Source organism: Schistocerca nitens, chromosome 2 (assembly GCF_023898315.1).
Source record: "Schistocerca nitens isolate TAMUIC-IGC-003100 chromosome 2, iqSchNite1.1, whole genome shotgun sequence".
NCBI classification, from domain to species: domain Eukaryota; kingdom Metazoa; phylum Arthropoda; class Insecta; order Orthoptera; family Acrididae; genus Schistocerca; species Schistocerca nitens.
In genome coordinates, this window is record NC_064615.1 from 992,866,155 (window position 1) to 993,010,333 (window position 144,179).

General features: G+C 43.4%; 1 pseudogene; it reads right to left on the reverse strand.

Moving 5' to 3' along the window:
* Positions 1–60,691: 60,691 nt before the first annotated feature.
* LOC126238576 (5S ribosomal RNA) lies at positions 60,692–60,809 on the reverse strand (annotated as a pseudogene).
* Positions 60,810–144,179: the final 83,370 nt, after the last annotated feature.

A 144,179-nucleotide genomic window follows, 5' to 3' on the forward strand; every position in this document is an offset into this window, starting at 1 on the left:
AAACACACTACGCTCCACCCAAACTTTTCAGTGGAAGCCAGGCCAAAATGAAGATTCCATTAACTGACTAGCACTGAAGTCGCACTAAAGCTCATCTCTGTGTTTCCAGACACGCATGGGGCAAACTTATACAAGACAAGATTTTGAAGGGAGCACATCAGTAAAACCGGAAGTGGAGCCAACTCGTGCCACTGAAAATTAAGGTACTAGACCAGGGCACAAGGTGGTATACAATGAGGTTGCCTTAGTGCTATACTGCGCTCCAAAATATTAACTCAAATGGCCAATTCAAAATTAAGTACACATAAACCAGCATTAATTAACGAGGAGTGACATCAGGTCGCTCGAAGGGATGACAACACTTAATTGAAAAGACAAATGCCGGAAGCGGCAGTAACATCAAACACCTTCTCCGAGTTTTAACCAGGAGTCACTTCCCGCGATACAAGTAAAAATTTAACCAAGCGCAAAGAAGGAACCTCAAAGAGAAAATTCAAATAAAACCTCCAAAAGATTATAAAGGACAGGGAACCCGAACTATTTAAATTCAAAAGAATTAGCTCTCCCCAAAGGTAGTGTAAACGCGAAGGCCACACTTAAGAGCCAACCAAAATTGGTTACAAAAGGTCTTATACATTTGCTTTTTTTTTTTTGTAAAGAAACACAAGGCTGCATAACTTCTGCTGGCTTCTGCTGGACGTCCGGTATGGCTCGTGTAGGATACACCAGGCAGCAACACAAGCTAGGCGGTCGCAAGGCACGGCGAGCAAAATCAGGAGAGCAGACAGACAGGCAGCCAACACATATCCTCCATCCTGAGCCGGCAGGCGGCGTACAACCAACTCCACATATACGTGGTTGCTTCCACCTCGTACCTCGCGGCGTCTCAGCAGGTAGCCCCAGCAAACGTCAACTGCCACTCGCCCCGCGAATGCGGAAAACAACAAGGCAAGCCAAGATGAGAAACATCGAAGGATCGATAATGGACATCCAAGAGACTGGCGCGCCAGTAACGAGCGCCACGGCTCAATGGTCTCCACGGATAAAGGAAATGCTATGTGCATTCGCACCACATCCCCGAGTTCCTCATCCGCTCCCACGTCATCGACCGGTATTTAAGCAACATCCACGGATATTAAAATTAAGTGACTCGCTTTAACTTGTTATGTACGCCAAGGCTCTGTTTGGTTTGTGCTTTGCCTTAACTTTCCTCTGACTTTTACCCACTAAATATTACAAGCTTTAAATGATGAAATATCGCCAGTTGATATTTTTTGTGATCTATCCAAGGCGTTTGACTATGTAGACAATGTTAAATTCCTAGAGAAACTTAAGTTTTATGTAACTGCCCATTCATGACAAACAAAATGCAAATGGTTGACATGAAGAGTTCAGACGATGTCGGAAAGACAGAAGAATTTAGTGACGGGAGAAATCACAGGTTCAGTTTTGTGTCTGCTCCTATTCCTTATACAGGGCGTAAGGGTAATGTGGGGATATTTTAAATGTGATGGAACCATAATATATAGACACATCACCAGTGTATTGATTGTTTTTTTTCTCTGCGTCGAACAGTCTTCCTGCAAACACGTCACCAACTTCATGCCCTGATGTTGGCTGTGCCTGTCGGTAAAGCCTGACCTTTTTTGCGTCCTCGCGACCACACTTAAACACTTGACCTCCTGCCCAGGGGAGCATTAATGGCTTGCTATTGCCACAAGTACTTCGAGGTACTAACCAACTTAAGAACGTACAACATCTAATGAATTGTTAATCTGCAAGTTACATAAATACTGATGTAACGTTGTTCAGTACACCGTCCTCAGTCACCAACAGAAAATCTGCATTTACATCTGTTAAACCCTGTATATGTGAGTGATCTTCCACTTAACATTCAACAAGGATAAATGGTACTTTTTGCAGACAATAATAATGTTACAATAAATCCCATAAGCGAGAAAGAAACAGAAGAAATTGTTAACGATGTTTTACAAAGAAGTATTAATTGGTTCTCTGAAGGTGGAGTATTCCTACAGTTTGAGAAAACACACTATATTCCATTCTGTACAACAAAGTCACACCCAAATTGATGTAGCACATGAAGAGGAGACAGTAAAGAGGGGTGTGGGGGAGGTGGGGATGCTCCAAATTCATACTGACGTAAGCTTCAGCTGGCAGAAGCATATTACTGAGCGTCTCAAACAATTAAGTTCAGCTACTTTAGCTCCTCGTATAATTACTTGTCTCAGAAACATGTATCGCATACATCCACTCGATTGTGTATTATACTCTTATTGAACAATTTTCTGGGGTAATCATCTCTTAGAAAGAAATTATTGGTTGCACAAAAGCGAGCAGTACGAACAATGTGTGGTTTTCATCCAGGGATGAAAATACGTACCTCTTAAGGAATTGGACATTTTAATTGTACCGTCACAATATATAGATTTCCAAATGAACGTTCTCGTAAACAATTCATTATAGTTTGAGAAGAATAGTGATATCCATACCTACAACACTAGAGGAAAAAATGACATTCACTATCCATTATTAAGGTTGTCAGTGGCTCAGAAAGGAATTGAATATGCACATCAAAATTTTTTGATCGTTTGCCCCGTATCATAAAATGTCTGACACGCAGCAACATAACTAAAATCCATTCTTGGACAACTCCTCCTATTCCATTTATATTTAAAAACTGATAACTTGCAAAAAACAGGAGAGCACTAATTTTTAAGTGTAGTGCCATGAGTAGGACTAAAAATATGTGTTCACTAATGTTATCACTATGTCCACACCTTTGCTGAGTGATTAGCGCGTCTGCCTGCCATGCAGCCAAGCCGGGTTCGATTCCCGCTAGGGGACTGGGTGTTCTGATGTCCTCCTCGTCATTCCATCACCATCGACACGCTAATCGCCCAATGCGATTTCAACTGAAAATACTACCAACTCGGCGGCCAAACTTCCCCAGGTAGGGATTGCCGGTCATCATTGTCATGCGATCATTTCATTTCAACATTAGTTACGTATACATGTCCTGTAAACAGACTCGTTCTACGTCTTGTTGATAAAAGATCCTTCAAATGTCCTGTGGGACGTGTAACTAACTAGCTATGTATGTCACTAACATAAAATGTTCGTTTCGACAGACATGTTCATCCGATGCTCAGTTGTTCAAAAATCAAAATAAAAACGTACTGCTGATGGTGAGCTTCGCCGACACACGTTTGAGTAAGACAAATACCAGTATTTTGTGGCCACAGAGATCACACGATAATTTCCCGCTTTGCTGGCCAGTGGATTTGCGCAGTGTTCTCTTTAGCAGAAACCCATTGGCTGTACAGTGAACGACAGAAGACCCCCCAGGCAGTGGCCGGGCAGAGGTGACTACAGGTAGCGGACGCAGCCAGCAAAGGTCGTCGGTCACGCCAGGCCAGGTCGACCGCGCTCCGTTGTTAAGCTCCGGCTTGCCCTGTGTCCGGAATCCAATACACTCGACGCTAGCGTACACGGACCACCTGCCACAGGGGCGTACGTTCTAACTCGTCAGCGGCTGCATTACACAGCCCAACTTCTCTCGCTACCGCTACGATAACGATTTGTGCTATCCAGAAACTGCGGTTCGGTCACACAGGGATAGGCGTGCGCCGTTGTTGAGATTGTCTCGAGCAGTATTGGCGTCAGTTCCTCCAAATACGCCTCTTCCAGTCATGCCGTCTACAACAGTCCCCCGACGTATACCGAAAGAGTATCTAAGAATCTAACACAATTAAAAATTAGATTTTACTGCATAAGACATTTATTTAACAAATGGTTTACACAATTATACACTACTGGCCATTTAAATTGCTACACCAAGAAGAAATGCAGATGATAAACAGGTATTCATTGGACAAATATATTATACTAGAACTGACATGTGATTACATTTTCACGCAATTTGGGTCCATAGGTCCTGAGGAATCAGTACCCAAAACAACCACCTCTGGCCGTAATAACGGCCTTCATACGCCTGGGCATTGAGTCAAACAGAGCTTGGATGGCGTGTACAGATACAGCTGCCCATGCAGCTTCAACACGACACCACAGTTCATCAGGAGTAGTGACTGGCGTATTGTGACGAGCCAGTTGCTCGGCCACCATTGACCAGACGTTTTCAGTTGGTGAGAGATCTGGAGAATGTGCTGGCCAGGGCAACAGTCGAACATTTTCTGTATCCAGAAAGGCCCGTACAGGACCTGCAACATCCGGTCGTGTATTATCCTGCTGAAATCTACGGTTTCGCAGGGATCGAATGAAGGCTAGAGGCATGGGTCGTAACACGTCTGAAATGTAACGTCCACTGTTCAAAGTGCCGTCAATGCGAACAAGAAGTGACCGAGACGTGTAACCAATGGCACCCCATACCATCACGCCAGTATGGGGATGGCGAATACACCCTTCCAATGTGCGTTCACCGCGATGTCACCAAACACGGATGCGACGATCATGAAGCTGTAAACAGAACCTGGATTCATCCGAAAAAATGACGTTTTGCCATTCGTGTATCCAGGTTCGTCGTTGAGTACACCATCGCAGGCGCTCCTGTCTGTGATGTAGCGTCAAGGGTAACCGCAGCGATGGTGTCCGAGCTGATAGTCCATGCAGCTGCAAACGTCGTCGAACTATTCGTGCAGATTGTTGTTGTCTTGCAAACGTCCCCGTCTGTTGACTCGGGGATCGCGATGTGGCTGCACGATACGTTACAGCCATGCGGATAAGATCACAACAACGTTTCACCAGGCAACGCCTGTCAACTGCTGTTTGTGTATGAGAAATCGGTTGGAAACTTTCCTCATGTCAGCACGTTGTAGGTGTCGCCACCGACTCCAACCTTGTGTGAATGCTCTGAAAAGTTAATCATTTGCATATCACAGCATCTTCTTCCTGTCGGTTAAATTTCGCGTCTGTAGCACGTCATCTTCGTGGTGTAGCAATTTTAATGTCCAGTAGTGTACTTGCGAGAGCCAGTTCCATCAGCAATATTTCCCGGCCATACCGCAACATTGCCGTCTAATATAGCGACACTGTAGAAACCCTGAGGGTAACACACACACATACTGTCGTAAAACATTGGCTCCCAACTGCGGGGTAGTTACCCCTGAGGGGTAAAATGAAATTTTCAGTGGGGTAAAAACCTAAAGATTCGATTCTGCTTCAGTTTCGAAACACAATTATTTTCAAAAGATCGTTACTATTATCAAAATTTTGTAAGACTCTAATTCTGATTACAGAACGTATCAATAATTACTTCTTCTCAATTAGTAGCATTAATGCGGTGGAAGTTACAGGTTCGTCGCATAGTCCACGAACGAAACTCACATGTCGCGCTTTGGAAAATTTTGATATTTGTGGTAAGTTACTATGGGACCAAAATGCTGAGGTCATCGGTCCCTAGGGTTACACACTGCTTAATCTAACTTAAACTAACTTACGCCAAGGACAAGACACACACACACACACACACACACACACACACACACACACACACACACACACACACACACACACAGCCATGCCCGAGGGAGGACTCGAACCTCCGACGGGGGAAGCCGCACGAATCGTGGCAAGGCGCCTGAGACCGCGCGGCGAGGTTTGTTCCGTGCATCACTGGCGATAAAAGTGGAACATATACGTAACAAATGCTAAATATCTCGAGAAAATGAATTCTCCAATTTGTAGATAGTACCTGCAGTAGTGCGGAAATTGCTTCATTACTTGCTACGAAGCACACAAATGAATTAATTGAGAGCAGGACACAACAGTAACTACACAAGGGCTACTATAGTGCTGTACACAGTTTTATCGTTGTTAGACACGAAGCATTAACAGCCTGAAGTCGTCCAATTTCTGCCAGTTCAGGAGTAGGAGTGAAGCAATTTTGTGATTTACGAACAGAAAGTATGGTGCACGCATCTGAACTTGTTTGATGTTAAATACGGTTGTAGAGCGCAACAAGCAAGTGCCGCAATAGAGAGGAGTGTGCAGAGAAAGCATGTTTTGTAACGAGTGCCTACCGTTATTGTGGGCCGGCCGAAGTGGCCGAGCGGTTCTAAGCGTTTCAGTCTGGAACCGCGCGACCGCTACGGTCGCAACTTCGAATCCTGCCTCGGGCATGGATGTGTCTGATGTCCTTAGGTTAGTTAGGTTTAAGTAGTTCTAAGTTTTAGGGGACTGATGACCTAAGATGTTAAGTCCCATAGTGCTCAGAGCCATTTGAACCATTTGAACCTTATTGTGGATATTTTTAGATTTTTTATCTAAGAATTCCTTCACTATTCATTCTTCACACACACACACACACACACACACACACACACACACACACGTTCGAACTGTCATTCATTTTTCATTATTTTATAAATAAAAGTTTTTCGAGAAAAGTCTTTCATTCTACAGTTTAGTTTGGTGCTAAAGTTGACGATAATTTGCGGGATGGGGACAACAGATGTTAGGGAGGGGGAGGGCGGGGGAACTAGCTAATGTCTCACTGCAGTCTGGGGTAATGGTGTATTGTATTGTATTGTTAACCGGGGACCTAGAAACGACGGAGAGGCTCCGTCCCCGCCGCAGCCGCAGTGGTCCACAACCCCACGACGACTACCGCAGTCCACTTCACCCCTCCGCCGCCCCACACCGAACCCAGGGTTATTGTGCGGTTCGGCCCCCGGTGGACCCCCCAGGGAACGTCTCACACCAGACGAGTGTAACCCCTGTGTTTGCGTGGTAGAGTAATGGTGGTGTACGCGTACGTGGAGAACTTGTTTGCACAGCAATCGCCGACGTAGTATAACTGAGGCAGAATAAGGGGAACCAGACCGCATTCGCCGAGGCAGATGGAAAACCGCCTAAAAACCACCCACAGACTGGCCGTTTCACCGGACCTCGCCACAAATCCGCAGGGCGGATTCGTGCCGGGGACCAGGCGCTCCTTCCCGCCGGGAAAGCCGTGCCCGCATGGCCAACCGGGCGGGCCCAAGGGGTAATGGTATAAGAAAGGTTGGAAAACACCGTTATAAAATATGGCGCATAAATAAAATTCTTTACAGACGAATGGAAAAACTGGTAGAAGCCGACCTCGGGGAAGATCAGTTTGGATTCCGTAGAAATATTGGAACACATGAGGCAATACTGACCCTTAGAAGAAAGATTAAGGAAAGGCAAACCTACGTTCCTAGCATTTGTAGACTTAGAGTAAGCTTTTGACAGGTTTACGGCGGCGCTGTGGCCTTTGGCCGGCAGCCCGCAGTGGCGGGGAGATTTGAGGGCCCGCAGCGCCGCCCTGAAATATTCAGACGCATTCCGGATTACCCCCGGGCCGGCGTAACGCGGTTATGGATGACGCCAATAGCGCGCTGTGCGTCGCCGCGGGGCACTGTTCTGTTTCCTTTTTCTCGTCCGTGCGCCAAAAGACCGCCCGCGCTCGCTCTTTAGCGAACGGAAATATTCATAAGCAATTCGTTTTGATGTATTCGCCCTGCGGGGCCGATAGCTGCCACAGGCGCACCGCGCACAGCAAATATTTACTCGTCCGCCGCGTCCGTACACTGTCAGTCGCTGTGTTACCTGCGATGTCGCTTTGTACTCGGGCGAAACTGAAGGCGGCTGTCGTCCGTAAGACACGAGATTTAATACTGATTACTACCCATTTCTTGTATGCCGATGATCTGGCCATTAGCCGGCCGAAGTAGCCGTGCGGTTAAAGGCGCTGCAGTCTGGAACCGCAAGACCGCTACGGTCGCAGGTTCGAATCCTGCCTCGGGCATGGATGTTTGTGATGTCCTTAGGTTAGTTAGGTTTAACTAGTTCTAAGTTCTAGGGGACTAATGACCTCAGCAGTTGAGTCCCATAGTGCTCAGAGCCATTTGAACCATTTTGATCTGGCCATTACAGCGCAAGGGAATAGCTTCGAGGAAGTGCAAGGGAAGTTAGAAAGCTCGCTACACGTAATGTCTGAATACTATAAAGAAAACTCCCTCAAACCAAATCCATCTAAGACACAGGTTAGCGCTTTCCACCTCCGCACAAAACAGGCAAACAGGAAGCTGAACGTCACCTGGAATGGCAACAAACTGGACCATACGAACAAACCAACATACCTTGGTGTCGTGCTGGATAGATCACTGACGTACAGATATCACTGTGAAAAAAACTGCCAAAAAATTGCTGCCAGGAACAATTTTTTAAGAAAACTGACGAATAGTAAATGGGGAGCTAGTCCGACTGTATTACGAACAACTGCTCAAGCACTTTGCTTCTCCACGGCAGAATATGCATGCCCTGTATGGTCCGATCCACACATGCCAAAAAAGACACTACAGTCCTTAATGAAACATGCAGGCTAACAACAGGATGCATGAAACGCACTCCACTTGGGAAAATATACAAAGCAGCTGGATTCTCATCTCCTGAATCCCGAAGAATTGCGCACGAACATGCAGAAAAATTTAAACAGGTTTTCGACGAGCGCCACCCGCTGCATGGTTCTTCGTGTGGACGTAGCAGACTTAAATCCCGCAAGAGATTTCTCACTAGTGAATTGAACGAGCCTCCGAAGGACTACCCTGCCTCACGAGAAATACGCAGCGGCAGTACATCAAGCTGGAAGATTTGGAGAACACTGAACCGCATCAGAACAGGCGTAGCACCAGTTAAAGCAAACCTAGTCAAATGGGGCTTCAAGGACGAAGGAGGCAACAAATGCGACTGTGGTGAAGTTCAGGATATGGAACACCTTCTACAGTGTTCCATCTGCCCCACAAGGTGTACTCTTGACGAACTATGGCTTGATAAGAGAGAAACATTGGACTTGGCCCGACATTGGGCTGAAAGGCTTTGAAACAAATCTCCCGACACGAAAAAGTAAAGTAAGTAATACTGAGTACTTAGTGGATTTCGTAAACGGTACCGCAGGAGGGCGATTACAAAATACGTACAGCGGCTGCGAACAGCGAATTTTTCCTGTACTGGCGGTGGACAAAAATATCGAACACCACATGTAAAACACCTTACTGTGCCTCATAAAGCACTCCGTCTTCACGCCACGAGTGGCCTACCATCCGCCCCCCGTGTCATCCTCATGGAGGATGCGGATAGGAGGGGCGTGGGGTCAGCACACCGCTCTCCTGGACGTTATGATGGTATTCTTGACCGAAGACGCTACTGTTCGGTCGAGTAGCTCCTCAATTGGCATCACGAGGCTGAGTGCATCCCGAAAAATGGCAACAGCGCATGGCGGCCTGGATGGTCATCCATCCAAATGCCGACCACGCTCGACAGCACTTAACTTCGGTGATCTCACGGGAACCGGTGTATCCACTGCGGCAAGGCCGTTGCCTACTATGCCTCATACGGTTAGGAAAACAGTTGGCATTCAAAAAAGCGTCCAGTCGTCTTGGAATGCATAAGTACAGGACCTATACGGTTTCCAAGGAAATGTTATGCCATTTTTCCTGCACAATAGCGGCACCTCCAGGTAACGACAATGGAGGTGGATAGCGGTTACGGACACTTCTCTCCAAAGAAGACCAAAAGACTCAGTATCACTGAGATCTGGTGACTGTTGTGTACATGGGAGATACGAGCGTCACTCCAAAAGAAATGCACACTATTTTTTTTAAATTCATCTTTTATTTTACATGTTTGAAAGTTTTACAGTGTGTAGATACATCCTTTAGGAACAATATTTTCATTTCTCCACTTCATTTCCATCCCTCTCAACTGCCTTACGCCATCTTGGAACCAGAGCCTGTATACCCGCACGGTAAAATTCTGGACTAACCTGTTGGAGCCACTGTGTGGCAGCGTGCACAAGGGAGTCATCATCTTCAAACCTTGTTCCACGAAGAGAGTCTTTCAGTTTCCCAATGAGATGATAGTCACATGGCGCCAGGTCAGGACTGTAAGGCGGGTGTTTCAGTGTTCAAAAATGGTTCAAATGGCTCTGAGCACTATGGGACTGAACATCTGTGGTCATCAGTCCCCTAGAACTTAGAACTACTTAAACCTAACTAACCTAAGGTCGTCACACACATCCATGCCCGAGGCAGGATTCGAACCTGCGACCGTAGCGGTCACGCGGTTCCAGACTGAAGCGCCTAGAACCGCATGGCCACACCGGCCGGCCCGGTGTTTCAGTGTTGTCCATCCGACTTTTGTGATCGCTTCCATGGTTTTTTGACTCACATGTGGCCGTGCATTGTCGTGAAACAGCAAAACATCCTGCCTTTGCCGATGTGGTCGAACACGACTCAGTCGAGCTTGAAGTTTCTTCGGTGTCATCACATATGCATCAGAATTTATGGCGGTTCCACTTGGCATGATGTCCACAAGTAAGACTCCTTCGGAATCGAAACACACCGTAGCCATAACTTTTCCAGCAGAAGGCGTGATTTTGAATTTTTTTTCTTGGGTGAATTTGCATGAAGCCACTCCACTGATTGCCTCTTCGTCTCTGGTGAAAAATGATGGAGCCATGTTTCATCACCTGTCACAATTCTTCCAAGAAATTCATCTCCACCATTCTCGTACTGTTCCAAAAGTTCGCTGCATACCGTTTTTCTCGTTTCTTTGTGAGCCACTGTCAACATCCTGCGAACCCACCTGGCACAAACCTTTTTTAACGCTAACACTTTCAGTATTCTGCAAACACTTCCTTCCCCTATCCCAATGTAGCGTGACAATTCGTTCACTGTGATGCGTCTGTCAGCAGTCACCAATTCCTTAACTCTCTGCACATGGTCTGGAGAGTGATCAGTACGAGGCCTGCCGCTGCGAGGACAATCCTCAATATTGCCGTGCCCGCTTTCATCACGTAACCTGCTTGCCCACCGACTAACTGTACTGCGATCGACAGCAGCATCTCCATACACCTTTTTCAACCTCTTTTGGATGTTTCCCACTGTCTCGTTTTCACAGCACATGAATTCTATGACAGCACGTTGCTTCTGACGAACGTCAAGTGTAGCAGTCGTCTTGAAGGCATGCTGTGAGGCGCCACTCACGGGAACAGGTTGATCTAAGTATGAAAACAAGCGAGACTGATGTATCTACACACTGTAAAACTTTCACACATACAGAATGAAAACTGTATTTTTACAAAAATAGTGTGCATTTATTGTGGAGTGATTCTCGTACAATTCATCCTTCTGCTCGCAAAAATCAGTTCTGAATTATGCGAGCCGTGTGAACAGGACTCCTGTTTTCGTGGAATACAGTATGACCATTGGGGAACAAACGTACCATGGGATGGACCTGATGAGCCAAAATGGTCACATAATCCTTGGCAGTAATTCAGGCTTCCAGATTAATCATGGGGCACATGGAATACCACGATATCACTGCCCAAACCATCGACGAACGCCCGCCGTGTTTGACTCTTCTGACGTTTACTTAGCCAGATGTTGGAAACAGCGTGAAACAAGATTTATTTACTTCCTTGTTCGGTTGGTTGATTTGTGGAGAGGGGTAGGCGGGCGGCGGCAAACAACGAGGTCATCGTTCCCACCGGATTAGGGAAGGACCTCGGCCGTGCCCTTTCAAGGGAACCATCTCGTCATTTGCCCGAAGCGATTTAGTGAAATCACGGGAAACCTAAATCAGGATGGCCGGACGCGGGTTTGAACCGTTGCTCTCCCGAATGCGAGTCCAGTGTGCTAACCGCAGCGCCACCTCTCTCGGTTTTTTACTTTCTTTCTTTGCTCTATATTCCAGGTCTTATATCTTCGACACCAAGATTTCCTGTTACGGTTACTTGTATCACTGATGAGTATTTTTGGAATTCCCTGCTACGGTCGCAGGTTCGAATCCTGCCTCGGGCATGGATGTGTGTGATGTCCCTAGGGTAGTTAGGTTTAAGTAGTTCTAAGTTCTAGGGGACTGATGACCACAGATGTTAAGTCCCATAGTGCTCAGAGCCATTTTGGAATTCCAAGTCGCCGTGCAGTTCTCTGCTTATGCATCTCCCTTCGGTTTCTTTTGATACTGACGGGGTTCACGAGTTCGACTTACAATTCTGCAGTGGGTTTTGCAGTTGACATTCTCATATTTTTCGTCACAGTCCTCTTTAATGATCTTTCGTCACAATCATTCAACAGACGCTTCAGTCCGCAGTGTGAGTTAGCGGATAATGTTTTTCCGCTTTGCCAGCAAGCGGTATGGATCTTCGATACGGTGTCTCTTCAAACACCAAACACTTCGACTACCTTGGTTACGGAAGCTCCCACCATACGGGCACCGATAATTTTCCTATGTTGGCCTTCATTAGCTCTGACATAGTGCACCTATAACTATGAAAACACTGCTCTGACTACGACGGACACTTGCGACATATTGAGGACATTGCACAGGTGTCTTTTATGGTCAAACACAAGAGCGCCACATGCCCACTCGGCTAGCATCTTTGTTTTATGTTCAGACATGTATTTCATGCAACAACATATCAGATTGGCTTGAGATGAGATGTATTACACTCCACTCACGGTAATTCGAATTTCATGGGACCTCAGAAACGTTCGAATAATTAGAGTTCAATTTAAAGAAGGTTAAGTGGGCAAGGTGGAATCAAAAACAAATTGAAATAATGGCACCCTTGAAACTGGCAAATGAAGATAATCCTCACATGCTAGGTCAACTCTTTGAGGAGATATGGAAACTTGGTAGCATACACTTTGAGTGGCAATCGGCACTAGTCCAACCACTCCATAATGGGTAGACAGAAAACATGTCAATAACTGCAGGGGTGTTTTCATTAGTACCTGTTTCATAAGAGATCCTCTCCAAACCACTCGAGAACCGATTTGAGGATCATCTTGATAAACGGATTGGTGAGTACCAGGCTCTTTTATGGAAAGACTTTCTTGCCCAGAACGGATTTTAAACCTGTGAAACTTAATCAGATACGAGTGGTAGAAAGCCGGCCGTGGTGGCCGAGCGGTTCTAGGCGCTCAGTCCGGAACCGCGTGCTTGCTACGGTCGCAGGTTCGAATCCTGCCAAGGGCATGGATGTGTGTGATGTCCTTAGGTTAGTTAGGTTTAAGTAGTTCTAAGTTCTAGGGGACTGATGACCACAGATGTTGAGTCCCATAGCGCTCAGAGCCATTTGAACGAGTGGTAGAAACAATTATGAGGTTGTATTAATTGATTTTAAACAAAAGCGTACCACTCAGTAAACAGCGATGTACGTTTTGGAAGAATGTGTGTGGATGAAACTATCAGAAATTTAATTAAACATATGATGAATTTAAGGAGATGGGACCTGGATAAACTGAAAGAACCAGAGGTTGTAGAGAGTTTCAGGGAGAGCATGAGGGAACAATTGACAGGAATGGGGGAAAGAAATACAGTAGAAGAAGAATGGGTAGCTCTGAGGGATGAAGTAGTGAAGGCAGCAGAGGATCAAGTAGGTAAAAAGTCGAGGGCTAATAGAAATCCTTGGGTAACAGAAGAAATATTGAATTTAATTGATGAAAGGAGAAAATATAAAAATGCAGTAAATGAAGCAGGCAAAAAGGAATACAAACGTCTCAAAAAATGAGATCGACAGGAAGTGCAAAATGGCTAAGCAGGGATGGCTAGAGGACAAATGTAAGGATGTAGAGGCTTGTCTCACTAGGGGTAAGATAGATACTGCCTACAGGAAAATTAAAGAGACCTTTGGAGAGAAGAAAACCACTTGTATGAATATCAAGAGCTCAGATGGCAACCCAGTTCTAAGCAAAGAAGGGAAGGCAGAAAGGTGGAAGGAGTATATAGAGGGTTTATAGAAGGGCGATGTACTTGAGGACAATATTATGGGAATGGAAGAGGATGTAGATGAAGATGAAATGGGAGATAAGATACTGCGTGAAGAGTTTGACAGAGCACTGAAAGACCTGAGTCGAAACAAGGCCCCGGGAGTAGACAACATTCCATTAGAACTACTGATGGCCTTGGGAGAGCCAGTCCTGACAAAACTCTACCATCTGGTGAGCAAGATGTATGAGACAGGCGAAATACCAACAGACTTCAAGAAGAATATAATAATTCCAATCCCAAAGAAAGCAGGTGTTGACAGATGTGAAAATTACCGAACTATCAGTTTAATAAGTCACGGCTGCAAAATACTAACGCGAATTCTTTACAGAAGAATGGAAAAACTGGTAGAAGCGGACCTCGGGGAAGATCAGTTTGGATTCCGTAGAAATGTTGGAACACGTGAGGCAATACTAACCTTACGACTTATCTTAGAAGAAAGATTAAGAAAAGGCAAACCTACGTTTCTAGCATTTGTAGACTTAGAGAAAGCTTTTGACAACGTTAACTGGAATACTCTCTTTCAAATTCTGAAGGTGGCAGGGGTAAAATACAAGGAGCGAAAGGCTATTTACAATTTGTACAGAAACCAGATGGCAGTTATAAGAGTCGAGGGACATCAGAGGGAAGCAGTGGTTCGGAAGGGCGTGAGACAGGGTTGTAGCCTCTCCCCGATGTTATTCAATCTGTATATTGAGCAAGCAGTAAAGGAAACAAAAGAAAAATTCGGAGTAGGTATTAAAATTCATGGAGAAGAAGTAAAAACTTTGAGGTTCGCCGATGACATTGTAATTCTGTCAGAGACAGCAAAGGACTTGGAAGAGCAGTTGAACGGAATGGACAGTGTCTTGAAAGGAGGATATAAGATGAACATCAACAAAAGCAAAGCGAGGATAATAGAATGTAGTCAACTTAAATCAGGTGATGCTGAGGGGATTAGATTAGGAAATGAGACACTTAAAGTAGTAAAGGAGTTTTGCTATTTAGGGAGTAAAATAACTGATGATGGTCGAAGTAGAGAGGATATAAAATGTAGACTGGCAATGGCAAGGAAATTGTTTCTGAAGAAGAGAAATTTTTTAACATCGAGTATAGATTTAAGTGTCAGTAAGTCGTTTCTGAAAGTATTTGTATGGAGTATAGCCATGTATGGAAGTGAAACATGGACGATAAATAGTTTGGACAAGAAGAGAATAGAAGCTTTCGAAATGTGGTGCTATAGAAGAATGCTGAAGATTAGATGGGTAGATGACATAAATAATGAGGAAGTACTGAATAGGATTGGGGAGAAGAGAAGTTTGTGGCACAACTTGACTAGAAGAAGGTATCGGTTGGTAGGACATGTTTTGAGACATCAAGGGATCACAAATTTAACATTGGAGGGCAGCGTGGAGGGTAAAAATCGTAGAGGGAGACCAAGAGATGAATGCACTAAGCAGATTCAGAAGGATGTAGGTTGCAGTAGGTACTGGGAGATGAAGAAGCTTGCACAGGATAGAGTAGCATGGAGAGCTGCATCAAACCAGTCTCAGGACTGAAGACCACAACAACAACATGATGATCCACTTACTTTCAAAACTTGAATTCGTTGTCAAGATCTTGAACCCCTTTGAAACCAAAACTGGCGTCAGACAAGGTGATGGCTTCGCTCCACCCCATTTTAACTGTTTCCCAGAAAAGGTCGTTCGAGAATGGAGGAAAACACTGAGGCGAACGAAGAACGGATCAGATTATGATCCAAACAGAGAGGAGTATACGTTGATTGTTTGGCCTTTGTGGATGACCTGGCAATTTTTGCCAACAGTACTAACTCAAAATCATAAAGGTGGGTCGGTTGACAGAGATAGCTGATACAGTAGCATAGCGATGTACCAAGGAAGAGTAATTGTGTGAAGAAATTGAGAGACTTGGATGAGTTAATCCAACAGAATGGCTTAGAACACGAAGCGATCAATCTTAGGATCTGCAAATTGGGTCAAGCTTATCGCCGGACGAAGAATTTGTGTAATAAGAAATCAGTGAGTATTGGAACCAAGTTAAGAGGCTACGGTACAGTTGTCAAACGCTATAGATTATAGGCTTCGAAGAATTTGATTATGAATAGACAGGGATTAGCCTATAAATTAGTCAAAAGAGAAGGCAGGCTATTAAGGAGATCAAATGAGGAACTAATGAGTAAAATGGAACCAATTACATCATCGACTGAAAAGAAAATATCGTCGTTCTGTAAGAATATCTTCAGAATTTTCGGTATCGTCTAACAAAGAAAATGTTAAATTTCATAAGGCCAAAGGCAAACAGATTCTGTTGGTTCCAAGAATGTGATAAAACTCTTTAAGAGGACAAAATTATGTATAGGAACGAATTCAGAGAAACGGTTAAAAACTGTGTGGCTTTAACCTGGGAGGAGAACGCAAGAATACGAAGGAGAGCCTCTTGTCAAAAGGTCGCAAGAACGCATTGAGTGATGAGTTCAAGAGACACTGACAGGACATCAAAGCTAGCACACAAACGCCAGCTAAAAATGGGAAACGATATTGACTGTTAAATCGTAGCCCATTGTGGGTCAATTTGAATCTTAAAAAAAAAGTTACAAAATAGTACAGTAGTTTCAGTAATCGCCAAATGCCCTGTACTTGGAGCAAGCTGTTGCAATATGAAACATACGCTTGAATGCGGGGAAAAATAAGGCTAATTCCTTCTATATGTAACTATTTCCTGAATACATAATTGATTGTAATCGTCAAATATATACACACACACACACACACACACATATATATATATATATATATATATATATATATATATATATATATATATATATATATATGTGTGTGTGTGTGTATACACGCACTTTGATTTTGCGCATCGGACAATTGCAATTTCATGACAGGAGTCACAGACAGGATCTCAGTTTTTAAAGTAAAAGTGAACAGAAGTCTCACATTTATACTATTTCTGTTCAATATAATCACTCTTGTACCATGCATTTTTAAAAACGTTGACGAATCTGAGAGCAGAAATCTCGTTGTAAACGAGGTATTGAATTTTTAAAACATTATTTCTGAAATGCAAGTTAACATCGTAACTATATCATATAAATATGTCTGCAAAATGCGAACGTGAGCCGAGAGAAACAGTAGACTGAAGATCCAACACTCAGCAAGTCCACAACACAGTCTGTGATGCGAACTAGGCGTTCCAGCATGCTGCGTTTCCCACCGCTTGTCCCTGGTCCGCTGCCCGTGCGCTTCGGTTAGGCCGGTATTAAACTATCAAATTTCTTTGTCAAAGTTGATATGTCAAATATTTATGTCAAAGAAGTTTGATGGTGTAACAGGGCACTTTGTCAAATCTCGTCTGTCATCAAATAAATTTGACCAAATCTAGGGCCTCGCTGTAGATTTGATCATAAAAGTCGCGTGTCTTCTGTTCACAGCAATGTGACATGTTACCACGTGGAGCGCTAGCATCACTGCAGCGTTCTGCCATCTGTAGTGTGTTTATAAACATGGCAGGTAAATACAGTTGGTGTGTACCGTCAACTATAAAATTAATAAAGATGTATGAAGCTGATGAGGCGCTTTACAACGTGAGGCACCCCGAATACAAAAATAGATTAAGAAGATTGGAGAGCTATAAAAATACTAAGGAGGTCATTAGCCGTGAGATACGGACACAAAATTTAATTGATTTGTTTATAAAATAAAAATAGTTCTTAATGCATATAAAGTGTATTGAACATTTATTTACCTTCAGACATTGGACCTTTAGTGCTTTATAAATTGCTGAACACGTTTCTGGTATTATTTTCGTTAATGTGCACTGTGATATTCAAGTGCTATACTGTAAGCTACAGCAACTCGCTCCTGTAGCAAGGAATTGGAGTGTTAGAGTGAGCCTGTCTTCTGCAGATATAGCAGTTCATAAGTGAGTATTGTGCTTTGTGATTTGAGGATACACTTCACTGAGCACATACTGAAATGTATGCTCATCCATTCTTAAGTAATTTATGTATGACTTGACGTCCTCCACTACAAGCTCACTTAACAAGTTTTGTTGAATGCTTTTATCGTCTCGTCGTAAAACCCACGGCTTCACCCAGGTACGTTTCCTTTTTTTTCCCCCGCTTCTCTTGTCTTCCATTTGTGGAACATGCAACTGCAGCGGTTAATAACAAGTTGTTGTTGTCAGCCATCTTGAACTTTGATGAAAAATATAATGACAGTGTAATACCCTTTTTAGCGCCACGTCAAAGATTTTTGTCAAATAAATTTGACAAATCTTTGACAAAGAAATTTGATAGTGTAATACCGGCCTTAGGTTGGTCGGCCGAGGGGAAGAGAGGGCCCATCCCCTCTTCCTTCCCGCTCTCGTCGTGAAATTGTAGTTGTCCGATGGGCTTGATGCGCAAAATCGAAGCGCACTCGCCTTTTATGAATTCACAATTCTGCACTTCCTTATTATTGTACAGATCTACTATAATGTTAAAACAGTAATGTACGAACAATTTCAAATATAATATAATTAAATCTGAAAAGATTACAACTTGAAAACAATCACAATACAACAAAAGTAAAAAGAAAACACAAATACAACATGAGATATTTTATATTTCACAAAATGAGATATTTTATATTTCACAAAATGAGATATTTTATGAAACTTCCTGGCAGATTAAAACTGTGTGCCCGACCGAGACTCGAACTCGGGACCTTTGCCTTTCGCGGGCAAGTGCTCTACCAACTGAGCTACCGAAGCACGACTCACGCCCGGTACTCACAGCTTTACTTCTGCCAGTACCTCGTCTCCTACCTTCCAAACTTTACAGAAGCTCTCCTGCGAAACTTGCAGAACTAGCACTCCTGAAAGAAAGGATATTGCGGAGACATGGCTTAGCCACAGCCTGGGGGATGTTTCCAGAATGAGATTTTCACTCTGCAGCGGAGTGTGCGCTGATATGAAACTTCCTGGCAGATTAAAACTGTGTGCCCGACCGGGACTCGAACTCGGGACCTTTGCAGGAGAGCTTCTGTAAAGTTTGGAAGGTAGGAGACGAGGTACTGGCAGAAGTAAAGCTGTGAGTACCGGGCGTGAGTCGTGCTTCGGTGGCTCAGTTGGTAGAGGACTTGCCCGCGAAAGCAAAGGTCCCGAGTTCGAGTCTCGGTCGGGCACACAGTTTTAATCTGCCAGGAAGTTTCATATCAGCGCACACTCCACTGCAGAGTGAAAATCTCATTCTTGAGATATTTTATATTTCACAAAATGACATATTTTATATTTCACAAAATGAAAATAAAGACTTATTAAACAACCCATCATAACAAATGGCATGAAGCGGTCACGTAGGATGCTTACAGCGATACAGAGATAGTTCTAACCTATTTCTGTCAAATAAGTCTTTGGAATACCATTTCATCATATATGGCCGGCCGGAGTGGCCGTGCGGTTCTAGGTGCTACAGACTGGAGCCGAGCGACCGCTACGGTCGCAGGTTTTAATCCTGCCTCGGGCATGGGTGTGTGTGATGTCCTTAGGTTAGTTAGGTTTAATTAGTTCTAAGTTCTAGGCGACTGATGACCTCAGAAGTTAAGTCGCATAGTGCTCAGAGCCATTTAAACCATCATATATGATTTAATTTGGTGTTAAATGATTGAATTTGGTGTTAACGATGCTATACGTCTTGCTATTAGTCAAATGTCAAAATGAAAAACGAAATAGCTAGGGATTGGGGGGGGGGAGGGAGGAGGAGAAGATTTTGAAAACGGTTACTTTTTCGTCAAATCAGGGTGCACCGCAGTAATGTACATTAAATACCACAGAACTTTCATTTGAAGTATTTTTGCATCTGTTACCGTTTCAGTAGTATTCATTCAGAAATATTAATCTTAATTTATTTCAAGAGAGTGTTTCACTTCTCCAATGGCCATATGGGAACGTATAAAAAATGTGTTTCTCTTATTTTGCTCTACACTGGAACATATTCAAAGGCGGTCGACGGGTAGGTTTACTTGTCAGTGATGCGACATTTTTGTCCCTGTTTTTATGAGCAGTAGTGGGATAATGAACTGGCAGTGGAGACTTTTTCAGCGTGCTGAATACTGTGCTGTCTTTCCTCGTATTTGTCAGTTATGTTAGTGTTAGAGGGAGGGAGAGAGAGAGAGAGAGAGAGAGAGAGAGAGAGAGACTTCCGAAATACAGACAGACACACCTACTGCGCCTACTACCGGTGATCCAACAAGGAAAGAGAGATTCCAGCAGCAGAGAGAGAGAGAGAGAGAGAGAGAGAGAGAGAGACCTAGGGGCGCTTTCAGCGGAATGGACAGTGCGAACTTTCCGGGTGAAGTTAAAGAAACACGGGTCCCGGCTGGGTTTAAATTTACGACAGGGTGTGGTGGAGCACCTGAGGCTTTCCGCACAAGATACGCCCACGATCTGCCCACACAGGCCGCGGCTTTCTACTTGCAGAAGACCTCTGTCCGTGCTGCGGTCTGGCCAGCCCGTTGCGGGGAGATGACAGATCGGCCGTCCAGTGCCTGCAGTATTTCTCCTGTGTGTGTTGTGTGTGTGTGTGTGTGTGTGTGTGTGTGTGTGTGTGTGTGTTGACGTTACACACTATTGTTCAGTGTGCAGACAGGTGCGGCGCAGTTAATAAACGGCTGAGACCCTGTGCGCAGGAGGAGAAAAGTAGTGTTGTTAATTTCTGATACGTACGCGAGTAGCACAAACCCTTAGTGATACCATTCAAGAGTGTAGTTGTCAAATCGCTGTTGGGCCAACTCATTCTGCTGAGATAAGATATTTTGAACACTGTCCATCGCACGACTTTTAATCCACCTCTCCGCGACCCGGGAACTTGGTCATCTCGCTTCCGAACCTGGACACATATAATAAAAAAAGAAAAAAAGGTGCGGGGTAGGACTCGCGCACTGAGTGTTCCGTACAAATTTAATTACACATAGAAACAGTTCATCTGCCTAGGAATCGAGAATTTCGACCACTTCTCTCAGTTATCGACACATATACTGGCAAGATATTGGCCCAGGGATTCCCGATTAGTCTGCGAAAGTTTGTTTCACATACAACATATCTTCGTGCAGTATCACTCCTGGATATCTGATGATTGATCAATTCCGAAACCCATCATATGAGCAATGAAGTCATTTCTTGCCGGATGTTTGACTTTAACCATTGCGACCCAGTCAGCCTGAATTCAGGACTGCTGACTGTTTTAATTTCAAGTTTGGCGCCGAATAACAAACGACAAAAGCAATATTTTTTGTGTGATATAATCGCAAATTAACAATTTAAGATTTGCCAAATGTCATGGTTCTAGGTCAACGGGAATTATTTTCTGGGTATTGACGAGTGAGTTTTCGAGTATCAAAATATGTGACGTAAATGGCCTTTTCTTGTGACTGGGTTGACTTAGAAACTTAAACTTTCACCGCCAAAGGACAATAGACATTAGTGCGTCACATAAATTTGAACTTGATACTTCTACTCGTGCTGAGTAAAAGGGTTCTTAACAGTCGAACACACACACAGGCAACAAAGTGTTTTTACAGACTGGGGCACGAAACCCTAAAAAACGACCGAACCAAATAGCACCAATGTTCAGACTGAGGGCCATTCATTCGAGAGTAGTGAGATTCAAACACGTGTGACCATTCTAATTTAAATTTGTACATCATTTCCCTAACTCAGTTCAGATACATGCCGGGATGGTGGTTTACACGATGGCAATGGCAGCTCCCCACTAGTGCTCAGAGCCATTTTTGATAAAACTGTTCTGATTCCTAGTTGTGGTTTTATACATTTCCCACTAACTCTCTCGCATGTTCATTCGACTTTTTCCATTTATAAAATCTTAATATCAGTTGTAGCGTACAACTTCTTTAATTTCTGCATCTTCTAACATTGGCCTATGGTGTAATCACTCAGCTCTGTTGTGCGTAACAGCATTTCGCGAAAGAGACGCTGTCAATGAGTTAGCTGCATTTCGCACAGGTAAAATCTACGAGGATATTCCAGAAAAAAAATTATAGCATCATACTTATCTCCACTGCCTTTGTGGGGATTTAATTTGAACCATGTCAAACACGATTTTCAGATAATAAATACCAACAAAAAATCGCTTTATTTATTTGAAATGAAATCTGGTAACATGTAAATGAAAGTTAGGAATGCAACGTGTGAAAAATAAATACTAAAATTAAGTAATTAAAAACTCCGGAACTCCTGAAATTTGTACTTGATGATATTTTTATATTACAGTTAACGCTGATGTTTTGTGACGTGCGCATTAATATTTACTCTGTCAGAATAAACGCGGCGCGTTGGGCCGGTAATTCGCTACGCAACAAAGTGCTTTATAGCAGATATAGGCGTGAGACCGGGCCGATACTGTACTGTCCTTTTTTATTTTTTATTCGCATGGCTACATCTAATTTCCTTTGTTATCATTACGAGTCAGGAGCACAAGACCAGAGATTTGCTTATTCTATTTGAGAATGAAACCAGGGGTCCAGATAGAATTTTTCCAACTGAATGTTGGAAATTTGCTGATGCGGTACGTACGAATACTCAGCTCGCTCCGTAGTAATTTTTGTCGGGCACCAAGCGCGGAAATCCGCATTACACGGAAAAGTAGACAGGTGACGCTTTGGATAGTCGTATAATGAGTGGAGAATGCCGGAGGTAAACTGACTCTGTCACGCTCTAAGTAGCAAGAAAGTGAGGTTGATGCATTTCGTTCCATATAATTCTAAGTACAGCTTCTCGAGTTTTCCAGTTACACTGAACACGTGCATTGCGGCATTGTGTGGTGAAAGTTACTATTGCGTTATGCTGTTGCATTCGCTATGTATAAATTTTTGCACTCCACAGATAATTTCGCAGCTATTCTGTTTATAAACTTTTACTTTATGACATGGATGCATTACTGTTCTTTATGTCACGTCAAGTGGCTGGAGCAGTAATGTTACTCTCCATCGCAGTAGACATTGATATTATTCATACAAAATCAAAAGACATCGCCCACTTCCCGTCAGTGTGTCTTCCGTTTATTTATTTGCCACGTCATAGTGTTTCTCAACGTGTTTGAAATGATCCATAACTAGAATAAAATTGTGCGAGGTTGCAGTTATTCTGAAATTCTACTTTTCTATTTTTCTTACAGGTTGTTTTTCGCGGTTCACAGTACTTTGAGATCTCACACTTTAAATGCAAACATTTTAAGTTAGGATTGATTGTGAGCATAGTGAAACTGAGCCAGAAAATACAGGGCGTTTCAAAAAGAATGACCTGATTTCCAAACTCCATAATTGTTGATAAAAAAAACGTACTATAAAAATGGTGGGGCAACGGCCTTGCAGCAGTGGATACAACGGTTCCCGTGAGATCACCGAAATTAAGCGCTGTCGAGCGTGGTCGGCACTTGGATGGGTGACCATCCAGGCCGCCATGCACTGTTGCCATTTTTCGGGGTGCACTCAGCCTCGTGATGCCAATTGAGGAGCTACTAGACCGAATAGTAGCGGCTTCTGTCAAGAATACCACCTTACGACCGGGAGAGCGGTGTGCTGACCCCACGGCCCTCCTATCGGCATCCTCCACCGAGGATGACACGACGCTCGGATGGTCCCGGTAGGCCACTCGTGGCCTGAAGACGGAGTACTATAAACATGGTATAAATTGCAAAATACTCAAAAAATCCTAAAGCCTTAGCTACGCTATTACAAATGCTCTGTGCAGTACGAACAACATCGAGACGATCTCTTAAATTCGTCATAAACGTTACACAGTGTATCTGGTTTGATAGAAGTTACGGCAGGTGTTATTCTGCCCTTTGCTTCTTCTATGTCACGAGATAAAGGGGAGATGAACACATTTCCCTTCACATATCCCCACAAGAGAAAATCGCATGGAGTCATATCTGTCCATCTTGGAGGCCAAGAATGCAGGGAAGTGTCTCAGTGCACCCTATCAAGCGTTGCGGCAGTGTGTCGTTGAGAAACTGACGTGAATTGTTGTGCCAGAATGGTGGAGCTCCATCCTGGTGGAAATTGATGTCATCGGAGTCTTCTGGAAGTTGTGGAAAAGCCAATTCTGCAACATTTGAAGATAACTCATTCCAGTTAATGTGTTTTCCTCAAAAAGAAAGGACCGTGCACTTTCTCACTAGAAATGGCACAAAAAATGTTCACCTTAGGTGAGTCTCTCTCAGTAATCTCACGAGGGTTCTGAGTTTGTCGGTTTACTTTTCTTTTGACATGAAATGTTGCTTCATCGCTGAACATTAACCGTGGTATACATGTAACGTCTTCCATGTCCTCTAGCAGAACATTGTTGAAGTCAACCCGTTTACTTTTATCACCAACACAAAGAGCTTGCACTAATTGCAGTCTGTGTGGTTTATAGACCAAACGACTCTTAACACGCGCCAGACAATCGTATGAGGCAATGCCAGTTCTCTGCGCGCACAGCGAATAGACTTCCGTAGACTCCGCTCAGACGTTTGCCGGATTCTTTCCACCGTTTCATCAGAAGTGCGAGGTCGATCTGGACTCTTTATCTCTGCTCAAGCATCCTGTCGCTTCAAATTGGCGATGCCAACGACGAATTTTTTTGGATACAGGAGGATCAGCGTCAAAGCGCCGAAGAAAAGCGCGTTGGATCTAAATCACTGACTCACTCTTTGCAAATTTCAGCACACAAAACGCCTGCTGTTGAGCGGACGCCCTCTTACTTCTGACTGATTGAGAATACGCGTTGACTGAAATCTAACAGCGATGCTCTAAAACTCTAGGCCATGCACATTCAAACAACACACATTTCCATTGCCGCTTTGAAATTATCACCGTCCAAAATAAGGTTTTCTGTTTGAATCACCCTGTATTTCATGTAACTTAAGATAGATAACAGAGTTTATACCATCTGCATGCAGGGCAGATGATGTAAGTTGGATTGTTTATCTTCAGGTGCATGAAATATTTTCCGGTCCGCCCTATATATATCAGCTGATAATACAAACTACTGTAAGTAGTCGCATTTATCATTCTTCCCACTGTGTGTTTTGTACGATTTTACCGCCATATGTGTGTGTGTGAATTCAGTGTAAGATGCGACACTGTCTTTTACCGGTAGTATCGGTAGGGAAAGAAACATAAATGAAAGTGTAAGAGAGAAAATAGGAGCCGACGACTTCTCTTTGTTTGTTTGGGATTTTTTTTTTGCACATAATTAGAACCGCACATTATTTATTGTAGTCCATTGTGTATTTTATATCCTTAAAGAATATAAATTGCATTTTGTAAATAATAACCTGATCGAGTAACTTCTTCGCTTTAATGCAACCAAAGCAGTTACTTTTGATGCAAGTATGTATAATTATTTCTATTTTCTACTCAGTAGAATGTTCTTCATAATAATCAAAGACGAGAGTGCCGGCCGGTATGGCCGAGCGGTTCTAGGCGCTACAGTATGGAACCGCGCAACCGCTACGGTCGCAGGCTCGAATCGTGCCTCGGACATGGGTGTGTGTGATGTCCTTAGATTAGTTAGGTTTAAGTAGTTTTAAGTTCTAGGGGGCTGATGACCTCAGAAGTTAAGTCCCATAGTGCTGAGAGCCATTTGAACCAAAGGCAAGAGTTTCTTGTTACTGTTTCTAAACGCTAAAGTTGTTTATAGATAGCAGCAACATGTTCTGTGTATGTTCGACGAATTATTGAAGAGCTGTTTGATATATTTTAGGTTTGCGTTTTATCTTTAATTTTTCTCTGTTGTCAAGGAAATTGTTGTTGTTTGTTGTTGTGGTCTTCAGTCCTGAGACTGGTTTGATGCAGCTCTCCATGCTACCCTGACAACATTTGGAAGCTTCTCTCTCTCTCTCTCTCTCTCTCTCTCTCTCTATCTATCTATCTACATCATAGTCTGCAAGCCATATAACGGTATGTGGCGGAGGGTACTTACGGTACTACTATCTGATACCTCCAACCCTGTTCCACTCGCGAATAGTGCGTGGGAAGAATGATTGTCGGTAAGCCTCTGTTGTTGTTGTTGTTGTTGTTGTTGTTGTTGTGGTCTTCAGTCCTGAGACTGGTTTGTTGCAGCTCTCCATGCTACTCTATCCTGTGCAAGTTCTTCATCTCCCAGTACTTACTACAACCTACATCCTTCTGAATCTGCTTAGTGTATTCATCTCTTGGTCTCCCTCTACGATTTTTACCCTCCACGCTGCCATCCAATACTAAATTGGTGATCCCTTGATGCCTCAGAACACGTCCTACCAACCGAGCCCTTCTTCTAGTCAAGTTGTGCCACAAACTTCTCTTCTCCCCAATCCTATTCAATACTTCCTCATTAGTTATGTGATCTACCCATCTAATCTTCAGCATTCTTCTGTAGCACCACATTTCGAAAGCTTCTATTCTCTTCTTGTCCAAACTATTTATCGTCCATGTTTCACTTCCATACATGGCTACACTCCATACAAATACTTTCAGAAACGACTTCCTGACACTTAAATCTATACTCGATGTTAACAAATTTCTCTTCTTCAGAAATGCTTTCCTTGCCATTGCCAGTCTACATTTTGTATCCTCTCTACTTCGACCATCCTCAGTTATTATGCTCCCCAAATAGCAAAACTCCTTTACTACTTTAAGTGTCTCATTTCCTAATCTAATTCCCTCGGCATCACCCGACTTAATTCGACTACATTCCATTATCCTCGTTTGGCTTTCGTTGATGTTCATCTTACATCCTCCTTTCAAGACGCTGTCAATTCCGTTCAACTACTCTTCCAAGTCCTTTGCTGTCTCTGACAGAATTACAATGTCATCGGCGAACCTCAAAGATTTTATTTCTTCTCCATGGAATTTTATACCTACTCCGAATTTTTCTTTTGTTTCCTTCACTGCTTGCTCAGTATACAGATTGGATAACATCGGGGAGAGGCTACAACCCTGTCTCACGCCCTTCCCAACCACTGCTTCCCTCTGATGTCCCCCGACTCTTATAACTGCCATCTGGTTTCTGTACAAATTGTAAATAGCCTTTCGCTCCCTGTATTTCACCCCTGCCACCTTCAAAATTCGAAAGAGAGTATTCCAGTCAACACTGTCAAAAGCTTTCTCTAAGTCTACAAGTGCTAGAAACGTAGGTTTGCATTTCCTTAGTCTAGCTTCTAAGATAAGTCGTAGGGTCAGTATTGCCTCACGTGTTCCGATATTACTACGGAATCCAAACTGATCTTCCCCGAGGTTGGCTTCTACCAGTTTTTCCAGTCTTCTGTAAAGAATTCGCGTTAGTATTTTGCAGCCGTGACTTATTAAACTGATAGTTCGGTAATTTTCACATCTGTCAACACCTGCTTTCTATGGGATTGGAATTATTATATTCTTCCTGAAGTGTGAGGGTATTTCGCCTGTCTCATACATCTTGCTCACCAGATGGTAGAGTTTTGTCAGGACTGGCTCTCCTAAGGCTGTCAGTAGTTCTAATGGAATGTTGTCTACTCCCGGTGCCTTGTTTCGACTCAGGTCTTTCAGTGCTCTGTCAAACTCTTCACGCAGTATCGGATCTCCCATTTCATCTACATCTACATCCTCTTCCATTTCGATAATATTGTCCTCAAGTACATTGCCCTTGTATAGACCCTCTATATACTCCTTCCACCTTTCTGCTTTCCCTTCTTTGCTTAGAACTGGGTTTCCATCTGAGCTCTTGATATTCATACAAGTGGCTCTCTTTTCTCCAAAGGTTTCTTTAATTTTCCTGTAGGCAGTATCTATCTTACCCCTAGTGAGATAAGCCTCTATATCCACACATTTGTCCTCTAGCCATCCCTGCTTAGCCATTTTGCACTTCTTGTCGATCTCATTTTTGAGACGTTTGTATTCCTTTTTGCCTGCTTCATTCTTAGCGCTATATGATAAATCTGTATTGTTTTCTTTGTTTTTACTACAACATCGCTATGTTTTACGTTACAAATCAACAGCTTTCGATTGAACCTTGAATTAAACATTAACAGTTTCAGTTTTTGTATAAATACTGGTTATTTTAAAGTAACAGTATGGAAGATAACTATGCAAAATAAAAATGTTTCGTAGATTACACGATCCTTTGTATATCCTCACTTTGTTTCTAGACGGTTGACCGCCTCCGGTTTTTAGGAGAATCTAGTAAGAGACAGCTCGCATATGTAAACAAAACGATCGTTATGAGGTTGTCCGAGTGGTACGTAACACACGCAACGTAAAGGTGAAGCGGATATGACCGTAACTGACAAAAGCTAGTAAGAAAACTACCATACTCCGCGATTGCTTATTATAATGCACAGCAGCCCACGGTAGTTTTACAACTCTGGATTCACACCAGTCCTTCTGGGTGCTGCGATTTTCGTAACAGAGTAAATGGTAAGATTATTAACAAATATTCTATCAGGTGTCTAAGTAATTGCTCTTTATGTATCTGTTCCCTCCCCCCACCTTTTTTTTTAAATTCATTGTTACGGCATCGGTGTCATAATTCTCATAACCATTTTGTTACAGCGAGCAGAACAGAAAACGAGACAGCGGGGTGATATAGTATGCCATCCCGTGATGGTACACTTCCAGGAGTTCAACAAATTACTCTTACCTTGTGTCACAACTTGTGTCAGCTTCCACTTGTTAGCAGCTCCAGTCACGTCTTCTTGCGCTCTGCTGTTTGCACACATTAATTACAGTAGGTTCGTGAATTAATCATAGCTGTACGGTGGGAATTACATTTTTCCATTTTGAAATTCAGGTCTTAGCATCTCGTATGTAAACTGTAAAGTCATCATAAACTGCTCACGGCTGTGTCGTGGTTTCTGTCGAGTTTATAGCATGTTCCTGGCGACCGCTTTTTAGCAGTCCGGCGCTGTTGCATCTCAAATAACATACCTCGGCGCACTCACGGAATACGAATGAGCACTTCGGGGCGAACATGCGGTTGTGGACAAACGGGGCTCAAATGTCGCCACAGTTAGATGGAAGAAAAAGAGAGTTGTACGCAGCGTAGTTGCCAGCGTCAGTCTGACGTGTTCTAGGTACAATATTAAATGTAGTCTCGCTATACATTAGTTGTTTATGGTCTGATTAGGATAGAAGAGCTGTGTGTATTGGACGACTTCGTTGCCTGAAACTTGTTTTTGCTCCCTTCGCGCTATTTGTTGATTTCCTCGGTAACAACGATGTTAAAATGACGCTCTACTAAACGCTATCGAAACACATATTAATGACTGCCGTGGAATCATGTTAGCTGTTGGGTTCATTTTCGTCGGTGGCGCTAAATGAACTGCAGCGTAGCCGGATGTATAGTTTGGGTTGGAAGGTGACAGTCTGATTCTGAGTTGGCAAATCCAAGGAAAATGTGGTAGCGAAATGTTTGAAGTGTTGACGTACTGATCGGTATCCCCGAGTTCTAGGTGAGGCTGACAGATGACGTTTTGGTTGCGAGTTACAGAAGTGGTATCGAAAGCTTCAGTTAAGCCGTTCATATGATAGTGTTAACATGTGGAAATTAACTCATTTCTATGTCACATACAGCAGAAATAAGCATTATTCACAGGTATACTATCCATTTTAATAAACATATACATATGTTCTATAAGAAACTGGTACACCTGCCTAAATGTCGTGTAAGACCCCGCAAGCACGCAGAAGTGCCGCAACACGACGTGGCATGGACCTCACTAATGTCTAAAGTAGTGCTGGGGGGAACTGACACCATGAATCCTGCAGGGCTGTCCATAAATTCTGAAGAGCACGAGGGGGTGGAGATCTCTTCTGAACAGCACGTTGAAAAGCATTTCAGATATGCTCAATAAGGTTCATATCTGGGGAATTTGTGGGCAAGCGGAAGTGTTTAAACTCAGAAGAGAGTTCCTGGAGCCACTCTGTAGCAATTCTGGGCTTGTGGGGTGTCTCATTGTCCTGCTGGAATTCCCCAAGTTCGTCGGAATGCACAATGGACATGAATGGATGCAGGTGATAAGATAGGATGCTTACGTATGTGTCACCTGTCTGAGTCGTATCTAGACGTATCAGGGGTCCCATAACACTCCAATTGCACACGCCGCACGCTGTTACACAGCCCCCATCGGCTTGAACAGTCCCCTGCTGACATGCAGGATCCATGGATTCATGAGGTTGTCTGCATATCTGTATACGGCCATCTGCTCGATGCAATTTGAAACGAGACTCGTCCGACCAGGCAACCTGTTTCCAGTTATCAAGAGTCCAATGTTCAGTTTTCACAGTTTTGCAACAAACAAAACACACTGATGACGGCGCAGAGCTGCCGAAACATGTTTGGATAACAAGAAAAACAATATTTTGCAAAAAAGGCGGAACCTATATCCAATAATTTCAACTGCAAACACGGAAAAAATACAAGATGGAAAATTAAAAAGGATGATTATTTTAAAGTCTTACAGGGTGACAATTATTGAACTATATGAAAAAACGTAAAATGCCCACACTTTATTCAACATGAAAAGTCACTACAGGTATTCAGATTTATGTTATGATATGTTGGATATGCCTGCCATCATTGACGATGATGTGGTGCAGACGAATGGCGAAATTCTTCATGACCCACTGAAGTGTCGGAACATCGATGCTGTCAATGACCTGTTGAATGGCTGTTGCCAGCTCAGCAGCGGTTTTGGGGTTATTGTTGTACACCTTCTTTTTCATATAGCCCCAAAAAACGTAGTCGCATGTGTTCATATCCGGAGAATATCGCGGTCAATCGAGGCCCATTCCAGTGGCCTCTGGCTACCCCAGAGCCAGAATGCGGTCCCCAAAGTGCTCCTCCAGGGCATCAAATACTCTCGTGCTTCGATGGGGTCGAGCTCCGTGTTGCATGAACCACATCTTGTCGAAATCATGATCATTTTGGATAACGGGGATGAAATCATCTTCCAAAACCTTCACGTACCTTTCGCTAGTCACCATGCCATCAAGGAATACCGCACCGATTATTCCGTGTCAGGACATTGCATACCACATAGTCACGCATTGAGGGTGAAGAGTCTTCCCGATCGCGAAATGCTGGTTCTCAGTCCTCAAAATGCGCCAATTTTCCTTATTAACGAACCCATCCAAATGAAAGTGGGATTCGTCGCTAAACCAAACCATGCATGCGCATACTAATTTCCATCATGACCTGCGGCCAACAGTGCAGTTTGAACGTCCTAAAGCAAACTGTTCAAAAGTTGTCACCCTGTACTTAGATACTTCTACTGGATTCTTTAATTATCTGTATTCTTAATCGTTAAGTATTTTATATTTTAGCCGAATTGAATACAAGTTGGTGAATAAATATGAGTTCTGGAAATATATTTTCGTTTAGGATCTCATTTTTCCACTTTTGGCCATGGATGAATATTTCCAAATTGAATTTTCTCATTTTGAGAGTCCTAAAGGGCAATCTGTTTTAATTGTAAAAAACCATTCAACAACCAAGATCGCGTAAAATATTTCTTTATTTAAGACAAGCGGTTCAACAGACATTTGCTGCCATCTTCAGGTCTTAAAACATCTTTTTGTTGTAAAACAGGGGTGTAAGGCTAGTTCGCGTCCGTAGTAGAATACTACACGTGCACCCTGGGTAACGCTAAATGAACTAGCACTAAAGGCAACCAGATAATCCAGATAATCCTGTGCTGGATCTCCTGGTAAACACATCATGAGTGATACCGACCAAATGAACGATGAAGAATTGACTAGAGCACTCGGACCGTGCCTCCGAGTCTGCCACCTAAACATTGAAGGCATAAGTAGGAGCAAATGTGAATTTCTCCAGAGAGTTCTCACTCAGAACAAAATCGACGTAGTCGCGATACAAGAGACTCATGCGGAAAATATAGATCAACTGGCCTCTAGAGGAAAAATCCCTGGATTCGAGATACTGGGAGCCACCTATCACCGCAATTACGGCGTGGCAACCTACATACGAAATAAGATGGAAAATGCTTCCCTGTGTAAGATATCTACAGACAACAACATACATGTAGTTGCTGTCGAAATTGGCGAGACCACTATAGTTAACATCTATAAGCCTCCCGGCTGTCCATGGCCTCCAGAAGTACTCCAAGAATATCCCCACCCTGCAATCTACGTAGGAGACTTTAATAGTCACCATGAGAACTGGAAGTACGCACGAAACGACCAGAACGGTGAATCCCTGATGAACTGGAGTGAGGAGACTAACACCCACCTGATTTTCGACGCCAAGGACCGCGGAACATTTCGATCAGCAGCATGGAGACGAGATTATAACCCTGATTTATGTTTTGTCACTAAAAACAAAAACAACCAACCGCTAGCCGCAACTCGTGAAGTCCTGTCTGATTTCCCACATAGCCAGCATCGCCCTGTTATCTTAAAAGTCGGAATTAACATCCCAATCATAAAATCCTTTCCTCGCCCACGATGGAATTTCCAGAAGGCAGACTGGGCCACCTTTGCAGAAAACCTTGACAAGTGTCTAGGTTGGATACCCACGACTAGGGACAACTATGACAGATTTGTGGGAGTAGTCATCGCCACGGCTAAGAGGAATGTACCCAGAGGCTACCGGAAAGAGTACATCCCTGGCTGGAATGAGAGATGCGAAGACCTGTACCAGGAATTTACCGAAACCAACAACCAAGAAATCGTGGACGAACTGTTGCACAGCTTAGACGCAGCTCGACGGGAAAAATGGATGGACACCGTGGAGAATCTAGATTTCACTAAATCCAGTAGGCAAGCATGGACCCTACTCCGTAACCTGGGAGGCAGTAAACGTAAAATAAAAGACACCCACCCGATAACCCCTAACAACGTGGCCGCACACATAGTTAGAACCTCAAGAGCACCAAGGGACAGAACACACACCACGACCGTCAAACGTGAATTAAGATCCTTAAAACAAAGGGCATCGCCTACCTCCGAATTTTCCCAGCCTATCACAGCGGAAGAAGTTGCAACAGCCTTGTCAAAAATCAAAAGTGGCAAGGCTCCCGGCTTCGATGGTATCCACCCGGAATTCCTGCTTCACTGTGGAAAATATACTAGAACATGGCTCGCAAACTTCTTAACAGATATTTTAGAATTGGGTAATATCCCACACCAGCTTAAACGAGCAAAGATTATAGCGATACTAAAGCCAGGCAAACCTAATGACATGCCCCAAAACTACCGCCCTATCGCTCTGCTGAACTGTGTCTATAAGCTGTTGGAACGTATCATCTACAATAGAATAAGCGGAAAAATTCTTGAAGTGGTACCGATTGAACAGGCAGGTTTTCGACCCAACCGCAGTTGCACCGACCAGATCCTCTCCCTAGCAACTCATATAGAGGCGAGCTTCCAGAAAAAACTCAAAACATCAGTAGCCTTTATTGACCTATCAGCCGCTTATGATACCGTTTGGCGACAAGGCCTGATATTTAAGTTGCTGCGGGTCATACCATGTAATAAGCTGGCCAACCTCATTGATAACATGCTCACAGATAGAAGTTTCAGAGTCATAATGGGCGACTTAAAAAGTGACCAAATGAAGCTCAACAATGGTTTACCACAAGGCTCCGTTCTGTCGCCATTGATGTTTAACCTCTACATATCTGACTTACCTGAAACCACTTCTCAAAAATTCGGATATGCCGACGACTGGGCAATAGCTGCAAGAGGCAGATCAATGGAGGCAACGGAAAACACATTAACTGCGGATCTAACAAAGCTGGGAGATTACTTCCGAAGGTGGAGATTACGGCCAAACGCGACAAAAACGGAGGTGACATGCTTTCACCTCGACAATGCCCAAGCAAAAAGAAAGCTCAACGTTCATTTCGAAAACAGGCAGCTAAACCATAATAATTACCCCAGATATCTAGGCGTCACCTTTGACAGAACCCTAACATTCAAGGAACATCTACGTAATACAGCCGTAAAACTTAAAACTCGAAACAATATCATACAGAAGCTATGTGGGACCACGTGGGGCTCTTCCGCGGCTGTACTGAGATCTTCGGCTCTGGGACTTGTCTACACAACAGCAGAATATGCTGCACCGGTATGGCTAAACAGTAAACACACAGGCTTGATCGATGCACAACTAAACTACACAATGAGGATGATATCAGGAACGATAAAGCCAACGCCTTTACACTGGCTACCTATACTGAGCAACATTCCCCCACCGGCCCTGCGCGGAGAGAACGCTCTCTTACGCGAGTATGGAAAAGTGCTGAACAACGAGAAACTGCCAATCCATAAGGATGTTCCTGCCCTGGAGATGAACAGATTGCGCTCAAGACACCCCTCTTTAAAAAAGGCAAAAAATACGCATCCTCTCAACCCGGATTATGGCAACCTCTGGAAAATGCGGTGGAGAGAATCTGTGCCCCAAAACCTGCAGAATATGCCATGCATCAATGTCCAAACACCAGGATTCAATTTGCCAAGGAAAACTTGGACGACCCTGAATCGAATTCGGACAAATAACGGCAGATGTGCAGACAGCCTCCACAGGTGGGGTAAAATCACCACCCCGAGATGTGACTGCGGTGCGGATCGGCAGACGATTCGTCACATCGTGGAAGATTGCCCTCTGAGACGTTTTGCAGGATACCCCAATGAGTTTCTGACCGCGACTGAAAGTGCAATAGACTATGTCACAAATCTGGATGTTTGTTTGTGAACTTTTGTTTGTTATATACACTATTTTTAAACACTTTTATATCTACAACTATATGTTACACACTGTGACTACTCTTTATTTCTGTGTTTTATGATTTTTATGTCTTTTCTATATGATGTGTTATATGCCATAAGCTAAATAAATAAAATGTTGTAAAACATGTTGATTTTACGCTTAACCTCACCCAGAAGATGGCAAGTGGATCTTGTGCGTGAGGTTAAGCGCAAAATGAACATGTTTTACAACAAAAAGAGTTTTAAGAACTGAAGAGGACAGCAAGTGTCTGTTGAAACCATTTGCCTTAAATAAAGAACTATTTTATGCCATCTTGGCTTTTGAATGTTTTTTAGAATTTTTCCAAAGCTTCCGAGATGTCATTTTTTTGCTCATCTCTAAAGTTTGCTGTATTTAACGATTGCTGTCCATTGCAACACTGCGTCCTGTTTCATCTATATGCTTTGCTATAGTTGATTTGTGAGCTGCACGGCAGCGGAGGTCTCTAGATAAAACCGAGCTAACGCGAAATACTGGCAGTCGAGGCATGGAAACTGCACGGAAATCTCCAGAGTGCGAAGTTGTGACCATTAATAAAAAGAGGAACTAATCCTCCCACACCCCATATCGGTTATCCTAGTTGTCCTATTTACGGGTCGGCGCGCTAGTCCAAACGACCCCTCGCCGTTCCCCGACGCACTGTTTCCAGATAGCTAAATAACTCCGCCTTGCTTCGCAACAGCAGACACACAAATCAGCTAAATTCCGCGGGGAGCACTGTTTGCAAACGCCGTCCATTGGAATCATTTCCTGTACCACGCGTCGTCGTTGCCTACTGGACTATTGTCTCGCAAGCTGTAAAAGACCCTACGTATTTCGCATCCACGGGAGTTTCTCTTGCTCCCTGCTATTGTAAAGCTGCCGAGATGATTGTTCTGGCTCGTATCGGTATGAATTACATTATGGAGAACTCAATGGATGGTTCAGCAACCGTACAGAGTCAATGCTTCCGTCGTACTCTCTCGCTATGTTAGCCATATACGTACCGCATCAGTTCTTTTGCCGGCACGAACTCCCCTTGCCTGTTGCAAAATACTTACTAATCGAAACGAAGTACACACTGACGTTCTTGTTCTGCGTAATTGTAGAATTTTCAATTTATGAAATAATTTTTACGGCTTCAGTCACTTTTTATTGATATTTATTAGAACAACTCGTTTCGGCAGCATGGTGCCATCATCAGGTTCATTACAGTTACATGTGGATTGATCTAAAGTGTAATGAGGTTTCATTTGCTGGGTGTCCCAGTGAGGTTATGTACTGAAACTTAACTGTGAACAGAAAGATTCGGCCGTGCGGTTAAAGGCGCTGCAGTCTGGAACCGCAAGACCGCTACGGTCGCAGGTTCGAATCCTGCCTCGGGCATGGATCTTTGTGATGTCCTTAGGTTAGTTAGGTTTAACTAGTTCTAAGTTCTAGGGGACTAATAACCTCAGCAGTTGAGTCCCATAGTGCTCAGAGCCATTTGAACCATTTGAACCAGAAAGATTCATTTAACCTTAAGTGAGTTGTGTGTGTAAATCTGTTCATTGTTGTCTTTACTTACATTTTGCTGAATATGTAGTGTCTATTTGTCTGTCACACAAGCACAATAGTAAAAACAACGCTATCACTTAACACTCTGTAATTGAGTTGTTTACGTTTCAAAGACTCTTCAACTACTAAGATTACTTATTCCAGTCGCTAAGATTAAACAATGAAAATACGAGTACGATCCAATTTCAAAATGGTTCAAATGACTCTAAGCAGTATGGGACTTAACATCTTACGTCATCAGTTCCCTAGACTTAGAACTACGTAAACCTAACTAACCTAAGGACATCACACACATCCATGCCCGAGGCAGGATTCGAACCTGCGACCGTAGCAGCCACGTGGTTCCAGACTGATACGCCTAGAACCGCTCGGCCACAGCGGCCGACACAAACCTTTTTATTTAAGCTTATTTATTTCATAGCATATATTAATTAGTATGATTTTTAAGTATTTCTTGGTTATTCAGTAGTGCTAATTTTTGCTTTCCCTTCAATTAACTTATTACGGTAAGAGAAATATTTTGAAATAATCATGTTAAATAACTATACAACTTTTCAGGACTCTGTTTTGTGTTCCAAAAATTACAGGTGATGAATTACAGACGAATTTTTTCCTATGTTTACTGAACATTTACATACTAGTTGTACAAAACATAGCGAAGTAATCCTAAGGCTTTGGGTAGAAACCCTGATTGGTTTTGAGGTATTTTCCTGGTGCATACCGTTACTCTCAGTGTTCGTGGGAGTGCCAGATTGCACCGAATTCCGCGTAAACTGGAACTTCTCGTGTAAATGGCTCGGTAGAGCGCTTTTTTCGTTGTTAGAAAACTGAAAAATGGCAATTTTTCTAGAAGAATATTGTATCACATTAGTCCTCGAATTGATGTCTGACTTACACTTTTCGAAATTCTTCCGTTATTCACAGTAAATCATAGAAGTATCTCTTCTTTATTTGATCGTTTCCCACTGGCATTAAAATGCAACATATCGGTATTGCTGATATTTCAGTGCATAGTGCTGAAACTTCTAGTAAACTAATGACTAATACTGCCCTTTCTCTCTTTGTTTTAGGTAAGTTCCACGTCAGTGAGGCTACTCGGCTCATGCAATTCTGTTCTTGTGGGTCTGCCACACGTAAGTTAATATACTGCCCTCTACTTTCTGTGTTGGCAATATGCAATATATCAGTATATATTAAAAATTTTTGATCACTGTGAAACATCTGTTTCTTCAGATTAATTGTAAAATATTGGTTAAAACAAGGAAAATTCGGCGTGCGAACTTTGAATGGTAAATAAAGACATGCAACGCTGTTTATTACATACAACTTGAACTCTGTTCTATACCTACATAAAACGACTTGACCTTTCGATAAACTAACCTCTAGGAAGGAGAGGCTGATGATATTGGCACTAAGTTAGGTTCACCAGTGGAAAGAAATATACAGTCGCATAAGCTGTTGAACGATGATGTTACAAGTATAATACAGTTGTTGCATCGCCCAAAATTCTCCTATCAAAGTAGACCTCAAGTTTTTACTACTACCGCTTTGTCAATCTTCCGAAACCGACTGCAGGTGTTATTTCCCATATTTGTTGTCGAGTGGCTACGTACGATATGCTTAGAGGTTCCTGCGGACGTGACACTTACTGTGCATAGAATTACAGCACGTTGTTGGTTCTTGTCATAATGCTATTAAATTACTGTGTGTGCGTTCTTGTACAGTGAGGGAAAGGTACAGAAATAGCCCGCCGCGCCCACGGCGAGGCACAATTGGCAGCGATGAGTTAATTGCCAGCCCTGCAGCCGGCCACAAGGTCACTGACCTCTTCAAGCACAGTGCACACAATGGATTAGCTCCAGAGCCTGCCTCATACGAGACACAGGAAGGAATACCACGTCTGCGTACTATACGAGGCGTGCAAACTGCCTAATAAAAAAAATGGCTCTGGGCACTATGGGACTTAACATCTGAGGTCATCATTCCCCTAGAACTTAGAACTACTTAAACCTAACTAAGGACATCACACACATCCATGCCCAAGGCAGGATTCGAACCTGCGACCATAGCGGCCGCGCGGTTCCAGACTGTAGCGCCTTTAACCGCTTGGCCACCACGGCCGGCTGCCTAATAAAGATACACTTCCTGGTCAAAGGTATCCGGGCATATTGGACGTTAATATGATGGTGATTTGAACACTGCTAGGGACACTTTCCAGTGAGGTGTCTAAATGTCCGTCGAAGAACGGCATGCCATTTTTGCTCATGAGCCGAAACCAGAGAAAGTAATGCTGTTGGCCGCTGGGGTGTGGAACGAAATCGACGTTCTAACTCATCCCAAAGGCGTTCCACTGGGTTCAGGTCCGGACTCTGGGCAAGCCAGTCAATTTCAAGAATGTTGCGCTCAAACCATTGCCTCACAGATGCTGCTTTGTCACAATACTGTAAACTGCGTGCGTATTCTTTCACATTTAGCGTTTTCTTAAGCCCATTGTACGAGGGTTGGAACTTAAAGAGCGGGTTGTGTAGAACCCGTTGCCAGCGATGTAGTATACTGTTAGGAGAGCCTGTTCTGTTGATGGTGCGAATGGAGCGGACTCCTGCCTGTCGAATCTCTGGAACAGTTCTGAAGCGAATGCCACGAAGTGGTTCCGTCATCTTCGGAATCAAATCAAAGTCACAAGGACGTAAGTCCGGGGACTGTGGTGGATGGTACAGTACTGACGGCCGCGGTGGCCGTGCGGTTCTAGGCGCTCCAGTCCGGAGCCGCGCTGCTGCTACGGTCGCAGGTTCGAATCCTGCCTCGGGCATGGATGTGTGTGATGCCCTTAGGTCAGTTAGGTTTAAGTAGTTCTAAGTTCTAGGGGACTGATGACCTCAGCAGTTAAGTCCCATAGTGCTCAGAGCCATTTTTTGGTGGTACAGTACTACCCAGTCCCATCGACAGAACAGAGCAGCCACAGCTCGCGCTGTATGTGCCCGCGCATTGTCTTGCAAAATGATGGGTGGGTTGCGCAGAAAACGAATAACCATGTGCTACCCCATCTCCCCCTTTTCCTTTCTACCCCCCCCCTTCCTCTTTCTATCCCCCTTCCTCTTTGCAACCCCTTTCCCTATACATTTACCTAACCCTCTAGGATTCCTTCCCCTTCCCTCATTATCTCCATTTCCCCCTCCCACTCTCTCTTTCCTCCCCTCGCTCACGGCCCTCATTTCCCTTCATATCCCCTTATCCTCCCACCCTCCCATCCTGGTTTTTTCATTTATTGTGTTATTTTGCGTATAATAATTCTTTTGTACGACTAAGCTTTGCTGGATTAGTGAATGGTATGTTAAGGGTGTAAATAAAAAGATCGTCGTGTACAGTGGATGACCTCATCAGCTGTTGTGGTGTATTGAGCGCCTTGTAGCGCATAATGACAATCTGGGAGGATTACAAATGCTTGTTACCTCTACGTTTTTCCATACATATAAATTATATTGGTGAAATGTGCCCTATCTTTGTATACGCATCAGGTGTAAAGATTTACTTTTGTGATTCCTATAGTATATAATATGTTTTTTTAATTGTGTAAAAATTTTCATGAGACTAAGTTTAAAATATTTCAATGTATCGTCGGTTAATGCGACAGCACTACGTGACGTGTACACGGTTAAGTCACAAGGGCTCTGCAGCGCCCCAGTTAAGTCCACGTGAGGTCGTCAACATGGCGTGTAGTCTTAACTCTGATGGTGCTCTTGTTTTACCTTTTATTCATTTGACAACCCATCTGGGAGCATTCTGTTTCATAAATAAGAAACCACGTGGAGTTCTTTAATGTATTTACACTTTCAAAATGTCGAATATACACGTATGTGTACATAAACGCAGAGACATGTAAAATTTTTTGTAATATTTCGGCCATCCGTTGTGCAGGTTATGGATTACCTGTTTTCTTTTCGTACAGTGTAATGCGTATCTGAAGATGACTGGATGATTCTGTCGAAACTAGTAATTGAAATAAAGATCTTGAATTCAAGCGATCTTGGCTTTCACAGAAAAAATATATAAACAGAGATCGCCGCGTAATTTATACAGGGTGGTCCATTGATAGTGACCGGGCCAAATATCTCACGAAATAAGCATCAAACGAAAATACTACAAAGAACGAAACTCGTCTAGCTTGAAGGGGGGAAACCAGATAGCGCTTCCTTTAAATTCAGTTGTTGTTAGAGTATCGAGTTCGCTCTATAACGACCGTTTTCCGGTCTGTCAGGAGTTGTTGTTGTTGTTGTTATGGTCTTCAGTCTTGAGACTGGTTTGATGCAGCTCTCCATGCTACTCTATCCTGTGCAAGCTGCTTCATCTCCCAGTACCTACTGCAACCTACATCCTTTTGAATCTGCTTAGTGCATTCATTCTTAGTCAAGTTGTGCCACAAACTCCTCTTCTCCCCAATTCCATTCAATACCTCGTCATTAGTTACGTGATCTACCCTTCTAATCTTCAGTATTCTTATGTAGTACCACATTTCGAAAGCCTCTATTCTCTATTTGTCCAAATTGCTTATCGTCCATGTTTCCACGCTCCGGTCCGTAGAACGCCAGTTTTCTTTCTGATCTACCCTTCTAATCTTCAGTATTCTTATGTAGTACCACATTTCGAAAGCCTCTATTCTCTATTTGTCCAAATTGCTTATCGTCCATGTTTCCACGCTCCGGTCCGTAGAACGCCAGTTTTCTTTCTCCTGATAACGACGTCGTCTTGAGTAGTCCCCGCCCGGAGATCCGAATGGGGGACTATTTTACCTCCGGAATATTTTATCCAAGAGGACGCCATCATCATTTAACCATACAGTAAAGCTGCATGGCCACGGGAAAAATTACGGCTGTAGTTTCCCCTTGCTTTCGAGAGGAAACAAAATAATACGACTACTGAGCAATAAGCTGTAAACGACAAATTGCGAAGTAATGGTAATGTACTAATTTCACATTTGTGCGAGCTTAAAGATAGGAAGAAACATTCAAGCAGGAGAGGCCGTACATGAGTAGGCCAAAGTGGCATCGTCATGAAATGTAAACAAAAGCCGGCCGCTGTGGCCGAGCGGTTCTAGGCGCTTCAGTCCGGAACCGCGTTGCTGCTACGGTCGCAGGTTCGAATCCTGCCTCGGGCATGGATGTGTGTGATGTCCGTAGGTTAGTTAGGTTTAATTAGTTCTAAGTCTAGGGGACTGATGACCTCAGATGTTAAGTCCCATAGTGCTTAGAGCCATTTGCACCATTTTTGTAAATAAAATAGCTTGGCATAGTCGAACAGGTATAACAGCGCAGGCCAGGCCACAGTTACTGGAGAATCAGAATGTGAACGCCATCGGTATTCCAGAAGACTGGTGTTAAGCTGCAACACGAGGATTAAGTTTGTGACGTTAAGTAATCAGGTTGCCACATTGCACATTCTACACATTTGACAAATAGGTGTGTACGTGTATAAAATATTCTCGGGACTTCTTGCCACATCAGTTCTGGGTAAATCTCAAGCTTTCAATGATTAGCACAGCCGTCTGCGTCAGATGACTGTCCTACCTGCTGCTGTGGTGGAGTTACGTAGCCCATAGACGGCTTCTGATTGGTCGGCGAGTAAGTCATGCTGCCACAGATGACGTCAGCGTCTGCGCTGGTGGCGCCGCCATGTCCGTAGTAGCGTAAACAATGAGGCGAGTTTCACTGTTTCTTCTTGGGGTCGACAGATCACTTCCACACATCACTAAGATTATATCCGCTGTTCTGTTGAACTTCTCGCACATTTTTATTTCTAGACGCGGTAGTTATACAAATATTAAATGCAATTGTAAATGTAACTTTATCACACATTATTCAAAAAATTCAAATGTGTGTGAAATCTTATGGGACTTAACTGCTAAGGTCATCAGTCCCTAAGCTTACACACTACTTAAATTATCCTAAGGACAAACACACACCCATGCCGGAGGGAGGATTCGAACCTCCGCCGGATCCATACATTGTTAAATGTAATGATAAGCAAATAAAAACTTTAATTTTCATTTTGAATTAGGTGTAACTATATCTGACTTAAAAATGCAATGCGTTCCATTGCATACACTCTCTACGTGGCAACATTTTTGTATCTTCTGTGTAAGTAATAACAGTGTAAGTCGCACGGCTTTGACATTTATTTTGCCACATGCCGATGGCCTAAGAAGCCGAAAGCTTGTTCGTGATCAATAAACATATATAATTTTGTAGATCATTACGGAAGTATTTCCTATTTAATATTTTTGTCACTCTCCGCCAGACACCGACATACAATGCATTCCAGTGTTAATAAGAGTATAAGAACAATTTTAATTAACAATACATTCTTTTTATTAGGAAAGAGTGAGTTTGTATTGAAGGAAATGCTTACAGTTGTTTTTCATGTTGTGCTGTACTCATAAAGACAATTTCTGATAAAGAAGAAGGCAAGCTGTAAATATGTCAACGTTAAAAGAAGTTTGTTGGTATGGCCACTATCCGGAGCAAGTATATAAATATTCCTTTTACAAATTTAAACGCCGCTTTCTGGTGCAATTTATTTATATTCCAGACATGTTTTGCCTTTTACATCAAGACATCTTCAGCGGATTTAATTTTCAATCTGTATGTATCGCGTATAAAAACAAAACTGTATTCATCCAGATTGAATCCAGCGAAGAAACCGTAACGTAAAAGGCGAAATGCGTATGGACCATAAATAAATATAGACTGCAACAAGAAAAAGGAGTTTCAATTTATAATACGAGTATGTCGTTACGCTGTACTTGTCTGTGTCACGCCTTGTTGACTACCCTTGATGCGTGGTAATTACAGGGACAAATGTAATTTGCGCCCGGCGCGACAACAGCCGCCAGCGCGTGTTTGCAACGAAATACCGCGGGAAGGGAAACCGGCGCCGGCCGAGTCGATAAGACACGCCTGTACGGGCTTACTAGCGTAAAGCGGAATTGACGGCGCGCTGCCATCAATAAACCGGCGCAAACTCTGCCGGCTCACGTAGCCGCAGGGGGAACGCCGCTACACACGACTGTTGCAGCGACAACAAGCGTTACCTGCTGGAAGGACTTTAGGAATACTGTTTGGATAAACCGGATTATTTGTGACTGTCTGGCAGTTCACTGCGTGTTGCGTCCCTCCTAGTGATGGCAGCTGATGAGGTCAAACTGAAGATCTTATAAGTGTGGCAGTTTGCATCCAGCGATATGGAAAAAGAATCTCAGTGGTTGAAAGTATTATTCCATTAAACACCTTTATTAATTTTCTGTAATACTTTCCAGAAAATTCTCGAAAAAGTGTTCACTGCTAATATGAAATATTGTTCTTGTTGTGGTCTTCAGTCGTGAGACTGGTTTGATGCAGCTCTCCATGCTACTCTATCCTGTGCAAGCTTCTTCATCTCCCAGTACCTACTGCATCCTACATCCTCCTGAATCTGCTTAGTGTATTCATCTCGTGGTCTCCCTCTACGATTTTTACCCTCCACGCTGCCCTCCAGTACTAAATTGGTGATACCTTGATGCCTCAGAACATGTCCTACCAACCGATTCCTTCTTCTAGTCCAGTTGTGCCACAAACTCCTCCCCAATTCTATTCAATACCTCCTCATTAGTCATGTGATGTACCCATCTAATCTTCAGCATTCTTCTGTAGCACCACAATTCGAAAACTTCCATACTCTTTTTGTCTAAACTATTTATCGTCCACGTTTCACTTCCATACACGGCTACACTCCATACAAATACTTTCAGAAACGACTTACTGACGCTTAAATCAATATTCGATGTTAACAAATTTCTCTTTTTCAGAAACGCTTTCCTTGCCATTGCCAGTCTACATTTTATATCCTCTCTACTTCGACCATTATCAGTTATTTTGCTCCCCATATAGCAAAACTCCTTTACTACTTTAAGTGTCACATTTCGTAATCTAATTCCCTCAGCATCACCTGACTTAATTCGACTACATTCCATTACCCTCGTTTTGCTTTTGTTGATGTTCATTTTATTTCCACCTTTCAAGACACTGTTCATTCCATTCAACTGCTCTTCCAAGTCCTTTGCTGTCTCTGACAGAATTACAATGTCATCGGCGAATCTCAAAATTTTTATTTCTTCTCCATGGATTTTAATGCCTACTCCTAACTTTTCTTTTGTTTCCTTTACTGCTTGCTCAATATACAGATTGAATAACATTGGGGAGAGGCTACAATCCTGTGTCACTCCCTTCCCGACCACTGCTTCCCTTTCATGTCCCTCGACTCTTATAACTGCCATCTGGTTTCTGTACAAATTGTAAATAGCCTTTCGCTCCCTGTATTTCACCCCTGCCACCTTCAGAATTTGAAAGAGAGTATTCCAGTCAACATTGTCAAAAGCTTTCTCTAAGTCTACAAATGCTAGAAACTAGGTTTGCCTTTCCTTAATCTATTTTCTAAGATAAGTCGTAGGGTCAGTATTGCCTCACGTGTTCCAACATTACTACGGAATCCAAACTGATCTTCCCCGAGGTCGGCTTCTACCAGTTTTTCCATTCGTCTGTAAAGAATTCGCGTTAGTATTTTGCGGCTGTGACTTACTAAACTGATAGTTCGGTAATTTTCACATCTGTCAACACCTGATTTCTTTGGGATTGGAATTAGTATATTCTTCTTGAAGTCTGAGGGTATTTCACCTGTCTCATACATCTTGCTTACCAGATGGTAGAGTTTTGTCAGGACTGGCTCTCCCAAGGCCGTCAGTAGTTTTAATGGAATGTTGTCTACTCGCGGGGCCTTGTTTCGACTTAGGTCTTTCAGTGCTCTGTCAAACTCTTCACGCACTATCATATTTCCCATGTCATCTTCATTTACATCCTCTTCATTTCCATAATATTGTCCTCAAGAACATCGACCCTGTATAGACCGTCTATATAGACCTTCCACCTTTCTGCTTTCCCTTCTTGAAATATGCTGACTATATGTTCTGTCCAATCCGTAACGCAGTGGTAAATGCATAAGACGAGTTCGATTCCTGGAACGGACTGCACCAGCGTTGTGTTGCTATTTGAGGAGTTACTTGGCAGACAATTAGTGGATCCAAAGTTTGGAAAGCCGATAGCAGTCAGGAGAGCAACGTGCTGGCCCCATGCCCGTCCATAGCTTGTGTAAATGACGCCACTGGAAGTGGATGACACGGCTGGCGGTAGGTACTGAATGGCCCTACAGGATCAGTAGAAGAGGCTTTTTGCATGTTATACAAGATGATTCAGCTGCACCTACCGACGTCGTTTTTGGCATCCCGCATCACGACTGTAATAGGAATGGTGTCCAGACAGGCAACAGCCACCTAATCGATGTTAAGTTCCCTCTCAGAGCTTTCATCGAGTATTAGCAAAGAGAGTCATACCATAAAAATATAAGTGAGGATTGGCCATGAGTTACACTATATTTTTGGACCAAGGTATACTTAACTTCTGCCATACCTATCCAGGTGTCTCCAGTTGCTCTCTGTGTAATTAGCAGCTTACACACACAGCTTTTGGATGTTTCTGTAAGTTTATTCCGTTTACAGTATTTAATCTTTCGTAAATGGTGCATAAACGTTGCCTTATACAGTGTGTCTCACCATGAGAAACAACGAAATTGACAGGAGATACTTAATAAGAACGTGGAAGTAACAGGTTTCCAGTATATATCCCAATGAGAAGCTTAATATATGACTCGCCACATTAATGAGCTAAAGTAGTTCTATAGACTAAATGTATACAGTAAGTGTAAGATGTCTTAGTATATTTTACCAGTTACTCTGTGACACTTTGCAATATGCTTCACATCTGCAGAGAGAAGTGGCCAACAGCATTACTCTGTCATGTGGGGTTGCATAGAGAGAAATCAGTAGGGCCAGCTGAATAACTTCGAAGTCAAATCTGATATGGTTCCGTATTGTTTGCGTGCATCGCTGTTTTGGCATAGTGTTTTTTGTCGTGTGGAGCGTGATCATAATCGTTTGTACAAAATTCTGTTAGTTTTTTAACAGTTTTTTAGTTCATAAACAGTTGGATCAGCAACTGTCCGCTTAAAAATATGAGTATATTGCTGCAATGATCAACACTCGTAACTTTTATATCGACTCATATTGCTTCAAGCGACTACCGTTAGTTTAATGTAATTGTTAAAAACTTTCTATAACTAAGATTGCATAAATTCTTCTTTATTTTACAGACATGACTGTTGTCTTCTGAGCTTCAAATTTTTTTTGTTAGAAAATATATTCATTGTAGTTAGAAGCTCATTCAGATTGGAGAACCTCATGTCATATTGATGGGTGAAATGTAGCACATTATACAGACGTTTGTGAGAAATAAAGCACCTTGTGGACATGGCCATGTCCGTATACGTATCGCTCACTGGTGTTTGTTAAGTCAGAAAAATCACAATATACAGTAAAATGCACATTTGTGATTTTTAAGACTTAAGTCATTTTATTCACGATAATGACAACATGGCACGACGTTCTAACTTACAATGAACACGTTTTGTAGCAAAAACAGTTAGGGGGATCAAATATGACAGTTATATCTGTCGAAACCGGTTGTCAAAAATAAAGAATAATTTATGCGATCTTGGCTACAGAAGTATTTTACTAAAAAAACAGATCGCTCTTCTAATTTCTCAGTATGAGAAAATTCAGTCGTAATGTAATTGTGTGCTTTATGTAGTGACAGCTAATGGCGTTGACTCGTTGAGAATACCGATTCCTGTCAGATTTCCGAAGCCCGCCTTGGCCAGTCCTTGGTTGAGTAAACGCCCGAGTACGTCACGCGCTACTGCCAGGTTCCCTTTGCCTTTCCGGAGGAGAGGTGGTGACGTAAAATCCCTAGTCACCAATCTTTGCGCTAGTTTCCCGGATTAAATTCCTGCCGACCTTTGTGGCCGAGCGGTTCTAGGCGCTTCAGTCTGGAACCGTGCGACCCCTACGGTCGCAGGTTCGAATCCTGCCTCGGGAGTGGATGTGTGTGATGTCCTTAGGTTAGTTAGGTTTAAGTAGTTCTAAGTTCTAGGGAACTGATGACCTCAGTTGTTAAGTCCCATAGTTCTCAGAGCCATTAAATTCCTATCCTCTCCGTAGGGCCTCATGAACTTAGGGCATGCGACACTGTTGATCGTGACCCGTCCGTCGTATGGGGACGTTAAACTCGGCGGCCCCTTCGTGGTATTCGAGAAGAGCAGACGTTCCGGCACCGTTGCACTCTCTCCCTTCTCTCGTCATCCTCCAACGCAAACATGACACCACACTAAACCCACACCCATTACAGATACCAACACGTATCATATACACGTAAGAAACAAATCTGACACTTCGCGCAGGAAAAGTGCCAGTGTACGCGAAGGGCAAGAAAAAACCTTTCCAATTAAAGTGACTGAATCTGTCTCCTGGCGTCTCTCAACCAGTCATGCCATAGGACTGTATGTATTGACGTACGATAGCGGTGGAAACTAGTTGTACGCTGATACAGTGATTACTGATTTTTGCAGTCCAGTAATCTGCATATATAGGCAGATATGCGAAACCTGTGTCGTAAAACACACACACACACACACACACACACACACACACACACACACACACACACTTCTACACATATTACGAACTGAAGTCAGCTGCCGCGTTTTCCGATGGGTATGTGAGGGCTAATCGCAGGCATTGTGATACGGTTATCACTATAGTAATTTTCGTGTGTCTCATTGACCGGAGGCAGTTCAGTTGAACGACACTTCGACGACTTGCCTGTCCCTAACCTAGCTTAGTTACCCAACCTTGGAAAGGGGACCTGTAATTGAACGTGGGATCCGAACCAGAAGTAGTCCCTAGAGACTCCTCACGTAGTTGGGAAGTGAAGGCCAGATTAAAGACAGGCTAAAAATTTTCGTGTTCCGACGGGGCTTCGATCCCGCGACATCCCGGTTTCCAGGTACGAGCGTTAGCGCTAGACCACCAGACCCGACACGGTTTTCGCTAATAGGCAGAGTGACTCACGATAAATGTTTGTGTATGTAATTTACTACCTCTACGTGAGATAAGACTTAGTGCTGCCCTTGCGAAGCCGGCAGATCGAAACTCGCGCATTCGGACGTCGCAGCCCGAGTCCTTGCTTTAAAAAAAAGGTAAAACATTGTATCGGAAGAAAATTGGTGTCAAAAAAAGGCAATTGGCACTATATGCACGCGTCACCTCATTGTGGTAGTGCCGCCGAATTACGGCAGTTTGTAGAGTTTTGCGTTAGAGTACTCGAGTTCGCGAGTTCGATTCTGCGACTATGCTGATTTTATTTTTATTTTCTAAATTTGATCTGTCCGATAATGCTGTAGTGACACTGTTTCGTAAATGATACGTACCCTACAAGTAGAGTCTTTTAAACCCTAAATATAACACTTATTGGTCAAGCAAGTCAAAAATGTTCAAGAAGAGAAATAATCAGTTAAAAATAAATTACCGGTCATAGGACAGAGAGAACTACAGAACTTATTGTGACGAAAGTGAAAGTCCGACATTAGCCGCAACCGGACATTGAAAGGAATTTAGTGGCGACAAGTGAAAATTTGTGCCAGACTGGAACTCAAAAGCGGATTTCCACTTTGCACGAGCAGTCGCCTTAATCACCTTTTTTTCTCAATCTCATGCGGCTAGAAGCCGCTTGTCCCTCTAAGATGAATATCGTTTCAGTTATTCGAGCTCGTTTCCCGTCTAGCCCAATTTCCGCTCTTGTGTCACATTGCTTACGTAGCATTACCTGACGTTTACCCTCATTGCTCTCGGCCTCGTGCAGATTCCTGCAAGAGTTCGTACAAAGACTGCATCTCCACTGAATGATTATTAATTGCCGTCAAAGCGCTTATATCTATAAGTATGGTTGATTGATCTTTCGGACGCACTCTTCGTCCGACCTCATGCGGGAATCAGCGTGAGGCTGCGAGCAGTTAGGGTAAAGGACAGCGCACGGTATGTATGTGGTATGCGACAAGAGGGGAATTTGGGTTGGACTGGAAGCGTGCTCGGATATCCGAACGGTTAAGCCGACCGATCGCGTAAAGCGTGTTTCCGGGTTCGAGTCTCGGTCCGACACAAATTTTCACCTGTCGCCGCTGAATTTATTTCAATTTCAGATTGAGGCTAATAGATGAATTTCAGTTTCATCGTGTATATATACGGGCTACGGGTTAAAAAACAAATGTTGTATATTCTATCTAACATGTCCGAAAGAACGGACACCATACAAAAACAGAACTTTGCAGAAATATTAAAATATCACGTTTAGTGAGAGCCGCCAGGTACATTATTTTAAATACACCGTCAGTGACGGCATGTCTTTCATTGTGTTTTCATTTCTGTGTTGGTATTAAATAATTGTATTTTTTGTGTAAGGTCTGCTGTAATTGATGTATAACTAATATCCTGCCACACAATGTAAAATTAGAAAAGTAAATGACCGGAACAGAATTTTCGAAGCCGAATATTCTAGCGCAAAACGCTACACACTCCACTGATTGGGCAGCATTGCTATACATATTGAATGATGATACTTGCCGAACATGCGATTACAGTGATTCCAAATGCCCTTCGTCGACGGCAATTTTCTACCGAAAATAGGCACGGGGCTAAATATCGTTAAAAAAAATTCTTGTGCTGTTGTCATGCAAGGAATGGCGCTGTGACGCCCTAGTGAGCAAATTTTGGTCCTCCCTTTATAACAGCCAGGGATATATAAGAACTACGATTTTTAAATGCAGTGTTGGTCTATCAGGACTTACGTAATGCTACGTATTTCTGCATTGCGCTGCTTGGGTCCAATTACAATGTCTGTTTGTAGAATAACCATTTACAGTAGATGAAATTCTAATTTCGACACATGAATTCCACATAGCTAGTCGGTAGTGATTAGATAGCAAGGCGTACGAAACGGGTCGTGACGCCATGGCCTACGTCGCTAGAGCAGCTTTTTGGAGGAGAACGTGTTTACCGCGCAGCCTTGACGACACGCGACATTGGGTTTTGCGGTGCGGACTCGTTCCTTCACTCCCTGTTCGATTTGATCCTTAGTACAGCCACACTTCCGCAACCACGAGCCGTCTGTACCTTACCCCGCCTTCGGCCGAGGCTCACGAGAAAGACAGGCGTCTGGGGCGTACTTCACAGCACGTGAAACTGCAGGCCATACGAATGCCAGCAGCCATCTCCGGCGGGGAGCAAGTAACTACTTCGGGTTTAATAATTATTCACTGCGCGTTAAAATACATACATATTTCTCGATAGCACACGACAAAATTAAGACCTTTATTGGATGCCTTTAAATTGAGGTGGACAAACCTACTAGTGTGACGTCACAAGTTTTGCAGGGGCTGTATATCTCGTAGGCTCCGCATTGACACAGTCGCGTGACAAACTCCAAGCAAACTACAAGCCACAGACTATAGCCTTATCAGGAGTGCGGCAGGACGGTGCGGTAGGACCACGTTTGCTCTGTGTAGGTCTGTACGTAAACGATCTGACGGATAGGCTGAGCACCAACCTGTGGCTATTGTGTTGATGGCTGTGTAGTGTACGAGAAAATGTCATCGTTCAATGACTGTAGGAAGACGCAGGATGACTCGGATAGAATTTCTGTTTGGTACGAGGGCTGTCCAGAAAGTAAGTTACGATCGGTCGCGAAATGGAAACGACTATGAAAATCCGATAAAGCTTTGCAAAGATGTGTTGGGCAGTGTCTCTAGTATGACTCTAGGTAGAATTATGTCGCTCTTTTCATTCCTGAGCTCTTAGTGAGCGCGTAAAGATGTTATAGAAAATAGTGTATCCCGCCAAGTACGAGGGCCTGGTGAGAATTTTCCCCTGAAGCTATGCAACCAACATTACATAACTGTCGTGCGGTTTCTTCTTCAAGACAATTCTCAGCCTCATTCTGCATGGGCAATGAAGATGTTTCTGCGTCGTTTCAATTGGAAATGTTTGGTTACCCACAATACAGTCCGTAATTGTCTCCCACTGAGTTTGATCTCTGCTCAAACGAACCGCTGGCTATGAAGACAACATTTTGGCACAGACAACGAGCTTTAGGCCAGCGTAGAGAATTGGCGGAAAGCACTGGCGGCTGCCTTCTATGATGAGGGTATTGGAAAGTTGGTACAACGCTACGACGAATGTCTGAGTCAGAACGGGGACTACGTAGAGAAGTAGATGAAAGGTGTAGCTAACTGTTACAAATGAAACATTTCTGATTTTCACTGTGATTTTCATTTCGCGATCAATCGTAACTTACTTTCTGGACAGCCCTCGTATAATGAACGGTAGCTTGCTCTAAATGTGGAGAAATTTTAGTTAATGAAGATGAGTATGAAAAACAATCCGTAATGTTCCAATACAGCATTACTGGTGAGTTATTTGACACCGGCGTGAAGTCGCAAAGTGATGTGAAGTTGAACGAACACGTAAAGTCGGTAGCAGGGAAGACAGATGGTCGACTTCGGTTAATTGAGAGAATGTTATGGAAGTGTAGCTCTATCTGCAAAGCAGACTCATACAGAACACCTGTGCAACAAATTCTTGAGTACTGCTCGGGTTTTTGTAATCGCATCCAGGTCGGATTAATAAAAGACATCGAAGCAATCCAGAGATGCGCTGCTAGATCTGTTACTGCTAAGTTGTACCAAGAACCGTGTATTAGAGAAATGCTGCACGACTACGCTCAGTATTGAGAAATCTTAGAGAACAGGCGTTTACTACAGACTGCAGGACGGTTCTACGCCGCGCGGGATTAGCCGAGCGGTCTAGGGCGGTGCAGTCATGGACTGTGCTGCTGGTCCCGGCGGAGGTTCGAGTCCTCCCTTGGGCATGGGTGTGTGTGTTTGTCCTTAGGGTAATTTAGGTTAAGTAGTGTGTAAGCGTAGGGACTGATGACCTTAGCAATTAAGTCCCATAAGATTTCACACACAGACACGGTTCTACTGATACCAACACAAAACTGCGAAGACAGAGTAAGAGAAATCAGGATCATTTTTTAAAGAGCTTGCCATCGACGAAAATTAAATCACAAAATTTCCTGTTGAAAAAATGTTTCTTTATTCATATTGAGGCCTCCAGGATATCAAAGACTGACATCGCTGAACTCTTGCAATTAAAAGAACAAAAGTCGCCGTTGAAAAAGCCATGTTGTGTTGCTTCCCGCTACGTTTTCCAACGACTAAGTGTTGATTTTCAGACAAGAAAAATTACATTTACATGTATAAATCTTATTTTGCTGTAGGATCTTTACAATGTAATTCACTTTACATCTATTGTTGAAAAATTTGTACTTCGTCTCACGGTGCAAGCTAAGGAACAAAGGAAAATATGAGAAGAAAAAACTGTAAATTTTTTCCTGTTGTGTTCTCGAGCTATCTTAATTTTAGATACCAGTATAGCGTTTTTTTATCCATTTATTTTGTTTCTGTATGGTACATAAAGAAAACGCTGAGGAATATTCATACACATTCTTCTGAGAATAATTGTCTTTCATTATTTACTTATATAGCGTGTGACAAATAGTTACGGTCTAAATTATAGGATTCTTTCTTCACACATATTGAAAGAAAATTTTGTTACATGGACGTGGGTCCGTGTAAATCCTTGCTCAGTTCCAGAATTTTGACCTCGGGACCACATTGTGTATAATAATCATTTTGCAGTTTTATTATTAATTAGAGCCCATCCGTTTCGTAATTCTGTCCACCCTTAAGGATTATGTTGCCTCTTATCGTTCTCGGTTCACTGCCAGCATATAGCACTTTCGAATCATTAACGTAGGATAAGCGTTTGATGTATTCATTTGATAACGGTTTTGACCGCAAAAATGAAACTTTATCGTACAATACAGGCTTTCACGGCCGGCATATGCGGCCTTAATGAACGCATTCGTCGGGGAAATACGGATAAATCGGTAGTAGGAAATCATACAGTGGGACCAGGGAACCACCGAATTGATTTCTTGGATATTACCGGTGAGCCAAGATTCAGTCACTACAATGGTAGGTAGGATGAGGTTCCCACAAATGTATAAACGTAACATGCAAGTACTGAATGTGGGAAGAGTTATTCGTATTATGAGATCGATTTACTTGAATTACTTACAGTTATTAGTATCTGTTAGTTTGTTCTTGATGTACCCATTGTTTTCGAAATAATAACGTACAATTTACACCACTTCACTAGGCTGTATGAGAGGCCATACAAATACAAGAACACAAAATCAACTTTAACGGAAAACGAGGAGGATTAAAATTAGCAAGTTAGTGCTAAGTAAAGCAAGCAGCGCAAGCTGTTCCCCATTACAAGACCAGTAACACACACTGGCGCGACTGCTCTTATCTAGCCACGGATTTTCCAGGCAAGCCCGTACACGTTCAAGAAATGTTTATCAGTCTAACCTCACTTTGAAGCAGACGCTATTCGTGTTCGTGTGTATCTTGAGCGTAGTGAGTACGGCCACAAATGCAGTCAAATAAGTCCTGGCGTTGACTGGCACTGTATTTAAAGCAGAAGAAGAAAACTAGACTCTGGTCCCGGGAATGGCTTAAAGTGAGATACTTACCCATGAAAATACGCGAAAGGAAATATTACCCCCAGAACCCGATGATTACAACTTGCTTCGAATGGACAATGAAACTTTTCAAAACTTGTTAAGTCTCTGCTAACAGAGCAAACTTGCCTGTCAAGTTCGCTCTTGTCTAGCCACGGACGTATCAAACAAGCTCGTACGCTTACTACAAAACTTATTTTTGAAGCAGATACTTTTCTTGTGTGCTGTGTTTTGGCACTAGTGGGAATGACTACAAATGCAGATAAAGCATTTCTAACATTGTCTCTGGTACTGTGTTTAAAGAAGAAGAAAACAAGACGCTGGTCCAGGGAATGGTTTCAGATGAGAAATATACAACTGGAAACCTGTTAATGGAAATGTTAACACTCTGAATCGGATGATTACATCAACATTCTGCGGATGGACAGAGGAACGTTTATTAACTTGTTTATCAGTACTTCACCCTCGCATTGAAAGAGAAGACACAAGTATGCGAAAATTTATTCTCTTCTAATTGGTCCTCTAATGACAGGAGATTGAAGTACCGCAACTCGGGAACACATAGCCAACATCGTCCGTGGAAGAAGCGGAGAACTTAGATTTCTTTTATTTCATTCCACTCCGGTTGTATGTTACGGTAAGCATAAAATATTGATTTTGTGCATAACCTCTTCATGCACAATATTCCTGGGAAAGATACGCTACTTCTACCATTTCGGTAATTGCTGACGCTATTTTGTTTTTATCCTTGATCGTAGTTTTCATAGTTGTGGAAACTCGTGTTGCGGCGAGATAAATCGTAGTAAAGCAATTTTTCACTAAGCATATGCGCGAAACGTCAACACAAACAACGTCCGTCATCTTGTCAAACTTTCCGTAAGTCAGAATTTCTCTCAGACACATCAAACACAACCTATGCTTGACAAACCCGTCAAACTGCACCGTACACGGTCAAATATTTGGCAAGCATAGTTAAGTTTGACAAAATGTTTGATCGTTTACGGGGACGTTTAGACAGCGGTCTGATGACGTCACTAACAGTTTTGGGTGGATACATATAACCAACTAGAATAACTAAGCTTGTTCATATTTAAAACTACTATCTGAGTTTTGTAGCCTCTGATGATGTCTCCAGAATTAGGAGAGGAAACTTCAGGCAGGAGAGGAAACTCCAGGCACAAAAATATGCTTTGGGTCACAGTCTAACGACTACTAAACAGATTTCGTCAAGGACGATATTTTATCGTTTTTGCTCAGTAGGTACACACTGAAAAGCTATTAATCCACAATGATTTCCGATCATCGTGCACTGATGCAGAAAGTGAAATTCGTTGTCCCGTTATGGACTGATGCAGAAAGTGAAATTCGTTGCCCCGTTATGGAGTAGTTTTCAGATTTTGCGTTGAATTTGCTGCAGCGGTCAAACTCGATGGCAGGCATTCGCAGTAACAGACTGCGCGCGGCGTGAGTTTGGTGGCGAGTTTTGCCACAAGTGCTCGCCTGCCACTGGCGAGGTATGCAAGCCCGCAGAGCGGCGCGTGCGGAAGCCGCAGCTCCGTGCAGCGAGGGCAAAGCGTACGTTGTGCGTCTGCGCCTGCGTGTTGATGTGCGTGGGCGACGGACCGGATCGCGAGCCATCGGCCGTGGGCGGCAGCCGCGGCCAGCGAGACAGGGCGGGGCGGCACGCGACGCCCACGCGGGCGGCGCCGGAAACCAATCCGCTACCTGCCTCTCTGGGCAGCCTTTGTCGACACTGCCGCCGGCATTAACGAGACAGAGCCTCGCACCATTGATTTTAAGGGGATCTGGCAGGATGGACACGAAGATGTTCAAACAGTAATTACTTGGTTGAAGACGGAATATAGACAGCGGCGTAAATCAACTAGTCTAGTGATTCAAACCATGGAACATTCGTGCTGGTGCGTTTATACGAGCCATATTTGACGGCAATGTGTGTCTGCAATACGTGACAATATTGCAACACAGTCTGGCAATATTTCTGATACAGCAGGTTCTTGCAGGTAGTTGCTGACATATTTCCGGAACGACACCGGTGTTGCTCACCAAGAGTGGAGAAGACGAGGGCAATTCGGAAAGTAAGGTATGGTCGATCGCGAAATGGAAACGCTCACTGAAAATCCGATAAAGCTTTGCATAGATGTGTTGGAAAATCCCTCTAGTATGCCCGTAGATCGCGTCACGTCGCTCTTTTCAGTTCTGAGCACACAGTGAGCACATAAAGATGAGTCGCCCGCCAAGTATCAGTGGCCCCAAGGGATTTCGCCTGATTTCATGCAGCCCACAGAACGTAACTGTCATGCATCTGCTTCTTGATGACGATTGTTGGCTGCTCTTGTAGCATTTTCCAGTGCAACCGTTCGATCATCCACCAAACAGCGCGGACGTGGCTCCTTCTTTCATCTTTGCTCACGTTAATCGCTGGCTGTGAAGACAGGATTTTTGTCACAAACACCCAAGCTGCAGATCAACATAGAGTTGGCAGAAAGCAAAGGGGCTGCCTTCTACGACGAGGGTATTGGAAAGTCGGCGTAATGCTACGAACAGTATCTCAGTCGGAGCGTCGACAATGTACAGAAGTAGCTGGAAGGGTCTGCTCTCGTATTTTCTATGGCCGGGTCATACCTATCTCTGCTCTCGTCTCTAAATGCTTCGATCTGAGACTTGCTTCCTCTTTTTGACACCTTCAGCGCTGCAGTGATAAGTCACGTAATCTGAACGGTGGCACAGTATTATTTCGCTTCAGTTAGAGAAATTGACGTGCTTACGTAGAGACGCTCGCTTGCTTGTTGTTTACAAGAATGTCTTAATTTGACAACATTTGATACATATATCTATAACCAGAGCTATGGAACATAGAATTTAATGTATACATAAATGAACAAAAGTCCAGAATGAGATTTTCACTCTGCAGTGAAGTGCGCGCTGATATGAAACTTCCTGGCAGATTAAAACTGTGTGCCGGACCGAGACTCGAACTCGGGACCTTTGCCTTTCGCGGGCAAGTGCTCTACCAACTGAGCTACCCAAGCATGGCATGCCCCGTCCTCACAGCTTTACTTCTGCCAGTATCTCGTCTCCTACCTTCCAAACTTTACGGAAGCTCTCCTGCGAACCTTGCAGAACTAGCACTCCTGAAAGAAAGGATATTGCGGAGACATGGCTTAGCCACAGCCTGAGGGATGTTTCCAGAAAGAAATTTTCACTCTGCAGCGGAGTGTGTGCTGATACGAAACTTCCTGGGAGATTAAAACTGTGTGCCGGACTCATACTCGAACTCGGGACCTTTGCCTTATTGGCAGAAGTAAAGCTGTGAGGACGGGGCGTGAGTCGTGCTTGGGTAGCTCAGTGGTAGAGCACTTGCCCGCGAAAGGCAAAGGTCCCGAGTTCGAGTCTCGGTCCGGCACACAGTTTTAATCTGCCAGAAAGTTTCATGAACAAAAGTGTTTCATCACCCTGATGTGTCGTGCAGTTGTGTTGCTGTTGTGACTGGTTTTGTACCGAACAGAAGGTCATCCTGACGATTGTAAACATACATGCAGTTACCAGGAGCGCAATCTGTGGGTAGAATCCAGCCCTCGAATAGATTGTAGCATTTCAGTTGAAAGCAGCAGTAGGGCTGCGTTAGAGATATCGGTGGATCAGTAGAGTGAACATGCATCACGCTATGAGGACTATCACTATTAATAATAGGGTCCGCATCATTATGTTACAAACAGGCATTTCCACAATGACGAGGAGTTGATTTTCTTGGTCGGACGTTTCCTAGACAGCCTAAATGCAAACTTCTATAACCAAGATTTCGAACAAGTAATTGGGAAACAAGTGGCGCATTGAAGGGGAATGCATAGAGGATCACTAAGACCGTCATCAATGTTTCATGGTCGCAGGTTCACTTTTTTAAGGTATTGATTAAAACTTTACTACTACCCCTCGCAGGTTCGAATCCTGCCTCGGGCATGGATGTTTGTCATGCCCTTAGGTTAGTTAGATTTAAGTAGTTCTAAATTCTAGGGTACAGATGACCTCAGATGTTAAGTCCCATAGTGCTCAGAGCCATTTGAACCATACTACCCCTCGTACGATCAGAAAAATGTCTTTTTTTTTCGGGGAGGTAATTAAAACTTTACGACTACCTCTGGTATGATCACGAAAAATATTGGAAGGACTTTGTATGGCAAGAGACTTGTTCACGTTGTGTTGTAGGCAATAAATTTCTACTTATTAAATATTCACGACTCTCACGTATTCACGATGTACGATAAGGCTGCACAATCAGGACAGATGTAAATTGTTTAGAAGTATGTCGTAAGTAGCATTCAAGATTCGCATACAGGGAAAAGCGAAGCAAAGTAGCAACCGACAGTCCTGAAATACATCTGAAATTCGAAATGTCATTACGATTTGAGAAAGCAAATAATTTGGCTGACTGTTACGAACGAACGTTGTGCCTGCTTCTGAGGCAGCACTACTTCCATTAGCTGCCGCGGGAATGAAACCTCACAATAAAGATATACATACATGTATATAGCGGCAGAAAGGTTATCCACGACTGAATAAAACATGACAGTATCTCTTCCAGTTCTCGCCTTTATATCTGCACGTACGGGACTATTTCTCCACCCATCTCGCATTCAACTCAAAAAATTGTTCCCATAACTTTCTTCCCTCCTTTCAGCTGGTTCTTACGCTTTCAGCGTTTCTTCTTCACCCTTCTAAATGCGTAAAAATACGGCGAAAAATAAACGGCGGTGTAAAGTAGTTTACCTGGAAAAGGACTGAATATGCGATAATTCTTCTCATTTTCCATTTCTGTTCCCTTCTGAAGATCGACGTTACCACTCCTCTTATTACACTCGGGTTGTCAAAGAGACTTACAAATTCTGACCTGGCTTACTCTAAAGGTTGTATTTCCGTATTTGCAGGATGTATGTAACTACGAAAATGCATCGTAGCTCCCTTCATTGACATAAATCTGTACGAACTCTTTAGTGACAGAACTCCCGACATTTTCATTTGTAGTTGGAGCTGAACCATTGATTCACAATACTATTCGTACCAGGGTTAGTCATAAAGTTCCGAAAAAAATACAACTTTGGCCATGAAATGTGGTTGCGACGTCACTTCTTCTCTACATATTCACCTATCATTATGACATATTTTTTCCCACCGATGGATGATTTGTTTGGGTTCGCTTTGTGTAGAAGTCTGCATTTTGGTTGTCTGGGAAACTAGTAACAGCAAGAAGGCACTAGGTGGCACACCAAGATTAATTCGGTGAGGAGAGGATAGGTGCGGCAGGATGTGGTAGCACAAGGAAGCATCACGCATTACTGTGCACAGTACAGAATGATCAAAAACAGCACCTCGGACAGATCCCGCTATGCTTCGTCGTGGCAGGCACGTCAGGAGATTTCGGACAGTTTTCCTATTACGAGGCCTTTTTCGGTGGTCGTGAATTCACTTGTTTTCTTTTTTTTTGGGGGGGGGGGGAGGGTGGGGTTCATAATCATGGGCCTACCACCAATCTGCATCTATATACATACCCCGCAAACCGCACGGTGCCTGGCGGAGGGTACCCTGTACCACTACTAGCCACTTCCGTTCCTATTCAACTCGCAAGTAGAGTGAGGGAAATACGACTGACTGTTTATAGGCCTCTGTACGAGCTCTCATTTCTGTTTTATCGTCGTGGTCCTTACGCGGAATGTTCATTGGCGTCAGTGGAATCATTCTGCAGTCAGCTTCAAATGCCGGTTTTTTTTTAAATTTTCTCAATAGTGTTCCTCAAAAAGAACGTCCCGTTCCCTCCAGGGATTCCCAATTGAGCGCCCGAATCACCTCGGTAATACTTGCTCGTTGTTCGAACCTACCGCTAACAAATTAGCAATCCGACTCTGAATTTCGTCGATGTCTTCTTTTAATACGATTTGCAGCGGATCCGAAACACTGAAGGAGTATTCGAGAATGGGTCGCACTAGCGTTCTATATGTGGTCTCCTTTACAGATGAATTTCTAAATTTCTCCCAGTAAGCCGACGCCGACCATTCGCCTTCTTTACTACAATCCACACATGTTCGCCCCATTTGCTCATCTGCATTAACCTACATTGTTCTACGTTTAGAGGTAGGTGCAGTTAATTAGCCCAACAAGAAATGTCGTCTAAGTCATCATGTATCCTCGAACTGCCACTCAGCATTGACACCTTCCCGTACACGACAGCATCGTTAGCAAACATCCGCATATTGCTAAGCACCCTGTCCGCCAGGTCATTTATGTACGAATACATAGAAAACAATAGTAGTTCTATCGCACTTCCCTGGCCCACTCCTCCCGATACCCTCGTATCTGATGAACATTCGCCATCGAGCACAACATATTTGGTTCTGTGACTTGCTAAGTCAACGAGCCACTCCAATACCTGGGAACGCATTCCGTGTGCTCGTACCTTCGTTAACAGTGTGCTGTGTGGCCCTGTGTCATATATTTTTCGGAAATCTAGGAATATGGAATTCGCGTGTTGCCCCTCATCTGTAGTTCGCAGGATATCATGTGAGGTGCCTTCGTTAGCAGTCTGCACTGGAGCACCATGGCAAATACTTTTCGGAAATCTAGAAATGTGGAATCTGCCTGTTGCCATCATCTATAATTCGCAGGACATCATGTGAGAAAAGGCAAGCTGAGTCCATGGTAATTAAAATCTAAACTCCGTCCGAACAGGCCTTGGAAGCCTCACGGTACCGACCGGCCGCCGTGTCATCCTCAATCCATAGGCGTAACTGGATGCGGATATGGAGGGGCATGTGGTCAGCACTCCGCTGTCCCGGCCATATGTGAGTTTACGAGACCGGTGCCACTACTTCTCAATCAAGTAGCTCCTCAGTTTGCCTCACAAAGGCTGACTGCACCCCGCTTGCCAACAGCGCTCGGCAGACCGGATGGTCACCCATCCAAGTACTAGCCCAGTCCGACAGCGCTTAACTTCGGTGACCTGACGGGAACCGGTGTTGCCACTGCGGCGAGGCCGTTGGTGAGTCCATGGTGATTAGGCGGCTGAATAGGTAATCTGAAATGGCCTGACTCAGCTGTAATATTTCGGCTGCTACCTAGCTTCGGTGTCCATTTTGAATGATTGTGAGCAGTTCCGGAACCCAGTAAGTGGCGACCTTAGTCAATTCAAAATGTCGTGCAGTATGTTGAAAAATAATGCATAACTAATTTTCACTTTTTCCGCTGTCACCACGATTGTATTACGCCTGTGGTCGAGAGCCAGGACTCTCATTTCTCTTGCGATTTCTGGTTCCTGAAAGAAAGACGATCTGCACACAGAGTAATTTGAGGTGACTGTAAGCGTCTGCACCGCCTAAAACTGTGTCTTATTATGGAGCCTTATTTGCCGTACTCTTCCACGAAGTCCGGATGTATTACTGCTGTCTGTTCTCCTGCAAATGCAGAAAAAGCATTATCGCTGTATCAAGTGGCTCCGCGCCAATCTAGCGGCATGCTACGGCACCTTGCCAGTGAGCAACACTGTAAACGAACAAAAAAGTAATTGCGTAATTTTAGTTTCTTGAGGTGGTAATGACTATCGCTCATGCATGCATGACTATCGCTCATGCATGCTTTTTAAGTGACGTCAGCAGGTTGTTAACTTGACCGACCGTTGCGTAAAAGATACCAGCACAGCTTGAGATATGAGTGTGAGCTCCTGACAATATCGAGAACCTCAGTATTCGGAAACTCGAGTTGTCACTGAAACGTGATGGGGCAATAAAATCAATTAAGTTTTCATCCTGCTGCATAATGTCCAGGATGGGCGTCAAGTCTTGCCTTGATTGCAAACAATTGTATCTAAGGACAAGTGCGTAGCATAGCGGTATCTAGCATAGTTATAAGGAACCATGCTAGATACCCCCATGCAGTTTGCTGCAAACGGTGGGTTAGCTCATAAAGGTTTTTACGGATGCACTTCCACACGTGTTCCTCCTGTTGCCTGTAGAGCGCCCAGGCGATATTCAATTTCTCTCGAAGTCTTTGCTAACATGTCTTCCGTCATCGCCACTGCAGCTTCTCGTACCGGTGCCGTAAAAGTCTGCACATCAGGAAATGGTGAAGTGAACGCTTTATCTCTAACGTAACCCCTCCCCCCCCCCCAAAAAAAAGGCAAGAGGGGGTTATGTCTGGTGAACGTCGTGACTATTATGTTGGACGGTCTCTATCGATCCTTCTGTCTGGAAAGGTTTCATCCGAGAACTGGTGAACAAATAACCCACCAGTGTGGCGGTGCGCCATCTAGTTGAAATCTATCCACAGTCGAAATTCCTGTAACTAAGATACAACATAAAGTTGTAGTTAAACTGTTTCCGCAATGGTAGGTTCAGTGAAAAAGAGCGGTCGAAATACTGTTTTGTAAATGAACTGCTAAATTCAGATTACGGTTCCGCATCAGCTGTAGAGTCGCAGATACAGCACTGCAGTATTTCATGCCATAGCAAAGCAATGACGAGAGAAAACAGTGTCTCACTCCAAGAATCACGGTAAGCTAGTGCAAGCACAAGGGAGAGCGGACACCAGGACGAATGGAGATTTTGCCTGTTTACTTTTCCTGAGATGTGAAAAACAAAGTTAAAACAATCATTATCTACATCGGTTCGTTGTAGCATGTTTGTAGGAAGCGCAGCGCTTCTGCGCGTATGGTTCAAATGGCTCTGAGCACTATGGGACTTAACTGCTGTATTCATCAGTCCCCTAGAAATTAGAACTACTTAAACCTAACTAGCCTAAGGACATCACACACATCCATGCCCAAGGCAGGACTCGAACCTGCGACCGTAGCGATCGTGCGCGTATGGTCTGGACGGAAAGCTTGCAAGAGTTGCGCATTGTATGGAAATGCAGTCCTCTCTTTAAAATCTTCACTGTGGTACTCTTGAGTATGCCTGTTTCTCTGGAAACACGATACTCGGTTCGCGCAGACTGCATTGCAACTCTGTACCCACGCTGTCAGTGTCATCACTTCCTTCAGGTCTGCTGCTTATTGCCTCGTCAGCACCCCTACCAGTGTCTTTTAACTTCTCATACCAGCCTTTGATACTTTTCAAATCTGGCGGATCTAGCGCAATTCAGAACGGCCGCTGAGCTTTAATAGGCGACTGTGTTTCATTAAACTACAAAACACGTTTCGCTTTCCCCTGCGTAGACGCCTTTATGACAGCAGCGTTCCTAAAATACGCTACTTGTAGAAAGAGAAAGTAAGTCAGATGGTGGTACACCACATGTATATGTGTAGGCATAAAAGCTGAGTCAAGCTACTATTCACAACAAACCGCATAGCTGTACTTAGCATAGTTTGTAGAAATAAATTTTTGTAATCAGGGAAAGACTATGCATAGCGTGTACATTTCCTGTTCTCAGTATCGTACGAGGCGTATTCGGAAAGTAAGGTTCGATTAGGCGTGAAATGGAAACCACTGTGAAAATCCAATGGAACTTTGCGCAGATGTGTTGGGCAGTGTCTTTAGTGTGTCTGTCGATCGCTTCACATCGCTCTTTTCGGTTCAGAGCGCAAAGTGATAACGTAGAAATGTCTAAAACAACAGTATTCCCTCCAAGTATGTGGATCTGGTGAGGGATTTCGCCTGAAGCTATGCAGCCCACATGACATAAATGCCATGCGTTTCTTTCTCCAAGACAATTTTCAGCCGCATTCTGCAGGGGCAATGAAGACACTCCCGCAGCGTTTACGATGGGAAGTGTTTCGTCACCCACAATACAGCCCTTAATTGGCTCCCTCCGTTGTTCATCTCTGCTCACATGGACCGCTGGCTAAAAAGACAACATTTTGGCACAGACAGCGAAAGGCAGACCAGCGCAGAGAATTGGCAGAAAGCACAGGAGGCTGCTTTCTGTGACGAGGGTACTGGAAAGTTTGTACAACGCCACGGCAGATGTCGTAAGTGGCAGCGGCGACTATTTAGAGAGGTAGCTGGAAGGTTTTGCTAACTGTTGTGAGTGAAAGATTTTTGATTTTGACTGTGGTTTTCATTTCGCGACCTATCGGGCCTTACTTTCCGAACAGCCCTCGCACCTGATCCCACTTCGTCGCTACCTCATAGTCCATAGCTCATGGTCTAGTGGCTAGCGTTGCTACTTCTGGATTTCGGGGTCCTGGGTTCGATTCCCGGCCGGGTTGGGGATTTTCTCGGTTCAGGGACTGGGTATTTGTGTTGTCCTTATCATTTCATCATCATCATCATCATTCGTGACAGTGGCTCGATTGGACTGTGAAAAAAAATTGGACTGTGAAAAAATTGAGACTTATTCGTCGTCGTCATCATCATCATCATCATCATCATCATCATCATCATCACCACCATCTACCTCATAGTGCCTCACTCTGTCTCATCAGGTGCTCGAACAGCTGTTTCTGCTGCACCAGATGGTGGGTACAGTGATTTTAGAGCCAGTACCCGAAGAACAGCAGCGGCTAGGTGAAAGCTTGTGGTGGCGGGGAACGCGAACGTGAACGTGACGCGGGCCAGACAGGGCGTAGTGCGGTCGCCAAAGGGCAAGGCCGGGAACATCGGCCCTGGACCACTTGCTGCCAACTCGAGCCGCGGCTGCCGGTGCCTAGCAACGCTAGCTTCGCCCGTAATCTCATGCAAATCATAGATCCGCGGCCGGCGATGCAGTCACGCAAATCGTACAAAATAGTTCGGTACGAAGGCTAGCGTGTGGGCCTGCGGCGCCATAGATTACACCAACCGACGATCAGAGACCCGCGTAGCCTGAATCCGACTCTGGAAGTAATGACGTGCTGTGCTGTTGGCATAAATGCGACTCGAGGTGAATTTACCCTCGCACCCAAGCAAATGTTAAAGCCGTTACGCAAGTTCTGAATTTCACTTTCTTTTTTTAAATTGCGATTGATTACACATTACAATGGTTTCTTTTATCCTAGCTTCCTGTCTTTCCAATGTTATGCCTACAAAATTCCTCTACCACATAGCTCTTCTGACTCCCTCCTCCCATGTTCTTTTCGGGCATATTCCTCTTCTGTTCTTTGGAATTCATCCTGTCAACATCATAGGCCCTCTGTCCTTACCCAAACGGCGTATATGCCCATACCACCACAAGGGTTTTGTTTCGACTGTATCCATTATAGTGGTGCCCAGATTCATTCTCTTACATACAGGTATGTCTGCTTTTTTTACTACAATAACACCTCTAAAATTCCATCTCCATTGACAGATAAGTACCTCTAAATCCTTTCAGTTATTTCCCATGTTTCTGCTCCGTACGTTGCTACAGTTCCTACAACAATTTTAAATATCGTAAGATTCGTTTCTCATCTAAAACGCCTTCTTCATAAAATTTCATTCAGCTGTTTGGTTGCTTGTCTGCCGTGCCAATGCTATTCTTAATTTCGCTTCTACTGAATAATGACACGCCAGTATCTATGAGAGTCCACAGAGCCTACTACCCCAAAATGTAACGTCAGTATCCAATAACCAAATACTTCGTTTTCTCTAAATAAACTGTTAAACACCATTTGTGATACTCCCTCTGCCACTTCCTAACTATGTAGCTTATGCCATCCTCATCTTATTACTGCTAACAACGTTTCTCATTTATGTATTGCATATATATCTATATATTATACGAGTACTCTTGCTAATATATGGTTTATGTCAGTCCGAAAGTTCATTAGAGTATCTTGTAAAAATTTAAAGTAAATCGGTCAAGAACTTTTTGAGATTTTATGCTAACAATTTTAAACAACGGTCTGTGTTTATATAGTTATACATATATTAAAATATGTAGCGTATGTCCGTCCGAACGTTTATTAGAACTTTTCCAGATGTTGACTAACAGTGTTTCGGCTATATATATATATATATATATATATATATATATATATATATATATATATATATATATATATATCCCTTTGTCCGTCCGAACGTTTCTTAAAGTGTTGTCTAAAAATTTGAAGTAAATTGGTATTTCGAGGTTTCTGGTAAAAATGTTAACCAACGATTTGTCTTTACACTGCATAGTGGTACAATTAAAAAAATAATTTTTGCAATATTTTCGTCCGTCTGTCTGTCCGTCTGATAAGACCCCTTTTTCTTAAGAATGGGTAAATGTATCAAGCTGAAATTTACGTCAAATACTGATGTCTGCGTTTCCCGTGATGTGTTTCGGATTCCACGTTAATCTGAAGATCCCCTTTCTCAAGTTGGATAACTGGGGTGGGTTAGGGATATCAAAGTCGTCTAAGTGGCGTCCAGTTGAAAGACTTGCGCCGGGCCATCGAGCCACACGAAATTATTATTATTGTTATTATGATTTCTATTTTTCTCAGACCTTAGGTCTGGTTAAAAATTGAAAGTGACGCGGACCTTCATCAAGCGTGACTTCCTTTTAACTGTACGGTATATGTTACATTGTATTTAGGAACTTTCGGGTTACTGAACACGTATCAATAATTACGGATTTCTGTAGTTGTATATATACGTTTGGATGTAGCTATATTGCGTTGATGTACTGGTGGATATTGTGTGGTATGACTCCTGTAGTTGATAGTATAATCGGTATAATGTCAACTTTATCCTGATGCCACATGTCCTTGACTTCCTCAGCCAGTTGGATGTATTTTTCAATTTTTTCTCCTGCTTTCTTCTGTATATTTGTTGTATTGGGTATGGATATTTCGATTAGTTGTGTTAATTTCTTCTTTTTATTGGTGAGTATGATGTCAGGTTTGTTATGTGGTGTTGTGTTATTTGTTATAATGGTTCTGTACCAGTATAATTTGTATTCATCATTCTCCAGTACATTTTGTGGTGCATACTTGTATGTGGGAACGTGTTGTTTTATTAGTTTATGTTTTATGGCAAGTTGTTGATGTATTATTTTTGCTACATTGTCATGTCTTCTGGGGTATTCTGTATTTGCTAGTATTGTACATCCACTTGTGATGTGATCTACTGTTTCTATTTCTTGTTTGCAAAGTCTGCATTTATCTGTTATGGTATTGGGATCTTTAATAATATGCTTTCTGTAATATCTGGTGTTTATTGTTTGATCCTGTATTGCAATCATGAATCCTTCCGTCTCACTGTATATATTGCCTTTTCTTAGCCATGTGTTGCATGCGTCTTGATCGATGTGTGGCTGTGTTAGATGATACGGGTGCTTGCCGTGTAGTGTTTTCTTTTTCCAATTTACTTTCTTCGTATCTGTTGATGTTATGTGATCTAAAGGGTTGTAGAAGTGGTTATGAAATTGCAATGGTGTAGCCGATGTATTTATATGAGTGATTGCTTTGTGTATTTTGCTAGTTTCTGCTCGTTCTAGAAAGAATTTTCTTAAATTGTCTACCTGTCCATAATGTAGGTTTTTTATGTCGATGAAGCCCCTTCCTCCTTCCTTTCTGCTTAATGTGAATCTTTCTGTTGCTGAATGTATGTGATGTATTCTGTATTTGTGGCATTGTGAACGTGTAAGTGTATTGAGTGCTTCTAGGTCTGTGTTACTCCATTTCACTACTCCAAATGAGTAGGTCAATATTGGTATAGCATAAGTATTTATAGCTTTTGTCTTGTTTCTTGCTGTCAATTCTGTTTTCAGTATTTTTGTTAGTCTTTGTCTGTATTTTTCTTTTAGTTCTTCTTTAATATTTGTATTATCTATTCCTATTTTTCTTCTGTATCCTAGATATTTATAGGCATCTGTTTTTTCCATCGCTTCTATGCAGTCACTGTGGTTATTCAATATGTAATCTTCTTGTTTAGTGTGTTTTCCCTTGACTATGCCATTTTTCTTACATTTGTCTGTTCCAAAAGCCATATTTATATCATTGCTGAAGACTTCTGTTATCTTTAGTAATTGGTTGAGTTGTTGATTTGTTGCTGCCAGTAGTTTTAGATCATCCATGTATAGCAAATGTATGATTTTGTGTGGGTATGTTCCAGTAATATTATGTCCATAATTAGTATTATTTAGCATGTTGGATAGTGGGTTCAGAGCAAGACAGAACCAGAAAGGACTTAACGAGTCTCCTTGGTATATTCCACGCTTAATCTGTATTGGCTGTGATGTGATATCTGAATTTGTTTGGATATTAAGTGTGGTTTTCCAGTTTTTCATTACTATGTTTAGGAACTGTATCAATTTAGGATCTACTTTGTATATTTCCAATATCTGTAGTAACCATGAGTGGGGTACACTATCAAAAGCTTTTTGGTAATCAATGTATGCGTAGTGTAGAGACCTTTGTTTAGTTTTAGCTTGATATGTCACCTCTGTATCTATTATCAGTTGCTCTTTACATCCTCATGCTCCTTTGCAGCAGCCTTTTTGTTCTTCATTTATAATTTTGTTCTGTGTTGTGTGTGTCATTAATTTCTGTGTAATAACTGAAGTTAATATTTTGTAGATTGTTGTTAGGCATGTTATGGGGCGATATTTAGCTGGGTTTGCTGTGTCTGCTTGATCTTTAGGTTTCAGATAGGTTATTCCATGTGTAAGTGTATCAGGGAATGTGTATGGGTCTGCAATGTAACTGTTAAATAATTTAGTTAGATGTGAATGTGTTGAGGTGAACTTCTTTAGCCAGAAATTTGCTATTTTATCATTTACAGGGGCTTTCCAATTGTGAGTAGAATTAATTGCTCGGGTGACTTCATGTTGCAAAATTATCACTTCAGGCATTTGTGGTATCATCTTGTATGTGTGTGTTTCTGCTTGTATCCACCGTGCATGCCTGTTATGTTGTACCGGGTTTGACCACATGTTGCTCCAGAAGTGTTCCATGTCTGTTATGTTTGGTGGATTGTCTATTTTAATGTCTGTGTTATCTATTGTTTGGTAAAATCTCTTTTGATTTGTGTTGAATGTTTGCTTTTGTTTCCTTCTATTTTCACTTTTTTTGTATCTTCTAAGTCGTTTGGCCAATGCTTGTAATTTCTGCTTCTTTTCATCTAATTGCTCTATTGCTTCTTGTTGTGAGATTTTACCTAACCTTTTTCGTTTTTTGTCTGATATTTCATTTCTTATAAATTGTGTTAGCTGTCCTATGTCTTTTCTCAGTTTTTCTATTCTGATCTGTAGCCTGTATTGCCATGCTGGTTTTGTGGGTTTCTTCTGTGTGTTGGTTGGTTCTGATCTCTGCCTAGTGTGTATATTTAGTGTAGTGAGTGCTCCTACATAAACCAGTAGTTGTAACTCTTCCATAGTTGTATTTTCATTTATTTTGTTGTGTATGATTGTGTTGATAGTTGTTATTGTTGTTTCGACTTGTGGGTTATTTGGTGGTCTATGCAAGAATGGTCTAATGTCTACATTTGTGTCTTTGTGTTCTATATATGCCAGCTGAAATTTTTCTTCTATATCTAACATGTGTGTCACTTCGTGTTCTATTTGTGCTTGTTCTGGTGGCTGTCTTAAGATTTCGTTTTCCTCTGATCGTTTAATTGACGCGTTTTGTTCTTTGTTTGTTTTCTCTGGGATGTTTGAGTCCATTACTGTATTTTCTTCTTCTAATTGCACAATATTTTGTTCCAGTATTTGTTGTACTTGTTGTTTGATGTTTTCTAATTCTGACTGGGGTATCCTGTTATTTTTGATTATTACACGGATCTGATCAGCTAGTCGTTGTTCTGTTAAAAATTTTAATTCCGGGTATCTGGTAATAAATGTTGTGTATACTTGTGATCTGTATCCAGTTGTGTTGGTTCCTAGGTTTGTTGCTTGGTAATAACAGAACATGAGGTGTCGATTCACTTCATCTGACCATCTCATCCTCTGTCTTTGTTTTCCTTCTAGGGTGGTTGCAGGAAGCATATCCTGCAAAACACCTCTATTTGGATTTAAATCATTTTCCAGTTGGCTAGCAGTGTCGTTACCATTGTGGGCGGGCATAGGGTTCAAGCGTCGTCCCCGACCATGGCGGCGCTTGTCCGAGGCTTCTTTAGTTCTGTCCTGAACCAAGTAACCACACTAAAAGGGGGGTTAGCCCTATTAGTGGTTTGTTCTTTTCGTCGCCTTTTACGACTGGCAGAACATACCGGAGGCCTATTCTTTTCCCGGGCCTGCACGGGATTATTATTATGATGATTATTATTATTATTGTCCGTATATATAATTAATTGTATACAGAACCCTCAGAGAGCAATTTCTACTCGCACTCGTCTGCTTTTTTTGACCATATGTAAGATGTGTGGGCTGCGGGTGGGTGGACCAAGCGCAGGGTTACCCCACAAATCCTGTTCGTTAGTAGTAGTTTCTTTAGGATGCTACTTGGACGAAGTGGCACGGTAGAAACGATTCTGTGACAACGGCGTGCTTAGGAAAATTCAAAAAATTCTTCTTCTCGTAGGCAGAAGATAAGAACACGAATAATAGAAGAAGTCACGTATCTCTCCCAGTTAATACTTAAAAAGCCATCTTTGTTTCTCAGTTTTTGTTTCAGTCACTATATACGCTCCCATCAGCCTGCACTTAAGTCAGAAGCTCCTTGAAGCTATTTGCGGGTGATGTGTAGGAAATTTGCAACGCCGTCAAACTGCAGCGAAATACAAGAAAACCCGCACGATGCTGTATCATACATAAATTTTACTTTCGCTGCTACTATCAGTATGCGCACGTACATTTCAGGGATTAACCGTACAGGGGTAACGTGTAGTGACGGGAACTTTCTTCCTCAATGGAACAAATCACTGGCCACTCGCAGTACCTTCACAAACGAGTGCTGGGCTGGTGGAATATAGCAGCGCATAAGACAATTGTAAAAGACAGAGGAACCGCTGGAAGGATGGGCAGTACTGGTGCACTGTTGCCAAGAAACGAATAGTTCGATAGCGCGCAATAGGTATTTGACAATAGCTCTGAAACGCTCCCAGTCGTGCTGGTAGCTTAATCCCTTCGCAGCTCTCTAGCTGCAGTCTTCCACTGAAAACAATAATCGTTATGCTTCTACCTACCGCTGTTATTTTTAAAAATATCGGCAATCCGAAATATCGATGTTTAAAAAAATATAATTATTGGGCCTCGATATATCAGAAAAATGTCAACATACCGAAGGGAAGATATCGACAAACCAGTATATAAAAATACTTACTGCATATTTCAATATACTGCCGGTTTTAGACTCTATTTTTGTCAGCGATGCTTTTCAATGGATTGTCTCCAAAGTCAATGCTTCACTCTGCAGCGGAGTGTGCGCTGTTTTGAAACTTTCTGGCAGATTGATACTGTGTGTCTGTCCGAGCTTCGAACCAAGAACCTTGCATTTTTCGTGGAGAGCTCAATCGATAAGGAAGCTTGCCGTGAAAAGCTAGAATCGGGATTCAAGTCTCGGTCTGACACGCAGTTTTAATCTTGCAGAAGGTTTCAGAGAACTGACATTTCATAATCTCATCACATGAGTCAGTGCATAGAACTGTCGACGCTGCCCCATTATTATAAAACGGATGCCATCATTCAGTGAAGCCTGTTAGGATAGGTAGTCGGCCGCAAGGACCCGTTTAATGACTGCAGATTAATATTACGCCTGCGTAGAGTAGAGTGTAAGAAGCTGGCGATCATAGCAATCAACTGCCTGCTCATGCACTGCGATAAAATTTAAGTGCTTGAGCGGCTCATTGAGTTCATGTTACAAAATTAATTTTATGATCATTTACACACGCTGCCCTGCTAAAGCCCCTTTTTTCGTTAGCGACTTTCTTGTCTCGATCTACCAATTGCGCCAAGTGAGTCTACAGTAGCTCCTCCTAGTGTTTTATTCCTGTACTGAGTCTCGCTATCCACGAGAGGTTGTTTTGGTTTACAGATCAGCGCCAAATTTGAAGTGAAAGCCGAATCTGGGCAATTTCGCAACAGGACGTTGCAAATAAGATTATGAAGAACCACTCTTTAAACACTGCACAACACAATTACAGGGTTGTGTGCGACATTGACACATGCGTGTATAAAATGGCATAGGGTCTCTCAAACACACACACACACACACACACACACACACACACACACACACACAATAAAAATGCCGTACAGCCAGTCACTGATTTCTAGGCGCTAGTTCAGCGACGTAGCGCCACTCATTTGAGGTGTGTCGAAATGGTTGCCTATCACACCGTCGCCTACTCTGTAGGAATCAATATGGATTCCGGAAACAGCGATCGTGTGAGACCCAACTCGCTTTATTTGTTCATGAGACGCAGAAAATATTAGATACAGGCTCCGAGGTAGATGCCATATTTCTTGACTTCCGGAAGGCGTTCGATACAGTTCCGCACTGTCGCGTGATAAACAAAGTAAGAGCCTGCGGAATATCAGACAAGCTGTGTGGCTGGATTGAAGAGTTTTTAGCAAACAGAACACAGCATGTTGTTCTCAATCGAGAGACTTCTCCGGACGTTAAAGTAACCTCTGACGTGCCACAGGGGAGTGTTATGGGACCATTGTTTTTCACAATATATATAAATGACCTAGTAGATAGTGTCGGAAGTTCCATAGGGCTTTTCGCGGATGATGCTGTAGTATACAGAGAAGTTGCAACATTAGAAAATTGCAGCGAAATGCAGGAAGATCTGAAGCGGATAGGCACTTGGTGCAGGGAGTGGCAACTGACCCTTAACATAGACAAATGTAATGTATTGCGAAAACATAGAAAGAAGGATCCTATATTGTATGATTGTGTGATAGCGGAAAAAACACTGGTAGCAGTTACTTCTGTAAAATATCTGGGAGTATGCGTATGGAACGATTTGAAGTGGAATGATCATATAAAATTAATTGTTGATTAGGCGGGTGCCAGGTTGAGATTCATTGGGAGAGTCCTTAGAAAATGTAGTCCATCAACAAAGGAGATGGCTTACAAAACACTCGTTCGACCTATACTTGAGTACTGTTCATCAGTGTGGGATCCGTACCAGATCGGCTTGACAGAGGAGATAGAGAAGATCCAAAGAAGAGCGGCGCGTTTCGTCACAGGGTTATTTGGTAAGCGTGATAGCGTTACGGAGATGTTTAGCAAACTCAAGTGGCAGACTCTGCAAGAGAGGCGCTCTGCATCGCGGTGTAGCTTGCTGTCCAGGTTTCGAGATGATACGTTTCTGGATGTGGTATCGAATATATTGCTTCTCCCTACTTACACCTCCCGAGGGGATCACTAATGGAAAATTAGAGAGATTCGAGCGCGCACGGAGACTTTCCGGCAGTCGTTCTTCCCGCGAACCATATGCGACTGGAACAGGAAAGGGAGGTAATGACAGTGGCACGTAAAGTACCCTCCGCCACACACCGTTGGGTGGCTTGCGGAGTATAAATGTAGATGTAGATGTAGAAGACTCAGTGAATAGTTGTATCTGTACTAGGGTTGTTAAAATATCGATATATCAAGACTTTTTTCCAAAAAACTAATATATCACGACCTTTTCCAAAAAATATCGATATATATAGACGATATTTCTTCCCATCATATATCGATATTAAAATGGCAAACTCGGGTGCCGATATTTTTATTGTATATTATTTTTTTCACAATTTTTGGTAAATATTTGAAGTTGTTCTTTTGAAACTGTAGTAGAATATAATTTTACTTTCACCATATGAAGAAGTGTTATTACTTTCTGAGCTTTCATCATGTCCAGTCCTTCTGTTTGACAGTGTGAAGCAGGTGTACATGGCGCAAAAGGAGTAGTCAAATTCCCGGGGGGGGGGGGGGGGCAGTAGCTCACCAGTTACGTTAAAAAGAAACTTTTAATGCAACTGTTTTACTATTTCGTCAAGCGGGCATTCTTCAAAAATGTCGAACAAAAATCTAAATGGCAAGATTGGTCTTTGCAGTGGGTGGAGACGTGTGAGGGGAAATGCTGACATAATCGGCGCTCAGTGCTACCAACAGGAACAGCTGCGTTTAGCTTCACCACACAATTTTGACACTACAGCTACTAGGTCGCTGGTGTTGGCAGAAGTGAAAAAACAGGGAAGTCGACATGAAGTATTCCGGACAAATCCCATATGTGACGAAACCGAATGACCGACCCATCAGACAGCTTTTATTGTGCCACTTGCATGCAGTTAGCATTGTTAGCAAAGTGGTTATCATCAAGCGTGAATGGTTTCCTTTCAAGACCAGCACATGATGACACCATTTTAAATTTTTAAATTCGGCGAATAATTATATGAAGTAAAGAAAATAAAATTTTTTCCTGTTCCTGGAAGGCGTTAGATAGGCAACCTGCAACTGGTATCGTGCACCATGAACCATAAACCAGATTTCCCATTCAGTGATATAGATAAACATTTTTCGGGCGTTCTATGCAGGGCGTTGCCACTTTTTCAAAAGGCACACTTTGGGAGTGCCGGTATTATCTTGTGAAACAGCCAGTAGATATTCATTGTGATGTAGTGGGCTACATGGAGTGATGATTCGCTCATCAATTTACAAACTGATTTTCGTAGTTGCTCCTTTTTTCGCACCAAATCTCAGATTCCACCTGCTGACCAGTTCATATGACGATGAAGTTCCCTGTGACGACAAAAACGAAACGACATCAATCCGAAGGATTGCCAGACTGGCCGTGGTGGGGCCAGGTGGGGGGGGGGGGGGGGTGAGGAGGAGGTGGCGGCCCCCCTGCTCTGTCGCATTAAGTCCATTACTGCGGCGACCCGGCTTCGAGGTCAGTCACGTGACCTGTGTCCATTGTGTGTTAATCGGCGCGCCAGCTCTTCCCGAGGTGTCGCCGTTTCGCCAGATACAGCCCCGTCGCGCACAGGCTCCTCCCTACAGGAATGTGGTGCGACTAGAGTGAAGAAGCTCATTTACAACGGCACTCGCCTCTTTGTTCAAAATTGGAGACGTCCGCAACTGGGAGTCTGACGCAGTGTCTTCCTGGGTTGTCCTGACACGTATTTTCCTATACGCCCACATGTGTCATCCCTACGCGAACGTATGGCGTGTGGTGCAGTATACTTATTGCACCACTATTTTTCTGTTGTTTCCCGCTCTATTCGCGAGTGTTGCAAGTGTAGAACGAATGTCGGTAGACTGCGTTGTTGTTGCTGTTGTTGTTCTTGTGGTCTCCAGTCCGAAGACTGGTTTCATGCAGCTCTACACGCAAGTAGATGGTTATAATTGAAGTACAGCTATTTACAGAGATCCAGTGTGGGCTGTAATTATGTTATGTCGGCGAAACTTGGTAGATATTCTAATTACGTTAGCGCGGAACCCATTAACTCTGAAAAAAATTAGTTCCAATTTTGACCACCAGGTGCAAATCTGGCGCTGTGAATGCAAGAAAGACTTACAGAAATGTTTCCATATGTAATAGATTAGGAATGAAACGTGGTCAGAATAGGTCAAACAAGAGAGAAACACATAGTGTTGATATAGTTAGTACACAGTAAGTTCAATATGAGGACCGGAAACATCGAGGAGATGCTATACAGTGCCAGATTAGCACCTGGTGGCCAAAATTGGAACTAATTATTTTCCAGCGTAAATTGGTTCCGCAGTAACGCATTCTGTTATCTGCCAACTTTTGCTGCCGTAGTTATAGCCACACTAGACCTCTGTAAGTAGCTGCTCTGTAATTATAACTGCCCTCTCCATCTCTCCGTTACTACTGCCACCACCATGCATTTGAATCTGCTTAATGCATTTTTTCCTTCTCCAACTCCCAACCTCCATGCCCCCCCCCCCTACACCCCTCTCCCACGTACACACTTCCCATCATTAGCAAATCGATGATTATTTGATGTCTCAAGATGTGTCCTAGCCGCCAATACCTTCTTTCTATGCCATAAACAGTCTTTTCTCTTCAATTCGATCCAGTATATTTTCATTAGTTATCTGGTCTACCCACCTAATCATCAGCTTTCTTCTGTGCACCACGTTTCAAAAGTTTCAATTCTCTTCTCATCTGAACTGTTTATCAGCCACATCTTATTTTCTTATAAGGCTATACATCAGATGAATGCTCTCAAAAAATACTTCCAAACATTCAAATCTACATTCGATGTTAAAAAATATATCAATTTTTCGGAAAGGTTTTTCTTGCTATTGCCAGTCTGTATTTTATATCCTCTCGACTTTGGCCATCGTCAGTTTAATGCTCATTTTTTAATGTTTCGTTCCGTAATTCAATTCCTTATGCATTGCCTGATTTACTCTTTTTTATTTTGTTACTATTCCTCATGTAACCTCTTTTCAGGACAGTTACATTTTGGTTCATAGAGACTCACTAAAGGTCTCCTCAAGGATGAAAAACACTTAAAGTAGGAATCTGTAATACATATTTACGGAAAAATGAGATATTCTTATACCCTTTACACAGATCGTAAGTGAGATGGTGCTCATGGCTGTAGAAAAGGTCAGTAAACCTTAAAACATATTTTCATAAGAAGAATAAAGAACTTGCCAAAAAAGGTGTAAATGTACAGTACACTGAGGTGCATGTGACGATCCTTGGGATATTGTAGCCACGCATCATCAAACGGAAAATAAATTTACAACACTTATTTACATTGATCATATTACTGCTCTGAACGAGTGCAGAAGTCAGTTTTTACGTAATACTTACATTACTTGACTTTATTAACAACACATACACATTCATCGATTTTGATAGAAAAAATTCATCTCTGGATTAGAAGTTGGCCAACAATAAGCTGCTCTTCAACTGAACTTGATTAGTAGATATACCTTTTATGGCTGCAGGAAGTTATTGACGCGCGTTCGTGAGTTGTGGACACCTTTATGGACCAAAGTGAGTGACTTTAAATCTTTGTGAAGTTTATTCTTATTTTTAGTATTTGTTTCAGGAAATGTTGGTTTGAGGAAGCGTTATACCACTGTTGTTTGATAAGCATCTCCGCAAATCTCTCGCTCTTATAAATCGAAACCTTGACTTTACTGAAGATGCTAACCATTGCCTTTATAATCAGCGTCTTAAATATTCCCCATCCTAAGCTTTTCTAAGAAAGGCAATTCGTGGTGGTCAGATTCACGGCAGAGGCTTAAGCCGTCCTTCTGCTTGCTTGCTACCGAAGGAGATCAGGAACGCAGTGTGCCGCCTACCTCAGACTGCACACACATCATTCAAAGTTCATACCTGCCCGACTACCGACCTCCTGCGCTTCGAAGCCGCTGCTCTAGCTGCTGGCGAAGTCCCATCTCCTTCCTCATTCTTTTGTCCCGTATGCGCTTCGTCAACACGACAGCTGTTCAACTAGGTCAGTACTTTCCACAATGGGCTCGTTTTCTGGGGCACGAAGGTTGAAATCCGCCTCCGGCCGTCCAGATTTACGTTTTCCGTGATGTCCCTAAATCGCTCCTTGCAAATGCCGGGATGGTTCTTTTGAAGAGGACACCGACTTCCTTCCCAATCCGTTCATAACTGCAGCTTGTGCTCCGTACCTAATGACCACGCTGTCGATGGTACTTTATCTTACTTCCTCCCTTTCCGGAATGGGTTATCCGATACACATTCATAAAATTTACGACCTTATAAAACAGGATAATTTTTACTTAATTTGATATGTAACATACTATTGAAGATGTAATAATTGCAATTAATTAATGCATAACCTATAAATTATGATTCCTTTTGGGTAAAATTTGAAGTGATACACTTTACGATGTTTTGGTAGCAATGTGCACTGAAGAGGCAGAGAAACTGGTACACCTGCTTAATATCGTGTAGGGACCCCGCGAGCATGCAGAAGTGCCGCAATGCGACGAGGCGTGGACTCGACTAATGTTTGAAGGAGTGCTGGAGCGAATTGACGCCATGAATCCTGTAGAGCTGTCCATAAATCCTTAAGAGATGGTTCAAATGGCTCTGAGCACTATGCGACTTAACTTCTGAGGTCATCAGTCGCCTAGAACTTAGAACTAATTAAACCTAACTAACCTAAGGACATCACACACATCCATGCCCGAGGCAGGATTCGAACCTGGTTCAAATGGCTCTGAGCACTATGGGACTCAACTGCTGAGGTCATTAGTCCCCTAGAACTTAGAACTAGTTAAACCTAACTAACCTAAGGACATCACAAACATCCATGCCCGAGGCAGGATTCGAACCTGCGACCGTAGCGGTCACAGGTTCCAGACTGAAGCGCCTAGAACCGCACGGCCACACTGGCCGGCTCTTTAAGAGAACGAGGAGGTGGAGATCTCTTCTGAACAGCATGTTGCAAGGCACCCCAGATACGCTCAATAATGTTCATGTCTGGGCAGTTTGGTGGCCAGCGGAAGGGTTAAACTCAGAAGTGTGTTACTGGAGCCACTCTGTAGCAGTTCTGGGCGTGTAGTGTGTCGCATTGTCCTGCTCTAATTGCCCAAGTCCGTCGGAATGCACAACGGACATGAGTGAATGTAGCTGATCAAATAGGATGCTTACGAACGTGTCACCTGTCAGAGTCGTATCTAGTCGTATGGAGGGTCCTATATCACTCCAGGTGCACACGCCCTACGCCATTAGAGAGCCTCCGCCACCTTGAACACTCACCTGCTGACGTGCAGGGTACATGGATTCATGAGGTTGTCTCCATACCAGTACACGTCCATCCGCTCGATACAATTTGAAATGAGACTCGTCCGACCAGGCAACATGTTTCCTGTCATAATCAGTCGAGCCGGCCGCGGTGGTCTAGCGGTTCTGGCGCTGCAGTCCGGAACCGCGGGACTGCTACGGTCGCAGGTTCGAGTCCTGCCTTGGGCATGGGTGTGTGATATGTCCTTAGGTTAGTTAGGTTTAAGTAGTTCTAAGTTCTAGGGGACTTATGACCTAAGATGTTGAGTCCCATAGTGCTCAGAGCCATTTGAACCATAATCAGTCGAATTTCGGTGTTGATGGGCCCAGGCGAGGCGTAAAGCTTTGTGTCGTGCAGTCATCAAGGGTACACGAGTTGGCCTTCGGCTCCGAGAGCCCTTATCGATGATGTTTCGTCGAATGGTTAACACGCTGACACTTGTTGGCGGCCCATCATTGAAATTCTGCAGCAATTTCCGGAGGGTTGTACCTATGTCACGTTGAACGATTCTCTTCAGTCGTCGTTGGTCCCGTTCTTGCAGGATCTTTTTCCGGCTGCATCGATATCGGAGATTTGATATTTTGCCGGATTCCTGTTATTCACGGTACACTCGTGAAATGGTCGTACGAGAAATTCCCCACTTCATCTCTACCTCGGAGATGCTGTCCCCCATCGCTCGTGCGCCACCTATAACACCACGTTCCAATTCACTTGAATCTTGATAACCTGCCATTGTAGCAGCAGTAACCGATCTAACAACTGCGTCAGACACTTATTGTCTTACAGAGGCGTTACTGTGCGCAGCGTCGTATTCTGCTTGTTTACATTTATCTCTGTATTTGAATAGCATCCCTTTACTAGTTTCTTGTGCGCTTCCGTGTAATATTTTCCCCTCCTTTTAGTGTTCTAGAGTTAATAAAGTGGTGTCCGTACGCTAACTCGTTTTACGCAACGACGGAAATCTTGCAGTTGTCAGTCCAATCCAGACGGCTAAAGGAGTCAGAGATAGCTACGTTTAGATGCATGCCGAAGTTAATGCTGGAGGCTCGGTTCAGCAGGCTGTTCTAATCCGCTAGGAATTTCTCCGTTGGGCATTCCCATATGTATGCGACCCGGTTATCTGATAAAATTTAGCAATACTTGTGGTTTTTACTGCCTCTGTGGCACGCAGAGTCTCATAAGGAGTAACGGCTTTGCAACATTCTCCGTTTTCACTTGCGTCTCGCTCATAATGGTCAAAGATCTCTCTATCGTGCAGTTTTTTTTTCAGTAGTTTCCTACGTAAGTAAATTTTCTTCAATTGCCATTGTTTCCCGCATGTTTGACTTGGAAGAGCCGGCCATTGTGGCCGAGCGGTTCTAGGAGTTTCAGTCTGGAACCGCGCGACCGCTATTGTCGCAGGTTCGAATCCTGTCTCGGGCATGGATGTCTGTTATGTCCTGAAGTTAGTTAGGTTTAAGTAGTTCTGAGTTCTAGGTGACTGATGACCTCAGATGTTAAGTCCCATAGTGCCCAGAGCCATTTTTTGACTTAGAAGAGATTTTTTTACTAGGTGATCGTTGCTTATTAAACTTCAGAATGGAGAATAATTTTCAGTTATTGATGTTAAAGAGTGCCGTCATAACAACAAACAGCAGCATTTCTTTTTCAAGCCCCTAGTTTGATTGGTTACGGTAGGGAGAAGGTTTCACGAGGCTGAACTCGAACGTCACCGTCAAAATTTTGGAGGTTATTCAGAAGTATTTTCTGAGTATTTAAGTGTAAGTAACACATGGTTTTTGAGTCGCGTGTTACATAAAATCTTTGGTAATAATAGAACGGATAGACTGGTACGCACCGTAAAGTCGACACGTCGAGTTGCAGACAGCCGCAAAGAAAAGGCTGCTGCACATTAAGCTTTAGGTGAAGACCTTCTTCAGAAAATAAAAACACACATGCATTCACACGTTGTGTGATACAAAGCGATATTTGTGTGTTTACTGATGAAGTTTCACATGAAGCTGTCGGCCAAAGACTACATCAGAAAAGAAAAGAGAAATACTGGCATTCAGGCATTATGTGTGTGTGTTTTTCTTTTCTGGTGAAGGCTTTGGCCCACAGCTTAATGTGTAACAGTCTCTTCGGTGTGCCTTTCTGCAACTGAACGTGTGATCTTTACGGTGAGTAGGAATCTATCCTTTTCGTAACTGTTGATATTCCGACGTAGACTTTCAATTGTTTAACAAAGTTTTTACATCTTTACGGAACAGCGACAATCGCACGCAATACCCTAATAAAAAGCTATGCAGGTCTCAACGAATTCCCATTTTTAATTCTGGTTACTATTCTCAGACTAAGCGTCTTAAATACATAACGTTTATAGTGGGTCGTATTTGACAACCTTATACGACTTAAAAACGGGCGTAAAAGCTACATTAGTTTCGATGCAAAATTTGTTAGCGGCTTCTGATGTCATTTTGGTAATTAGAAACCAGTAACCAGAATTGAAAAACGGGAATTTGTTGCGATCTTGATTGCCTTTTATTGGCATAATTTCATTTCGTTTGATTTCTCATCCCGTTTATCTATGCACCTGTACTGCACTGAAACTATCTGTACAACATTGTAAATGTCGAGGGCGTGGGCTGTGGCTTTCTTTGGAAACAAATCTCTGTCGTTCATTAACAGTACTTGCTGTTGTCAACAGTAATGCCAACTTGACGGGGTAGCCGCGCGGTCTGGGCGTCTTGTCACGGTCCGCGCGGCTCCCCACGTCGGACGTTCGAGTCCTCCCTCGGGCGTGTGTGTGTGTGTGTGTGTGTGTGTGTGTGTGTGTGTGTGTGTGTGTGTGTGTGTGTGTGTGTGTGTGTGTGTGTGCTGCCCTTAGCGTAAGTTAGTTTAAGTTAGATTAAGTAGTGTGTAAGCTTAGGGACCGATGACCTCAGCAGTTTGGTCCCATACACAGCAATATGGATGGCTTTACTAATGAAGTTTTCCGACAGCCTGTGCATCTCGAACATGTGTTCCTGCGTCCTACTTGTAAGGACTGTTGCGTTAATCTGTGTTTTGTGTTGGACGTTTTAGTGGTTGCATATTACACGCTGTTTCACTGTTGTGAAGATATGGTCACATAAACAAAGGTAAATGGCGTAACGAACCAAATAAATCGTAATTATATTGTTACTGTGGAATGAGCGACAGGAGAGCGCGGGTTCCATACACCAAAATAAATCAGAAAATATCCCAGAACAACCTTCGAAATATTATCAGTCGACTACGGGTTCTCACTGTATGCGGCTTATCCAGTGTCTGGAGAATCCTCGTGCGTTTATTTGTAAGTGTTTACAACCGTGCGGTCGTAAACTAGACGGCGAGGGGTCGGGGAGCCGGTTGTAACTGAATGACTGGTTGGACAGGTAACTACTGGCCTTCAAGCGCGAGAGTTATGGCGCTGGCTGTGGAAAGGACTTCCAGAAAGTGAAGCCATTTACGCTTTCTTACCCGAAGAGTCGTTCTAGACTGACTAGTTTTTAGACAATAAATTTATGCAAGTAATGTGAACGTGCTGGCGCTTGAATAAAAAGTTGCAGCTACGTGATGCAGAAAGTGTAACGGGTGTCGCGCTGAAGTGTCTGAAATGGCTGACTGGAGAGAAAACGAGTGAAATGTGCAGGAAGCTGATTACTTAATACAACGTGAGGTAAATCATTCCTTTTGCACGTGAATAAATTCCTGGCAGTTCTCAACGACAGGCGCAAGTACACGGTATTTATAATTAAACTTTCGCTATCTGATCCAGTGTAGACGGAAAACTATTTAGCGTATGTGTTCCCGACTTTATGCGAGTGGCATGCAGACTGTGCGCTGCAGGATTTGCGTTTGTGGTAGTGTCGTGACTTGCCGTTAGGCGCCGGTACTGGTACTGCGGCGTAGGGTTTAAACACAAGCATCAGCGTGCATTACATCTACATCTACGTGATTACTCTGCTATTCACAATCAAGTGCCTGGCAGAGGGTTCAATGAACCACCTTCATGCTATCTCTCTACCGTTCCACTCTCGAACGGCGCGCGGGAAAAACGAGCACTTAAATTTTTCCGTGCGAGCCCTGATTTCTCTTATTTTACCGTGATGATCATTTCTCCCTATGTAGGCGGGTGCAAACAGAATGTTTTCGCAATCGGAGGAGAAAACTAGTGATTGAAATTTCATGAGAAGATCCTGTCGCAACGAAAAACGCCTTTGTTTTAATGATTGCCACTCCAATTCACGTATCATGTCTGTGATACTATCTCCCCTATTTCGCGATAATACAAAACGAGCTGCCCTTCTTTGTACTTTTTCGATGTCATCCGTCAGTCCCACATGATGCGGATCCCACACCTCACAGCAGTACTCCAGAATAGGGCGGGCAAGCGTAGTGTAAGCAGTCTCTTTGGTAGACCTGTTGCACCTTCTAAGTGAATCGCAGTCTTTGGTTTGCTCTACCCACAATATTATCTATGTGATCGTTCCAATTTAGGTTATTTGTAATTGTAAACCCTAAGTATTTAGTTGAATTTACAGCCCTCAGATTTGTGTGACTTATCGCGTAATCGAAATTTATCTGGTTTCTTTTACTACTCATGTGAATAACTTCACACTTTTCTTTATTCAGGGTCGATTACAGTTGTAGAAAGTCAATGTGGATGTGAACAAGGAGAGCAGGGCTTTACTTGGAAAGATCTTTTATCGGAACAGCAGGAACAGTGCTGCTTCTCTTAGCGAGTACCGACGCATTAAAAGGATTCGGACAGGTCTTCTTTTCGCACAGGAGTTAAGGGGCTCCGGAAAGGCTCAAAATCATGAAAAGTTCAATTTTTACTTTTTTGCGTTTTCTGAATCTGCAGACTATTACCTTTTAATAGATATATAATTTATTCAATTCCGAAGACTACAACTATTTTTAAATTTTTTTTGAAATGTGTTCTACATGGGCGTAACCCACTGTGGCGCTGTTAAACTGCTGTCAAATGGTATTATTATTAACGTCCGTGTTCATCAGGTACATTTTAGTGATGTGAGATAAAGTATGTGTTGTGGCTAACCTGTGATGGTTCAATATATATCGCTGGTGTGATTGTCGATTGTTTCATGTTTATTTACTCTGTCGTTATCTCGAAAATATTCGTAATTAATTCTGTTTCTTGAGTCTCTGTTTTGTTGAAGTATAATAATGAGTAAAAGTAAAGTTATTAGAAATCCTCTGAAGGCTTTTAAGAAAAGGAGAAATGTTGGAAAGCCAAAGGTATGTGTTATTACTGTAAACAATAAAGACGATGAAAATCCCCAACATAGCTTGTGTCCTAAAGAAGAAGACAGTTGGTGTAAATATAACAAAGGATTGCTAACTGGTGAAGTGTACACTCATAAGCATAGTCTGCCTCATGCAATAATGGAGGTGATAAAACCTATTTTCAGAGACTTAGCAGCACCTGAACTGTTGAAAAAGTGTATTCACGGAAAAACTCAAAACCCCAATGAAAGTGTAAATAGTGTTATATGGTCGAGAATCCCCAAGACTGTATTTGTTGGAATAGAAACACTTCAGTTTGGTGTGTATGATGCTGTTGCGACTTTCAATGATGGCAACATTGTAAGATGCAAGGTATTTAGAAATATGGGAATGAAGATAGGTTCTAACATGGTACGAGCGATGCTTGCTTTAGACAAGGAACGCCTTCGGGCTGCAGACAGGGCTGTAAAGAGTCTAGAAATACAAGCAAGAGTAAACAGGAGGAGGAACAAGAGGAAGCTGGAGGAGGAGTTTGCAGAGGATGAAGATAATCCATCCTATGGACCTGGAATGCACTAAAAAGTTAATCCAATCTTTGTCGCTCGATTCCCAAAACTTTTATTTTCTCATACTAATTACATGTTTTCTAAGGATCTTCCAAACATATTTGTTTCAAACTTTCAGTAAATGTTACACAGTACCTTCTGCATAATTTAACACAGCCTTTTTCCAAAAAGCTGTATATTTTTGAATATATAAATAAAAAATTGCAAAAAAATGTTGTGAATTTTCATTACATTTGAAAAAAAAATCATCTTTAATAACTGAACTAAAATTTTGTAAAATCCCTGTGTTAAGTTGTAGCCCATATTCCAATAAATAATCTGTAAAAAGTTCAACTTCCTACCTCAAATACTTTGTGAGGAAAGATGTAATTTATAAGCGTTATTTTAACATTGCAAGTATAGGGCGTTCCGGAGCGCCTTAAGGGACATGTTCGGAAGAATTAACTGGTGATCTGGGAATTCCTCTTGAGTGAGTTCGACGGCCATTGCGTCACAAATTGTTGGACAAACTACGGTTGCTACTTCTAAGAATGCGGGATACCATTGCGATCTTCAGGCAGTGCACGAATTGCAGCAGAGCAGTGTCTAGCGCAATTCCATGCTGTTATGGACACAATGGTCGTCACACTGAGTAACGTTTGTAACCTGGCACATAAAACAATTATTTCCACAAAATTTCACTGTATTACGATCACTCGTTTTTCATGGGGCCCTCTCAAGTAGCGAAAGTTTAACTATAACCACCCAGTACATGCTGCACGGAAATCGTCTCAGTGAGTCAGTAAAACCACAGAAGTCATGACTCCCAACCTGAAAAATGGCGTTTTACTTAAGCCTAAACAAAAATAATGTTTGATGCAGTGACAAGAATCATAATTTTGTGAAGAGACTAGACTGTAGATTTTATCGCGCTAATAAAGCACTCTGTCATCAGGCCACATGTGGCCTACCGGGACCATTTGACCGCCGTGACATCCTCAGTTGAGAATGCAGATAGGAGGGGCGTGTGGTCAGCACACCGCTCTCCCGGTCTTTATGATGGTTTTCTTTGACCGGAGCCGCTACCGTTCGGTCGAGTAGCTACTCAATTTTCATCACAAGGCTGAGTGCACCCCGAAAAATGGCAACAGTACATGGCGGCCCGGATGGTCACCCATCCAAATGCCGGCCACGCCCGACATCGCTTAACTTCTGTGATCTGTCGGGAACCGGTGTATCCGCTGCGGCAAGACCGTTGTCCTTTATCGCGCTAATAGCTTCTTCATTATTCTTCTAACTGCTTTGAAGCGGCTTACCAAGACTTCTTTATCTATGCCAACCTCTTCATCTCTCTATAATTTGTTTCATAAATTCCAATCTCTGACTTCTCCTACAGTTTTTGGTCTCAACGACTCCCTCTAGTACCAAAGGAGTTAGTCCGCGTTATCTGAACATACGCTCTGTCACCCTGTCCGTTCTTCTTGTTTGACGATTTCAAATAGACTTTTCTTTTAGCTAAAACTGCCCTTTTAATGCTAATCAAATTCTTGTATCCACCGTGTTGCATGTGTCAAGCATTATTTTGCATCCAAGGCAGCAGAAGTCGTTCACTCCGTCTACTAATGCGATTAATCTGCCTCATTCACGGCCTCACGGTTGTTGCCAACTCTGATGGGACAACACATTATAACTACTTCCATAATAGTGTGTTGTTGGTCCACCTTTGATATGCAATACAGCAGCGATTTTGCTTGGTAAGCATTTGACAGGTCATGGTAGGTTTTCAAAGGTAGACGTCTACGCACAGGTGACGCGATTTCCGTAAATTAAGGCCCATTAGTTTGTGGGCGCAGAGCCGGCGCCCGATAGCGTCACAGACGTGTTTCGTCGGTTTGAAATTGGTAAGTGGAAGTCCATTGCTCGACTGACACGTCTCGTGTTTTCTTGTCATAATGTTCTTTAATTCACTTGATTTGAATTCAGTTGAGGCTAGCAGATGTTTCCTCACGTTTATAGGGACCAATAATAAGTGATTGCGGAGATTAGGACGTTAAGTAACATCTTACTTCTTCCTATCTATACAGAGTGATTCAGCCGCCCCAACCGATTTTGTTTTATGAAACCCGCAATGTTATATCTGGCCTTTATAAACCACGCGCGGGATTTTCATATTCTCTCACTTGCTACGCACAACAGAAAAAATGAACAGAACTTTTTTTGTAGGAAATTTAATGTAGCTAACTCGTATACTGGTGTACGTTTCTGGTGAAGGCCACCGTTTCCGAGTTATTCAAGAAAAACGTTCAAAAATCACCCTCAAACGCCCCCCCCCCCACCCCCAACACACACACTCATACCACACCTGTCAGGATTGCTAGTATATCGTTCGTGGCACTCCCTCCTACCACTGCACAGAAATTTCCGACTACACGAACCATTCCCGATTTTCGACCTCACTTGGTCTTTACTGATTGGGCTATTAACCCACCAGCAAGGTCAGCTATGTCGTTAACATTAATAATTTAAACATGCCTGTAAGAGTAATGAAAAAACGACTTTTGTAAACGTTACACTAAAGCCAATTTTGTTGAGAATTCGATCAAAACTTAACCTATAGGAACACATTAGCTTCGTAGGCACAATACAACGATGTAATTGTTTAATTTACGCCGGCCGCGGTGGCCGAGTGGCTCTAGGCGCTTCAGTCCGGAACCGCGCAACTGCTACGGTCGCAGGTTCGAATCCTGCCTCGGGCATGGATGTGTGTGATGTCCTTAGGTTAGTTAGGTTTAAGTAGTTCTAAGTTCTATGGGACTGATGACCTCAGATGTTAAGTCCCATAGTGCTCAGAGCCATATGAACCATTTTTTTTTTTTTTTACTCTATGCTCTTCATATTCACAAAATTGTTCGGTAAAATGTACACAAACGTCAGTTTTACCCGTTGGATTAGTAAGGCAATCAGTGTAGACAAAAAAGGACGAATGTGGAAAATAATTCGTGCAGTCGCAGAATTTTCTACACTGGTAGAAGGGAGTGCCATAAACAACATACTAGAAAATCTGACCGGTGAGGGCTGAGTGTGGGAGTGAGAGTGCATTTGAAGGTCACTTTTGTACATTTTTCTTGAATGACTCGAAAACTACGGCCTCCAGTGAAAACGTTCCCCAGTACAAAAATAACTAGATTAAATTTCCTACAAAAAGGCCATGTTACTTTTTTCTGTAGGACTGGTAGTTCGAGCTTGAAGATTTTTATTTTTTTATTTGTTTCATTAACAGTACAGAGTAACCCACCGCCTTGAAATGTAAGGTGGGTCGGATGCTTCTGAATCTAACAGCAAAGACTTCTCATTGTTACAGTCTTATTGGTATACGGTTGTTAATACTTTTTTAAATAATATAAAGAACATAATATATACAGATTTCTCTGAGGTTACAGCGAATTGAATGTTTAACAATTGCTAAAATCACTCCATATAATTTGTTACTACCTAGTTGATGAGAATATAATTTATATAATGCAAATGTCAAAGAAAAATTTAAAAAAAGAAACGAGAAAGGAAGAAAATCTCGCGAGTGGGTTACGAAGGCCAGATATAAAATTGCGGGAAGCATAAAACTACATCGGTTCGGCCAGCTGAATCACCCAGCAGATCTCGCCGTAGTTTTTGTGAATGGAAAATCCCAGACGAAGCCCCGTTCAGCTCTTAGGAGCGACCACCCTTTGTGGCTTAAGGCCAGGTAGCGGACGGCCTTGTCCAGCCGAGCCTGCCGCAGCATTGTCCGAGTCCTGCGTCATTGTCCGAATGTTGCGTACCGCCCGTGGTGCATCCCAGAACGGTAGCCCAGCCGCATTTCGCGCTAGATATGGTCCACTGGCTTCCCAGTCAATCAGACTGATGTCGCGGTATAACACTTCAGTTTGAGCGATTGGCTAGCGAACCGGTGTATCGAGTCGCAACTGACAAAAAGAAGTGTGTCTTCAAGTTCGAAAGTCCTCAGGAGCAGTTGCTATGAGGAGGCGCGCGCTCCACAGAACCGTGAGAAATCGCGAGCTCCAACTCTTCGCTTGGGTCAGCCCTGCCAGTCTGTTGAAAATCGGAGCCTAATGCTGCCTTCCAGAAAGTCCAAAACGTGGAGCCAGCAGATTGGATAGAGACAATTCGAGAGTGGGGATAACACGAAGACCTTTTCAGAACTGCGTTCGGTCATACGTTCATATTCCAAATTGGGAAATATTGATTTATCTACAGCCTTGCCATTGGGCAAAGTTTTGTAAAATCATCTGATTGGCGCACCGAAAAGTACACTGGCATGGAACGGAGAAAAAGAAAATGGCTCTGAGCACTGTGGGACTTAACATCTGAGGTCATCAGTCCCCTACAACTTAGAACTACTTAAACCTAACTAACCTAAGGACATCACAAACATCCATGACCGAGGCAGGGTTCGAACCTGCGACCGTAGCGGTCGCGCGGTTCCAGACTGAATCGGCTAGAACCGCTCGGCCACAACGGCCGGCCAGAACGGAGAGTTAGTCTGGAGAACGAAAAGAATAATACTTCTTCACTGAGCATCCAACAGAGCAGGCTTCCCTCCAGTAGATAACAACTCCTCAACAGCGTGAATCTCTCCGCCAGCAGCACTTACAATGGAACGTAAAAAAAAAAAAGCGATTTAATTTATATTGACGAAGTGTGTAGGGTACGACTAGAACTTCAAAGTATGTGAACAGGAAGATGCAACCCTCAACCGTTTTGGAGGAAATCAAGTTTGAAAATTTTAGGCGTGCTTACATACTTTGTATGACTGCTAATTTTCAAGGAATCCGCAGCCGAGCGAGTAAACACTGAGCCCTAACGTCATGTCAATAGGAATCAACTCGGTGTGGGCAGTTCTCCATTTTAGAAGTAGATATGACCTCTGCTCCACTACGGCAGAGTTTGGTAAGACGACACGGGCTAAGGCAAACGAGTGAGGAGACTCAAAAGTTATCGTAGCCGAAATGTAGGGGTTGAGCTATAGACGTGGATCATATTATTTCGTGAGAGTTTGAAGGCACATTCAGTTTATTTCTGACTGTAGTGTGAGTGCGTTGGATAGCGAACCTTTCGCTATAATCACGTAATCACTGAGCAGATACCACGAGTTTGGAGTCTGTAACTATATGATTTACGTGACGGTAACCTCACGCACCATCTTTTTATCACGGTATTAAGACTTAAGTATTATTCATGTTCGACAATCAGCATGTACTTGCGATTTCTGGTCCACAATTAGATCCTAAGATTAAACTCATGTCAATGTTTTCTAACTGCAATTTTTAGTAAATTAATTTGATTTCCATCCTTGTTCGTGAGCTTGTGTCGTCCCCGAATTCGGCCCCGTCAGATTATCACGTTTTTAACCCACTGAAAAAAGCTCTTAGTGCCTCAGGGTTCGATAATGGCGAGGAAGTCCAGGCAGCAGTGCATAACTGGTCACACATACGGACGCAACAATCCTTTGCGCGTAGAACTGAGAAGCTTGTCCAGCGCTAGCTAAGTGCGTAGAACTCGAGTGGGGTTACTCTCGATAAATGTTATATTTCGTTCAGGTAAAAGATTCTTTGAAAATAAAATCCTGTTTTTACTCGAATGGCGTTTGTACACTCCTGGAAATTGAAATAAGAACACCGTGAATTCATTGTCCTAGGAAGGGGAAACTTTATTGACACATTCCTGGGGTCAGATACATCACATGATCACACTGACAGAACCACAGGCACATAGACACAGGCAACAGAGCATGCACAATGTCGGCACTAGTACAGTGTATATCCACCTTTCGCAGCAATGCAGGCTGCTATTCTCCCATGGAGACGATCGTAGAGATGCTGGATGTAGTCCTGTGGAACGGCTTGCCATGCCATTTCCACCTGGCGCCTCAGTTGGACCAGCGTTCGTGCTGGACGTGCAGACCGCGTGAGACGACGCTTCATCCAGTCCCAAACATGCTCCATGGGGGACAGATCCGGAGATCTTGCTGGCCAGGGTAGTTGACTTACACCTTCTAGAGCACGTTGGGTGGCACGGGATACATGCGGACGTGCATTGTCCTGTTGGAACAGCAAGTTCCCTTGCCGGTCTAGGAATGGTAGAACGATGGGTTCGATGACGGTTTGGATGTACCGTGCTCTATTCAGTGTCCCCTCGACGATCACCAGTGGTGTACGGCCAGTGTAGGACATCGCTCCCCACACCATGATGCCGGGTGTTGGCCCTGTGTGCCTCGGTCGTATGCAGTCCTGATTGTGGCGCTCACCTGCACGGCGCCAAACACGCATACGACCATCATTGGCACCAAGGCAGAAGCGACTCTCATCGCTGAAGACGACACGTCTCCATTCGTCCCTCCATTCACGCCTGTCGCGACACCACTGGAGGCGGGCTGCACGATGTTGGGGCGTGAGCGGAAGACGGCCTAACGGTGTGCGGGACCGTAGCCCAGCTTCATGGAGACGGTTGCGAATGGTCCTCGCCGATACCCCAGGAGCAACAGTGTCCCTAATTTGCTGGGAAGTGGCGGTGCGGTCCCCTACGGCACTGCGTAGGATCCTACGGTCTTGGCGTGCGTCGCTGCGGTCCGGTCCCAGGTCGACGGGCACGTGCACCCTCCGCCGACCACTGGCGACAACATCGATGTACTGTGGAGACCTCACGCCCCACGTGTTGAGCAATTCGGCGGTACGTCCACCCGGCCTCCCGCATGCCCACTATACGCCCTCGCTCAAAGTCCGTCAACTGCACATACGGTTCACGTCCACGCTGTCGCGGCATGCTACCAGTGTTAAAGACTGCGATGGAGCTCCGTATGCCACGGCAAACTGGCTGACACTGACGGCGGCGGTGCACAAATGCTGCGCAGCTAGCGCCATTCGACGGCCAACACCGCGGTTCCTGGTGTGTCCGCTGTGCCGTGCGTGTGATCATTGCTTGTACAGCCCTCTCGCAGTGTCCGGAGCAAGTATGGTGGGTCTGACACACCGGTGTCAATGTGTTCTTTTTTCCATTTCCAGGAGTGTATTATAACACTAAATTGACAGCCATGGCACTACTGTATCTGCCTAAAAATTCTATTGAAATATAAAAACTTTCAGTGAAGAATACCGCGATGATGATCTAGTGTGTTAACGTCGTGTTGCCACTTCGCCTGCGGAAGTTCGTTAATATAAATATTGGGCGATAGGGTGGGTGCTAAGGTCGGCTTTGGGAGTGACTGCGATGGTGGCGCCGCGGTGCAAACCGCGGCTGTCCCGGTAATGAGGCTCCGCTGGTTTTACGAGCGCGCGGACTTATCGCTGCGATGCGCAGCCCAGTGGTGGTAAAACGAGCAGCGCCAAACACCCGCCACAGCTCCCGCTAATTAACGGCACCCCTCTCTGCCCCCACCCCCTCCTCTCTCTCTCTCTCACACACACACACACACACACACACACACACACACACACACACACACACCAGCGCCCAAGAGCCGCCGCGAGCGCGCCGCTATACGGGATTCCGCAGTACCCCCTTCCGTCGCCCCCTAGCAACCACTGCCGCAATCCAATCCCCCTTGCGCATCTCCTCGATCCACCATCGCAATTTCCTTTTCACAAGAGACCCGCCACCACTGCCCGCTTGCTCCATCCCCCTCGGCTTCCTGTCGTTACCGCCAACCGCCAAGTAAACGTACGGCGGCTTGATCTGCTGCAGATGTCCACTGCTTAGCTGTTTCCAGTTGTCATCACTAGTTTCACTGTATGAATATATTTCATTAACAAACGTAAGGGTGAAATTGTTCTCCTTGTATAATGTCCAACTTCATCCGTTGGGTGCTTGATGGTGTTATGTAGTAGTAAATGACGAGATGATCTGTATTGATTTTAACTGGTATGTTCTCCGCTTTACTAACTCGTTGCAATTTACACAGACGGAAAAAATCGCAACACAAAGAAGGAGTTATGCGACATAAACAAAAATTGGTAGGCGTGTTTCTACATCTGAAAGATGCCCCTGTGAGGATGTACATCAGCGGCAAGAAACAATCAATGCAATGGAGATACTATCGAAGACAGTGCTGCCAAAGCAGTGTTACTAAACATAGGCTTCCGAAATGCCTTCGCAAAAGAAGACGAAGTAAGTATTCCAGAATTCGAATCAATAACAGCTGTCAACATGAGTAACGTAGAAGTAAATGTCCACGGAGTAGTGAAGCAACTTAAATCATTAATGAAAGCAAGTCTTCTAGTCCAGACTGTATACCAATTAGCTTCCTTTCAGAGTATCCTGATGCATCAGCTCCGTACTTAACAATCATAAACAACAGTTCGCTCGACGAAAGATCCGTACCCAAAGACTGGAAAGTTGCACAGGTCACACCAATATTCAATAAAGGTAGTACCTCTTAATTACAGGCCCGTATCATTAACGTCGATATTCAGCAGGATTCTGTAACATAGATTGTATTCGAACATTATGAATTACCTCGATGAAAAAATTTGTGGTAAGATCTTATGGGACCAAACTACTTAGGTCATCGGTCCCTAAGTCTACACAATACTTAATCTACCTTAAACTAACTTACGCTATGGACAACGCACTCACACCCATGCCCGAGGGAGGACTCGAACCTCTGACGGGGGAGCCGCACGGACCGTGACAAGGCGCCCTAGACCGCGTTTACGTCGAAGAAAACGGTCTATTGACACACGGTGAACATGGGTTTAGAAAACATCGTTCCTGTAAAACACAACTAGCTCTTTATTCGCATGAAGCGTTGAGTGCTGTGACAAGAGATTTCAGATCGATTTCGTATTTCTGGATTTCCGAAAGGCTTTTGACACTGTACCACACAAGCGGCTTGTAGTGAAACTGCGTGCTTGTGGAATATCGTCTCAGTTATGTGACTCCCTGTCAGAGAGGACACAGTTCGTAGTAACTGACGGAAACTCGTCGAGTAAAACAGAAGTGATTTCTGGCGTTCCCCAAGGTAGTGTTAGAGGCCCTTTTGCTGTTCCTTATCTACATGAACGATTTGGGAGACAATCTGAGCAGCCGTCGTAGATTGGTTGCAGATGACGCTGTCGTTTATCGACCATTAAAGTCATCAGAACATCAAAACAAATTGCAAAACGATTTAGAAAAGATATCTTATGTTTCCGAATTTCCACTGCTATGAGTGTGAATCCTGAATCCTCCCTGGTCATGCTGACAAAATTTTATGAATTTATTTTAAAAGTATAGACAGTGGAAATTAAAATGTCTTGTGGTGGCTCTCCTGCTTCAAGGTGGCCCGTATCACGTTCTACCCCCTCCCCCCTTAAGAAAAAGCTATTTACGGAAATATGTGAACACATTTTACAGCACACTGTACTGTGTACAGTACAGGAACAATTCGGGGACGACGTCTGTATCAGCATGACAATGCACCTTATCGTAAAGCAACATTTGTGAGGCAGTGGTATGCGGTGGGGACCAAACAGCGAGGTCATCGGTCCCATCGGATTAGGCAATGATGGTGAAAGAAGTCGGCCGTACCCTTTCAAAGGAACCGTCCCCCTATTTGCCTGAAGCGATTTAGGGAAATTACGGAAAACTTAAATCAGTATGCCCGGACGCTGGTTTGAACCGTTGTCTGCCCGACTGCGAGTCCAATGAGCTAACCATTGCGCCACCTCACTCGGTATTTCCAATGGAACACATATGGGATAAGCTAGAACGGGTATTTCGCTCCAGACCCCAGCATCCAACATCACTACCTCCCCTAGTTTCGGCTCTGAGGAAAAATGGGCTGCCATTCTTCCACAGACATTCAGACACCCCAATGAAAGTGTCTTCAGCAGAGTAATAACACCAAAGTGTGGACACAACAGATATTAATGTCCCTCAATAGGTGTCCAGATACATTCGATAAAAAAGTGTACTGCCGTCGTTGTAAAATCGACAGAGGACAACGCCCCACATTCGTCGACGATTTAGATAACCACTACTGTCACAGTGGCATATGTACTACGGCAGTAGGTCATTTAAACCATCGACGAGTATGGAAAGCTGTTCTCTATCGACTTTAATATGACAGCTGTTATATACCTAAATGTCAGACGTATAGTATACCCAGCCATGCAGCTGACTTTGTAAAATTACGAGGTTACGAGTAAGCACGTGGAATGGCACATCAGCTAGTCATAGAACAGCCAAAATCGAAAATGGAAGTGCTTTTTATTGACTTTGTGGCTCGAAAAACATTGAAGATTACTACAACTTTCTCTGCAAACAGTCCACCAGAAACCAATCTTGAAACGATAAAATGCTGCGAAATTTACAGTTACTATGATTTAAGCTTTTTTTCCGGTGGTATTTGCAAGCGGTATGTTTTAGGTTGATATAATACCTCCGACATCAACAACATTACGCATTAAAAAAACAATAATAGGCTTGACTGAACATATGGAAACAACTGTTCTGCCTCGCGTTAGTCAAACATGTTTCCATACGCCCTGACAACCGATTTGAGATCCGCTCTTCAGACGTTCTTCGTTGTCATTCCTAACATAACTTTCCTCAACAGCACTATTTCTTTCGTCACTTGCAAAAGAAATGTTTCTTGTCGTATATGAGTCACCTACTACGTTTTCGTGGCATTTCGCAAGCAGCACACTGAAGTGACCGAGCTAAGCATTGAAATAAATTGGCAATGTAGACATATGCTCTGAGCATTAGGATTAATGTAATCGGTCATCTACTTCGCACTGATTGCAAGTAAAAGAAACGAGTTTACCGGACGGTAAATAAGTGCAAAAACCGTTGTACCATATTATTACATGCAACTTCAAAACGTAAAAATATAAGTAAAAAGAAGATTACGATACCTGAAATAAGATACGAGATGTTTCAACACAGTTATGACCTTTCTGTTTTCGTGTTCGAATTGGTCACGATTCGCCTTCTGTCCGTGGTAATTTACATATCGTGTGTCCTTAGAAAGTTTAAATCTCCACTGATACCGAGCCCGTCATTAGGCTGTCTGGAGCAATCTCATGTTATCTGTGTTCCTTGACTTGAGTTTGCCCATGGACAGAACGCAGCAAATACACTCCTGGAAATGGAAAAAAGAACACATTGACACAGGTGTGTCAGGTCCACCATACTTGCTCCGGACACTGCGAGAGGGCTGTACAAGCAATGATCACACGCACGGCACAGCGGACACACCAGGACCCGCGGTGTTGGCCGTCGAATGGCGCTAGCTGCGCAGCATTTGTGCACCGCCGCCGTCAGTGTCAGCCAGTTTGCCGTGGCATACGGAGCTCCATCGCAGTCTTTAACACTGGTAGCATGCCGCGACAGCGTGGACGTGAACCGTATGTGCAGTTGACGGACTTTGAGCGAGGGCGTATAGTGGGCATGCGGGAGGCCAGGTGGACGTACCGCCGAATTGCTCAACATGTGGGGCGTGAGGTCTCCACAGTACATCGATGTTGTCGCCAGTGGTCGGCGGAAGGTGCACGTGCCCGTCGACCTGGGACCGGACCGCAGCGACGCACGGATGCACGCCAAGACCGTAGGATCCTACGCAGTGCCGTAGGGGACCGCACCGCCACTTCCCAGCAAATTAGGGACACTGTTGCTCCTGGGGTATCGGCGAGGACCATTCGCAACCGTCTCCATGAAGCTGGGCTACGGTCCCGCACACCGTTAGGCCGTCTTCCGCTCACGCCCCAACATCGTGCAGCCCGCCTCCAGTGGTGTCGCGACAGGCGTGAATGGAGGGACGAATGGAGACGTGTCGTCTTCAGCGATGAGAGTCGCTTCTGCCTTGGTGCCAATGATGGTCGTATGCGTGTTTGGCGCCGTGCAGGTGAGCGCCACAATCAGGACTGCATACGACCGAGGCACACGAGGCCAACACCCGGCATCATGGTGTGGGGAGCGATCTCCTACACTGGCCGTACACCACTGGTGATCGTCGAGGGGACACTGAATAGTGCTCGGTACATCCAAACCGTCAACGAACCCATCGTTCTACCATTCCTAGACCGGCAAGGGAACTTGCTGTTCCAACAGGACAATGCACGTCCGCATGTATCCCGTGCCACCCAACGTGCTCTAGAAGGTGTAAGTCAACTACCCTGGCCAGCAAGATCTCCGGATCTGTCCCCCATGGAGCATGTTTGGGACTGGATGAAGCGTCGTCTCACGCGGTCTGCACGTCCAGCACGAACGCTGGTCCAACTGAGGCGCCAGGTGGAAATGGCATGGCAAGCCGTTCCACAGGACTACATCCAGCATCTCTACGATCGTCTCCATGGGAGAATAGCAGCCTGCATTGCTGCGAAAGGTGGATATACACTGTACTAGTGCCGACATTGTGCATGCTCTGTTGCCTGTGTCTATGTGCCTGTGGTTCTGTCAGTGTGATCATGTGATGTATCTGACCCCAGGAATGTGTCAATAAAGTTTCCCCTTCCTGGGACAATGAATTCACGGTGTTCTTATTTCAATTTCCAGGAGTGTAGACAGTGGCTCTCACTTCCTCTTTCATGATCGATGTAAATTCATCGCGGTTATGGTATCTATCATTTGCGGTGTATGAAGTCTCCCTCGTATTCCGAATGTAACGTGGAATTTTCTCGTGTGTTGTGTTCCTTTGGTAGTGTAAGTCAGTTACTAGTGTCCGTTTAGTTCTGTTTAGATAGTTCGTGGGATACGTAGTGAATTAGTTATTGAGGTAACGAATTAGTACAATATTTGTAGATAGATGAGACTTCCGAATGGTAAGGAAATGGGCACAATACGAAGGAAAGGTACCTACACAGTAAACAGCGTTCGGTCACTTTATTTCGACTTATGGAGGATCACAAAAGAACTATCTGATACCGAGAGTTCAAACCAAAGGGAGGCAATATACTCGTATACAAATGAACAGTGCAACAGTAGGTCGTATCGGAGAGAAACGACAAAATAAAGGACAGTTCTTTTTTCTGGAAATGCAGAGAGAAGCCCATCGTTGCAGGCAGTGTTGAGAAACCGGACAATCGACAAACGATGGAGCATTTCATCAGCAAGCAAAAAGTAGTGTTTGCATTACTCAACTACTTCTTAAAAGATTTATTCATTTTTGCTGCTGTTCAACCAATTAACTGATGCAAGAGTATGTGTTAGTAGCTCGGCTTATTTCCAGAATTTCTTTTCCTGATTACAAAAAATTTATTTCTGAGGAACTATGTTAGATACAGCGATGTAGTTTTTTGCAAGATGTAGTCTTTTATAGATACACCTCTCCAAGTGCTCCATTTTTTGTCTGTGAACTTCTAGGGATCTAGGCAAAACTCAGTTTCTGTCCATCTCTGTGGCAACATCTCTTCCGTCACCATCTCTACAGCCTGTCGTACTCGTGTCATAAGAGTTTGCACATCAGGAGCTGTTGAGCTGAACACTTTATCCTTAATGTAATCTCACAAAAAAGGCTAGAGGGGTCATGTGTGGTGAACGTCGTGATCATTACGTTGGACCATCTCTATCGATCCATCTGTTGGGAAAGGTTACATCCAAGAACTGACAAGTAATTAAACCCCCAATGTGGCTGTGCTCCATCTCCTTAAAACGCTACAGAGTGTTGAAATTCCTATAACTTAGGCGCAAAGTAAAGTTCCAATGTGTCTATATGATTTTCAAATGGTAGGTTCAGTGTAAAAGAATGGTCCCATAAGTGTGCAGTACATTAAGGCACATCACACATTCACTTCCTGGCTGTCCCTATCTGCTGTACCACGATATATGCGTTTTCTTATCCCCAGATACGGACGTTATGCCTGTTTACGTTCTCGGAGGCTTGAAAAGTTGCTCCATCGGAAAACAAAACCTTATTAAGATGTTAATTGTCTGCATCGATTCGTTCCAGCATGTTCCTAGCAGATTCAGCACGTCTGGCCCATCACCTGTCTTACAGAAGTCACTTTGCATGCGTGGAAACGGAGCCGTTGGGGTAAAATCTTCATCACCGTACTCTGAGGTATGGCTGTTTTCTTGAAAACACGACACGTTGAACACTTGGCCTAACTAATCGATCATAGTTGAGCTACTTTACTAGTGCTCACAGGCCACTTTGCCTATCATACAAGAGACAAGTACCAGGCAGTAACATGTTTCTGCTATTCACTGGAATCCCGCTATTCTAACGATTTGAGACAGAGAGAGACTGTCTCTCTTCAGTTCTGTTCCGATGAATATTGTAGAACGATTCTTAATTTGGAGTTACCTTGGATCCACCAGAGTCTGTCACCGTCTTCACGTAGTTGAAGTGTTTACTTCTGTATCAGCTGTTGATGCGGTGCGTCACTGCCCTCTGGATGCTCTCTACTGGAACTGAATACTCACTCTGCTCACAACTAAATGATTCTTTTATACCGTTCTTAATTCACTCTAGTTGCACGCGACCCACTTCAATCTCTTTCTGGAACATTCCTGTGGACCCTTTCTTCGACATGTGATTACCTTAATGTTTGATTATCTCCTAAATCGTACTAGGGATTCTTCCATTAACCGCGTTGGAATGTTCCTTATTATTCCGTTGACCACAACCCTTGGCGTGTTTCACCAGCCTCAAAGAAGCAAATAGTGCCCAGCTGCATATTGTTAGGCTTCCTTTTTACGCATGCGTGCCGTCTTGCATACGAAACCTGGCTCACTTTTTTCGTTAAACTGACATGTAACAAAATTTACTAAACTTTTCTGAGGTCACGACGCATCCTCCGATGCTCTTCACATCTCGACCATAGGCAACTAAACAATAATAGGAGAAATCACAAAATACATTGCACTTTCTCCTGCATAGACGCCATTGTGACAGAAACACTTTTAAATTATGCTACGTGGAACGAGAGAGAGAGCAGACCCTAGACTCAGATTCATCGGAAGAATCTTAAGGAAATGTAACTCATCCACGGAAGAAGTGGCTTATAAGGCGCTTGTTCGCCCGATTCTTGAGTATTCTTCATTATCTGGGATCCCTATCAGGTAGGACTGATAGAGGAGATACCTAAGATCCAACGAAGAGGGGCGCGGTTCGTCACAGGATCGTTTAGCTGGCGAAAGAGCGTTACGGAGATGCTAAACAAACTCCAGACGTTACAAGAGAGGCGTTGTACATCACTGAGAGATTTACTATTGAAATTTCGGGAAAGCACTGTCCAGGAGGAGTGCGACAACATTTTATTTCCCCGCACATGCATCTCGCGTATTGACCAGGAGGAGAAAATTCGAGAAATTAGAGCCAATACATATGAAGATGAAATGGGAGATATGATACTGCGTGAAGAGTTTGACAGAGCACTGAAAGACCTAAGTCGAAACAAGGCCCCGGTAGTAGACAACATTCCATTAGAACTACTGACAGCCTTGGGAGAGCCAGTCCTGTCAAAACTCTACCATCTGGTGAGCAAGATGTATGAGAAAGGCGAAATACCCTCAGACTTCAAGAAGAATATAATAATTCCAATCCCAAAGAAAGCAGGTGTTGACAGATGTGAAAATTACCGAACTATCAGTTTAATAAGTCACGGCAGCAAAATACTAACGGGAATTCTTTACAGACGAATGGAAAAACTGGTAGAAGCCGACCTCGGGGAAGATCAGTTTGGATTCCGTAGAAATGTTGCAACACGTGAGGCAATACTGACCCTACGACTTATCTTAGAAAATAGATTAAGGAAAGGCAAACCTACGTTTCTAGCATTTGTAGACTTAGAGAAAGCTTTTGACAATGTTGACTGGAATACTCTCTTTCAAATTCTGAAGGTGGCAGGGGTAAAATACAGGGAGCGAACGGCTATTTACAATTTGTACAGAAACCAGATGGCAGTTATAAGAGTCGAGGGGCATGAAAGGGAAGCAGTGGTTGGGAAGGGAGTGAGACAGGGTTGAAGCCTATCCCCGATGTTATTCAATCTGTATATTGAGCAAGCAGTAAAGGAAACAAAAGAAAAGTAGGTATTAAAATCCATGGAGAAGAAATAAAAACTTTGAGATTCGCCGATGACATTGTAATTCTGTTAGAGACAGCACAGGACTTGGAAGAGCAGTTGAATGGAATGAACAGTGTCTTGAAAGGAGGATATAAGATGAACATTAACAAAAGCAAAACAAGAATAATGGAATGTAGTCGAATTAAATCGGCTGATGCTGAGGGAATTAGATTAGGAAATGAGATGCTTAAAGTAGTAAAGGAGTTTTGCTATTTGGGGAGCAAAATAACTGATGATGGTCGAAGTAGAGAGGATATAAAGTATAGACTGGCAATGGCAAGGAAAGCGTTTGTGAAGAAGAGACATTTGTTAACATCGAGTATAGATAGATTTAAGTGTCAAGAAGTCGTTTCTGAAAGTATTTGTACGGAGTGTAGCCATGTATGGAAGTGAAAAAAGGACGATAAATAGTTTTGACAAGAAGAGAATAGAAGCTTTCGAAATGTGGTGCTACAGAAGAATGCTGAAGATTATATGGGTAGACCACATAACTAATTGAGGAGGTATTGATTAGAATTGGGGAGAAGAGAAATATGTGGCACAACTTGACTGGAAGAATGGATCGGTTGGTAGGACATGTTCTGAGGCATCAAGGGATCGCCAATTTAGTATTGGAGGGCAGCGTGGAGGGTAAAAATCGTAGAGGGAGACCAAGAGATGAATACACTAAGCAGATTCAGAAGGATGTAGGCTGCAGTACGTACTGGGAGATGAAGAAGCTTGCACAGGATAGAGTAGCATGGAGAGCTGCATCAAACCAGTCTCAGGACTGAAGACCACAACAACAACAACAGAGGCTTACCGACAATCATTCTTCCCACGCACTATTCGCGAGTGGAACAGGGTTGGAGGGATCAGATAGTAGTACCGTAAGTACCCTCCGCCACATACCGTTATGTGGCTTGCAGACTATGATGTAGATGGGGAGAGAGAGAGAGAGAGAGAGAGAGAGAGAGAGAGAGAAGCTTCCAAATGTTGTCAGAGTACTTTTATAGGAGTATCCGTCAAAATTACACGAGTTGAGCTACCGTTTTCGAACCATATTATCGCTGTCCTTCCGCTGTCTTCCGTCAGATGATCGACTTATCTATTTGTTCATCTCCTCCTACGAGAGGACTGTACATGATCGGTGAAGGGGCGGGAGGCGGTTGTCTCCTCGCCAGTTAACCGGATCTGCTGACTAGTTTCATCCCAATATCTTTCGCAGGGAAGACAGTGGCAAGAAGATGAAATGGACACAGCTACACACTGTGTACTCAGAGTTAAAACACGGGCCACGGCGAGAGGGTGCTGCCGCACAGGTCGTCGCCTCGTAACACGTCACGTTAGACACCAGTGCTCGTAAAACGCGCCCCTCACGCCGCCACGTGCGCTGCGAAGTCTTGAGCCCACCCTCCTCCTCCTCCTCTTCTTCTTCCTCTTCCTCCCTCCATCCCTCCTCCTCTCCCTCCCCCCCCCCCCCCATTCCACTGCAGCTGTGTCTCGAGGAAGCAAACATGGAAGCGCGACACTTGTCTGGTGCGCAGGTGTGTGTGCTCGGTGCAGAGTCAGGGCATTTCTTGTTCTGGCATAACTTGACCCAACGTAATTTGTTTCTTCCTTCTAGCGTATTTTGTAACGTAACGGGCGTGAGTTACGAATGAACATCCCAGAATATTATATCAGTCGGAAAATATTATTTTTTTGGTTTGGTAGGTAACTGTGCGGGAAGAGATTGTCGGAAGATGCGGTCATTAGACTATGGATTCTGTCTACAGTGTGATGAAACAGCGCAGGTGCGCTGTTAATAATAACTGCTAGCAGAGAGCAGTAGTGGAACCAGAACGAATAATTCTGGGAGTATGCGTATGTACAGTTCTTTCACAAGAAGAAGGCCGAATTCTGAAGGGGGGGGGGGGGGGGAAGAGAGAGAGAGAGCGGAGTAAGCAAGCTCCGCCCGACGATTCCCAGCGCATTGGTTGCCCATGGGTGAGGGGCAATGCGGGGGGAACAAGTCGCGCTAACATCAAGCAGGGCTGGCAACACACTTGCGTTCAGATATAATTTGTGCTCTAAAGGCCTGGCCAGTCAGAATGCGGCCTGGCCGTCCGGCCTGTGGCCTTGAACCGCAGCGGGCAAGCCGCACTGTTGAATCGCTCGTTATTGTACGGCGGCGGTCACACAGAGTGCGGCTGTGACGCAGCGGCATGTGGCCTGCCGCACCGGCCGCCTCCGGGTTGTCACAGATTACAGATTCGCCGCAAGCCGGAGCGGCTGCTTCCCCTGTTGGAGCATTCAACTGCTCTGCTGTCACACTAGAAGCAGCGGCGAGAGGCGGTTTTTGTCTTGCAGCTCGTAGTGCATGCATCACGGACACAGAAAGACTCATAGAGGATGTGAGACAATACAACTTTTTGTATGATACACGCGATCCTGATTTGGAGGTGGAATATTTTTGCCCTCGATATACTCTTGATAGAAAGCTGAATTCTCAGAAATAGTGTTGTCACTGTGACGTCCATATTTTGCAATATCAACTATTGTAAGCTCGTAGTATGGATCAACGATCGCCAGGAGAAGCAGCGAAAAGAATTGTTTGCAACAGAAGAACTGGGATCCACTATCCTTCGGGCATTTTAACCATCTTTTCCGTCTATGCTTCCAAGGCAGTTCGGAAACCCCCAAAGTTCTAGAAATCCTTCTTCAGATTTCTTCCACATCTCTGTTGTAGGAGTAGGTAAATACTTGGGTTGTAGAACAGTCCATATTGCCTGGCACACTTGTTTCACAATTTCTGAGACTGTTGAACGTCCCAACCGAAAAGAAAAAGCTATGGTCTGGTGACTGTCACCTGTAGTCAAGTATCTGGAAAAGATTAAAATAAATTATGCCGATAGAACGAATAGATAAGTTAACGACCAAAGATATGTTTGTTTAAATTCAATGACAATGTTATGAATACAATGAAACAAAACAATCTCTTTTAGTAGAAAGTTCTCTCTAGCGGGACATACGGAACAAGATGTTACTACCGTTTGCTGTTTTCGTAAACACTGCAGATAAATTTATCACACCACTCGTAACTACATTGTGGGAAAGCACTTACTTCTGCCGAACCTTTCATATGATACAGCAAAACTGAAATGGAATAATTTATTTGACTTCGGGAAGCACAAAGAGGCTACAAATGGTAAAATGTATCTCAAATAAATGGCTAGTCTGTGCCTTGTATCAAATGGCTTTCTCCAGTTCGTTGTGCTACCTTTTTATCAGGCGATGCAGTTCATCGAAACATTCTCGCGACATACGAAAATATTTGAAGAACCTATCTTAAAAAAAATCAAATGGCTCTGAGCACTATGGGACTTAACATCTGAGGTCATCAGTCCCCTACAACTTAGAACTACTTAAACCTAACTAACCTAAGGACATCACACACATCCATGCCCGAGGCAGGATTCGAACCTGCGACCGTAGCAGTCGCGCGGTTCCGGACTGAAGCGCCTAGAACTGCTCGGCCACCCCGGCCGGCGAACCTATCTTCGTCAGACTCTAGTTCAATACACAGACGATGATATTCTAAGCTTCCTGTCTTGCTATTAATATCGTGCATCCAACATCTCCTGTTCTTGGTGCCGTTTCGTATCGCTAGTGCGAGTTCTTCCTCGTCCGAGCTACTCATTTCTGCACTTAAAAAAAAAAAAATGAACTCGCACAAAGATAACGCGTCCCGCGTGAAGCTTCCAAATCGTCTAACGCCAAGACAAACGCGCTACGCATGCAAGCTTAATAATGGGGTTCGGCCCCTTCCACCCTGTAACAGCTGACGCATCAAGAGTCGCTGCTGCGGCCGGCCGTTGCCTGTGTGGCGTCCCTGGCCGCTGACTGGCCGGGCCTGCCGCTGCGCCGTCCGTCGCAGCGGCAGGCCGCATTCTGTCTGGCCAGGCCTTAAGTGGCGCTGACACTGGCGTCTATGCGCCGCCGCTGTAGCAGCTGTCAACCACTACATACTGACTGCCTAGGAAACGAAAAATTGAGACAGGGACGTAATAAAAGTTTAGAGGACTAGTGAAATCGAAATTGACAGTTTCATTTTGAATGATGTTGCTTCTAGCTAAAATGGCTTCAAATGGCTCTGAGCACTATGGGACATCTCAGGTCATCAGTCCCCTAGAACTTAGAACTACTTAAACCTAAGGACATCACACACATCCATGCCCGAGGCAGGATTCGAACCTGCGACCGTAGCGGTCGCGCGGTTCCCGACTGAAGCGCCTAGAACCGCTTGGCCACACCGGCCGGCTGTGGCTACAACTTTCGTATCAGTTCTTGTAAAAAAAAGTCGAATTAAAAAGAACCAGTAGCCGGCTGCGGTGGTCTCGCGGCTCTAGGCGCGCAGTCCGGACCCGTGCGACTGCTACGGTCGCAGGTTCGAATCCTGCCTCTGGCATGGATGTGCGTGATGTCCTTAGGTTAGTTAGGTTTAAGTAGTTCTAAGTTCTAGGGGACTGATGACCACAGTAGTTGAGTCCCATAGTGCTCAGAGCCATTTGAACCATTTTTTTTTTTTTTAAAGAACCAGTAGTAAAACTTACTTTGCCGCAATGAAAAGAGAAAGACAAAAATTCTGAATTTTGTTCACATATGTAACACTGCATTGTTTTGACACACAAATCACTCAGAATCTGCCTTCTTAAATTCCTCGTCTGTGCATGATGCATAATTTTTGCTCCTGACCTATTCAGCAGTACTGGTATGAATAATCATTTCGTCTATTGCGAGTTTGTCTCAAGACACACCTGCGAAGTTATCCATGTACATCTTGGCCTAAATGAAAGATAATTTTAAAAATATCAGGAAGAACAATCAGGAGGTAGAATTCAATTTTTTGCAGAATGTATAGTTGCAAGTAATAAGGAGAAGTGCCAAGCGCAAGGATTGACTTTTGAAACGAGTTATACAGAAGTATAGGTAATGGTCCCAGGTATCACACGATGCAGCCTAAATTAAATGAATAAGAATAATGATGGCAGCCATTTCTATTCTGATGTAAAAAAAAATAAACTGACATGTTACAGGGCACGTGCCCACTACTTTCAGTACACTAGCCAAATACGTTATCCACTACTCTCGGTATATGGGCATTACTGAATAATCGAGTTTGTTATTGCATGTTCAGGCATCTACTGGATAACAAGAGATTCTTTTACAGACAAAACAAGATGATCACTTTAAAGTAATTCGGACGGAGCGGAAGGCAGTTTCAAAGAAAAGTCGAACAGAAAAATTGGAACGAAATTTACCTCTTTTTGCCGGATGTTTCTGGTGATTTCCCAGGATTATCTGTACAAAATCTGCGAATTCTATTCGCAGATACGAAACATGCTCCTGTACATGTCACTGTTCGTATTGTCGTCCGAGACAGAGCATGGAACAACTCTTTATTTTTTATTGTCCTGTTCGCAACGTTCAACGACATCATCCATTATTCTTCTTGCTCCACTGCGTAATGTACTAACCGCTGCCCTTTTCTTATGGGTGGAAGGAGTATTTGGTGTTGCCCGTGATGGGCCAGGAACCACTTCGTCTCTCACCAAGTTATGTATTACGTCACTACAGAACGCAACGCAGCACGACAGTCATTTCACAATGGCGACATACGTAATGTTGAGGTCGGCAGCGGCCAGACGCAAGACATACGTAGACGTAAGTTGCCTGACTCCTACCGATTTCCGCCGATTCAGAGCTGGAAGAACCCTCGCTCTTTTCTTTGTGAACAAACAGTTCTTACTTTTACCTCTCTTGGCGGCTTTTTGCGCACACGTTTTTTTCGTGCAGATCTATGGTAAAGTAGCTTCCGAAGTATGTAAGTTCCATTGTTCTCCTTGTACAATTAATATTAAAAATCGGTACTCAGTTTTATGATGTTCATGTATTCGTATTATGATGTCTACGCGGGCTGTCCAACGTGTCTATAAAGAGCAGTGTATCGCTTGCAGTCATGTAACCCAGTGTCCGCCCCGGTAGCTGAGTGGTCAGCGCGACATAATGTCAATCCTAAGGGCCCGGGTTCAATTCCCGGCTGGGTCGGAGATTTTCTCCGCTCAGAGACTGGGTGTTGTGTTGTCCTAACCGTCATCATTTCATCCCCATCGACGTGAAAGTCGCCGAAGTTGCGTCAGATCGAAAGACTTGCACCTGGCGAACAGTCTACCCGACGGGAGGCCATAGTCACACGACATTTACATTTACATATATGTAACACAGTAAGACCAGTCGTCGTGAAAAGATGGTATCCGACAGCGGACCAGATGCAAGTGTCATGCCTCGTCTATGACAATCCGTTTCAAATCCGACAGGAAATGCTGTTAGTGCGTACAGGCTCAAATGGGCGAATATTGCTTTGAGAACTCTTCGCAATTGACATTTAGAGTTTGCATATATTGCAAAAAGCAGTATATGAAACAGAGTGATTTAGCATTTTTGGCGAATATAAAGTACTGTCGTCAGCGCAAGCACATAAATTACCGTAAGAAATCCTTGGAACCAACCTGCGATCAAATTTAGTACCTTTGGGTGACTAATCTGGCGAAGAACCAAATGCGACATAACATACATCATTAAGACACGTCATGCGAGCAACGCGTTGCTACACCAGTACCGCTGCAGGAGAGAAATCACGGTAGCTCGCGGTTAGCTCGCCAGCCGAGTCGTAATAAGAAAAACGGCGCCACGAAAGGTAATTATTACAAGGCTGAGAACACTGCAAGTAGCTGGCATTATTATTGCACTATGTAGGTGCTAGAGGTGATCTGACCGCCGTTTAAATGTCGCACGCTACCTGAGACGCGAGAACTGGTTTAGTGGTTTGGCCGCAGCCGTCTCTGCTGCTCCCGATGGGCTTCGAATACAGCAGGCGGAGCATTTCCTTTTGTTCCAGGTGACACAAGCGAAAGATGAAATTTGTGCTCATACAGAAATCGTGAAATTTGCGCAAAGCATTGCTGGAAACTAGCTGCTCACTAAGTTACCTTTACCTCGAGAATCATCGTCCAGCGCAAACTCTGCCTATGACTCACGTTCTACCTCTACTCCCAATGTCCTCGTCTACACCAAAGGGGCTTGATCCGCGTCAGCGTTGCCAATCGTCATCAGGCATGTTGATATTTTTAAAAATACGGGGAATCCGATACATCGATCTCTTAGAAAAATGTTACTTTCATCCCTCGATATATCTAAAAATAATATCGATGGGAGAAATATCGACGTATCGGCCTATACAACTACCATTTGCACATTGTAAATATTCGGACAGTTTTAGAGCTGTATATTTAAGTATTGATGAATTATTAGATATTCTGTACATCAACAAGATAATAGACTGCTTATCCCCCTTCGAGCAAGAATCGAAAGGAAAACAGCGCGCGTTCACCCTTGGCGACAAGCACTTTGCTAACAATGGTAACTGCATGTACGAGTAAGTGGCACAGTGAAAGGTGTCCGACGGGTCCGCCGTTCGGTTTCGTCAAATATCGGATTTGTCCGGAACATTTCATCTCGACTTCCCTGTTTTTTTTTTCCATTTTTGCAAAGGCCAATGACTTAGCACTTGTAGTGTCAAAATTACGTGGTGAAAGTAAACGTTGCAGTTTCTGTTGGTAGCGCCAGGTGCCGATTACGCCAGCATTTTCCCTCACGCGTCTCTGCCCACCGCAAAGACCAGTTTTGTCATTTAGATTTTTGTTCATCAGTTCAGCACCTGTTTTTGAGGAACGCCGATGTGAAGAAATAGCACACTACTTGCGTTAAAAATTATTTTTTAACGCAACTGCTGCCATTTCTTCGCATCAGAAATCTTGTTATTCCTTTCACACCGTCACCCACCAGTGCAAACAGACTATTTGTTTGCGCCACGTATAGCGGCTTCACACAGTCAAACAACAATACTGGGCGTCATGAAAGCTCAAAAAGTAGTAAGACTTCTCCACACAGTGAAAGTAAAATTATATTCTACTACAATTTCAAAAGAAAGATTTCAAATGTTTACTGATAGTTGCAAAAAAAAGATAATATAAAATAAAAATATCGGCTCTCGATATTGTATTTTAGATATCGATATATCGGTGCAATCAGCGTTGCACATATGTATCGATATATTTCGAGAAGGAATCGATATATTGATATTTTGTCAATAGGCGTAATCGCCATGCAAATGACCAGCAACGCATAACATCCTCCCACCGAAAGCAGAGCGCCAGCAACGCTCGCCTTAGCGTTCTGCGATGTGTCCTCTTACATAAAAACATTGCACTGTTATTACGTAAGTTATTTTATGTCCTTTTAAAGTATGTACTCAGTTTTACAAAGCTCATTATCTTCCACTTGTTAGTAGTGACGATCACATGCAGATTTATCAGTATAAAGGAAATTGTTTTCATGTATTGAAGTCAATATAGAAGACGTGCGCAAGTAGTGCTATGTTGTAGTTAGTGTGATAACGGCATGTACCATATGCTGATCCACGCATAAGGACCTCATTTTATATCGTGTTTATTTAAAAGTATGCTATATCAAGTAGATAAAAATCTATTTTTAAATACCGTTTTTGTACTCGTATTTAGCACCAAATCATCAGCTGCGTGACTTTCACGATGGGAATACACAGTCTGGAAAATTCAGTTATGGATGGAAAGAGGTACCAGAAGTTCACTCCGCCACGCACCGTGCAGTGCCTTGTTGGATGCAGCTCCCCAGCTTGAATTATTTTGACCCTAAACGTTTGTTATTTTATACATGCCGTGTATGTTCCCACATCTTTCTTATCTCATTCACGTAGTCACCAAGCGAGATATACGATTGGAACAGCAGAACTGCTCTGAAGTAACGGCACCTTAATTGTACCCAACATGTTTCGCGTTAACTACCCTTCTTCCAGAGGTTCTCATTTAAGTTCCGTTAGAACGTTCATTATACTTTCGGATTGGCTGTAGTGACATCATACGATGCTAACGTATTGCCTGTGAATTCGTTCGGTGTCAGCTTGGATGCCTATTTGACACGTATTCCAATCGCAGGAGAACACTTGTCTCGGATTCGGGAGGATCCTCGTTCAGCCATCCAGACTTCCCCAAATCGCTCCAGGCAAATGCCGAGGTGGTTCCTTTGAAAAGGGCACCGCCGATTTCCCCCTCCCCCTCCTTCGGTAATCCGAGCTTGTGCTCTGTCTCTAATTACCTCACTGTCGACGGGACATTAAACTCTAATCTTCGTTCTTCCGAGCGCAGGAGCAGTACTCTAGAATTAATCGTACTGGCTCTTGTTCGCGATTTCACTGTACACTAGGCCCTACACTTTTCCGAAACGTTCCTACAAATTGAAGTCTTTCGTTCTTCTACCCCCACAACTGATTGCATTAATAATTGTGTGCTATCGGGTTAATGCTCTTTGTAGTGGTCATTACCTTCCGTTCTCGTCTTTAAAGAGGGCTTTATTGAGTTCGCCGACTAGAAATAAGTCGTTGTGCATTTCCTTAAGTTCGTCCCACAACGATAATGTCCTGTATTCAACAGCATTATCTGCGAAGAATGCCTCTGTTTTCCCTGGAAGAGATGGTCTGCAATGGGATCGTTTGAGTATCGGGAGGCCAAATGAGCACCTGTACGAATAAGAAAGCTGAGCAGCTGACATCTGTACTATAAAAGTAGGCCATATGTCGCTACTACGACTTCGAATAGTGAGGTATTGAGCTTTTTGCTGCATCTCGGTGCAAAACTATTGCAATATCAGTACAGTCCTTGTACTCGTTGGCCCCAAGTGGAGCCCGAAAAGTATGTTTCGTTCCAAAGAACATCCAGCACATATAAGTGTGCAAGTAATATCTGAGTATATTATATTTTCAATACGGAAGTATATCCAGTATATTGTTGTAGATCAGATGTGTGACAGGATTTTGAAGTAGAGGAGGATCAAACATAAGTCGTATGTATATGTAGCTTGCGTTGGCTTTGGCTATGCCGCAGGTGGAGGAACTAAAGTCCCAAATCGTTTATAACAATGCCACAGAGAGGCCAAAAATTATACTAGCCTTGGAAACATGCACACATAAATTTTTGAAGGTAATTCTATGAAAACGTAGAGAGATCTTGGTCGCAATATTACGTTACCGCCCGTATGATTTGGAGTGTTGAAGTTACTTTCTGAACCTTGTAGTCGTCAAGCTTTAAGTTACGTAAATCAACAATAGAAGATTCTATCTTTGACGACAATGTTTTAAGAAATAGTGGGGCCAGAAAGTGAAAATATTTATTTTCGATTATTTTTTGTAAAAACGCAAGAATAATTAATAATGATCGCATTTTCCTTTATTACACGGCCCACAGTTAGCTTGGCAGACGATTAATTTGTAATTTTTAATCGATCGCGAGAAAACAATGCTTTCTGGTCTATCTGACATGGTAACTGAATTACAATGGCGCACAAAATGACGCTTCAGAAGATTGCGAACCAAATGAAAAGCCAATATACTGAAATAATTCGCCTTGACCAAAAATAAACGCTTTTACTATTACTTTCAATGAAAGGAATTGCAAAATGATGTAGCCTATACGCAAGAAAATATTTTTGAGATTTTGTAATGAGAAACAGTTCACAACCGATACAAAAGAGTTATATGATTGCACCTGTCACTCTCATTCAAAGTAGTCACCAGCGTTGTGTAGAACCCGTTGCCAGCGATGTGGAAGGCGTAGTATACCGTTAGCAGAGCCTGTTCTGTTGATGGTGCGAATGGAGCGGTCTACTGCCTGTGGAATCTGTGGAACAGCCAACATATTTTTTAAAAAAATTGAATTACTTGAACTGGATGCTGATGGTTGCTGATGATCACAAAATTATAATTCAGAAATAGAATCTATATACATAACAAAACGGGGCAAAAACGATCCTATCAGCTTTTCGTTGCAAATAAAAATTTTGAAAAAATCCTGATTTACTCGTATATCCAAAACTAAACACCTATAGCTTAATTATTTTATAGCAGTAATGTTCTAGCTTATTTTAAACTACTGAACAAATAATAATTTAATAAACTGTTTCATCAAGGCACTCTAGTCCATTATTTTCATTGGCATGTTCATAGCAACACTCTAGGGCTTTCCGATAGAAATTCCGGGCTTCTTCTGAATATGTATCAAAAAATCTTTTGAGTTTCCTTACTCCGTCATGTTTCATTTTTTCTTTTTTACACACCCATGGTTTCATTACAACTGGTTGATCAGTGTTCTTGAAACTTACTATGTCAGTTTTCTTGACTTCAACAATGATCGGAGAGAAAAAGTATGTTGTTTCGACTTTGCATTGTAGATGTCGAGTTTAGACAAATTTCACAGTTTTGTGTAAAAGACTAACCAAGCAAATAGTAAGTTTTCATAAAATCTGTGTGCTGTAATGGATTCGTTGATTTTTGTGGAAACGGTCCTCAACTGATCTTCGATCATGTCAACTGAAGCGCTACAGTCTAACGTTACCAGATAGAACTGATCCAGTCCAAAGACAAAATTGATTCATGGGCACGCAGAGAATATATGGATCATTATTTTGATACCAGTTCTTATAAAAGCGTATTTCATTGTGGATCCAGAATAATTGCATCTGTTGACTATGTTTACCATTTCCATTAAATGTTTACTACTTTTAAGTTGTCATCTATTTTGATAATTACTATTTGGTTATGAATATTGAACAACTGGTTATGTAAAATACTTGCATATTGAAATATATAATGAAGAATTTGTTACCTAATTATGTTAACAATGTTCTATATTATATTTCATACTTCCAGTTGTGAGGGATGTACATAAAAGGCATTTCGTTACGATGTTAAATGATGGTTGTATTATTTACGTCCGCTATGTTCCTTACAATGTTTGATACTTCAAGTTTCTTGAGTTGCAGGAGGTAGATGTTGAAATGTAGCACCTGAACATGTGTTTGTGGCGATGGTTGTAAAAAGTGAACTCTTTTTTATAGAAAATTTAAAAAAAATACGAATAGAGAAAAAATAATCATCGCACCCTATCGCTTTCATTCGGTATTATGTAACAGATTTTGTCATCGACTGGCAGGTGTTCACGAGCAGTAAACCAGAATTTCGGTATGATGTAGCGATTACTAAACAAATAAAGGCGCTGATAACACTTAAGCAATACAAAAGGAAAGGAAAGGAACGAAGAATGAGATCAGCTGTAGGATCCATGTTTTGCGTCATTAATGAAATCGACGATTTAAAACGTCGTTGAGGAAGGAGTGGAAATGTAGCCCAAAGCTGCGCTTTATCATTCGTGAGCCTAATCAGCATTCCGTTTGCGAAGTGCAGACAACTCATTAAATTAATAACACGGTCAGGAGCAGTAACATAAACTTAACTTGGCTGCTACGCTCTTTGGTGTGATGTTGCTTAATTTCGTGTAATTACTACATCAACACCGGGAAAGCGAGTTTCTCTTTGATCAACGCCAGTGTCCTAGACTCTAATGGAGAACCGTATTTTGACCTCCTGGAAATAATTAACGCGTTTTTTTTCTTCCCACCTTCCACTTAACCTTCCTCTCCTCTCTCTTTCTCTCTCTCTCTCTCTCTCTCTCTCTCTCTCTCTCTCTCACACACACACACACACACACACACACACACTCACTTCCTCCTCCTCTTATCGAGTGAAAAAGTGAAAAACCGGAGCAACTTCTTTCTGGAGACTTGACTAGCTAATTTTTATATTCCTAACTTTCGATGAATCTTAAGACACTGGAAGCTGTATAGTGGTCACCACCTGTTTGTCATCGTTTGTAGTAGCGCCTATATGCGTTTCTAGAAAATTCTTTACACATCGTATCCAAATGTTAAGAGGCGTGAACATAATGCGGAAATAACAAAATTGTGCTACTGTATTAGTTTGGCTATAGCGATATCAGAGTTCAAAGTTCTGGAAATTAATTTCCGTACGATCCGCATACTGAATGGGACGAATAGTCTACTGAGCACAAAATATAGACCGAGAGTTAGCCGACGACATAGGAGTGGTACAAATGAAAGTGGGGAGAAACTTGACACGAAAATTCGGGATCACGTAGTAGACGAATTGAAGGAATTCTGCTACATTGGAAACAAAGTAACGAATGAAATTCGAAGCAGGGAGGACATAAAAAGCCGACAAACACAGGCAGATAAGGAATTTGTGGTCGAAAGAAGTATACTAGTATCAAACAACGGCCTTAACCCTTTCAGTCCCACAAGTATAAAAATATATAACTTTAAACTTTTTCACATAATTAACCTTTATTATCATAGGAAACCATGAATACAAGAAGAAATTGGCAGAAATTGAAATGTCGATTGTTTTAAGGACGTAGTTTCACTCTGAAACCACTAGAACAAAGAGTTTTCAACCAACCATTATTTCATGTGACAAATTTGAGAGTAGATTCACATTTTTCCTAGACTTAGTACCACATCTCGAAACTTGCCTGAACTTATAACGCCTAAAACAAAGTATAGTCCTAAATCACAATAAAAAATAGACCTAAAACTTCATAAATTTTCTATCAAAACTATATAGTGACCCAATGGTTTCATTTCGAAACCACTCATAAAAGCAGTATTACTAACTCAAATTTACGTTACAAAAAATTTAGGTACTGTAAGTGTCAATAACCTCCTCAATGTGACCAGTATGAGGACAAACCGTGTGTCACAATCTCCGCGGCAAATGTTGCTTTGAACGATATACTCGTGACTGCCACAATATACTACATTCGTAGTACCTCAGTATACCACTAGATGTCTCTGTCTTGCAACAGCATCGGTGATTTCAACGTGAAGCCACAAAAAAAAGTAATGATAATAATAATAAAATGGCGGTTTCAGGCAGAAAATACTGGTACTCAGAGGGTTAATTTGAGGAAGAAATTTCTTTGAAAATATGTTTAGAGAATAGCATTATATGCAAGTGAAATGTGGGCTGTGGAAAAGCGGAAAAGAAGGGAATCGAAGTGTTTCAGAACTGGTGCTGCAGAAGAATGTTGAAAAGTGGACTGCTAAGATGTGGAATGAGGGGGTTCTCAGTTGTGTGGGCAAGGAGAGACACATGGAAAACAGCGACAAGAAAATGGGATAGGATGAAAAGACGTGCATTAAGAAATCGAGGAATAACTTTAATGGTGTTAGAGAGAGCAGTAGAGGAAAAAACTGTTGGAAGGAGGAGAGAGAGAGAGAGAGAGAGAGAGAGAGAGAGAGAGAGAGAGAGAGTGAGAGTGGAATATAACCAACAAATAATTGCGGAGGGCTGGCTACTTTGACTGGCTACTTTGACTTTAGTGTCATAATGGTACTTGTAGTGCGTGTTTCCATTTAATGGTTTCAGGCCGTTATACATACAAATGTTAAAAAATCATTCTGATGCTGACTGTATGGGTGATGTCCAAAAGCCGTTAATAAATTAAAAATGGAAAAAATTGGAAATCTGTGGTAAGGTCTATGGGACCGAACTGTGGGGGTCATCGGTCCCTAGGCTTACACACTACTTAATATAACTTAAACTAACTTACGCTAAGGACAACACGCGCGCGCACACACACACACACACACACACACACACGCCCAAGGGAGGACTCGAACCTCCGACGGAGGGGGGGGGGGGGGAGCCGGGTGAACCGTGGCAAGGCGCCCTAGGCCGCACGGCTACCCCGCGCGATAATTAAAAATTTACAGTGTTCACGTAGGTTCAGTATTTACAGCTAAGGATATCGCCATATCAACTAGAGGCAAAATAAAATATTGAAAAAAAAGCCTCAACAGAGGATGGAAAGCATACATTAGTGTGTCTTTGAAGCCACAGGTAGTAAGCCAAAATTCGTGTACTTAGAACAGCAGCACGTGTTAGAAGAGTCACCTTCAGTTTCGCAGGAAAAATATTTAATGTGCTTCGAAGAAACTGCAGGGATACTTCGAATGGTTCACATCTGCTCCTTTTTTCTGACAGTCGTAGAAAGGGTTATCAGTGGGGTCTAGCCGATGCAAGTGGGAAGAAGTGGAACCATGATAGGTACACATTCGTACCAAGATGGTTATCAGCTTCCTGCTTGCCTAAAACTTCCGAAACCAGAGGAACCTTATAATTATTGGTTGGATCGGAGCGTAGTATGGCCGTGACCCCGTTATTGACGCCACGTTAAGCCCTGATCTTCCTTCATCACTTCCGCGTATTTTATCAGAATCACATTTTCATCGTCAGGTGTTACGTAGCAAGAGTAAGCAGGTGTTCACGTTGAGATTTAGTATTACAGTAATTGAGACTTCCTTTCTGAGGAAGCATCGACATAATGCTACTGGAGAGCAACAAAGAGAAAAATAATTGGCAGTTAGCTGATCTCATCGTATCAACTGACTTACTTAAATGAAGAAAATGGATAGGAAATGTTCGCCTCAGCGTTAAACGGAGCCCTGGATACCTGTCAGCGAGCGCTCTCCAAATTTGGAAGGTTGACGGGAACAAACAAGGTACAAGAACAGGTTGCTGTTCCGCCTGATAGCCTAATTTATTTACCCGGTAAGTCCATTACACAAGGAGGCGCGTCCCTGTGATTTACCAGCCAAAACGGCGCCGGTCGGCAGCCGTGAAATGCAGAAGCAACTCTGGCTGTGACGGGGTGGAGTGCGGGCGGAGGGGAACTGTTAGCAGTCGGGAGTGCTCGAGCAAGCACCGGCTGCCCTGTGGCAGGAACTACATTAACCGCGCCGAAACGAGGCCGCGGGTGTACAGTGAAAAGCGCACGCAGGGGCCTGTGACAGGGCATTACGTCAACGAAATGCGACAGACAGCAATCAGCAGGCGTCATCTGAGTTATCGTCTGTTTTCTGCCGTGTTAGCAGGTCCTTTGCGTCTCCATATGTTGCGACGCATTGCCCCGTTCTTAATGTTGCTATCCATCACTTCAGCATTGATCTGAGTTATGAGCTCCCACTTCGCCTGCTTATAGGGTGGGTAGGCACCTATCAAACCCTAAAATTGTAGGTGCCAATGCGGCCTCGTTTTTAAAATATTGCCTGTTAAAGTTTGGGCAGCTCTTTATATACACGAAAGTTTCACTTTCGTGGCAAGTGAACGAGTAGTCGAGTGGCAACCGAGCGAGACCCTCGTCCAGGCGACCCTGGTTCGAGACCCGTCTATGCTACTTTTCTTTTCTTTTTGTTTGTTCAAACGCTTGTTTTAATTTATAATTACTCATGAAAATTTAGCAAGTAATTGATTGAAAAGAATTACAAGCCTCTATAAATCAGAATCACAAATTGAATGTCACATTTTGTTTCAATCTTTTGCGTTTATTTCTATTTTAACAGGAAATTAACCGTAATTAAAACGTTGGCGTACATAAATTTGCCTATTTACCTGAAAATCGAGAGAAGTTGTTAAAATATTTCTTAGAAAATAATCATAAACCCGTCATACAAATGTTGGAACAGAGTCCTAGAAAATTTTATACCTGTGAGATCGTTGACGCGTCGTCACGCCTAATCCTGTTTATGGTCTGTGACCGTTGGCGCTCCCCTATTTGTACCTGCCGTTCCACGAATAAAGGGACTCTACTGTCTGTGTACGTGAGTGGCGACAGTTACAACTGCCGAATAAACGTTTCTCGTCAGTTGAAAGCTTGGCTTTGAAGTGTGCAGACTTTTATCCTTTAAAATGGAGCAAAAAGTGCAAGTTGTGCACGAGTTGTCAAGTCAGCGCAATTTTGACAATATTGAACATTTGGTGAAAGACCAAGAAGGTCTTTTGTGGACTCCACCTAACAATGAAGAACGGCAAGAGTTAACAAATTTTGACAAAATTTGACATTCAGTGTGTAATTTTGATTTATAGAGGCTTGTAATTCATTTTAATCAATTCCTTGCGGAATTTTGATGATTAATTATAAATTAAAACAAGAATTTGGAAAAAACAGAAAGAAAAGAAAAGTAGATAGACGTGTCTCGAACGAGGGTTGCCTGGACGGGAGTCTCGCTCACTTGCCACAATAGTGAAACTTTTCTGTGTATAACGAGCTGCCGAAACTTTAACAGGCAATATTTCAAAAAAGAGGCCGCACTAGTACCTATAATTTTAGGGTGTGATAGGTGCCTACCCACACTATAAGCAGGCGAAGTGGGAGCTCATAACGCGATGCACCTCCCAGAAGGTCGCCTCGTAAGATGCCCAAAGTCCTACCCATCCGACCCCCCTTCTTTCTTAGTACGTGTACAATCGAGTTCCTTTTCTTTCTTTTTATTACATTCAGTAGTTGTCTTTTCTGTCCCAGTCTTTTCTGTATCTTCTCATTTTTCACTCTATCCATCCAACTTATTTTTTGCATCCTGCGCCATGTCCACATATCAAGAGCCTTCAGTCTGGGAGAATTAGTAAATGAGGCATTAAAAGTAACAGATGAATTTTGCTATTTGGGTAGCAGAGTTACATTTATCTCTTTCGAGGTACTTGTTTCATTCCGTATTTCTCTTACAATGAGGTTTCCATTCGCTTCCGAATAGGATGACATCTACGAGTGCGTGATGAAAAGCCTAGTCTCCGAATTTATAATGTGAAAAGTACTGAAGTATTTGAATAAAACAAAACATTCTTCATGAATACTTGTTTATTTCTCAACTTAGGCACCCTGGCGACGAACACATTTCTCCCAGCGAGACCAGTTTGTTGATACCGTCACTGTTAGTGTGTTTGCCTTTGTTGACGGAGCCAAAACCTCATCTCTGATTGCACCGCTTCATCACTATCAAAGCGAATTCCTGCAAGGTGTTCTTTAAATTAGAGAAACACATGAAAATCAGGTGGTGCCAAGTCGGGGCTGTATGGAGGATGATCGAAGACAGTGAACGCAAGGCGGCCGATTGTTGCAGATGTCGCAGCGCTCGTGTGTGGTGTGGCATTGTCGTGCCGAAGCTGAGGATGTTCCGTGCGTGGACGAACTCTTCGAATTCGAAACGGTTTCTCACGCACCGGCATAGTTACGTTGTACGCCACCATGCTACACGCTACAATTCGGAGGCCTGTAGCGGCGGATGGCTGCAAATATGAGGGATGAAGATTTAGAATGTTCATAACGTTTCTGTTTTATTAAAAAAGCCTCAAGAATTTTCACATAAGAAATCGGAGGCATTGATTTTCAGCACGCCCTCGTATATGGATGGCATCAATATTTCATCCAGTATGGTTTTTAGTTCTGAAATTCAATTTTTAGCGACGCTGGGGTATTGTGGTTGTAACGAAAACGAAAATTACAGGTACTAACCGAGTCAGGCACGAACTGTAAGCAAAAACGAAAGCATTAAGCTACTGAAACGTCTTGGAGATTAATGACTTGGTATGTCAAATTACATGGAATATTCGATACCCAGCAACTACGATTCGCCTGAACTCCAATATCGCAGGTAGGAGAGTTCACCTATTGATGTAAGGTCTGGTGATGACTTGTTGCCCACTAACTATTCTTCTTTCTACGACAACCAAATATTGGTGATGAGAATTTCTTCCATTCGAACTGGCTCGGTTCATTTCGAACGCCACAAAAGTACTGTGCGTTGGCTATGTCGTAAACAAGGGCAGGTTTGCATGGAAACTGTTACGACATGCACGCGACCGATCCTCAAAGGTCACTTTTCGTTAAATTCTTTTAAGTTTAACTTTGACACGAGGTATGTGAAATGTATGCTTAAAGTCGTTTTGAGGATGCGGCCTTCGATTCAGTTTTGATAAAAGAAAACTGAAAGAAATCGGCAATTGTCTTGTTGAAGCAGTAATGGCTGGATTCGTCTTCAGTGACAAAGCGAGGTGGCGCAGTAATTAGCACTCTAGGGTTGCATTCGGGGGGGGGGGGGGGGGGACGGTTCAAATATCCGTAACGCCATGCCTTAAAGCACTTTAAGCAAATGCCAGGAAGGTTCCTTGAAAAGGACATGTCCGATTTCCTTCCCCATCTTTCCCTAAGCCGAGCTTGTGATCCGTCTCTAATCACCTCACTGTCGACGGGACGTTAAACTCTGATCATCCTTCCTTGTTCTTGTTCTCCTTCTTCTACTTCTTCTTCTTCTTCTTTGGAAACCGAAAAAAGATGATAGAGGAGCGTCACATCGGTTTTTTAGCATTGATAAGGGGGAGCAACTGGATTGGAAACGCCAGGCATAAATTTATTTGCCAGGAATATCGTACTAGATTTTATTAAAAATTGTTTAATACAAACCAAATTTTTTAATCAAAAGATCAATGGATGACCTTTTTTTAAAGCGACTGAAGAAAATTCGGAAATGATAACATGGGAATACAGAAGGCGTTGTAACACAGTTACAAAAAAAAAAAAAAAATTTAGTGTAAAGATCATCAGATAACCTTCTTAAAACTGCCGAAGAAAATTCAAAACATGATACAGAATTCGCAGAAGGCGATCAGGAATCCGACGGCAGTGCAGTTTACATACAATAACTATGTGGAAAAACTGCACAGAAAGCGACTTACTGCGTTTAGAGGAGAATACACTTATAAAATTTTTAGACAAAGTGCTTCTATTTCAACGAAGTAATACAACCAGCATGCAAGCAGATTAAAAGGAAAACAAAAACTGGTCAACTGAAGGCTCTTAATTAAATGGAAGGCACTGTCATACAATTACAGTTGTGCAACAAATAATATTTGCGCTGAAATGCGAGGTTACTCAAATTGCACAGAAGCCAACGTACATCGTTAAGAAATTATGTTATGAACAATAAGGAATAAAACATAAATGCCAAAGCTGCCAAAATGCCAACTTTCAGCGAACTGAATATTAAATGAAAACAGTGAAATTAATGTTATTTCAACAGCAAGGAAATTTTTGTTCAAAAATGGTTCAAATGGCTCTGAGCACTATGGGACTCAACTGCTGTGGTCATCAGTCCCCTAGAACTTAGAACTACTTAAACCTAACTAACCTAAGGACATCACACACATCCATGCCCGAGGCAGGATTCGAACCTGCGACCGTAGCAGTCGCACGGTTCCGGACTGCGCGCCTAGAACCACGAGACCACCGCGGCCGGCCGGAAATTTTGGAAATTTGTGGTAAGGACTATGAGACCAAACTGCTGAGGTCATCGGTCCTTAGGCTTCCGCACTACTTAATCTAACGACAACACGCACACCCATGCCCGAGGGAGGACTCGAACCTCCGACTGGGGGAGCCGCGCGAACCGTGATAAGACGCCTAGACCGCACGGCTACCCCGCGCAGCAAACAACAGCAGCAGCAAGGACGCTCAAAATCCAGTCAAAATAGATTGCTTCCTCTTATTGGTGATAATTCAAAATTTACAGTTAAATACCTTACGCCTAGCTATTAGCCTTTCACTGCTTATCCGCTCTTGTAATATCAGATTAACTGCAGCTGAATAGCCGACCAGCAACACCATCAAAACAACTGGAATTGCAGGCCAGACAACAGTAACCAGTACTACAGCAGAAAAAACACATAGTTAAATAAGCCTTAAAATACACACTATTAAACTCTGTAGAATTAAGAAAGTAAATAAGGGGAAGCACATATATCCAGCCAGTACACATTAGTCTTAGTAACTCGATCCAGTAGAAAATAGTACTGTAAGGACAGCCGAACTGCAGTGTTATTTTCGTTTGTCAACTTATCTAAAAAATGGTTCAAATGGCTCTGAGCACTATGGGACTTAACATCTATGGTCATCAGTCCCCTACAACTTAGAACTACTTAAACCTAACCTAAGGACATCACACAACACCCAGTCATCACGAGGTGTCAACTTATCTACTCGACATTGAAGCTGAATCAATATTATCCCCGTGACGGGAACTACAAATGTCTGACAGGGCGGATATTACAAATAAGCTTTATTGACCAACTTATGCTCCATGTGTTGTCTAAGTTTTTCAAATTGATCTCCATGCAGTTATTCTCTCGCCGACAGCCAGTGCCCATTCTTTACAGAACCTGACCAACATTCGTAAGTGCAGGGTGCCTTCCTTTCTGAGAGACAATTCCACATTAACAGTACCCCTTGAAAATCAACACCAAAACAGATCGAAGTCCGTGCCGCAGGCTCACAGACAATCATCAGCCAAGCTGACTCCTGGTGTTGTGACCAACCAGCGGCTACGAGGAAAACTGCACGTATTCGCTGCAGTAGGCAACTTCCTTCTACTCGTCGGCGGATCCGCTTAAATCGCCTTCCCCTACCACACCCACTCTCGGCCGACCAGGGAAGTCAGATCTCTCTGACCAAACGTAAGCGAGCGTCATAACGATCGACAAGCGCCCTCGCAGGCATCAAACATTGTTCCTTCCCATATTCGTCCTCCGGGGGCTGTCGGACGAAAAGTCCGAAGATCGGTCCGCCTTAGTCTTTATTCTGACATTCATCGCTTCATTGGCACTGTCTGTCAGTGTGAAAAATACTAAGTTGCGCGGTGCATATACCACAGAAGTCCATATTAAAATATACACTCCTGGAAATGGAAAAAAGAACACATTGACACCGGTGTGTCAGACCCACCATACTTGCTCCGGACACTGCGAGAGGGCTGTACAAGCAATGATCACACGCACGGCACAGCGGACACACCAGGAACCGCGGTGTTGGCCGTCGAATGGCGCTAGCTGCGCAGCATTTGTGCACCGCCGCCGTCAGTGTCAGCCAGTTTGCCGTGGCATACGGAGCTCCATCGCAGTCTTTAACACTGGTAGCATGCCGCGACAGCGTGGACGTGAACCGTATGTGCAGTTGACGGACTTTGAGCGAGGGCGTATAGTGGGCATGCGGGAGACCGGGTGGACGTACCGCCGAATTGCTCAACACGTGGGGCGTGAGGTCTCCACAGTACATCGATGTTGTCGCCAGTGGTCTGCGGAAGGTGTACGTGCCCGTCGACCTGGGACCGGACCGCATCGACGCACGGATGCACGCCAAGACCGTAGGATCCTACGCAGTGCCGTAGGGGACCGCACCGCCACTTCCCAGCAAATTAGGGACACTGTTGCTCCTGGGGTATCGGCGAGGACCATTCGCAACCGTCTCCATGAAGCTGGGCTACGGTCCCGCACACCGTTAGGCCGTCTTCCGCTCACGCCCCAACATCGTGCAGCCCGCCTCCAGTGGTGTCGCGACAGGCGTGAATGGAGGGACGAATGGAGACGTGTCGTCTTCAGCGATGAGAGTCGCTTCTGCCTTGGTGCCAATGATGGTCGTATGCGTGTTTGGCGCCGTGCAGGTGAGCGCCACAATCAGGACTGCATACGACCGAGGCACACAGGGCCAACACCCGGCATCATGGTGTGGGGAGCGATCTCATACACTGGCCGTACACCTCTGGTGATCGTCGAGGGGACACTGAATAGTGCACGGTACATCCAAACCGTCATCGAACCCATCGTTCTACCATTCCTAGACCGGCAAGGGAACTTGCTGTTCCAACAGGACAATGCACGTCCGCATGTATCCCGTGCCACCCAACGTGCTCTAGAAGGTGTAAGTCAACTACCCTGGCCAGCAAGATCTCCGGATCTGTCCCCCATTGAGCATGTTTGGGACTGGATGAAGCGTCGTCTCACGCGGTCTGCACGTCCAGCACGAACGCTGGTCCAACTGAGGCGCCAGGTGGAAATGGCATGGCAAGCCGTTCCACAGGACTACATCCAGCATCTCTACGATCGTCTCCATGGGAGAATAGCAGCCTGCATTGCTGCGAAAGGTGGATATACACTGTACTAGTGCCGACATTGTGCATGCTCTGTTGCCTGTGTCTATGTGCCTGTGGTTCTGTCAGTGTGATCATGTGATGTATCTGACCCCAGGAATGTGTCAATAAAGTTTCCCCTTCCTGGGACAATGAATTCACGGTGTTCTTATTTCAATTTCCAGGAGTGTAGATTGCCTTAAGACTAGTTACGTTGCAGCAAGTGGGAGGATAATGCTATACCAACTAGGATAATGTCTAGTAAATCACTAAGACATTCAAACGAATCATCTATGAGAGAGAATTAACAGTCGGCCGGAGTGGCCGAGAGGTTCTAGGCGCTACAGTGTGGAACCGCGCGACCGCTACGGTCGCAGGTTCGAATCCTGCCTCGGGCATGGATGTGTGTGATGTCCTTAGGTTAGTTGGGTTTAAGTAGTTCTAAGTTCTAGGGGACTTATGACCACACTAGTTGAGTCCCATAGTTCTCAGAGCCATTTGAACCATTTTTTTAGAATTAACATAATAATACCGTTTAGAGAACGACGATTATTATTACCCCATCAGTGTTTTGATGCAAGTCTTTTAGTTGTTTACGTAAGTACGCCACCTATTGTATCCTAGCTGCAGACGTCGATCACTTTAAGCTAACTTCGTCGCAGAGAAGAACAAGCCTAATAAATATTATGAAATTCCCTTTATGGATATCTCGCGAGGCGACGTGGAAGTTATCTGATCTGAACACCGTATCATCTGCTCCATTTTTTTCATTTGTATGTTAAAGAGCTGAACATATGGTTGCGAGATATTGCGTCGAAAGTTGGATTGATTTTTTTTCTTTTTTTAAGGGAGTATACTCATTTCAAGTAAGATTGCAATGGCCTCCTTCAACCCTAATAAATAATACGGCAAGTGAAAGAGAGAGAGAAAGAGATATGGAGAGAAGGATTTACTTGTGTATGATAAACCCCTTCGCTCGAAAATTTCCCTCCTTCATACCTCCTCTGTGGTTCAAAAAATAGCTCTGAGCACTATGGGACTTAACTTCTGAGGTCATCAGTCCCCTAGAACTTAGAACTACTTAAACCTAACTAACCTAAGGACATCACACACATCCATGCCCGAGGCAGGAGTCGAACCTGCGACCGCAGCGGTCGCGTGGCTCCAGACTGTAGCGCCTAGAATTGCTCGGCCACTCCGGCCGGCACCTCCTCTGTGTTACCACAGGTGGCGGGAAACTGATCTCATTTGTGGGAGATCGGAGTACAGGTGCCTAGTCGATTCCTCCGCCATGAGTGGAATGCATTAAGTTCCGAATGATGTTCACCAACGTGCAGTCTTCTATAGTTGTCACCTGCGCAACAAACGGCACGTAGGTCGTGAGTCGGTTATCTTGACGCTGTAATAAAATGTTATCGAGGAACTGGTATTGTATAAATAGTTCACTTTTGAATTACTTTGTTTAAACGGGATGCCACTCGCTTTTTATTAGCAGAATACGAGAAACTGCACCATTATAGTTCACTTTACGAATCGCAGATAATTTCCATTCTTCAACCTTCCATAGAAAATAAACAAATAATGATCTGCATATTAGCGTAATTACTATCAAATTGTTCTCAAGTACATGTCCAAATAATCAGAAATTGCTAATAAAGTTCTTAACACATATCGACCAGGCCAGACAACGTTTCTGTCCTCCGAGACTGCCGAACCAGCTCTGATCTTACAGCCGACTCTCTTCGCCTGCCGTCGAAGTTACGCGCGATACGAATATCTCCGAAGTGCTTCGCCTACCTTTACGTTTAGCTATTGTTTATGATTCAGCTAGTAATCAACACTTTTAAAATAATGGAATGATAGCCTGCGATTGAGAGGTGCTTTTATATGAAATGCAAATAAATTCACTGTTTAGTCTTCTAATATTAATAACAGAAGTTTATCAAGTTGGCGCGCTACTGCCGAACGCAGCAGCCAATCGTGGAAGACGACCGCAATTTAGGCGGTTTTTCTGAAGATACCCATACCGAATAAACCGTCTGTCATCGATACCTCTCACCACATTACGTGATCTTCCCACTTCTGCCGTAACTGCTGTAAGAAGAGCTTCTTGTAGCTGAATACGATGGCAGCAAAGCCAGTAATATTACAGTAGGAAGGGAAAAAAATGGCTGTCTCCTTGTCAGTAAGGTGGGTCCTTGTTAGTAAGTTAGGCTGATCACATGGCATGGATTTAACCACGTACTACTGGAGAAAAGATTAGCTGGGAACGTGTAACAGGATATGCGGGTGAGTTGGTTAAGAAAGTTTCTATCCGCACCACAGAAATATGTATCCAAGTCAACTCTTAAAAACTGCAGCTCCTGATATTTTAAGAAAGTTCAGTTCAACCAATGTATCGCGCTGGGAGAACGTGTTCTAAAACTGACAGCTACTCAAGCTTTAACAAAATGTGTCACCCTAGATTTTGGCAGAACAGAAGTAGCCATTGAGTGTAGACATACTGGTTGGCTAATATTTATGGCATTCCACTACTTGATCAAGGTGCAAGGACTGAACACGCCGCTGCAGCGTAATGGGCTCTCTATATGCAAGATAAACTAGCTGCCATTGTCATCGTCGACACGCGCGCATGGGCAGACAACCGGTTTGCCGGTTGATCACTGTCCGCAGTGGAAACACGTCACTGCATGTGGGGAATTCTAATTTGTTCACTCGGTGTCTTGACGCAGTAGTATAGCTTTCAAAGAAACGTGAAAACATGTAAGTCTTGAAGAAGCACTGAAATAGATCTGTCGTAAAAATATCGATATATCGATATTTCCATACTTATGTCGACATATATCGCGAGTATTTCCTTACCGGATATGCAATATCGAGTGCCGATATTTTTATTATATATTATATATTCTTCGCAGTTTTTGGTAAATATTTAAAATTGTTCTTTTGAAATTGTAGTAGAACACAATTTTATTTTCACTGTGTGAAGAAATCTTACAACTTTTGAGTTTTCATCCCATCCAATCTTTGTCTTTGACTGTGTGAAGCAAGTGTAGGTGCCACAAAGTAGTGGTCTGATTTCACTGGGGGGGGGGGGGGGGGGAGGGGAGGGGGTTGGCAGTGTGAATGGATACTATTTCCGACATGAAGAAATACCATTTTTATCGCAACTAGTGTGCTATTTCTTCACATCGACGTTCTTCAGGAACAGTTGTTGAAAATGTTGAACAAAAATCTAAATGACAAGATAAGTCTTTAAGGCGGGGCGAGATGTGCGTGGGGGAATGGTAACGTAATTAGCGCTCGGCGCTACCAACAGAAACCACACCGTGTAGCTTCAACACGCAATTTTCTAACATCAGCCGGAAAAATGTTTATTTCGTCATACAGCGAATGACATATAAAGAAAATAAGATATGAGAGGTTAACTGGAATGAAATGCTGCATGACACTGCGCCATTTACACAGTTGTTAATTAACAACACAACAGTGGACCAATAAAGTATTGTAACAGAAGCTTTTCATCTACACAGAGTCCCCTTACTAACTTATAAATTTTCAAATTGTTTTTATTTAATTCTTGCTCTTAGGGGGACAGGCGGGCTGCTGACTTGTTGATGCACGGAATATCAATAATTAAATATACAACTCTAAAACCGGCAGGATACTTACATAGTGCAGCCGATATTTTTACAGGCCGTTATGTCGATATTTTTCCCACCCAGAGACATCGATACGTATTGTCGATATATAGTGGACTGACAATGATACCATTTTAAATATCGATATATCTGAATCACAATATTTTTAAAAATATCAACAGTCCGCACTGAATTGTCCTGAGCTACACGAGGAGCTGCTGTAAAGATTTAATTACTATCTCAAAACAATTTAATTAATGCTTGTTTCCAGGTACTTTCTTCATAAGTGCCCATTTTAATTTGGTTGCTCTAACGATACGCTACGGTACGGTGGCGTGAGGATTTCAGCGTGTACTACAACTGGAGATATAAACCTGCGCACAAACAAAAACATGAATTAAATTATTTAAGTTTTCTGACGTGATTATTAAAACTCTATTACTACTCCCAAACTTTAATTTGTTATCAGGAAGCTTGAAAGGTCGAGCTGTTAATTCGAATCGAGTCTGGGAGGTGCTAGCTTGTGCAACTATCGGCCCTTTAATTCTCCCTTCCCCTCTCTGTTTGGCCTCTGCGGCAGCGGACACCTCACAGCGAGGCAGGGAAGCCAAAGGCACATAAATTAATAATGAAAACATGAAACTCTTGATGATCTGCTTTTATTACTTATGTACTGTTGCCGGTTTTCGGCTTCCTCGGCCATCACCTCGTGACAGCAGTCATTCGAGTCGCTGTTGCAATGTTCTACCGAACACCGACCGGGAATTCAGTTCACGCTAAGAACAAATAAAAGTATTGTGTCCGTTAAAACATCTGCCTCTATAACCAACGGTGTGTGGCAGAGTCTGCGTCTGGTAGCTCAGTCTCCCCACTCCTTCCCCCCCCCCCCCCCTCCCTGCTCCATCCGCGAATGGTGAGCGAGAAGAATGATTGTCGATAACTCCCATATTGAACTCTAATCTCCCTGATTTTTTGACATTATTTCGGGAGACCTGCACTGAGATGACAAAAGTCGTGGGATACCTAATAAAGGTATCGCAGACAAAGATGTCGAAAGTCCACAACGGTAAATTATTGTAACGAGTACGCGGAAAAAATCCTCACTGTGACGGCCGAGGAGTAAATATGACAAGGACCCCGACGACGGCAGAAATTATTCTGCGTAGTGGCGCGATAATTTAACGTTGCCGAGTTGCAACATCTTTCCTTGCGATGCCTTTTTAGGCAGGCAGGTCTTTGCTAGCGCGTTCCATTCAACTGTCCGCAGAAAAGAGACAAATGAACACGCGTGGGAATAGTACACAACAGACGTTTCGATTTTCTCGCATTACTTGCCGACCTTTCGGAACTCAGCTCCATACTGATTTATCGTAGTGAATAAAATCGAGAGTATTCGTGAACAGTACAATCTTTGAAGTGTTATAATTTCTTTACATTGAATCGGCCACCTAGAGCTATGTTTCAGAGCTAATACTTTGAATAATTAGAAAATCAGAGAATAATGTAACAGCTCGTGGGGTACCAGTTGTATATCGTCCGTATTCTGATGCTAAAAATTCCAGCACATGTGCCTTTCCCTTAGAAATGCACGCCGGCTGTGTAGCTTGCAGTACCGGCTAACGAAATGTACTTGAACAAAAAACTGTAAAGACCGTGAGAAATTCATGCTTGATAATAAATGCAGATGTTAGCCAAGCCTGCAGATTTCGCTGTTGTATTTGACCCCGAACGGCACCTGTACACTCTCCTCAATACGTTCTGTGTAGTAGTGGCTGCGTTATGTTGGAGCTAAGTGAATTCTAACGTGGGCGAACGGTTGTTGCTTATATAGTGGTGCTTCCGTAACCATGGAAGCCGAATGTTTGGTGTTCGGAGAGCCACCGAATCGAAGATTTATACCGCACATACAGGGAAAGCGGAAAACATAGCCGCAAGTCACAGCGCGGACGAAAGTATGTGATCGTGATAGACGGCCATTGAAGAGGATTTTGACGAAAAATAAGAGCAGGACAGCAGCAAAAGTCACTGTAGTACTGAATGTCGCACTCGCGAACCTTGTCGGCACCAAATAAATTTGAAGGGAGCTCCATAATTAGAGAACTGCCGGCGAGCTGGGATTCCAAAGCACTCACCAGTCATGCAAGCGCCCCTAAAACAGGAAAACGTTGTGTCGAAACCATAAAATCTGTCTGTGGAGCAATGGAACAAAGTTGTTTGGTCGGGCGAGTCTTGTTTAATACTGTTTCCAAATTCTGGCCACATTAAGTCCTAAGAGAGAAACATGGCAGTGGTTACCGATGATGATTTCAAAAAAATGGATCAAATGGCTCTGAGCACTATGGGACTTAACTTCTGAGATCATCAGTCCCCTAGAACTTAGAACTACTTAAACCTAACTAACCTAAGGACATCACACACATCCATGCCCGAGGCAAGATTCGAACCTGCCGTAACGGTCGCGCGGTTCCAGACTGTAGCACCTAGAACCGCTCGGCCACTCCGGCCGGCGATGATGATTTGGGCAGCCATGTCGTGGTATTGTGTGGACCCCATGGTTACTCTGCGAGGTCGCTATACTGTCAAGGTTTATGTGGCGATTTTAGCTTATAAGGTCCATCCCCTGGTACAATGTTTCTTCCTCAATTGTCATGCTGTGTTCCAAGGCGAAAAGGCCCCTGTTCATACTGCTCGCATTGTCCAAGACTCGTTTGTGAGCACGAGGATCTATTATCGCATCTCCCTTGGCGACCACAGTCTCCAGATCCCAATGTTACTGAGGCTTTGAAGTTTGATCTGGAGAAAGGGGTGCGTCTTCGATATCCACCTCCATCATCGTTAGCTGAACTCGCCACAATTTTGCGAGAAGAATGGTATAAGTTTCCCAAAACCTTATAGGACCTGTATTTATCCAGTCTGAGACGACTGGAACTAGTTTTGAATGCCAAAGTGTTTTCTACACCGTGTTTGGCATAGTAACATCTTCCGTTTCTTTTGTTTCTATATTTCTGACCACCCACTGTGTGCTTCGCTTTTCCTAGTCACAAGACTTTTTTCTTCTTACAGGTACAGGATGTATCACAATTAATGGCGAACACTGACAGGGCGTAAATATAGGGTAATAGAGGCAAAAACGTTATCTTAAACATGGGTTCTCAAACATGCCCTTTTGGAAAATTGTTGTTGTTGTTGTTGTTGTGGTCTTCAGTCCTGAGACTGGTTTGATGCAGTTCTCCATGCTACTCTATCCTGTGCAAGCTTCTTCATCTCCCAGTACCTACTGCAACCCACATCCTTCTGAATCTGCTTAGTGTATTCATTCTTGGTCTCCCTCTGCGATATTTACACTCTACGCTGCCCTCCAATACTAAATTTGTGATCCCTTGATGCCTCAGAATATGTCCTACCAACCGGTCCCTTCTTCTTGTCAAGTTGTGCCACAAACTCCTCTTCTCCCCAATTCTATTCAATACTTCCTCATTAAATGTGATCTACCCATCTAACCTTCAGCATACTGCTGTAGCATCACATTTACAAAGCTTCTATTCTCTTCTTGTCTAAACTATTTATCGTCCATGTATCACTTCCACACATGGCTACAGTCCATGCAAATACTTTCAGAAACGACTTCCTGACACTAAAATGTATACTCGATGTTAACAAATTTCTCTTCTTCAGAAAAGCTTTCCTTGCCATTGCCAGTCTACATTTTACATTTTCTCTACTTCGACCATCATCAGTTATTTTTCTCCCCAAATAGCAAAACTCCTTTACTACTTTAAGTGTTTCATTTCCTAATCTAATGCCCTCAGCATCCCCCGACTTAATTCGACTACATTCCATTATCCTCGTTTTGCTTTTGTTGATGTTCATCTTATATCCTCCTTTCAAGACACTGTCCATTCCGTTCAACTGATCTTCCAAGTCCTTTGCTGTCTTTGACAGAATTACAATGTTATCGGCGAACCTCAAAGTTTTTATTTCTTCTCCATGGATTTTAATACCTACTCCGAATTTTTCTTTTGTTTCCTTTACTGCTTGCTCGATATACAGATTGAATAACATCGGGGAAAGGCTACAACCCTGTCTCACTCCCTTCCCAACCACTGCTTCCGTTTCATGTCCGTCCACATAACTGCGTATATATTGCTATGAACTGCCACTGATTTCAGTATGGAATAGAGTCCTAGTTAGTCCACATGTATTTGTAAACTTTTAGATTAAGTTTCCATCCAGTTGGGATCATATGTGACGTAACCCTCATGCTGTTCATGAGTCACCCCACTAGCAACGTCTTTGACTGAATGTGTGATTAAAAAATGGTTCAAATGGCTCTGAGCACTATGGGACTTAACTTCTAAGGTCATCAGTCCCCTAGAGCTTAGAACTACTTAAACCTAACTAACCTAAGGACATCACACACATCCATGCCCGAGGCAGGATTCGAACCTGCGACCGTAGCGGCCGCGCGGTTCCAGACTGTAGCGCCTTTAACCGCGCATTTAACCTTGTGTGATTAGGGGTACTAGTTAATGGTCTCATAGGGCAACACACTTCTTACAAAAATAATAATAAGAACAAACTTGTTGGGGCAACAATACCTTTGGTTTCTTCGGTGTGATCTAACAGAATGTTCTTGCCCAGCGTCGCGAAATTTTCTACTTGGTGAGGCTGCACCAGAACATTTTGCTGCCAGTATCGTCTGTAATGGAGAAGTCGAATTGAGCCTGTTACTTGGCCCCAAGATCAGTTGTCCTGAATTCTCTGGATTTTTCTGTCAGTGGTCATGTAAAAGTGAACTGTACAACACTGCTGTTGATATGGTTGACGAATCTGTGCATCGAATCCTCGTCAAAAAAAAATGGTTCAAATGGCTCTGAGCACTATTGAACTTAACATCTTAGGTCATCAGTCCCCTAGAACTTAGAACTAGTTAAACCTAACTAACCTAAGGACATCACACACATCCATGTCCGAGGCAGGATTCGAACCTGCGACCGTAGCAGTCGCGCGGTTCCGGACTGCGCGCCTAGAACCGCGAGACCACCGCGGTCGGCGAATCCTCGTCGAGCTTTACGAGACGATGACGGGGTGTTAACAATTGGCTGCAGAAACAAGTGCAGTGTTGCATCTAAATGGGAGGAACACCTCTAACAGGTGTGGGTGTACGTGCAGTAAATTGTAACGTGTAACGTGCAGAAGAATTATTGTATTTATTGTTTAGGAATCAATGAGTGAAATTTTAGCCCGATTAGATGGGGACTTAAAAGGAGGACATCCATGAAAAACATACACTATTTAAAAGATGCACTAAATCCACAATTTTGAAGATTTGGCAATCACATTTTGTACCATGCTTTAATTAAATTAACACACATACTGTTAAGTGCCATGGATTATATGTATTTAACTTCTTTTTTATATAATTTAAACATTTTATTTTAAAACAATAATATGTATACCTTTCTCTCAGAAACTATTCAAGAAATTTCTACAAAATTTTCTTTGTTTAATCTCGTTGAATATAGCAAGTTTCTCTCGTTAGGTCTTTTGAATGTATTAAATTGGAGAATTTTATTAATTTTTAGTTGCAATTCCGTAATTGTAACATAAAATTCATGCAAAATTCCAGGCGCTTTGCCCCATATCTCAGCTTAGACGCAAAATTCAAATGTTGCTCTTGAGACAAAATTTATGGGGTTTATAGAAATGATTGTACAAAATTTCATAAATCTAGCCTTCATAGATTCTGAGAAAAATGTACGTTAACTTTAAAAAAACATAATTTTCAGGAAATGCAATTTAAAGCTCAACCTAACGTTTTTTTCTTATGTCACCTCTTCAGAAGGCCGCAGACTTGTACTCAGAGACCTCTTTCCCTTAAAAGCTTTTCTTCTGGTGTCTTGTTTTCTGCCTTCTTTCCTTTACCAGGTCTTTAACTGACTCTTCAGTAGTAAAGAGGCGCTTTAAATCTATTTTTCTTAATATGTCATGATTGAAATTTCCGGCCTTGAAGCTCATTCTCTCTAATACTTTCTCCGCCCTAAATTTCCACCATGAACTAGAAGAATAGCGCCAAAAGTCGCAATTCTGACAACTGTAGCGTAATGCGGTTTTTGGCATCAAAGCCATGTTAATAAATTTAGAGACATTTAGAGCCTCATTTCGATTCTGGGTTTCGCCATGAACACACTTTTTATTTAGATTTTCAGCATCGACCAGAAACCTGTAAGTGGGCTTGACAACATCCAGGATGCAGTTTGGAAGTCTCTCCTTGTGAATGTAGGGTTGTTAACCTTTTGAGTCTGTAGGTATGTACACCAGCTAATGTGGCACAGATGATGAATGGGATGTTCATCCGTTGATGGTATATTGAAATATGTAGCTCATATTGCGCTTTTCATGCCACATACACTGAATAGTTTCTGTCTGAGAGCCTTACCACGATACACTTGAAGAGTGTTCGTTATCTTCTTTGCGAGTCTGTTGTGCCCCCAATGTCCAAGAGATGGCCTAAAAAACCAAAGAGTATGTGTCACAGCGTTGACCAACAGATGATCTATGAAACCAAACAGTATATATCACGCCCTTCTAGATGTATCCTGTGCCGGCCGTTGTGGCCGAGCGGTTCTAGGCGCTTCAGTCTGGAACCGCGCGACCGCTACGGTCGCAGGTTCGAATCCTACATAGGGCATGGATGTGTGTGATGTCTTTAGGTTTAATTAGTTCTAAGTTCTAGGGGACTGATGACCTCAGATGTTAAGTCCCATAGTGCTCAGAGCCATTAGCCATGTATCCTGTGCAAGTTTGCTTGAAAGTAATCCACGGTATAGTTGTTGACCGATCTAGTATTGAAATGTTGCTTCAAAAAATGGGCGTGGTAGGAAGGTTGCAACGCACATTTAATTATTTTTTAGGCACTTCGGATGCTATTTCATCATCGAAACTTTGGGAACTTATTGTCCATGAGTTGTATTAATAAATAAAAATTGAAAATTGGCATTTTCGGTCAGTTTCATGAACGTCCAGTTCATTCGAAAATTTTTCATTTCAGATGCATTAGTAGGTAATATGCCAATGTTTCATAGTGAAGCCTGTGGTAGCTCGTAATCACACACTCGCATTATTATATGATCACGGAAAGTTTTTTTCTTTTATTATTGGGTACTTTCACTCATGTGAGTTTCTGCTGTTGATTATGATACGTGCGGTATATAGGAGGTGTAAGACTTTAGCGAATGGAGAACCTGTTGAAACCTTCCACTCGTAAGCAGCATCCGGAGTATCTGTGTTCTAAATCCGGAAATACTGAGAGTATTAAGAAGAGAAACCTAGTGTGTGTGTGTACAACAGCAAAAGAGAGAGAAAACTCGGCACAGCTAGTGTGGCGTGAACGGCCAACCAGAAAGATCACGCGTGGCGCGGGCGAGATCTGGAACACAGACAACAGAAGCTGCGTGTCCGTATGCTGGTAATGGTGAGGTGCCTTGGCTAGCGATCGTTAAGAGGCACGCCTCGAAGTTAACACGTATTCCACATCTGCTCTCTCTGTTGTTGTTGCTGTCGGTTATAGCAAGCGGCGCTGATGCTCGTTATTAGTAATCAACTGGCGTGACAAACAACCGGCGAACCAGTTATTGGACGCTATCGAATCACGATCTACCACTAACGGCGTTGACTCGTATAGCGGGCTCTATCAGTCTTGTTTTCATACTATCCGTAGATGAGGGGAACATCTGTTTCAGCAACAAGGCATTCCTATCTGTGAAATGTTTATTACAAGTCTGTTTCTTTTTTTAAAAAAAAAAAACTTATGGGATTTAACTGCTAAGCTTATCAGTCCCTACGCTTACACGCTACTTAACCTAAATTATCCTAAGGACTAACACACACACCCATGCCCGAGGGAGGACCCGAACCTCCGCTGGGACCAGCCGCACAGTCCATGACTGCAGCGCCCAAGACCGCTCGGCTAATCCCGCGTGGCATTACAAGTCTGTCACACTTTATATATCTCACCTTATTACTATAAACACTAAGATCATTTTAAAACTATTTTTTATATTAAAATTGTTATTTCAGAAAATGGAAAATGCAAGATGGAATATAACAATTTTAGAGAAGCAAAGTTGCTACTCAGCATCTCCGCTATATGGTGAGTAGCAACTTTGCTTCTCTAAAATTGTTATTTCTTAGGTAACTATGCTGTAAAAAAAGTATATATGTGAAACCGTGGTCAGATGTAAGATTGGTTCTGATGGCTCTAATTATGTCTGATTAAAAAAATGATTAAAAAAATAAGTAAATAAAAATTAAATAAGAAGTCTCGTTTCACTAGAATTCGCTTTTAGGCATGGTCTGTGCTTTTGAAAATAATGGGGCCGTAATTTCCATTTGGGATATCTCTCTCTCTCTCTCTCTCTCTCTCTCTCTCTCTCTCTCTCGTTCGTGTGTGTGTTTGGTCCTATTTTAGACGCACCTCGTATTCTGAAAGGCCACTGTACGCAGGAGCTGAAACTCGCGGAGCCAGTCTGCAGGTGTGGGCCACACGGCGGCGACCAGACGTGTTTACTGTGAAGCAGTAATTGCAGACCCTGGGCCGCAGGCGAAGCGTGACAGACGCCTCCGCCTGCCGTGATAGCGATCCGGCGGGTCCCGATCGCCGGTGCTCCTTACTTGGTGCTGTTTACTTTGTAGGCCAAGGCGCCGTGGTGTGACGCGACAAGGTGGTGCCTTCTGGCCCAACGCCACCGCTCGTGACCCCAGCCCAAACGCTGCATCACCGTGCCGTATCTTTATATAGCCGATGATACATTATTCTCTATAATGTTAGCTTTTTGACTGCCTCCGCTCTTTCTGCATTGGTCTAACTGAATTTTTGGAACACACAATCCTCACCCCCCGCTCACACACACACACACACACAGCCTTACTAAAAATCGAGTGCATTCCGAAGCCTCTAAAGGCTGGTTTACACGGGAGCCAACGCAATTGAACGAGCATCAGCGGAGGTGTTACAGTAGGCGAGCTCGCGCGAGCGATCGAACAACATTCGATCGTGTTAGGTTCGCACTCATCGGCGCTCGCTCGTGTTTCGCTGGTTGTCGGTGTGTTAGCCAACTACCAGAGGAAGTTGGAGTTTTCTCTGCTTTGGCGTTAACAACACAGAGAGTATTCACACGTTGTTTCGTGTGTGAACTACTTTTGCCGCTGACATGAGTTGCACGAGTGGTGGAGTGGGCTGAAGAGAACGTGGTGGTGCTGATAGAACGATCTACTTATACATATAAAAGGGGAGTTCAAAAGAAACGAGCCGGAGGCTGGAGTGCGCAAACCGTTGATATGAGGGTAATATCGTGGCGTGTGTAACGAGGTGTGGTTCCGACCAGAGAGTGGGAGTTCACAGCCCGTCGCTACAGGTCACACGTGCACGTCACGTGACGATACAGAGCTAACAGCAGAATGCATCAATCGTCCAACGCTGCCAGTCGCATTGCGAACAGTGACATGGTTGTTCGGGAGAACAGTTAATGCCCAGCGTTACTCGTAAACCTTGACCACACTTCGCCAAGCGATCAAATCAAAACGATCAGGCTATATCACCCGTGGGGTCATTCTGCTCCACGACAATGCAAAGCCTCACACGGCCAACACAGTCGCGGCACTCTTGCAAAAATTCAAGTGGGACGTTCTCGGCCACCCTCCATACAGATCGGTCCGCTCTCCCTGTGATTACGCCATTTTTGATCCTCTTAAAAAGGCTCTGAGTGGTAAATGATTCACCTCAGACGACAACATCCTGCTGTACGTGCGGAACTGGTTGACATCACAGCTCCTGGAATTTTATGAGACAGCCATTCACCGCCTTGTGTCACAGTGGATTCAAAAATGGTTCAAATGGCTCTGAGCAGTATAGGACTTAACATCTGAGGTCATCAGTCCCCAAGAACTTAGAACTACTGAAACCTAACCAACCTAAGGACATCACACACATTCATGCCCGAGGGAGGAGTCGAACCTGCGACGTAGCGGTCGCGCGGTTCCAGACTGTAGCGCCTAGACCAGCTCGGCCATCCCGGCCGGCGTCACAGTGGGACAAGTGTATCAACAGCCAGGGTCAGTACCTCTAACATACAGGTACTGGTTTCTGTAATTATGCTTCCGCCACGTTTCTTTTAGAACGCCCCTTATAATAGGTGGGGCTGTTTTGGTACCATCAAAGTATCGATACGTACTCAGATGAGTAATACTCATTTGTCCTGTGATACTGCCCATCTTAGAACCCCGAAAGCATCGATACCTACTCATACCGACACTTTTTAATTTTTTATGCAAATGACGTAATGCTGAATATATACAGGGTGTTACAAAAAGGTACGGCCAAACTTTCAGGAAACATTCTTCACACACAAATAAAGATAAGATGTTATGTGGACATGTGTCCGGAAACGCTTAATTTCCATGTTAGAGCTCATTTTAGTTTCGTCAGTATGTACTGTACTTCTTCGATTCACCGCCAATTGGCCCAATTGAAGGAAGCTAATGTTGACTTCGGTGCTTGTGTTGACATGCGACTCATTGCTCTACAGTACTAGCATCAAGCACATCAGTACGTAGCATCAACAGGTTAGTGTTTTTCCACCTACGCTCTATGGAGCACGTTATCATGATTTCATGCGGGATACTGTACCTGTGCTGCTAGAACATGTGCCTTTACAAGTACGACACAACATGTGGTTCATGCACGATGGAGCTCCTGCACATTTCAGTCGAAGTGTTCGTACGCTTCTCAACAACAGATTCGGTGACCGATGGATTGGTAGAGGCGGACCAATTCCATGGCCTCCACGCTCTCCTGACTGCAACCCTCTTGACTTTCATCTATGGGGGCATTTGAAAGCTCTTGTCTACGCAACCCCGGTACCAAATGTAGAGACTCTTCGTGCTCGTATTGTGGACGGCTGTGATACAATACGCCATTTTCCAGGTCTGCTTCAGCGCATCAGGGATTCCATGCAACGGAGGGTGGATGCATGTATCCTCGCTAAAGGAGGACATTTTGAACATTTCCTTTAACGAAGTGTTTGAAGTCACGCTGGTACGTTGTGTTGCTGTGTGTCTCCATTCCATGATTAAATGTGATTTGAAGAGAAGTAATAAAATGAGCTCTAACATGGAAAGAAAGCGTTTCCGGACACATGTCCACATAACATATTTTCTTTCTTTGTGTGTGAGGAATGTTTCCTGAAAGTTTGGCCATACCTTTTTGTAACACCCTGTATATAACATTTTGGTTGCTTACGTTCCGAATGTAAGTTTTGTCATTGTTTTTGGATGAGAACATGGTACACCAGATGACAAAAACAAACGCCGTATGATCCACACTTGTTGCTGGTTCAACGTCGCTACAGGCATCAACAGAGAACGAATGACGGCACCGAAGGAGAGAGAGTAGCTGCAGATCGACGAGCCCCTGGTTATTCGGGTACACATCACGACGGCAGACGGACGTGTACTGACAACATAGTCGCCAATGGAAGAGCGTGCTGTTATGTGGTATGAATAGGCACGTGGTACTAATGTGCCCGTCATCAGTGAACGCCTGCAGACCGTGTATGGTCAAACGTTTTGTCGCTTGTTTTGTATGTTCAGACAAGGAAGGCAGAGTATGGAGAACGGGAGTCGAAGTTGGCGTTGGACCACATCCACGAATGAAAACAACATTTCAAGGGTAGACGGAATGGTGTTTGAGCATAGACGCACATGATACCAGTTTTACCGGAGTGGTTTCTTCAAGGTGACTGCACGCCACGACAAATGTCTTAATGTCGGCGGCGACTATGTCGAAAAATAGGGCAAGGTCTTTAGTTAATGATGCCATGGTAAATTTGTTTTTCCCAATGAATTTTCCGTGTCAAAAACAATAACTAAACTGACTTTCGGAACGTCCCTCGTAAGTAGTCTAGTAAAATGCTTCAAATACTCTTTATTTCTTTATTAATAATATTCCTTAAGCAATAAAAGGTCGCCTTTTGGAAAGTTTCCCAAAAATAGCAATATTTAGGAGACATCGAGTTGGCTCATACAATCTCAGAAAATATCAGTAGGAAGAAAACAGCTCAAAGTCAAGGTAGAAGTCGAGTAGGAATGTAGAATTGAGGCAAATATTATTAGCAACTGTGCTGGCGTGCGCCTTTGCGAGCACACTGGTCGGCACTAGGAAACATCGTATAGTGGGCACTGAACTAATCGCGCCTATGATAAGTGAAGACCAAGACACGCCCCCAGGCTACGCGCCTGGGCAGCGTGCATATAGGCCGCCGTCGCCGACAGAGCTGTCTCGATCTCAGTACCTCAGTACGACACATCTGGACTCAGTTCGCATTGCACCTCAATACGTCACACTGTGCTCTAGTCTTCCACAATGACAGTCGTCACCTCGCACCTTAGCTATCCGTGAGGGAACGTTAGTTATTGTATATAGTTGTGATATGGGCACAGACAGCATTCAAGAATTAGTACATGTTATTTGATTGCTGTTAACTACAGAACTTCGGACTGGACATGATTGAAGTAAACTACTCAACTGGTTCCTGTAATGAAGTGTATTTTAACTATGAGTGCATTTTGTGTTGTGAGAGGAAACTGGCCACCAGCTATCATACCACCCTCTCCTCATCCAGCCAGGAACCACTAAACATTACAAGATGGCACATCCACAACCTCATGTAAAAAATTAAAAAGGTGTAAATCAGTACACCTCTGGAAATGACTCACTCTTTTATTTGACAAGAGAATGAAAGCTTTCAAGAAATTTACAATCTTTTTTTTAAAGGAATATATTTTATGCTGAATGCGCCTATTAACTTTAATGAGACGTGTTTGCCAAGCACACTCTATGAAAGCCATTTTCCTTTACACACATACTTTCCGACCAGTTGCGACTGAAAACAAATTTGTGGCTTTCGTTTACTTCCTTTGGCAAGTTAATTTCGATGCGAATCATGCCCAGAGTAGCTATTGTGAAATGTTGCGTTTGGTGACATAGGATTAGCTACAGGGGTATTTTTACATCAGCTCGGTGATGTAGTTCTCGGTGTACTTTGACAAGTGTGCGAGAGTTTCGAACTTCGTAATTAAATTCTCTACTTGAGAAAAGAAATAAATATAACTCGGCTGGAAGACAACCACGCTAATAACACTTTTTCCCTTGCTAGATTCAACAAAATAGCGCTAAGCTTACCGCGCCAGGTACTGAGAATTGTTCATGCTTGTAGAACAGAAGGCAACTGCTGTTTTTACTTCCGGTAAGAAGTATGCTATAAAATGTATTTTATTTTAAAAAAACGTTATCTTCTCTTGCTGACGAGGAAAAAGGCAGAGTCAGAACTCGGATTCGAGCCCACGAACACCGAGAATGAAGTGAGATGTGTATGGTCTTACGTTACCGGGCCACGGCATGAGCTACCAACAATATCTCTGCAGCGTATAGATATCTTTAATGGTTCGATTTCTGGGAAACGTTTTTTAAAAGGAAGTCTGCTTACTTTCGAGTTTTATAACTATGCCAACAATATCCAGTATTTTCTAAAATAAACTTCAACGACACGTCATGCGTTATATGTTTGACATCGACGTGTTATTCGAAAATGGAAGTGTGTTGACCTAAATCCTTTCACAGGGGTTACTTTCCGAGTGGCTCTTTGTACCGTGCCGAAGCTCATCGAATTCGGTAGCTCGCAGGCCATGAGTTCCAATGCGTTTTACCGAAGCTCTCCCTCATCTAATGGCCACGTATAGTCGGCAGTATTTGTCTTTGTACCACAGTACTTGGTAATTAGATAGTATATACACGGCGGCTTGCATCAGAACTGTGAGCTGAGCTGCCCGACTGATAATGCCTTTTTTTCTGTTTATTTTCACGAGCGAGGGAAAACTTCCATGCCAGATTTGCAGTTCACTTTCGTAGAGCATACACAACTACGTATACACTGATTTATGTAAAAGTGCCGCGCGGGGTAGCCGAGTGGTCAAAGGCGCCTTGCCACGGTTCGCGCGGCTCCCCCCGTCGGAGGTTCGAGTTTTCCCTCGGGCATGGGTGTGTGTGTGTGTGTGTGTGTGTGTGTGTGTGTGTGTGTGTGTGTGTGTGTGTGTGTGTTGTCCTGAGCGTAAGTTAGTGTAAGCTAGATTAAGTAGTGTGCAAGCCTAGGGACCGAGACCTCAGCAGTTTGGTCCCATAGGTACTTACCACAAATTTCAAAAAATATGTAAAATTAATATGTTGTTCACCAGAAAGACTTACTACTTACGAGCAAAACCAGTATTTTCTATAGTAAACTGGTGGGCGTTCCCATGAAAAGTGAAGGTTTTGTTACGCCTGTAACGCTTGCTTCATCAAGTTGTTCCCTTTCCGGTCTCTCTGTTTTTTATTTGTATATTAAGGCTTCTTTGTTAATTGTACAAATGTTACGTCGGCAACCGTGGAATCACACTAGCGGGTTTTGTAATAGCTTAAATTCTTAGGCCTCTAGGACATATATTCGAAAATAAATGTAGGTGCACCAAAAGCATGGCGACAGTAACCTCATTGGTCAAAAAGAGAGATAGGTGTAGCTGCGAAAATTATAGAGGGGATGAGCATGTTGGACACTGCATACAAATTTTTAGTCAACATTTTGAATTATACTCTGAAAATTAGATCTGAGTGTTTCGTTAAGCGAAGAACAAATGCACTTTACTAAAGGAAGATCATTGACAGAAAAAGTATTTGTGTTCAAATAAAAAACCCGAAGATAATTTGAAAGAGAAACCGACTTAATTTTCGTAGAATTCATAAAAGCTTTTGATAATGTTGGGTTGGTGCATAAGTTCGTAGCGTTTTTTCCGTACGTTTCATAAACACAACAGATACACGTAATACAGACTTTAGTCATCAATAATATATTCTCTTTCACTATTTACAAGTCTGCAAACGCTGCACGACTGTAGAAATGACACGGTACTGAGGCGAAGAACTCGTCGAACCGTGTTCGGAGCGCATTCCCATCCGGAAAGGAATTTCCTTAAAGACCGTTTCATAGAGAGCGGATAAGGTGCGAATCCGAGGGCACGATATCAGGTAAATAAGGTGGGTGCGGAATGACTTCCCAACCCAATTGCTGCGTAGTACCTTTTGTCAGTCTAGCAGAATGCGATCTGGCGTTATGGCGAATTAGCGCCAGTTCACACAGTCTTCTTGGTAGTGGTTTTTGGGTTGCGTCTGCAAAACGTCTCAGTTGTTGACAAAACTGTCAGCACTGGTGGTGGTTACAACTCGGCGACGTAATTCGTAGTACACCACACCGTCACTGTTCTTCCAGGTGCATAACAATGCCTTTTGTGGATGTCCGCAGGTCTTTGTACGGGAAGTTGCTGCTTTTTTTTTTTTTTTTTTTTTTTTTTTTTTTAGCTCAACCACTCCTTACTTTTCCTTACAATAGCATAAAGACACCATTTATCGTCACCAGTAACGATACAGGATAGGAATGGTCGGTGTTGTTCACTAGCCAATTGATGAGGAGCAAAGAGAGATGCACTTATGGCCACTCTCTGATTTCTGTAATTTTTGCTTAGAGTATGCGGTGCCCCTACACCTGATTTTTTAAACTTTCCCCCTGCACGAAAATGTAATGTCGCACGATCGTAGAATGATACAGTTCATCACGCTTGCCATTCCTCAAGTGCACTGCCTTGGATCGTTGTGGATTGATGCATTTAAACGAGCGTCAAACAACGAACGTCATCCTGAACATGGAGGGTCACTAATGTCAAAAGGAGCATCCTATAAACGAGAAAACCAATTTCTTGCCATGTTCTGTGCAATATACGGCGGAAACGTTTCTGGCTTCCTCCTCTGCTGCCATCCCTCTATTGAACTCTACAGAAGAATGTGTTGGAATTGTTCGGATTTCTCCACGTGGCAATCCATTTTCTATCGTCCACAGCTCCATTCACAGTTTCGAAATGACAAAATTACACTATTTAAGCTCAAATAGCAACGGTGGACTACAAATACAAAATGACAGTCGGTAAATAAACCCATACAACCGGAATACCAACATGCAAACGAAAACACTACGAACTTGTGCACCAGCCTAATATAAGTATAGAGTATCTGAGGAGAATAATGAAAGTAGAAGTTATCTATTACATTCGACAGACGCTGTGGGTTCAAAAAAATGGTTCAAATGGCTCTGAGAAAAATGGCTCTGAGCACTATGGGACTTAACATCTATGGTCATCAGTCCCCCAGAACTTAGAACTACTTAAACCTAACTAACCTAAGGACAGCACACAACACCCAGCCATCACGAGGCAGAGAAAATCCCTGACCCCGCCGGGAATCGAACCCGGGAACCCGGGCGTGGGAAGCGAGAACGCTACCGCACGACCACGAGATGCGGGCACAGACGCTGTGGGAAGCCTGTCGAAAAATAGCTCCGTCATCACAGATTTAAATGGTAAATTAACACAGTGTGTATTGACATAAAAAAGGGCTTCGGAAAGAAAAAAATGTACGATCTCATACCCATTAGGAATAAAATCAAAAGACTTAGAAAAGTGTGCAGTGTAGCACATACACTTTTTAACATATATCTGTCCATATCATAAGGCCAGAATCGTGCTATATTTGTTTTAGGAACGTGGTAGTGAAGTGAGATTAATGGCATGAGTGAATTCACATTAAGGTTTCGGCCACCAAATTTGCTTGATCTGACTCGCAAGTCGCCGAAGTGGCGTCAAAAAAAAAAAAAAAAAAAAAAAAAAAGCACTTGCAATAAGGCGGCCGAACTTCCCCGCATGGGGCCTCCCGGCCAACAATGCCATACGACCATTTCATTTCACTGCACCGACAAACCAATTTAGGGGTACTGCGTGGCCTGTGCGTAGACATCTGGTGCCACATACTTGCGGAAAGCAACCAAAACCTTGTCGAATCCATGCCACACATAATCACTAATGTGCTGCGTTCCAAAGATGGACCAACGAGCCACTTTGCAGATGGTCATAATGTTTTGATTGATCAGTGTAACGCACGCCCACGCCTTTTAACGGACTTCGGACGTCTGCTAAAGTTTCACGTGGGCTTCCATACTCGGTAAGGCACCGGACCAGGCTAGTGTGGTGACGTAGCTTCCAACAGCCAATAGCGAAGAGTTTTGAGGCGGACGACCTCGGCTGAGTTGCGAGACGGCGCCCTCGGCAGGCGAGGCCCGCAATTTCGCAGTTTGTGCGGCCCACCGTAGCCGAGCAACGTTCGAAAATTATAGGCGATTAGTGGTCGACGCCCGCGTGTCTCGATACTCGATTACTGGCGTTCGGCTCGCAGCGCGTAATGGGCCGATTAACCCTATAGTCTATACGCCCTCCTGCGGGACACAGGCGCCGGCAACTCGGACGCTCGAAGTGGAGCACCGACTCAAACTTCATAGTAGAGGCACTCTGCCTGTATAGCGGCGTCCTCGACAGTCACTGTTTCCTCTGAAATCCATTTCCACGCAAATTGGTTCCCCAATATCGATTCTGGAAACGCGGCTTCGGTTGTCATAGTTCTGATCTCAAAAGCGATTTTCACTC